This window comes from Betta splendens, chromosome 12 (genome assembly GCF_900634795.4).
Source record: "Betta splendens chromosome 12, fBetSpl5.4, whole genome shotgun sequence".
Classification (NCBI taxonomy): Eukaryota; Metazoa; Chordata; class Actinopteri; order Anabantiformes; family Osphronemidae; genus Betta; species Betta splendens.
The window spans coordinates 2,669,585-2,792,500 of NC_040892.2; the positions used below are offsets into that span (position 1 = coordinate 2,669,585).

Here is a 122,916-nt window from a genome sequence, read left to right on the forward strand (position 1 = left end):
TTATGTATTAAAGTGTGAAAATGAAAATATAGAAGCCTAATCCCAGTTAATTAGTGACATATTGGGCCTCGCGTGGCTGATGGTCTGACCCCAAACTACTGCTACCAGGTCGAAAAGCAGCAGGGACGTGCTGCAGACTGGGTGTTTATGTGTGCAAGGCGGCGTTGGGGTGTGTAAGCAGGTATTAGTATTCACAGTCGGGTGGAAAAAGCCAAAGCTCCTTCAGGTGGAACTAAGGAGTGCAGTAGTTGTAGCAGTTCGAATGTGTTGGAGCATGTGTTACGTCTGAGAGCGGGAGGGAGAGAATGACATCAGCACGGGCAGAGACGTCTCCGTGGCAGCGAGGAGGAAGAGGCGAGCTGGAGGGGAGGGAAGCAGCATCACATTGTCTGGCAACCCATTAGCGCAGCTGCTAATGGATGTGGAGCAACGCTGAATTAAAAGCGTCACAGTTCTGCCGCTGGAGTGGTCCTTTCGCCCCGAGCCGCCGAAAGAAGCAACAGATCAGCTGGATGTTCAGCCCAACTGTGGGACCCGTGGGTCGGGTGCAGTCTGTGGGTCCAGTCTGTGGAAGCCAGTGAAGGACGAGGGGAATGTGCTGGGAACCTTCCACTTTATAGAGATGAATAAATGCAATGCAGGCAGTAAAACGTGTTTATGTGCGATATCTGTGATTTACTGCTCATCGTATGAGCCTCCAGAGGGAAATGATCAGGCAGTCGGTGTGTGAGTCAGTTCGAGGCTCGCTTTATGATCCTGTAGGAGACGGCGGTGCAGTCCTACACACGCCTACAGCGTTACCGTGGCAACCAATGCAGATTGGATTGGATTAACCGCGTCCATGCGCACAAATCTGACCGGGTCCCATTCACAGATACTGTACAGCACAGACACGCATCATTATAAAAATATAAGAATGAACCCATCAGCACAGCTAGTTATAACCCCCCCCACACACACACACGTCAGGTGTGTCAGGCATCTGTTCCCACAACATCCACTGAATCAAGCCGGGTTCTATTCTATTCATTCATCTCCTTCATTCACCTGTTCATGCTCATTCATTCAAGCGAAGAGCCGCAGAAGGGGGGAAAAATCTATGAATGTAATGTATGTGGGTAGCTGCTGCCATGGAAACCGGTCACCTGACACAGTCTTTACCAATAGGGATTCCCTCTATGGGTGTGTGTGTGTGTATGTGTGTGTGTGTGTGTGTGTGTGTGTGTGTGTGTGCAGGGTGGGGGAGAATGATGCCCTGGTGAGTGGGATGGGACAGAAATATGAGTCAGAGACGATCGTATCATATTTAGTTTGTCTTCTTTTTTGGATGCTGTTGTGTGACTGTCACGCGAAGGTGATCCCCTAATATTATTTGTTCTCTTTTACACCAACAGCTCTAAATATAATCATGTAATTAGTATTAAATAATCTGTATAAAAATACTTAATTTCTGCAAAACATGATTATAAAACCCTGTCTGTTTAGTCTGATTATTATTTATATAGCCTCTTTTTTTATTGTGGATTTGCTGATAATTTTACATCTTGGCATTATTTCTAGCCAGATGTGCTTGAAGCACATGGATGCTGTTTAAAATTCTCCCCATGCGTGAATGGTAAAGTGCAAAATCTATGAATGAATAGACATATAGCTGCTGCCATGGTAACTGGCCACCTCACACCCATTTTTACCAATGGGGATTCCCTCTGTGTGTGTGTGTGTGTGTGTGTGTGTGTGTGTGTGTGTGTGTGTGTGTGTGTGTGTGTGTGTGTGTGTGTGTGTGTGTGTGTGTGTGTGTGTGTGTGTGTGTGAGAGAGAGAGGATGGGGTGGGATTCAGAAATGACTCAGAGGAGATTTTCCTTCAGAAGATATGCGAAAAGAAGACATATCATATACAAGAAAAGATGAAAGGAAAATGTCTAATTTACATTCTTGACAATTGCAGCCAAGCTCAGTCAGAGTCAGATCCAAAACAAACCTGCTCATGGTCTGTATTTTTAGTATCGTCAACAAATTTAATACATTTAAAATCACCAGTGATTTATTCATGATGTCAGATGTTTCACAAAGCCAGTGCTTGACATTACTTATTCATTTATTCAGTGCAGTAGACAATACAATAAAATGTTGTCATAATAATAAATGAGCCACATTGTTGCACCGAATGATGCAATTCTTCATTGCAGTGAAGATTGGGGGCAGTTTATTTTTCCCCAGACATCGTGTCCTGCTGCCGTATGTGGCCGTGGAGCCAGAGGTGTCCAAGCAGCTCAGCTCTGACATGTAGCTGGGGATTCAGCGGGTTCTGCACCAGCTGTTGTACAGGGGATACGAGTTCTCCGTGCTGCTCAGACTGATGGTTTCCCCTCAGGATGAAAGGATTAGTTATCTTCCACTCTGCGCATTTGCTGCATCTCCTCACCCAGGCTTCCATTTCACCTTCCGGTCTGTTTTTTCCCCCTCCTGCCTCCTTAATTCTCTGCTCCTCCATCTGTCAGTCTTCCTGGAGACTATTTTCCTGTCTGCCTTGATGGCTGCCTGGCTCCTTTTCTTGCCACCTGGCTGTTTAATTTAATGACTGCAGTCCTGTTACATAACAGTCCCACCTACAGTAACACTGTTTAAACACAGCGTCTCTCACTGTGTGTGTGTGTGTGTGTGTGTGTGTGTGTGTGTGTGTGTGTGTGTGTGTGTGTGTGTGTGTGTGTGTGTGTGTGTGTGTGTGTGTGCGCGTGTGTGTGCGTGTGTGTGTGTGTGTGTGTGTGTATTGTCTTAGTGCATATTATCCGTGTGCGTATGTGCTTTCCCAGTTGGAAGCAAGTAGAAGTGCTGGCGAGTTAGCATCCTATCGGCTGAACACCCACACAGGTTCAGGCCGTAAATGGATGAATCGGAAATGCTACCAATGTGTGAAGATCTGAGCCGCTGCAGCAGACCTTGTCTTAGAAAATATTAAGATCATGGTGTTTGTATCTGATCCTGTCTATGTGCATTAGACGTGACAGTCGTCCCTTGATCTCTCCTTTTTTTGACTGAATGAGTTGTTACAGTATTTCATTTAATTACAATTTGATTTACATTTTGTTTTGTAATAATAATAGGTCACTTCCTTTAAGATTCAATTTTACTGAATGTGTTTTCGTCCTTTGAGCTTAGTCGAGCTATTTCCTATGATACTTTATAGTAGAAAAGTGTATTATAATGTATAATAGATCATACTTTCATTCACTTTATATGCACTCAGAATATTTGATACTCTCTTTATTCCAGAGACTTCCTTTCTCAGTATTATTGAACGCCACACATCTAAATGTTTCAGGAAGGGCGGAACCATTTAACCGTGAGATAGATGCTGCAGGAACACTAATATCCCTCCTCTCTATCTGTCACACAAACGTTCTCGCTGCGCCCAGACTTTACACACCGCTAATGCTTCCTGTTCGCCTGTAATCAGAGCTCAGGTTTCAGGAAGACAGGGTGCATTAGCGGTGAGAGGCAGCAGGCTGTTGACAAACCTGGCAACGGGAAGCAAGTAGCATCTCCTTATATCAGTGGCTGTTTAGTCTGAAAAGCATATCTTTAGTGTTCCATGGAGAAGCAACAGCAGGTAGAACAGATAATGTCAGGACCATGTGACGTTGATTCAGTTCATGTGCTTTTGTTTTGTCTGTTATGGACCCAGACTATTATATTAAGTCAGTGCTGCATTGTCTCCCACTTCTTCTATATTGTAACATTCGAAGCACTGAGCGCTATTGTTGATGGTATGAAGGACGTCTTTCTGACCCGTTTCCAAAACTGCATTAAAAAACAATGTGGACACGTTTGGACAAGAGCGACTTTTTATTATTTGAATTCCAGCATTATTTAAGCTCTGATCGTCACATGAAATCACATCCTCTCAGTCTATGGACAACAATGTGTTATTTGACACTTTTGTCACATGCTAAACGCAGCATAACATGGTGATTATACTGCTGAGCCACCCACTGTGAATGGAATTCACCCAGTCCAGCCCTGGTAACAATAGTGACTTGAGTTGTATGAGCTCGTTAGAGAATTGCAGATGCCAAAACATGTGTTCATGCAACTCTTGGAGCCGTTCCCAAACTACTGATGTCTGCATCTGTGCTTGTCTGGGAGCATTTTCCAGGTTTCTGGCAATGGGCCCACAGTGTAAAAGCTGTTTTGGAGAATCTTCCTTCGTCTCTGTATAGTTGCTTGTCACCTCTCTAACACCGTGCAGCTTTCCTCAGTGTGCAGGAGACTCAAACATTCTGAATCCCTTTCCAGACTCATATGTGATCAGTTCTGCATCAGTGACTAAAAGCATTGCAGCTAGATTAGACTAGAATCTAATGTTAGGATTGTTTAATTTTGTGGCTCATTTTCTGAATATGTTGCATGTTTAAAATGAAGTTGGGTCTTCCTTATATTATTGCATAACCATAAATGATACTTCCTTTATCTCATACTATACTATGAACCCTTTTGTTGCCATAATATACTGTACTATGACACTTTCTTAATTGCAAAAGTATACCATGAATATTTTTTAACGACCTACTATACAATCACTATACTTTATCACGTTATACTATGAACCTTTTAGATCACATACTACACTGATATTGTCTTCGTCACATACTATACAATGACCCTTTTTTGACTACATACTATATTATCAACCTTTCTTGACTACATGATGATGCTTTCTTTCTCACATACTATACTGTACTATGGCTCTTTTTGATGTCATACTATACTGTGATACTTTCTTCTTTACAAAGTATACCATGAATATTTTTTGACCATATACAATGACTGTATTTGATAACATACTACTGTATACTATGACACTTTCTTTATTCCATTCTATACTAGGAACATTCACGACATACTATACTATGATTCTTTTTGACAACATACTATACTATATGTTCTTTATCACAAAGTATATTATTTTTATTTTTTTGCTATACAGATACAGTATTTTCTTCATTACATACATTTTTTGACATACTATACTATCATACCTTCTTCATCACAATGTGATGAAACTATGACTATGATTTGTCATAGTCATAGTTTCATCATTGACGTGACATTTTCTTTACCTTTTTTCATCACATGGTATACTGTGACTATTTCTTGATGACATACCTTACTATCACTGTTTTTTAAAATATACTATACTATTCCACTTACTTCATCACAAAGTATACCATGAGTATTTCAACAACCTATATTGTATTTGTATTTGACGCCATACTATACTATGACTTTTACTTTATCACATATTATGCTATAAAGCTTTTAGACGACATACTATACTATGAACATTTTTTGACAACATCCTATACTATAATTTTTTCTTCATCACAGAGTATACTATGACTATTTTTTTTACCTTTTTTCCATCACACGGTATACTGTGACCCTTTTTGACGACATACTTTAGTATGAACTTTTTTTGACAGCATACTATACTATGATACTTTCTTCATCACATACTATAACCCTTTTTTGACTGCATACTATAAACCTTTTTTCTACACTTTTATACTTCTACTGTAAATGACGAAAAAACACAGTAGTTTAGGTGCAGCGCAGCTGGTTTATTGCACACTTCTTTGTTAACACAGCATAGACAAGTAAGGAACTTCAGGAAGGAGGATGTTGCATGAAATCAAACTGCACAGTGGTCTGCTCAGTTCTTTGAGAGTCACCAGATTATTTTTCAGGCTTTTAACAAAATCTCTAATGACAGGTGGATGTTGATTGGTGGATGTTGATTGGTGGATGTGAAGACGACTTTTCCAATTGCAGTCGATTCCCTATTGCTGCTGTTTCTCTCATCGGGGATCAGAATCGGCCTCTGGCACATCACTATTTAACATGCCCATCTCAGCGTCAACACCATGACAGCACACGTCGTTCACCAACTAGACAGAGGCATAAGGACATTGAAAGATCCTGAACAAAACAAAAGAGGCCTGGTGAAGTAACATGTAAAAACTGTTATGGTCAAAAACATACCTTAGTATTGTGTGATGTGGTCAAAAAAGTGTCAATGTATGTGATGAAAAAATAACACCATATGTACTGTACAGTAAGTAGGTGTTTGAGAAAGTAAATCCACATGTATGTATGTATAAATATGTATATGGGTGTATGTCTTGGCATGTGTATGTGTTTATTTATATACTGTATATGTATTTCATCTGTTGGGCTTACCTTTAGTTTCTTCCTGTGTTGAGAGCAATACAAATTTGGCAAAACAATTTCCCTCTGGGATTGATAAAAAAAATGTATAGTATGTCATCTGAAATGGTCATAGCATAGTCTGTTATTAAAAATAGTGATAGCATACTATGTTATAAAATAGTCATAGTAAAGTATGTATCAAAAAAGGTTCATATGTGGCCATAAAAGTCATAACATAGTATGTTGTCAAAAAAGGTCATTATGCCTTTAGAAATAGTCATAGTCATTTTATAAAAGATGGGGTGATAGCATCAAATGTCGTCCAAAAAGTCACAGTTTAGCGTTAAAAATGTCATTTTTGTGTAGTATTTTGTCGACGACAGTCATAGTATGGTAGGTTGTCAAATGTAGTCATAGCATAGTATGTTACATATTATAAATGTTGTTGTCCAAAACGGGTCATTGTATAGTATGTCAGTCATACGGTTGTCATCAACTGCGGGGGGGGGGGGGGGGGGTTGTCAAAGTACTGTATGTGACCATAAGTATGTCATAGTATGTCATCAAATATTTAGTCATAGGATTGTATGTTGTCATAAAAAAGGGTCATAGTATAATATTTTTAGTGTGTCATGAAAAAGGTCATAGTGTAGTATTTTGTTAACAATAGTCATAGTATAGTATGTCGTCAAAAAATGGTCATAAAAATAGTTTATTATAAAAATAGTCATTGTAAAAACAACAGTCATATTATAGCATGTGATGGAAAAGAGTCATAGTTTAGTGGTATGTCGCCAAAAAAAGTCATAGTTTGTTTGTTGTAAAAAAAAAAACACATATACTGTAGGTCACATTGGATTTTTATGGCCATATACTGTAGGAACGTGGCCATGAAAGTCACCGTAAAACATGTTGTCACCAAAAAGTCATAGTGTAGTATGTCGTCAAAAAAGGTCGTGATGCCTTTAAAAATAGTCATAGTCATTTTATAAAAGATGGGGTGATAGCATCAAATGTCGTCAAAAAAGGGTCTGGAATAGTATGTGGCCATAAAAGTCATGGTATAGTATAGTTTATTGTCAACAAAGGACCCTTTAGTAACTAATCACAGTGTGGTCTTAACGACCCCCGTTTCCCAGTAAATATAGTAAAAGACCAAGGAGACAGCAGGAAGGAAGCAGCTTTGACTCGTCAGCCAATGAGAGGCTTATCTCAGCAGCCCACATCCACTGAGTTGATGATAATAACACAGCATACTTTACTCACGCTACAGTGGAGTGAAACAGCAAAGTGAACATTTTTTTGATGGGTACTTAATCTCCTCTGATCCAATTAGGTCTCCTTAATGCACCAGTGTTTGATTTTACATCCACTGACACAGACCACCTGTCAAACAGGCACCACCAAACGATGGGCTGCTTTCAGCCTGACTGAGCAGCCTGTGGGACCCAGTAATGCAGGAGTATAAAGTATATTTATACTTGCAGCCATTTCACCGTTTAAAGTGTGTTTGACTGGCTTTCGGTGGACTGGCCATCTGTACATGCTACCACACACACACTAAGAGGAGGGTGTGACCAGAATAAAAAGTAGACCGCAGGGATCTAGGTCAGAGATGTGACTCATCGCCTCCCCGTTCATCCTTCCTCCTCCTTATACTTCCCCTGCCCCCCCTTACTTACATTACTTACTCCTACGCTTCCACCATCCCTCCCGTCCTTCTTCCCTATTCATTTTGTCCTGCTCCTCCCCCTCCATCAGAAAAATCTTCATTCATAAAGTGGAGGGAGGAGGCGGGGCAACCAGCTGTTACTAGTGGGTGCGATTGGTGGGCTCAGTGGCTGCTCATCGGCCAATGGGGGGAGCTGGTTGTGATATCACCAGAAATGGGGCTCTGAATGCACTGGTGTGAATTATAAAGACTAGAAAAGGGGTTTATCTTTACAATAAACAAGTTTAAATATAAAAAGCAAATATGCATAGGAACTGCTTAATGATTCAGTGTTTCCACCTACGACTGTGACCCAAGGACCCAATGTTCCATTTCAGCCTGGCTTCTGGGAGGCGTTGCATTGCATCGCTATTTCTAAACCCAGAAAACAACATGTAAACAAAGAAGGATGCAGCTTTTCCAGCGTTGGCGGTGCAGCTTGCACAGCCAAACACCTACTACTTCAACAGTTTGCAGTAAAATTAGAAAAAACAACATTCACCCACGCCCCCCGACTAATCTTAACTCTGAGTATCCTGCGTAAAAGCGGGGACGGTCTGATTTGCGTCGATGCTTTTGCTGCATGTGTCCGTTATAGCTGGCGTTCGGAGCCTTCATATCAGCATCGCGGGTGGAAACCTGCTTCGCCCCATCAAACCTCCGCCCCTCCACCGAGTCTGTGCCTGACTGGTTCAGACCAGATCTGACAGGAGAAACGCCGACTGCTCTAAATTTAGCCGTGGACCTAATGGTAAGTTGAAACAAAAAGCATTCGACAAACATCAAAATGGGCCCGTGTGTATGTGAGCACACAAAGGTACTGCGAAGTCGCCCAATGCAAGGATTCCCCTGCTGTGTGTTATACAGTAGTCGTCGTGGGAGAAGCTGAGGTTTCTGTGTCTGTCGATGCTTTCTGCCATCAATCTGCAAAGAAAGAGACAGTAAATGACTCACACGTCTATTGTTGAACACGAGCGGTTTTGACGAGGCACTGATTACGTTCTGATGAGCTCTCCACGTCACATCACATACATGTTTGGATTCCCTTTTTAGCGCCGGCGCATGATTTAAACAGGAGTTTAAAACACGAGTTTCCCCTCAACACTCTCACACACGCGCCGTCACAGGGGTAAACCCTCAGATTCCATCAGCGACTTCAAGCGCGGCTCCCTCCCCGCTCCGCCACCTAGCAACCACCCTGCTTAGTAACAGCCCGCCTCCAGACACAGACCTGCTCCTGTTAGTATGCCAGTCTCACACACACGCACGCACACACATGCACATTAACGCACATGTGAATACACACAGGAACACACACGCACACAGCTGGGTTTTTTGTCAGTGCATTCATTTGGCAGCCAGACGTGCTGCGTCTGAATCACTGTTAAATGATGCCAAACGCCATTTCAGAGCTCACACCCACATTTTAAAATCGCTTTAATTTAGCACATGAATCATAAATCAAATATGTTCTGTGTTCTAACTTCTGGTATATTACTTCTAGTGCAGCTATGCAATAAATTCTACTTTTGTTTGTTTATAATTTCTCAGTTTTTAATTAATCTTTACTGTATATTTGTCATTGAAGTCACTGTGGGTGGTGAAGACGCTGTGGCGTTGTCGTTCATTTTAAAACCACTGGAACCTCCTCCCAATGCAATGCGTTCAGTCTAACTTAGAAAATGTGAGCCTGCATAATCAGCTGCTTGACAATCCTACTGCTCTGTTTGCTCCTCTCTCTCCTGGCTGCGTGGACACACACACACACACACACACACACACACACACACACACACACACACACACATCACAGGGGAGGAGACGAGGTTCTTGTGAACACAGTGCTATGACTCATTCTCTCCCTGCACTTGTCCATTAGCGATGTGCTACTCCTCACAACAGTTTACTAGATGAGAGCGACTTCTCCTGCTTCCTCTCAGGCACTAGGACGCCGTTCAGCCTTCATTCTGCTGAGCCAGGTTGAAACGTTGCAGGGCTGCGTCTGGACCTTTAAGTGACCATCTCACACATTAGTACAAGTCACATCTAAAAGCACAGCAAAGGTGGTGTTTAGTTATATGTACGTGACAGGAAGTGCCCAACTCACCTTTCGACTTGTTCAGTCTGGTGACTGGTGGTTCTTCTTTAAACCGGACACTGGAGATGACGGAGTTTCCAGCTCCTCTGTAAACTGTACAGGTGTTGGTTTCCCACACTGTGAGAGCGAGGAAGCGGTGTCACTCACAAACACATGTCCAACAGGAGGCAGGCCACCGTTTCCAGATGGCAGAACAAAGCCCGGGGTCACTTTTAATGAGCTGAGGTAATTACCACATGACAGTCCTATCTGTCCACTCCCAGAGGACTGGTCTTTAATAGAGTATACAACAGGAAGCAAAGGCAGGGACAGAGCAGCACCTACAAACACACGCTGGGATTCACACAACTACAAACGCAAACAAAGACGGGAACACTCGCACATGTCATAAATCTGGACACCAGAACCTACAGAGCTATTATTACTGTACACATCAGAGTCCGAGCCACAGAGCGGGTTCCACAGTCGTATGTATTAATTCCTCAGACCACACACACACACACACACGCTGCTTACCGCTGTGTTTGCCTGCGCTCAGACAGGCAGTGAGAAGCAGCCATTACTCACTGAGCTGCTATCAAGCACGGGTTAATTGTGTCGTTCATCTTCCTGCTGCTGAAGCCAGATTCACGGGAGGAGACGTCTGGGGCGGAGCTGCACAGTCACTCGTTGGGCTAAATGGATCTGCGCGCTCAGATAAGCGCTCACCTGTAATGAGGCACGGTTGGGTTGAAGCGAGCTGCTGCACGAAGCTGAGCCGATGCCAGTCATTCAGGACGTCAAACGCGTTCAGCCGCTGCTTTTAGGCCTCTTCAGTGCATTTGCATAGACACCATCATCGCCCCCATCGACACTGATAAACGCCACAGATAACCACGCACAGAGACGCGCTGTCACCCGTTATAATTTCACAATTAAAGTCAAGTGTTATTCCGTGATGTTGCAATTGCGATGGGGGAGAAGTAGGTGAGTCAGAGGAGGTGAGTAAAAACATCCCTCCTCCCTCCTGTCTTTGAAACTGCAATCATTCATTTTGACATCATGGAACAACACTTGACCCGTTTTTAGCTGCCGCGGCAGTGGCTCCGTCTCCAGTGACTTCTGCTCAGAAAGAGGGAAGAAAGCGCAGGACGGTGGAGTGGAGCCAGATTTCTATCAATAGGCAACGGTTTCATTCTTCTCTGTGAATGGTCCAGTATCTGCATGTTTGTCTGCACTGTTTCACGCTCACACAGTTTGAATTTGAGGTCAGGCCACACAAAACATCATCAGGTGAGTTCAACGTACTGTATCACTTCAGACGAGCTCAGATACAATACAATTTATTCATTCTCAATTTTAGTCTGGCTTCAGGCTTGTGAGTGTTTCAATACCTCGTGACGAATCCCTGCAGGGTCGTAGGAGGATAATTTGTCCCTGTACAGTTAGAGAAGGAGACAACAGCAGTTAGAACATAGAAATACTGACATATTGATGCCAAGAAACGAATGCATGTTCTAGGAAGGCGATGAATGGGCCGAGTGTTTGGCTACAAGTAGGAGTTGAGTTCCAGTGAACCTCCCTGTTAAATCTTCCTCCTGAGGGTTTGAAGATGTCAGAACGCATTAAAAGTCAAACTGTCCTGGTGTCTTTCTGCAAAATTAACTTTTAGCACCGGAAACACGCTCAATAGTTTCAAACATAGAGACGGCATGTTCATAATATCATCAGCTGTTCTCAGTCATGGACAATAATTTTTAAAAGCGTTGAAGCAGAACATTGAGGAGACACGCCCAACGCGTTACTCACGGAAAACGTCTCCCTGCAGTGAAGCAGCTCCTCGTGGGACGTATCAAATTTGCATAAGACAGACCTCTTTAAAAAATAAAATCACTCAAACCGTCTTCGGTTCCCGGCGTCGAGTCCGTCCTCAGAATTATGTAACATCCTTCATCCGACTGTCCTGTAAATACTCTTTGAAAGTCATTCTTCACCAAGGGGCAGTTATTTATAGACAGCGTGTCAAAGCAAAGGGCACGGGGCTGCATCGCTCGCAGCATAAACAGATAATAGCTGTCCATGGCAAAGTCACTGCCGATGATACAGAGTGCTTTGAAAGAGCCAAATATCACGTCATATCAGCCACAACACAATGAGATTAGCTGAGAGGTCCAGCAAACAGGACTCGACCCTAACATCTGAAATGGAGGGATATTTAAGGATGCGCTTGGAAGACGTCGCTGCACGAAGGATGACAGCTTCAAAGAGGCCATTTCAAACAATGTTACGTCGATTTGACCTGTGAGTAATCTGACCTTTATTTTGTAAAGAAGACATGACTTGGCAAGAAGTGACCAGTGCAACCACAGTCTCACTCTAATGGTCATACGGGTCTGGGGAGGCATCAATGAGGACTATACAAATATGCAATGCCGGTCAGAGTTAGCGTTGATGAGAGTGGGGCGGACGTGAGGTCACAGTGATGCTGGCGCTTCCATCGACATGTTTGCAGCTCATCTTTGAGTCAAAGTGGGCGTTTGATAGAGGAGAGAGGTCACAGTGACCCTGGAATGAAAGTGAATCAGCTCAGGCTCCAACCAGCTGATGTCTCATAAAGGACAGGCTGTTTTTGAGTAAATAGTAAGTATCCATGCTGTGGTCAAAGGGGTAAAAAGGAATCGCTCATGACATAAAACCTACACGAACCACTTTCCTCTGACTTTGCGTATTTTCTTTTAGTTAAAGTTAAAGTTCATCCTCGCCTAACCTTGACTTCTCTGTCACTTGTTTTCATGGCCAAGTGTGACATGAGAACAGGAAGCGAGGGGGGAGGGGGGGTGGCTTGTCAGATGCAGCGACGCACAGTGATTCAGTTGTGCTGAACTGTGGCAGATTGTGAAAACACTGCGAGGCCTGACTTTCATTTTGCTCCTCCGGCAGGAGGGGGGGGGGCTTCACTTGGGTGTTATGTGTATCTCTAGTTATGTTTGCTGTCAGGAACTTGGGCAATTGACTCATGGTTATGGTTATATCCTCTCTCACACACACACACACACACACACACACACACACACACACACACACACACACACACAGGAAATCACTTAAATGTGACTGTGTCACATTAACAAGGACACTTTGCTTCCTCTCATTCCTCCCCCTGTTATCTCCTGTCTTCCTCTCCTCCCCCTCTTCCCCTCACCCCCTCCTTCACTGCTCAGATGTCCTTGCCTTGTTTTCTGGGAACAAGAACAGATGAATTAGTGTCAGAGGTCACAGGTCAATGTGAGGTAAGTGTGGTTTGTGTTGTTTTTTTTATGTGCATGCTGTCACTGTGTGAAGGTGCTGTACAGTGTGTGTCTCTGTACAGTACCTGTCATCAATAGTCATACTGGCCCTGCTCGTTGCCGTAGTAACCACTGTTTCTGGCTCTGTCACAGTAGCTCAAAACAACAACATGACAGATTGATGACGTTAACGCGTGTGCCATGTCGGCTGCTGCAGGCGACGGCAGGGAGGCTGCGGAGCCGGCGTCTGCCTGCGTGCGTCCAGATTTACAACTTGCTGGACAGATGACTAACAACAACTGCAGTGCGTGTGTGTTTGCATACAGATGTGGATGGGGTTTCAAAGCCGCCCTGTTTCCTGCCTTTAATCCTCATGTGTGCTTGTCTGCCACATGTCAGGGAAACACACACGCGCACGCACGCACGCACACACACATGCACGCACGCACACGCGCGTGCGCACACACACACGTACGCACGCACGCACGCATACATACACACACAAACACACATACACACACACACACACACGCACACACACACACACACACACACACACACACTGCAGTTATGTAGCCGTGCGTGCTTCTGATAATCCTCCTAGCAGTCTTCATTCATAGTCGTCGTGAGCCGATGCAGCAGTGATGCAAATAATAGGAAAAACCTGACAATGGAAAATATAATAGAATGCAAACCGGGGACTGAGACTGAGACACGGACTATGTTCTGTGATGTAAACAGCTCAGTGTGTCTGTTATTTCATGGTTCATCCTCCTGGTCTTCCTTCTGTGGCCGCAGCTTCTGACGGACGCACTTCGCCTCCTTCAAAGCTCTGCTGTCGTGCCCCTAAAGCTCCCAGACCTCCTGCATCTGCTCCAAACACCATCCGGCCCGCGGCTGCTTCGTGTCCTAGCGTCATCCAGACGTGGGGCTGCTTCCCTTCACCCTCTGTCACCGGCAGCCCCTCTGCGCGTAGACCCTTCCGCACCAGCCTGCGAACACTTGCCAGACGGCCCAGTGTAAACAGCAGCGGGCTGGACGGGCGCCCACGCTGTGCGACAGTAATCATAACAGGAAGGTGCCTTCAGGAGCGTAGCGTCCTCCGGCTACGATGGAACAAACCCCTCTCACGTCCACGTTTACAGCGACAATATTTACATTAGTGATGTGTGCGGTTGTACCTGTTTAAATGAAATATGAATACCTTTGAATATGATCCTGAGCTGCTTTGTCTATTCAAAACACTGACTTCTGTGTTAGTGTTTGTGCGTCTTCACTCTATTTCTACATTCTCACTGTGATTTCAACCTTGTTGTAAATGAGTCTCGTAATGAACTGCTCCAGTTAAAGGTTAAAGCATTCAGGCCGTTTCCTACTCGCTCATTCGTGCCAGGAGTCACGGCTCGTCACCAAGCGCCGTGTTTGCTCAAATAAAGAGCCTTGTACCTTCACAAACAAGCAGCGGGGCACGTGAGCGTGTGCCGACTCTGTCTGGGTGCTTTGCATGCACTTGTCCACGAGTGACTCAGTGCAGTGACCTCGCATCTGTGTGTGTGTGTGTGTGTGTGTGTGTGTGTGTGTGTGTGTGTGTGTGTGTGTGTGTGTGTGTGTGTGTGTGTGTGTGTGTGTGTGTGTGTGTGTGTGCGTGTGCGTGTGTGTGTGTGTGTGTGTGTGGTAAGTTGATCCGTTGAAATGCGGATAAGCAGCTGGCGGCCCGTCAACTTTAGTACTCATTAACTTACACAGTCTCCACCAGCGGCTCTGGACCAACAAACACTGACCGGAACAGAAGCAGAAACCTGATGCAAGAACGTATTAATATCCACCAGAGGAACTCATTTCTAGTCAGTGGGAGCATCTGGGGAAACGTGGACCTGTTCCAGCCGGAGAATCGACCTCACCCCCCACCACACGCCCTGTACGCTTTCCCTGACCCTCCTTCCCTCCTGAGCTGCGTCTGTTTCCACATTCATTCATTTTTAGCCTTCAACACATTCACATAAACACAACAAATGACACAAACTCATTCATGAAAATACAGCGGCAGTCAGTCAAGGATTAACCACTGGATTATGGGATTAAAGAGTGGGACATGCACAACAGACACACACACACACACACACACACACACACACACACACACACACACACACACACACACACACACACACACACACACACACACACACCTCCCTGTGTGTTGTTTTTTATGTTTATGCTCTCATTATCTTGCTTTGGGGACTTGAGTTCTACTCCTAATCCTATGCGAAGGGATCCCATATGAATGCATACACTATTCATTACATACAGTTGCGTGTGTTTATTCATTTTGAGCTGAATTAAAGCTATAAATTGATAGTAATGTAAGTAAGCAAATACTTCTTTTTCTGAAAGATGAAGCAAAAAACCGTGGAGTAGATTTACATCATTTAGAAATCTGCCCTCAATAATATGGATGTGATGTGTCTGTCACTGTGACTCAGATCCAGTGTAGTAGTGTCATCTAAAATGCTCTGGTTGGTCAAAGCTCGGCTATTTTCAGTGTAAGGCGACATGAGGTCAAGTCCAGATACAGCACCGTGAGCAAGGTCACAGGGACATTTGAGCATATACACAGCATTGCTAGTTTTTTATGGACAATCCTGTGATAATCGCTTTAACAGCAACGTGGGCTTCCTGTCATATCGATACGACCGGCACATAAGCAGAAATGATTCTAGAAAGGATGAAACAAAAACATCACAAGAGCTGTCCAGTGTAGAAAACGAAGAAAGGAGATGAAGGATGTGAGCTATTTACCATCACTGAGCAGAGCTTGCATCCTAACTCTCTCTCTCTCTCTCTGTCTCTCTCTCTCTCGACCACTGTATTGATGGATGACGGCATGCAGGGCGAGGGATGAGAGGGGATGAATGGGTGGACAGGGGAGAGCAGGGGGAGGGAGGGGTGACATCAGCGCTAAGTCTCTTCCTGGCCAATCCCCTTCCCGGCCCCTGCCTGCTGTCTCCGCCCTCTTACACCTCTCCCTTGTTGCTACGGTAGCAGCGCCATCGCGCTCATACGAGGCATTGTTTGGGGTTGGTAGTAATACGACGTGGGCCTGCAATCGTCCTTACCCTGTCATCCATCTTCTCTCGCTCTCCCCGTTCTCCTTCGTCATGCTTCCCTCTCTCTCTCTCTGCGCCTGCTTTCTGCATTCTGCTCCTCACTGTCTCGCCTTCCATCTTCCATTTCACCTTCTGTCACCTCTCTGTCGTAACATTCAAGGGCCGTTCATTCATGATTTATTGGTGCCGCAGTGCTTGTCCCACAGAGTCGCACTAGTTTACACACAAGGCGACAAAAACACCGCAAATGTGCAGTAGGAGCTTGGAGGTTGCAGATTCAGGACAAAGAAATATGAATAATAGCAAATGTCCCACTTTAAGCATACAGGCAGGGAGGATGTGATGAATTGCATTATGGGAAATTTACAACAAACATTCTTTGCTTCTTGCAATTCTCTTAAATGTGTATAATAGCAATACTAACATTTTTAAGTGTGTACTTGAAATTATGGAGGATTTACTACTATTTTTTTATTTATATTATTTTTTTTATTTCACCTTTCTAGATTAAAATGTAAAAATAAGTATATGAAATAAATTCAAGCAGGTTGGGAAGGAAGAGCTTTCAATACTCTTTCTGCATGTCTTTTCAAAATCTGCTGTCACGTCATAGCTACAGTTTCTCAAGTAAGAAAGACATAAACACGCTCAATCAATCACTACCATATAATAAAACGTTATCATCCGACTGTTCTACAGGTTGTCTGGTCGTGTCTTTGTGTCTGTGTTTACCTTTCATCTGCTGCCGTGCTGCTCTCTTTCCTCCCGTAACCATGGAAATGAGATCAACATGCAAATACCTGAGCACGCTCGCTGTGGGCCTGCGATAGAAGATGCAAATGACATTTCCGCTTGTAGGATTACACACACACACACACACACACACACACACACACACACACACACACGCATTCCCAGCCGTACATACACACACGCAGCGTTGTGCACATGTGCACGTACTGTACGTCAGCACACCCACCACCAACCCAGCATGAGTCCCAACACTTTAAACCACAACCCCATAAAAAGAAATCTAGAGGTGAGACGATGGCACGATGTTTACATTAAAACAAGCTCACAAATCACTTAGAATCACAGATTATCACTAACATCTGTTATATTCCTGCTTTTGCATTTAGCAGAAATGGAGCCGTATTTTTGTGTCTTATGTTCATTTATTTTTAAACAAAAAAGCCTAAACAATACAATTTATGTAAACAAATGTAACTAAAAGGTTTCATAGGTAACACTTAGCTGCACAACTAAAACAAAGGTCAGAAGCTTAATTGGGTCAAATTCAGTTTAGCTAATAATAATAATAATTCAGATCTGAGCCAAACTCCCCTGAACACATCACGGACTCGGACCTCCTTCCCCATCGCCGCTCGTTTCATTGATGTCTGTCCGTCTTTTTTATGAATGAACGGCAGAGGAGGAACGAGGAGGGGGAGCTGCGCTCGGCGCGATAGGCTGCTGCCGCTTGACGTCACCTCCGCCGTGACGCGACGCACCCATTCATAAAAAAAGGAAAAAAACAGAAACAATGCTGCCGAGAAGCGCTCAGAGTAACGCGGAGAACGGAGGAGCAGACAGCGCGTAAAGACGAGCGCCTGCAATGGACAGCTAGAGGAGCGGCGCCGAGCGAATCCGCGCGCCTTCTCCGGGTTTGGAGGAGACCGACAGAGGACACACCCGCCACCGAGAGCCCCACGCGCAGCCGAGACGCGACGTGCGATGGAGGAGCTGCGCGAAATGGACTGCTCGGTGCTCAAGCGGCTCCTGAAGGACGACGGCGCCAAGTGCCTGCTGCTGGACTGCCGCTCGTTCCTCGCCTTCAGCGCGGGCCACATCCGCGGCGCCGTCAACGCCCGCTGCAACACCATCGTGCGCCGCAGGGCCAAGGGCTCCGTGCTGAGGCTGGAGCAGGTCCTGGCCGGCGACGACGAGGCGCGAGGCCGCCTGCGCTCCGGCATGTACTCCGCCGTGGTGCTGTACGACGAGCGGACGCCGGACTCGGACGCCGTGAAGGAGGACAGCACCGTGACCGTGGTGCTGAACGCGCTGTGCCGCGACTGCTCCAGCGCCAACGTGTTTCTGCTGAAAGGTGAGGACGCGCAGCGCGGAACGGATGGAACACGAGTAGGAGCGCAACGTATTAGTGGTGACAGGAACATTTTACTGGTCCCAATGATTTCATAATTTACATTTCACTAAATTTCTGTTCATTATATAAATAAAAAATATATCTTCAGCGAGAATTCCTAATAAAATAGTATTAATTCTAAATTATTCTAGGCTTTAAAAAATAGGCAGATTATATTATAACTACAAATACAAATTTTAACACCAGCCACCCCTGTTTTATTTTACATTTTATTTCGTCCACAAAGAAAGCGAGGCTTGTTTCCAGCTCCTCGGCATCAGAATATCCCGCTGACTGGGCTCGCCATCGTTACGCAATAGTGCCTATAAGTGTAACATGTCGGTTTTTGTTTCTTTACCCGCTCTCACTCAGTCACTCGCAGCTGCGCTCATTCACACGCAGACCGACGGCTGTCAGCTGAGGGAATGAGGTAATGCTGGTGCGTAAAGCGACATCAAACTGGGGAAAGAGCCCGCTTTGTGTAAATCACTGGCGGCCAAGAGCTGAATCTGAAATCAACACTGATTTACCCACCGGGCTAAATTTAGCCCGCAGGAAATCCGAAAACCCGAGCGGCTGCGGGATGTGGCGCATTCTTATTTTTTGTGGGGAAGGGGGGGCTCCTAATGACGCAGGAGCCTTAAAGCACAGGGCTGTATGTGTGCATGAATGTGCGCTGTGAAGACGACGTCCCGCAGCCTTCGCTTAATCTGATTTGATCCCGGCGGTGCCGCCGTGGGCCCAGATGTACGATAAAGCAGAGGGGGTGAAAGTGTTGAGTGGACACAGGCGGAGGTCAGGGGCCGGTGCTGCACACTTGGCTGCTATTCGCCGCCTGAGGAGGAAAATCCTGGTGCAGATTGTGCGATTGTTTGGGCCTAAATATGCATGTGTGCTGTGTTTTGGGTAGAAACTCAAATCGCTTCCTGTTGTGGTCCTGGAGCGTGTGTGCGTGCGTGTGAGCGTCTGAGCGTGTGTGTGAGCGTGTGTGTGCGTGTGCGTGCGTGTGTGTGAGCGTGTGTGTGCGTGTGCGTGCGTGCGTGTGAGCGTGTGTGCGTGCGTGTGAGCGTCTGAGCGTGTGTGTGAGCGTGTGTGTGCGTGTGCGTGTGAGCGTCTGAGCGTGTGTGTGAGCGTGTGTGTGTGTGTGCGTGCGTGCGTGCGTGCGTGCGTGTGAGCGTGTGTGTGTGCGTCTAAGCGTGTGTGTGTGTCTGAGCGTGCGTGTGCGTTTAATCCCACATGTTTTAGCCGATCCGTTCCCCGTTTCTGAAGCGGACGCGTCCCGTTCTGACGCCGTTTCGCTCCTTCCTGCAGGTGGATACGACCGGTTCTTCAGCGAGTACCCGGAGTTCTGCCTGAAGACCAAATCCCTGCCGTCGCTCACCAGCCAGTCCAGCATCGAGTCGTCGTGCTCGTCGTGCGGAACGCCACACCACGACCAGGTACGACGCCTCACTCACGCTTCAGACCAAACACACAGCAGAGTCAGCGTTTCAGTGGGGACTGACGTTGCACATTCCCACTTTTCTTCATCCGGTCTGGGAATTTCTCCCTCGACGGAACCTTCGCCGACCGTCCACATTCTGCTTAAATTCCTACTGCGTCCCGTGACAGCTCAGCGCTGCCTCACCTCGCTGCGACCCGGCCCGTGAGCCGAGCACACGGGTCACGTGAAGGTTTGATTCCTGAGGAAAACAGGGGACAGCGCTCCTCATTGTTCCTCCCGCGCGGTGCCGGGTTTCCACCCGGGGCCTTGTGTTGATGGGGCGGGCGCGTCCTCCCGCCCTCCCCCTCCTCACATTACATCTCATGGCGGCATCGATCACTTCCTGGCGCTGCGTCAGTGCAGAGGTGGTCGGCGGCAGTGACGCCGCAGCAGTCAATAACTCTCACTGCCGGTATAGACCATCAACCGACCGACCCCGGAGCCAGCGAAGGGGAAAATGCATCAGAGAGGCTGCATTAAACAGAGCGGAGGCCCGTCTTTGCATTAACAAGCACGTACGTCCGTTTGTTTACATGATGCTATTCATCTGTGAGACATCTGCGTTTCAGTCCAGACACCCGCTCCTTCCAGTTAAGAGCCGCGAGCAGAAGCGCTCGGCTAAACGGCCCGTGTCAAATGACCGCGCATCAATCACGCACATCGCGAGCTGCTCCCGTCTGATGATAATTGTGGCTAATGTGATTAGCAAAAATATTAAAGCGAGGTCGCGCTCTCTCTGCTCAGCACTGAGGCGTTTAGCTCGAGCGCGGCCGGCGTGAACACGCAGCTGCAGATGTTTGTTCTCCGGTGACCGGTACCAACACAGGGATCTGATGAGGCTCCGGCTCTGTGCAGGGCGGCCCCGTGGAGATTCTCCCCTTCCTGTACCTCGGAAGTGCCCTCCACGCCTCCAAGAAGGAGGTGCTGGACGCCATCGGGATCTCGGCCCTGCTCAACGTGTCGTCCGACTGCCCCAACCACTTCGAGGGAGACTACCAGTACAAATGCATCCCGGTGGAGGACAACCACAAGGAGGACATCAGCAGCTGGTTCCTGGAGGCCATCGAGTTCATAGGTCAGTGCGTTGAATGCGCCTCCTTCAGGCTCAAGGTGGTTCAGGTCACGGCGCTTTTGGCTCATGTGAGGAGTTTGTTTCGGTTTCTGCTAAAAGTCAAGACAGGACTGATTTATTTAATTGAGAACAGGTGTAAAATATTATTGCCATCATTTATTTTTATCAGTTAATCTGAACCTTTAAATATTTGGCGTCTTTGCTTGGAAACTGCTGCAGAGGTTTTTATTGTCAACATGTTTTGCCTGAACTAAATCTCACCGTCAGTCGCACGTTGTGGACGGGACTGTGTGAATTTGCTACAGACGCAGTTTCGGTCTCGGTGGCTCGTGGCTCCTCGTGCTACTGCTTCTTCTATTATTATCAAGCTGACTGGAAATGTAAAGCCTCAGAACGATTCCTAGAAATTCACTCAAACCAGATTCTGATGGGAATCTGTGGGAAATGATTATTCATAGATTAATCTTATTGATGAACAGCTCTGCATGGCCAAGGTTCCACATTTAGAAAAAAACCTAAATGAATGTAATTTTGCATTTGAATGGTAAAATATTCCAATCGATCACATTCCTGCAGCGTGATTGGAGACGTGTGTTCGCGTGAACGTTACGAGCGAGCGTGCGATTTGCTTCGATTTGTCAAATCCACGCTGCGCAAAGATGTTTTGTGTGTGTGTGTGGTTTCCGCGCTCTGATGTGTGTGTAGGTGCTGGTATGCGTCATAGTTAGCTGCTGTGGGACCGGAGTCTGACTCATCCACTGTTACCGGGTGAACAAACGCTGTGGTGGAGTTACCTGAAAACGCTTTGTTTGTGCGGCAGACGACGAGAAAAATACAAACATGGGACGGGAGATATTAAAACAGCAGAAACTTGGACAATTATCACACATTTATTAACAGGAATAAACCTCCACACATGCTGCATGTGGTCTGAGGGTGTTAAGAAAATGCTGTTTTAATCCAACTACTGCCTCAATCTGGCCACAGTCACCAAGCGACAGCATGTACAGTATCTGAACGCGCTGAGGCAGCGACAGAAATAGGACGGGGAGGAAGTGTGAACGCGGCGGATGACTCAAAGTTTTGCGCGTCTCAGTTAAATGTGGTTTGTTTTTTCGCTCTGAGCTTCGCTGTCGGTTTTGTCTGCGAGGGGGGAGAGGAAATGAGAAGCGCCGGAGGCACGGCGTCTGTCGGGTTCAAGATACGGAGCCGTAGCAAATGTTCGGGCCTGGTTCCTCCTTTCTTCTTTGCAATTCATGTTATAGTTTCCTGCTCCCCAGTCATATAGAAACATACAGCATGTGTAAAAACCCTATATTTGTGTAAAAATTCTAAAAGGAGCATTTGCAGAGTTTAGTGGAATCTAATAGGTTTTTCAGATAAATTCTGATTGAAGGAAGAAAAATGCGCAAAAACACAAATAAGTGTGATTCTGCCAGAGGCTCGTTGAATTAAAATCCTAAAATCCAGTAGTTGTTTGAATATTTCACCCAAAAACGCAGATTCAACTTGCCCCGTTGACCTTTGACCTCTCCCCTCCAGACTCGGTTCGGGACTCCAGCGGCAGAGTGCTGGTCCACTGCCAGGCCGGCATCTCGCGCTCGGCCACCATCTGCCTGGCCTACCTGATGAAGCGCAAGCGCGTGCGCCTGGACGAGGCCTTCGAGTTCGTGCGCCGCCGCCGCAGCATCATCTCGCCCAACTTCAGCTTCATGGGGCAGCTGCTGCAGTTCGAGTCGCAGCTGCTCGCCACCTCCTGCGCCGCCGAGGCCGCCGCCACCGCCAGCCCGCTGCTGGGCCCCAAGACGGCGGCGGCGGCGGCGGCCTCGGCGGCGGCCACGCCCACCTCGCCGTTCATCTTCAACTTCCCCGTGGCGGTGGTGAACCCGGCCTACCTACACCACAGCCCGCTCACCACCTCGCCGGGCTGCTGATGCAGCGCCGGCGCCGGCGGGAAGCGCCACGGTGCCTGAGTGGGGACGGACACAAACAGAACTGGTTTCCTTCCACGGCAACGCCTGGACCGGCGTTGGCTGAAGACACACTCGCTTCCATGGAGAGAGACAACAACAAGAAGAACACGCACAGGGCGACACACAGCACTGACACAGAGAGGCCGGACAGCAGCAACACACACACGCGCACACACACACGCACACACACACGCACGCACACACACACGCACACACACACGCACACACACACACACACACACACGCACACACACACACACGATTACCAACTGAATAAGCGCAGTATGAAGACAGGGTTCGTTGCTATGGAGACAACAGGTCTTTAGGAGAGGAGATGGACACAGGAAGGAAGCAGGAATTTTAAGCACCCGCTCTCTCCCCTCCTGTCGCCGGACAAAAGCGACGGACGGAAAAACGAGGGGAGGCGACGGTGATAGAAAGCAGGAGCCTCTTCAGTGACAGGTGCTGTGCCAGCGATCCGACCGGAGCTTCCTGTCTTTCATGCATCCTCTTCCTCTCCTCCCTCGGCCTCCCCCCTCGTCTCCTTTCATCCCTTTATGTGGTCCTTCCTTCCCTCCTCACCTCCTCTGCTCGTCTCTGTCTCTCGTCGTCGCCGTCCGCCCCCTTTCCTCTGCTGCTCATCCCTGCCCCGAAGAGGCTCAATAAATGAAGCAAGATGCCAAATAAAACCAGGCCCCTTGTAAATGGACTGGAAAACCCCTTTCGGTCGGCCCCTGGTGCACACTCGAGGAAACCCCTCCTGCTTCATCGCAAGCAAACAGTTCAGGATGAAAGGGCTGAATGATGAAACTGGGAGACGGCGCGTGGTTTCCGTCACATTTTCATGGTCTTTTACTGAATTTTTCACTTTCCACGAAGCCGCACATCTTAGAGCACAGTCGCCCTCGGCGACGTCCACTCATTAGTAATCATCTGTTCACCACCACCAGTGAATGGTCCTTTAAGATGTTTGTGCCTTGTTCATAGTTTCTCCACGGCTTTCGTTAAACCCCAGCGTTCTCTCTGTTCCTTTTATAGGAAGCAGATTTATGAATGGTGACAAAAACCAAACACAACGTCAGAAGAGCAGACGTCTCTCTTCATCTTCCCTCTCACACCTTCACACAGACACAAACACACAATAATGTTCAGTCATGAGTTGGAACTGGGCCTCGGACCGCGGTGACACTGTCCCCGTGTACTTGACATCACAGATACTACAATAATATCACTATAAAGTCTGAAAGAGGAAACCTCCAGTTTGCAACATTCATCCGTTCAGTTTGCGTCTGTACAACAGTCACACAAGACAACGACGTCCATTCATTGGACAATAGCTGAGGACAGCTGTGGCCTGCTATGATGTCACACTCCGGTCTCCATGACATCATAGGTTCACCCTGGTCCTCATGCGCACGCACACGCATACACGCACACACACACACACACACAAAGACAAGACATAAAAATAATCCTTTTTTGAAGATTGTCAACACCTTTCTCTGTAGCACTTTGAAGTGATGCAATACTGTATTTATAGTTTATGATTGATTTGCACATCATGGTGACGCCAGGCTGACTAGACTTTGCATAAAGACATTTTGTTGAGAGCGAGACAGAGAAACGAGACCCAATCAGTGAAAAACGCAATACTTTATACATGTGTGTGTGGTCTATCAGTCTGTCTGCCTCTCTGTTAGTCCACCTGTCTCTCTGTCTGGTCAATGCTGTTTACCCATCATGGCAATATCAATCCTACACTTGGACATTTATATAAGTAGAAAATAAACTTTCCCTGGATTTTATTTGTGGAATGAATGATCTGTGCATTTATTTATTACTGAGGATCCACTGTTGAATAAACAATGTTCTTAATTAAAGTGCACATGTTCGACTCTTTAATGAACGATGACATTTCAAACAGCAGCGGTGTATTTGTATCATACGGAAGAAGAAGATGGTGCAGTAAATCCACGTTTAGCTACTTTAACTCACTAAACACTTGATTCAAGCGTGGATGTGCAGCGCCATCCAGTGGCGAGAATAAAGAACTACACGAGAACAACCGCAGAAGAAAATCCCGCAGTGTGCGATCCACGACGACCACACACATCAGTGATGTAACCATCAGAGAAACATTGATATCAGTCCTTAGTATTTGCCCACATCAATATTTAAACTATTTCAGTCTATTGTAATATTATACACAAAAAACACTGATGGTGATTCTGTATTGCAGTTCCACTAGTTTAACATTACTGTTGCATTTTGTTTTGCTTTCATTAGCTCTAAATCTGTTTACTAACCTTTAAATAAAGCGTTTTTCTGCCGTCTTGGTTCCTGTGGAGCAGGTGAACAGCGCCCCCTGCGGGAAACAGCCGGTAAAGCCAGATGAGAAACTGTGAATAAATAAGTTGGTAAAATGTATCAGGTTTCAATTAAATCCTGAAAATTAGTTACCAAAATACCATAATTAACGAAATAAAGGGATTAAAGTAGATATTTGGACTTTTCTTGTAGGTAAAAATAAATTTCCAGATGCTTCATCTATTTGGTTTTACTCAGCCAGGCTTGACTGCTACAATAAACAATCTCAGCGAAATGATGCGGCCCTTAAAACGTCCACTGAGCCTCAACCAGCCGGGTGAGATGGATTACAAACAAACAAACAAACGTCACCTGGTCTTCATCTCCAGCCGTATTGATGACTCTGCTGTTGTTTAGGGGCCTGATTTACTACACACACACACACACACACACGAGCTTCAGCTGATGAATTGCTCAGTGTTTGTCTCTGTCCTTGGATTGGCCACAATATATAATGATCGCAATCTCACCATTATTTATTTGCTTGTAAAAAAAAAAGAAAAAAAATCTATTGAGCAGCATAAAAAAGAAGATGCATTGGTCTTTAACAGCAGCTGCAGTGCCTCCTTAATCTTACACTAAATAAATACCCCTCCTCCGCTGAAAAGAAGCTCTTCTGAAGTTCTGCACAGGTTTATTTACTATAGAGTAATAATATAGGTGAAAAACACACAATTAAACTACAAGTTTTTTGATAAGTTCTTTTATTAGGGATCTTTTTTGTGAAGGAACGTGAAGAGTTTGGGACCCACATGTTGGTCGGCAGCTCTCGACAACCGTCTGTACAACACATCATGCGTCATCGCTCCAGGGAGGACGCACGTGTGTCACTTTGATCAGTAGCGTTGGGTAGAAGGCCGACCAGGAGATGACACATGAATCCTTAACTCGCCTATTTACACCGAGATGTCTGACTGTCAAACAGACCAGCTGGAACACAATTCAAAGAGTCATCACATTAAAAAATGTCTTTGAGAGTCTTTCAAGATAAAATAAAAATAACGTCAAAATGGTCCATAAACGCCTCATGAAAAGGCCCATCTGGAGTTAGTTTATTTACAAACAAAGCCCACAGCTTTCTGCTAATAGCTCATAGAGTGAGGTCAACAACATAAACTCCATCTGCTCCGGTCGTGGAGAGTAACAGCACTGAAAGAGAGAGAACCTTGAAGCCTTGGATGTAGGGCACAGATTGACCGTGATGATGCAATGACAAGGGACCGTATGCTGGTCTTAAATTCATAAATATTGAATAAATCCACCTGCTGGTGTTAATGTTGCTGAGGTCAGGGGTCAAAATGGGCACGCAATGTTAACGCCACCTGGTGGATACGGTGGGAACTTCCACTACTAGTAGTCATTTTTTAATTCGCAGCCTTGGGATTAAACATGATAACATTTACAATAAAAAGCCGATGGAAAGAATTCACAGCCTGAAAGCGGTTGGACAGAGGGGCTCAGACCAACGTCATCTTCACAAAAAGAAAGTGCAAATCAGCTGAAACGAGCTGAGACGAGCAAACATACACCAGCTGTCCCCCCTTTGATGCTATTTGGTTCACGTCAACCCCAACATATTAAGTTTACCAGCAAATTCAAGGCAATATTTTTTTTAAAAAACTTCTAAGGCCATTTATTTCCCATTCCCCACAGCTGCAGGGATTTATAAGAGCTTTACATCACATGACCGTGTCTGCATTAAGGATGTGGAAGCTGTAGGTGGTCCTGTGTGATGTACAGTGCTAATTAGGAAACATAAATAAAAAACAGCAACAGAAAACCATGGTCAGTTCAGGCTCAGGTGTGGAGAATAGTGACACAATAAATCTATACAGATGTGATAGCTGGTTCACAGTTTATGTACAACACACTGCCCTCAGTCAACCTGTAGCTTTCCTGCGATACAAATAAATTTATAGCTGGTGACTCGGCTCACTTTGACATCTGCTTGATGTTTAAGGAGTGTAAACGGAACAAAAATGAACCTCTACCAGCACATACGCCTCAACCCTCTGTTTAAACGCTAGGGGGCGCCCACGAGCACAGGGTAGAGCAGAGAGGGACAGGGAGGCAGCAGCGTGTGTACATGTACTCAACACAAACATCAGTCCATGCCAGAGACAAGGCATGAGGATGAGTGACACACCGGTGAAGCAGCAGAGGGTGTGAAGCCGAAGCTGCGTTAAAAAAAGCAGGATGAATCGCAGAACGTGTCCCGCAGTGATTGTGAGTGAGTCCAGCGTGTGCACAAACTGGCCTGTAGTGTTTGCATGTAAATATAAGCGTGTGACACTCTGGTCCCGTGCGCTCGGACGCTGGGTTAAAACTAACAGCAACCACCACGTGTAAATACTCAGATCCTCCACAGTGACACAAAGTTTTCTCGTACATGTGTTGAATGTGTTGGTGAATATTAAAAATAATTATCATTAAACACAAATTGAGGCTCAGGTAGCAGTGTGTTCAGCTCGTCTACATTCAGATGCTGTGGTTGCTGTCGGCAACCCCTGCGAACAGTTCCGGAGTTGTAGCGTGTAAATGTGTGTGTATCTGCAGAGTTAGAGCAAAAAAAAGGAGGAGGAAGATGGTGTGGTGTGTGGAACGTCTGCAGTGCAACAGTGGATTATGGTCCCCTGTTTGTTTTCTGCGTACGTACTTCTGGGTGTTTGTCCACAATAATCTCTTTCACATCTCGCTGCCCAGGCGTCACTCTTTCCTCTCTGTTTACAGCACAAGTGTGGCGGGTAAACAGAGAGCTGTTGAAATGTAACAGGCTCCAAGCAACACCTTTAAAAAGTGGGGGTCGAACGCATGTTCAGTGCAAAGGCGCAAACACTCAGACCCTTCAGTCCGACTGATGTGTTAAAAACCCTTTGTAGAAAAACTGCTTCGTGCCAGAAAGTCAACCCTGTCCCAGAATCTGCGTCTCCTTTGGACAGAACACGCATCAGACCCCACAGCTCAAAGGACGCCTCTGCTCCGCTTAGACGTGACCTCGTCTGTCTGGAGCACCGTCGGACTCCTGCCCGCTCACTGTACCACGAGTACAGCTCTGGAGCTTTCACACTGGGTCTGACGTCTGAAAGGCCTTTGAGCTCAGCTCTGCTTCACAGAGTTCTAGTCCGCCGCGTTCCAGCCTTTTCCCGCTCCGCCAGTGAACGCGCTCTAAGACTTCTGCTCGGCCGTGGCTGCAGGCGTGGCCGGGCTCTCCGGCTTCACAATCTGGTAGGTGATCAGGTACTCTGGGTACGCCTGCGAGACAGAGAGGCAGATTAAACGAGCGCAGGGAGGCGGTACCGCACACCGACGTGACGCCGGCGCTGGACCCACCTGCTCCCCTCTGTAGATCACGTACTCCGCGTACGCCAGCCCGTTGACGCTGGGCCGCCCTATGACCGAGTGGTGTCCGGGGGGGGCGTGGGCCATCTTCATGGCGCTGAACTGAAGAAAGGACTTCCCCAGCGTCACTCTGCAGAACAGCATCTGCCTGCAAACGCAAGGGAACACAGACTCCAACTACTTCAAAATTACTCTTTAAATGTCAGTTATTGATTAACACTGCTCTGATTACAGCTTTATGTAGTCAGGAAGTTGATTGAATTCAAAGGCTTAAATTAAAGCTTTAATTGTGCATTTAACTGTTATTAAATAAAACAGTCAGGATCACTGAGGAACACAGCATCTCCTCCTGAACATTGTAATAAACTGTGTACATGTGTCTACACTATATTCTGCCTGGGGTGCACGCTTGTTCCTGTCCTCCTCATCAGTATGCGTGTCATAAGGGCATGGGCATGTTGTTTTTGTTCACGTGCATAATTTACACATCTGGCCGCTGGTGTTGTCATAAACTCAACAGGCAGAAAGCTCCACGTTTACCAGGCGCCCATCTGCAGCCGGCGGTGTCTCGTACCTGTGGCACACGTAGCAGGAGCGGTCTTTGTGTGTGGGACACCCCGTGCCTCCGCCGATGCCGTACACATACTGGTTGCTTTTGGAGGAGTTCTCTGCAAAGTAGATGCCGGCGCCAAACATGCCTCCGATGTAGGCGTGGCGCTCGTCGAAGCCTTTGTGGATGATGGCGTTAATGAAGGGTGAGCCTGCGAGGAAGCAGAGAGGACGTCTACGCCTTCGCTTTAACAAACAGCCCGAAGCGCAGTTCTGAATCCCAGCCCAGATGCAGGTGTTTGAGTAAGTATCATTCGGGAAAACGAATGATCCAAGAGACCTTGAACAGACTGTTTATGTCGGACATCACAGAAACACGACACTACGTTTTCTATGCTTTAGAAACGATGCAGCTGTGGTTCTGAGGGTCGGGTCCACGCTGGGTTTTACAGCAGACACGGAGGATTAATGAGGGTCGCATTCGCACCCAGTCTGCAGAAACGCAAGCGAGTGCAGCCGCGTCGGAGGCATGCAAATGGCTGAACCCTGGAACACAAGCTGCATTTCACTAGGAGGAAGTGACTGAAGCTGTGGGGGAGATGTGATGCTACCAGGCCAGAGGAATTAGAGCTAGTTCTAAGAAATTTTGCCACCAACGTCAAAAAAATCTGAGAAAATGGACAAAACGGCCCATGGTTCCAGACATATACTATACAATAGAGCAGGGTACATATAATGGGCTTGTGGCCTTTGTTGGGGACAGTTGAGCAGAGCTCTGCTTCCTACAGGGAAGCCGACCTGCTGCGCCGGCTTCTCTTATAGAAAACCATTTACCGTGAAAGAGCATGCGCTCGTTGTGGTGGTTGTGGTTCTCGTCTGCGATCTCCTTTTGCCTGTGTGCGTATCTCTCCCGCAGCTTCTTGTTCACCACCTTCTGAATCTGTGGTCAGAAGTACGAAGGGAGAGAGAGAGGGAGAGAGAGAGAGAGAGAGAGAGAAAGTGGTCGTGAGCCGCTCTGAGAATTTAGAATTAAGGTTTAATTGCAAAGGTTCTGAACTGACGAGGTGCAAACGGCTCATCTGTGATCCGGGTTTCGTGAACTCACCTTAATGATGTTGTAGCGGCTGAAGACTCCGCCTGCGTTGCCTCCATCGCGGTGTTCTCGTATAGTGCTCTGCAGCTGAGGAGGAAATAAATACAGAATAATCAAAGATTTCAGCACAAAGGTTTGGCAAGTTAAAGAGTCAAACAAAGGTAAATGGACTGAAATGAGCTGCTTCTACACATCACAAGACGCTGGATGTTAACTGTGACCGACTCAAACGCCGTATTTGAGCTATACACAAAAATATGCATCACAAGAGCCACTTCAGCGAAGTAAAGCAGCAACTCATTCAATCTACCTCAACGATGCCTTTGGGAAATTTAGAAAAAAGCAGCTGCAGAAGTGCAGCATCAGCAGTGATAAAGGGAGAAAGGCTGCATGTGGCAGATTGGTTACTGTGGCGTCTGTGGAGCCACTGCCTTTCACCGCGTTGTTTGACTTTGATCATAAAACTCCTGAGGAGCCGTTAACCTCACAACAGTTCCTGTCAGTCATTTTTAACTTTCTCAAGTAAATAATACAATTTAAATGACCTGCTAAACTTCCCTCCCAATCTGACAGAACTCATTAACTCTAAAATCACTCAGATTCACATCTCCCGTCTCCTTCATTGTCTGCCTCCGCTTACGACCACCCGAACCAGCGTCTGTGCAGTGAAAGCGTGTCACATACTTCCTCCTCCACCGACTGGAACTCTTTGTCATCGGGTGCCAGGTCGATCAGCACGGTGCCCTGACTGGAGCAGTGGAACGTCAGATACGGGTTCGCACCTGCAAATTCACATGTTGACTGTCAGTCACCAGGGACTCAAACACACGTCAGAACCCTGAACATTCCCTGAGATGTTACAAATAGCTGTGCTTTGTGGTGTGTCCTCACCTTGCTGGCCTCCCAGCAGCCTCTCGATGCCCTTGATTAGTTTGTGCCTGTGACCGTAAGCGTTGATGCCGATCTCCTTCAGCTCCTCGTGCCCCATGTCCGCCAGCACGTCCAGGGAAATCTGCTCAGAAGCACAGTCACAGGTTCATGCTCGCTCCTGCTGTCAGAATAAATTTTACACTTAATTTCTACATTCATCAACTATATCAAATTAACAGATTAACAGTATAACTGGAACAAATCATCTAAAGTGTCAGCATTCAATACTAACGACTGCTCTGCTGTAACACAGTGCAGAGACAACACATCTGACAAACGAGAGGCGCCGCATAAAGAGAAGGTCAATGAATGGATGGAAGTAATGAAGCTGCTGATATGCAAATTAATGACGGCGTCGTTTGGCAGTTTGTTCAGGCGGAGCCCAAATGAGATTCATGCTGGAAGCAGAGATAATGCTGCTTTCAAGCGGTAACCTTTCCTCCGCGCTGCCGTTATCGCTGCTACAGGTGTAAGTCATCATCAGCCAGAACAACTCTGCTGGGGATTCACAGAGGCGCCGAGGTGACCTCATCCCTGTGCGCCGCCCTCGTCGCAGCAATCGGCTCATCTAACGCCGAGACGGATCCAGTTTTAACAGTAAAAGGTAAAATGGTCTGTAAGAAAGACGTGAATCCTGCATTTGTCTTCCTCCGGCCGCCTCCTGTATTTGTTTTGTCTGCATCACATCACATCTATTGCTGCGTTTTAATTGTGTTCAAGAGAAAACAACTGCTGTCAGAAAAGCAAAACAGCAAAACAAAACCACAGAGAGAGAAATGAAGACATAAACCTGACATTGGACTGATGTGTATTTCATATGGGTCTTACACCTGTAGCAGCGATAACGGCAGCACGGAGGAAAGGTTACTGCTTACTGTCGCCTCACAGCAAGAAGGTTCTGGGTTCGATTCCCGGAGGCGGCCCTGGTTTCTGTGTGGAGTTTGCATGTTCTCCCCGTGTTTGCGTGGGTTCTCTCCGGGTTCTCCGGGTTCTCCGGCTTCCTCCCAACCGTGCATTAGGTTGATTGGCCGCTCTCCATTGCCCGTAGCTGTGAGTGTGTTGTCTGTCTATGTGTTGCGATGGACTGGCGACCCATCCAGGGTGTGCCCATAGCCAGCTGGGTTAGGCTCCAGCACCCCCAAGACCCCGCATTAACGAATAAGTGGTTTAGAAAATGGATGGATGGATGCGATGCAGAGTATTACTGTAGTTGTAACAACAACTCTTATTGTTTAACCGTGTCCAACGTTCACTTTTGCACTCAGACAAATGAAAACGCCGTGCGTCGTACCTGCTCCCGCTGGAAGATGTCTCGGAGATGTTCCAGCCCTAAACTCTTCAAAAACTGGCTGATGGTCATGTCAAGCAGAGCTGCAGACAAGCAGTGACGTCAGCGGGGTTTTCAGAACACACTCAAAGCGAAACCACGTGGAGGCCTCTGATTTACAGTGTCTGTACGTACTCTCTGCCTCCTTCCGGTCGGAGCCAGACGCTCCGTCTGCAGTCCCAGTGGCGCCGGCCACGCTGATGTCAGCGAGGGGCGTGGCCAGGTTGTCTATGCTGCTGGCGGCAGAGAGGCAGGACGGGGATGGCGAGGGAGAGATGACCACAGCCGCCGGAGCCCCCGCGCTCACTACAGTTCCACTCACCTGGAAGCAGGAAAGTTAGGTTGTTAAATGGAGTTTTAAGCAGGAAACACATAATATGGGGACAGCTTCTAGTGTTTAATGCACGACGACACCTACCACAGTGGCCTGTGGTTTCAAACAGCTTGGCAGGGCATCAGGCGGCATAGCATCAATTAACAAGGCTCTGATGTCATCAGCCTGAAACAGACAAAGACGAGGGGGCTTCACATCTGCTGATGTTATAGGCTTTTAATAGAAACAAGTGAGGGTTTGTCGCCATGAAATGACGGCTGACATCCTTTCGTACCGTCGCTAAATCCAGCGGCGTCTGTCCCTCCTGATTCTTCATAGTGGGATCGGCTCCGTGGGCCAGAAGCAGAGCGCAGAGCTGCGTCCGCCCCTTCTGAGCGGCTTCGTGCAGGGGAGTAAAAGCCCACTTGTCGGTGGCATTGACGCATGTGTTGTACTTGATGAGGAGGGCAGCGATATCCACGTGCTGCACAGAGGGAGGAAGACAGAGGTGAGGATGAGGAGGAGGGAGAAGGTGTTGGATGACAGACCAGAGAAAGCCTGGAATCATTGGCCAGAAGTCTAGAGAATGAAAATCCAGACGTTTAAATCTCTGCAACAGAATTTCTGTGAATTATTGACACCACCGTGATTCTTGTTCTCCCTCTGGTTCTTTAAGCCTTTTTTCCCTGTTCTTTTACGTCATTTTATGTTGTTTGCAACTCGTGTTGCTCTTAACATCAAACACAGCTTGTGTATGTGGAACAGTGGTGGGAGGGGGCTCAGCGTGTGTGTGAACACAGAGGTCATCAAAGATTCATTCAAACATGTGTTTCATGACTCTTTCAGGAGCAGAATTCTGCCTGAGTTCATGCAATGTCTGACCTGAGGAAAAATAACAATAATAATAATAAAAAAATAATAGAGGGACTAAAAGTCAGTGTCCTCTCACTCCGCTGCCTTAAGTGCGTGTCTTACCCCGTAGGAGGCAGCATTGTGTAGAGGTATCAGCCCTCCTTTGTCTTGTGCATTCACGTCAGCTCCATGTTCCAGAAGATACTCTGCCACCTCCAAGTTGTTATAGCCGGCTGGAGAGCAGCGATGAGGTTGGGTTGTAGGAGAATCCCAGAGAGACAAAAGGAAATCTCTGAGTTTACGACAAGTCAGTCGACACCAAAGCATGCGATCATCTCTCCGTTCTAGTGATTATATCAACACAGAGCGTGTGTGCGTGCGTGTGTATGTGTGTGTGTGTGTGTGTTCGTGCATGTGTCGGAGTGGTCCAATCTTTCAGACTAATTGTGCAGTCCTCTACGTGTTTCTCAGCAGTTTCTTAACTCTAAAGGAGGAGGAGGAAGCTTTGTAGTTAACGGCAACGGTCTGCGACTTAAGATGCAGGTAAAAAACACAAATGCAAATTAGAAAACGACAAAGACCCGAGGAAACGTGGACGCAATCCCAGCAACGGTTCCAACGGAACAACGCTTCTTTTAAGATTACCACAGTTCCTTGAGCCCTAAGCGCGCTGCTGGCGAACGTTTTTATATAAAAAGCAGGAGTTTTGAATTTCTCCACTTTCTGTTGTGGGTTAAGACCTTTGTGTGGTTTTACTTGTGATCTTATCATCACAGCGTCTGTAAACCGTGACAAGGATCTGTGTGTGTGTGTGTGTGTGTGTGTGTGTGTGTGTGTGTGTGTGTGTGTGTGTGTGTCCAGTAGATGCGATGGTAAAAGGTGTCTCTCTCGTTTTCTCGGTGCTCAATATCATCTTGATTACATCTTCTATGTACATATGCAGAGGATTTGCCTTATCTCCATATCAGGATATATATGCATCAAGTTTTGGTGATTCTTTGGATTTGGTGACATCCGTTTTTTTGGCTTATCACGCATTCCCTAAGCTAACCTGGTGTTGTGGTGTCTACGTTACCTGCCAGGTGAAGGGGGGTGGAGTTGCGCCCCTGCGTGTCCCGACAGTTGATGTTGTCAGGACTGCACAGCTTCTGCACTCGGGCCAGGCAGCCTTTCTTTGCAGCGTCCAGCAGCGCAGCGTCTCCTCTCAGCAGGTCCTGGATGTCTGTGTCCCCGTCCTTCACCAGGTCCAGAGGAGTGTTCCCATCGCGGTTCTTCTTTGTGGGGTCTGCTCCATGCTATGGAGAGACTCAAGATTAGGACACTTCCTGCCGTTTCTACTATTTTAGTAAACACGTGCAAACCAATCCAGGAAGGTGTAAAACCAGTCGATACAAAACATCCTAATACAGTTTTCGATCTAAAGCGTCTCAGTGCTCACAACCTGTTATCGTTAGAAACCCAGTGAAGAGATGATGACAAGTGACGAGCCAGAAGAGGATGAAGGTAATTCACCAGAGAGCAGAAAAGAGCGAGAGACGAGCAGAGGTAGAGAAGTGAGGACAGGACATCTAGTGAAGTGGAAAACACCACACACCCTGGAGACTGTGGGGGCTCTCGGCTGTCTCCTAGGTTACAGTTTACTTTGTCATTTCATAGTATGTTTTGAAATCCACTCATTAAAACAGGATGCAGTGGGACCACTCCCCTGGGGATCCACTGCTGGCCTGAAAGTGTCCATTATGTGACTGTGGTCCTAGGTTTCCTCCGCATATCAATGTTGTGCTTTTTTCTGTCCTATTCCTCAGTTTGCATTATATGTTCACTGCTGCTGGAATCACACGCCGACTGTAATTTATTCACTATCTAAAAAAAAGGCACATTTACATATAAATAAATGTCAGTTTCACAAAAGAGTTTCCATAATAAACAAATCACCAGCGCAGAAGCTCCTGTTTCATCAAACTTTATGAGGTTGATTGACAGCTGGTGTCTTACAAGATGACGATACGGCACCGAGACGGATCCAACAAAGATGCAAAGTCACTCAAGTTCACAGGTTTGATGCAAAATAAAGGCACATTACACTGGGACCCGAGGAGTAACTATGTCCTTACACTTCATTTTTAATAATGAGAAAGCCAATCTGCATTTTTTATATCTCGCATCCATTTCAGAAATATCAGAGGAAATGCGGCAGAAGCACAACACAAAGCTGATGACAAACACAAGAGGCAAAAAGAGAAAAACGGAACAGTTGCATCCTGAGGCAACGGCAGATTAACACCAAAGTGTGGGAACATTCTGTTACTTGGATGCTTGTGTGTATCAGTGCAGCAGTGTTTAAAGAGGAAGTGAGGACAGCTACTATTTGCACACAAGACACAGACACAAAATCTCAGAACCATGGATTATCTGCTGTTCCCCTTACCTGCAATTACAACATCTGACCCAAGCGAGTGTGGCCTGGGGGGAATACGTTTATGAACTCTGGGTCTGGATGGATGAACAATTCTAAGTTACATGATCCCCGCGTCTGATGAGCACAGACAGCAGACGCGCACAGAGGACCTGCTCAGAACAACTAACACCGGTCTTTATCCTACAGGTCGTCACCTGCTCCACTTTGCAAATACAGACGTTTGAAATTAAAGGCAGAGGCTCCCCAGAATAGAAGTAAAGCTCTTTGGCATGAGTGGTTTCTTTAAACCACTTGACACAAAGCACTGGGGTACTATTGCTGCATAGTACTGGTAACTATGGTGAGTTGCAACCAAATGTTTTTATTACACATATATATTTTTTGTGAATGTGAAAATGACAAACAATAACAATAATTGGCCACCAAACCTTCCCAGAGCCAGAAGTGGCATCCTCTTATTGCACCCCCTGTTAATTTTGCCTTCCTCAAAGGAACCAGTAAACGCGTTGTCGCTTCCAGCGTCACGCTGCTCCACACAGCACTCGCCGCATCCACGTCTGGACCGACTCACAATCCCGCGCACGGAGAACCTCGTCCGCTCCCACGGCTTCCCAGAGCAGAGCAGCGACATTCCTCAACACCTGCCGCTCCCCTCACACAGCCGTCGACCCTGCAGCTCCACTGCACCAACAGGGCAGCGTCACATTTCATTCTGTCACCACCGGCGCTGCTCGGCTGCAGACACCCTTGAGGTGATTGCCACTGAACTGTTGGGTGCAGTGCTTTTTCTTTGGCTACTTTCTAAATCTCACAATAGAGTCCTGATTGCAGCAGCTCCCTTTGTCATGCGCTACACGGGCCTGAGGTCACATGACAGGGCCTCTCTCCGTGTCGTTCACCTACCTGACCTTCCCTGTAGATGTGTTTATATAAGTTTTATTGTCCTGTTGTTTTTGCCTGAATGAATACTGCAAAGATGAAGCAACAACAAATTAACTGTTAAAACATCAATTGCAGAATCCCAGCTTTGCCGCTGATGCATGTGTTGTTCGCTGTGTGCGTTCATGTGCGTCCTGTGTGAATTCAACAGTCCTGATCCAATAATAATTTATACGGCTCCATATGGCATCAGCACAGCGGTGATGTAACCTTTTCTGGAGGTGTTTATGATTGGAAGCACTGTGAAACTGCAGCATTTCTCACTTAGGCGCAGAGTTGTGACAATCAGGTATTACACAACAGCTATTTTCAGACGCCGGCTCTGATTGGTCAAAGATTAGAAACGGTGGGTGGAAACCTCATAGAGAGCAAAAAAAAAAAAAAAAATAACCTGGAGGACAGAAGTAAATAAGAGTTGATTCTAATTATGATTCATGCTAAAAAAGTATGCAGTCAAGGCTACAGCCACAATGATCCCCAGACTCTGCTCATGTGTTTTCTGTACAAACACGGTTAGTTACTGTCAGGTGAGAGACACGTGGGTCAAACCTTGAGCAGCAGTTTGCAGATCTCATATTTGCCCTTAGCAGCAGCTTCATGCAGCGGCGTGAACTTCCACAGGTCGGCCACGTTGACCGAGGCTCCGTGTCTGACCAGCAGCTCGGCCACCTCGTAGTGACCGTACGAACAGGCGTTGTGCAGAGGAACCAGGCCGCTGCGAATGGGAAACCATACAGACACAGGGTTGGTTCTCAGAGCTGTTTAAGGAATGCTCTTTATATTTATTGTCCAACAACTCCAGTATCACACCCTTTGTCTTTGGCGTGCACATCAGCCCCGTGGTGCAGCAGGTACTCGACCACCGACACTCTGTTGTAGCCAGCAGCGAAGTGGAGAGGAGTCGAGTGTCGTCCCTCCAGGTCTCTACAATTCACATTCTGAGCTGTGCACAGAGACTGTGGAGAAACAGAGCAGAGACACAGAGGATGGTGAGTGGTCAAACTCAATATCACTTTCCATCAGAATAAATACCTTAATTTAAAAATTAGATTATTTAATTAAGTAAACTTTTCTTCTGATCGAGTGCACTAACATAATTAACTCACTGCGGATGGAAGAGTAATCAGGATGTGAAAAATGAGGCCAGAGAAAAGACTTCAGATAGAAGTACTGTATCATAGTATGTAACGCAGGCTAACACATTAGCACCAGTGTTTACTGAATTGTTATGCATGACATCGTCCTGCGTACACAGTGGTCACACTATAAACTGTGATGTCATCACCTTTACATCACCAACAGTGTGTCTGAGACAGACAAACAGAGTAAAGTACAGGATCACTTCACATGATCCTACAGTGTATCTGTGAAATGAAATGGAGCTAAAAGGGTTACGGGAGCAGCAGTAATAAAACTGAAGTTAATAACTGGAGTTGAGATAAAATATACAAGCGCTGAAACGACACAGACACTTGCTGCCCTGCTGTTCACAGAAAATAACCGAGCAGCCGTTCTGTTTTCTGCTATTTCAAACCCAATTACTACTTTGTTCAGTGCTGAGAGTGGACACGAACAAATGTATTTTACTTACTACAGTACCACTCTCTAGGATCCTGTTTCAGAGGAAACAAAATGAAATATCCTGCTGGTAGACACATTTCTAGATCTAATGGCATCATCCCCGTCCTCAGCAGCCACTGCTGTTTATAAAAGCTAACAGACGGTGGAATATGAACTCAGAATACCATCGGAGTGTTATAAGTTTGGATTAAAGCTTGAGAAAACAAACAAATCTGAAAAACAGTACAAAATAGCAAAGATGTCTGTCAATGAGATGCTTCCTTGCAGCTAATCCTGAGGTGTGAGAAAGTTTTGTTTGCTCGGTATAAGATCAAACGCTTCATCAGTCTGACTGATGAAAAAATGACAAGCCTACAATATAAAGGACCGGCAGAAAGCCGGATCAGAACTCAGAGTCTGTCCTGACCCCCTGCCAGCCTGTCAAAGCGCACCACCTGAGGCGCTGACAGACCCTCATCGTCTAGACAAGCCCATTACCATCTGCCTCCGGAGGTAAAGATGCACAGAGCTGCACACAGCGCTTCACACAGCGCCGCGCGCGTCTGTCAGATTCTTTACCCGGTGTTACTGGGTCCTGACATCAGGTGGGTGGTTTCATCCGAAGCATATTACAATGCATGAGCGGTGCCTACGTATTTAACACGAGTGGGCCCGGTGCAGATCCGACTGCTAACTGCAGAGGATTACTGCGATTAGTGCGACGGAGGAACTTCTCTGAGGCAGAAAAGGCGAATTTTACAGTTGGTCAACAAAAACCACAAGAAGCAAGTGTCACTGTAAGATTGGTTTTATTTCCTTGTTTGTTTGAATTAACAAAACAAATGAGTACCTTGACTGTGTCCAGGTCTCCGGCTTTGGCAGCTTCCAGGAGTCTGTAGTCCACGTCTGAATTTCTCATCGGGATATTCTCTAAAAAGCAGCACAGACAGGAGAAAAATAGAGAAACACAGACTGGATGTGAATTACAGTGGATGAAGACAAAAGACTGCTGGACACAACATTACCTCAGCTTTTTGTTCATTTCAGTTTGGTGGATTAGAAAATGTCAGACACATAACTGAACTGTAATTTGGGCATTTCTGAGAATCAAACTTGATTTGCAGCTCAACAATAACAGGTTGAAGACAATGATTCATTCTATAAAATAGCTGTCGTAACCATGACAAACACATTGGGCTTTGACTGGGCACTTATTACAACTAAGCAGTATAACGTAGACACAGAATGAAAAGGGAGAAACTGCTGCAGGAATGTACTGCGGTGCCTTTACCTCTGAACACGTGAGTTGACTCACTCTGCCTTGAAAACTTCAGTTTCAGTCAGTAAAAAATCAATATTGACCCGAAAAACAATCCTAGTTAATCTCCGTTGCCTAGTAGTGCATAGCAACTAAAACACAGCACGTACTGATATCCAGCCACCCCTGCACACACACACACACACACACACACACACACACACACACACACACACACACACACACGGCCGTGTACCATTGAGTATTTGCTGAACGGCTTCGTTTCCCATCTGAGCGGCGGTGAAGCCCTGCAGTGACACCAGCGAGGCGTCGGCCCCGTATCCCAGCAGCAGCCTGCAGGTCTGAAGGTGACCCGCCAGGGCCGCGCGGTGCAGCGCCGTCTGACCCAGAGTGTCCAGGGCGTTCACCTGCCACAAACACAAGTACAGGGACGGTACAGCACAGCCTGCAGGTAATGCACCTACATGCACCAGTTTGAGTCAGCACAGTTCACGAACGTAATGAGGTGGGATGAGTCATCCTCTTGCGACTTGAAAACAAACCTCTCCCTCTAGACAGCAGACAACATTTCTCATTTCCCTTTATGCATGTATTGTATAGCCTAAACACAGGTAGTAAGTAAACATGCAAACACATACAGCAGCATTTAGACTGGAGACTAACCAACATGAGGATAATTTAAAGAGAATGACAGAAAAAAGTGAAAAAGGTGCTATCTGCATCTAAAAGGGTCCGTTTTTACCTTGGCACCATGTTTCTGCAGCACCTCCATGATGTCATTATGAGCTCGCTCTGCTGCCACGTGGAGGGGAGTCATGAAACTAGAGTAAAGGAAACAAACAGTGTCCTTCTAGTTAACACGCTTAACTAGTGAACTAGCTCCTTCGTCACACTGGTAACGAGCTGTTCGTATACAGGTGTAAATAACTCACTCCTTGTTCTTCTCATTGACGTTGGCGCCCTTCCTCAGCAGCAGCTCCGTCACCTGTTTCCTCTTGGGGTGAGGTGATGCTACAGCACAGTGCTGACACGCAAACAGACACTGTCTCAGCACTATTGTAGACATCCACTTCAAGGTTAAAACATGCAACTACAGCACCTCGGTATTTATCTTACCAGAGCAGTCTCGTGTGTGTGGGGGTGTTTGAAGTTGATGATCTCCAGGGCCAGAGACTTCTTCGCTTTGGCCATGTCAGCTTCTCGGGCAGCTTGGAGCAGCGAGTGTCCCTTAAACTCATCTGCACGCACACGCACACAAACACGCACACGCACGCATGTCAGGAATGCGGACAAACACCTTTTCTTCGTCAGATAATTGTCTTTCAGGTTTCTGAGGAACCATCTCCTTCAACTCCTGCGCCTGTTCGACCATGACAACATAGATATGTTTTCACTGCCACAAAGAAATCCTTCACAGTGAGAGCTTATAACACAAGATGCAACAGCCTGTGTGCTGGAGTTGAAGCAGAAATAACTGATTACTCCCCCAATGACCGAGAATTTCAAACAGCAGCCTATCTTCTTTCTACATGAAAATGTCTAAGCAACTCAAAACCTTTAAAGGAAGTTCTCTGAGGGTAATTTTTACACGTCTAAACTTATTACTGCCAATATGTGCTTGAGTAAACACATTTTATATGAACGGAAAACAATATCTAGCATCACCTCAATTAAACAAAACATGCCCACACTTTACAACTGAAGAAACAAGACCAACACAATAAAAAGCTCAACACTCACTCATGACTGCCAGCGCTTGTAGACTCATAGTTTAACTGAGCAGAAAGGCTGGAAACTGCAAGAACAGCACCAACAGCTGTTTATTTGCCGCTGCAGAGTTGAACCTTCCCTCAATGACATCTCTGCTTGTTACATTGCGAGAATCCCAAAAAACGTGTCTATTACTGCTTGTCATTCAAAACGCTATAACTGGGCAGACTGGCTTCCATGTTCCAGCGAATCAATTTCCTAGTGTCAACAAAAACATCCTGCACCTGTACTGAAGGCAACAGGCAGCTTAAATGTCAGAGCTTTCAAAGTTCAACGAATCCCATAGAAATTCTTTTCACAGCCGGCACTGGTCAGATGACCATTTCTTGCAGGAAAAGGAAAAAGGTCTTTAAACACACAACCATATAGTCTGTAGTGAGACAAAAACCTCCCCTTAGCAACGGGAGGTTTTATCCTCGTGCTAGAATGCCAAAGCAACTCTTGATACAGGATCATATCACTGGCAATGACGTTTAAGTCTCAAAATGTCTGGGTCGTGTTTGTGTGATGTCTCATTACGGCGGCGAGCGTCCCGCTGCGTGTTCAACAGCAGCCGCTGATCAAAAAGCTAACAACTAACAAGGGAAGCCGTTGTATAGGAAGCCACGATGGCTTATGATGATTCATGTAGCATTTTGGTTTTGTTTTGATCTGCTTTATTACAGAGATAAAGCAACAAGTGCAGCAGTGAGGGAGCAGACTCGCTAATTAACTTTCAAAGTGTTGCAGAGAGCGTTCTGGCAGAAACAAAGAGTAGTGTTGTCTGCTCCGACTCTGTGGTGGAGCAGACGTCAACAAAAAGCCAAAGAGATATCTATTTAATGATGGTGATCCGCTAATAACACCATGAAATGCTTGAGAATGTGCCAGTTCTGTGTATAAATGACTGAGTACTTATCAGTGCTGTTTAATGAATGTTTAATAAATTCGGCATCACGACTCTCCACTGCACTGGAGCAGCACTCACATGTAAGTCTCTCCTTCAGCTCCGGAGTGGGGGCCATGTCCACGGAGCTCTTGCTGTGGCAGTTGAGCAGGGTCGGGTCGGCGCCGTGGCTCAGCAGCAGCGAGCACACCTCCACGCGGTTTTTGGACGCGGCCTCGTGGAGAGGCGTGAACTGCCACAGGTCCATGGCGTTAACACAGGCGCCGTGCTGAAGGAGGGGTCAGAGCGACGTCAGCCACGCCATGGACGTGGGGGGGGGGGGGGGTCAGACCGAAGCCAGGGGTCTCAGACACAGTAATGAACAGTGGTAACGTACCTTTAGCAGCAGCTCAGTGACTTCATAGTGGCCATAAGAGCAGGCGTTGTGTAGAGGCACCAAACCACTGCAAGGGACAAAGAGGTGAAACAACACTAATTATCTGTGTGAGCTCAGCTGCGTGATGCTAACAACATGGCTGCACAATCAAATGATGACAAAAGTGAGTAAAGCATGTGTGGAACCTGCATGTGTGTATAAAACTGCCTTGAGATGACATTTATTGTGAATCGACGCCACATGAAGAAACTGAATTGAATTCAGGCTTGCTGAGACATTTCAGTCTGGAACCTGCTGCGCCTCCAGACAGCCGGAGGTTAGTTATTATGAAACGTCTACTCAGATTATGGCACTCTCTAAAGGGGCTCACTTCATTTCCTGGCTTTAATAAGCTCTTATTTTTTTAATTTACTTATACGCACCCCTTGTCCTTGGCGTGAACATCTGCTCCGTGCTGTAGCAGCAGCTGAACTATCCTGACCCTGTTGTAGCCTGCTGCCAGGTGCAGTGGAGTTGACTGGAGACACACAAGACAGAAAGCAGGCAAAATAAATGTTGGTCTTTTAAAAGCATGACAACCGATCATCACAGTTTAATTATCCTCAGTTCTGCGCAGAAATAAAGCTCCCCGTTCGGCAGACAGACATGGACATCTGTGTGGTTTGTACTGGACTCTCCAGGGAAATAGTAAATGTGCTGTTCCAGTCATGGATCAAACAAAAGACATATCCTGACTAGTCCTTCCATAAAACTGATGGGAAGCTGTAGTTCTAAATCCTTTGATATCAGACCGAGATGAGACGACTGCAGCTTCCTATGTTCTCAAGTCCATTCTTCCTTAAAGCTGCAGATAAGGGCGAAACATAAAAAAGGTGACGTCTTGGCCACCCGTGAGTTCAGCTGTGAAAGTCTTCTACATCCCTGGATGTGCTGGGAGGCAAGAAAGGACAGGCAGTAGAGACACTGCTGTTTGGGGGCTCTGCTGCATACAAAGTGGACACAGATCTACGTAGGCTTTTGTTTTGTTTTGTCTTTTTTTAAATAAAACACTTTAAGGTCAGTAAAAGAAAATGTCAAACTATGTTTTAGAATTGTCAAATGAAAGTCCACGCAGCCATCTGTCCAGACCTCCTGAAAAGCATCTCATCTTAGATGATCTTTGCAGCAGCAGCAGCAGCAGCAGAGAGGAGGAGCAGCGGCGCTGGCTGCACAGATGGTCCGCTCGTATTTACAGGAATGTGACAGCAGCCGTTGGAAGGAGCAGGACACCGAGGCGTCATCCTCCTCCTAATGCGGCGTCATTATGTGCGAGTCGCTGCCTGGAGACGTGTTCCTGCGATTTGCAGGGGATATAAATACACTCATATGTTGGGCATTAATCAGGTGCTTTGCCTGTCTTGAACCGCTCCCTATCAGTGACCCCACGCACGCGTTGCATCATCATTATTCATCACAGTGATGCCGGGGTCAGTTCTGGTAGTTTTAGCTCCACCTCCTCAATCTGTCAATCCGTATGAGTCCAAGCAAATCAGTAAGCGAGTGTTTAGAGCAACAACGCTGTCTGAGTTACTTCTGCATCATTTAGACACTTATTTAAGGGAAGGACACAATGAGCAGCTCCAACACAAACACACTCGTAACACTGGCCCGAGTCGCCTGTAGAGCTAATAATCAAACACAGCGTCCATTTAACATTTGTCTGACCCTGCATCTTCAACGGGTCTCCAGCGCAGACGCGTCTTATATGAAGCAGGGCCTGGTTTTGTTCTGGTGACAGTAAAAGGCAGAGAGTGCTTTCCATTTAATGAATGCTCATTAAAAGGTGCACAGCGGTGCTGCAGCGGTCTGTCCAAGCCTTTAATGCGACCATGTTTAAGTCGAGCCTGGGATTTTAGATGGTTCCTTCAGTGACACTACACATCTGGGCTCTATTTGCATAAAAGTATATTGTTGTTGTTTCCAGGATTCATTATTCTACTTAAATTGCCCCCCTTTAATGTGATTCTATGAATTGTTGGGGATTTCAGGCATTTTAAAAAGTTTTGAGCTATTTTACAGACTTGAAAGGAGAGCGGCCGTTACATTTCTGGGTAAACAAACAAGACCAATGTGCTGCTGGTAAACTAATTTTATTTACTTGTGGACAGCAGGGGGGCGGGCTTGTTCCTGCTTCCTGTTAGATAACAGCCCCCTGGCTGTTGCATCCACAGATAGTGGTTGGTTCACATTTATTTTACACATATGAACATGGCATTAACCTTCTCATTTCATTCACAGTGGGACACCAAATAATGTGAGGCTGCCACAGCTAACGAGACGTTCAACGCGTGCTCAGTCAGTCCATGCGTTATTGTTCTGTGTGTTCTGTGCAGTCGTGTTTTATATGTTTTATATGAATGTGAAATTGCCAAGATGTCATGTCCAACAGACCTGACAAAATATGCCCTAAAAAAAAAAAAAAAAAAACACTACTGGATTATTTTCATTCACAGCAGATGCAATCGGCAACAACAGCCACAGACTGAAAATGGCCAATAGCAATACCAATGTTTTAATCATCTAAAAGCTTTCCTCTGAGGCGGAGGGGAGTGGAGGGTGGGGGTGGGGGGTGGGGGGGGGGGGGGGGGGGGGGGGGGGGGGGGGGGGGGGGGGGGGGGGGGCGAGGGAGTACTGGAGGAAAATGAAGGAGGCAGGGAAGCGCGAAAGCGCTGTGCAAAAATCTAATCTTTATTCTCACTCCCTCTGGCTTCATTTATCTCTTTTATTTACATAGAAACACTGAATCTAAATCCTGGGTGCACGCAGCCGCCTCACTGTACGGCATTTATCAGATTTAGCTTATACCAGCAAACACAATCATCTCAACAACAGCATTAAAAACCAGCAGCACTATTAAAACACACCGGTCGCATTTTTCTTCAGCGCAACGTTTAAAAACAAACGGGCGGCGTAAACCGCCGCCGCGTTGGATCTCTCTTTGTTCCCGTTCGGTTCTTCAGCCCCGCTCGCGTCTTCCTCGCTCGCATTTTTCAGTCTTCTTTACGAGCCCGTCAAGCTGTTTCCATGACAACGGTGACTGCTAGCTGTCAGCAGTTGCCATAGCGATGAGACGTGATCTATCTGGGAGGGTGAGCGGCCACATTTGGACCGGTTTGTTTGGTGTTGCTTGCGTGAAAGTGTGTGTGCGCGTGTGTGTGTGTGTGTGTGTGTGTGTGTGTGTGTGTGTGTACATCTAACTGTTATGTTTCACTCTGTATTACAGTCAATAGAATGATTGGATAATAACAGGGCTTGTGATGGCTCTCACTCAGTCTGTGTCAGACTATTAATATGACAGAAATCTTTTTCATTGTGTGTAAAAAAAAAAAAAAGTATAAGGCCACGCCTGTAATTTAGCACAGTTAATATAATGTGTTCCACACTCTTACATCTGTATGAGTCTTCTTAAAGCCTAAATTCCTAAGTCTCTGAACTACAAGACACTGATTCTCTGATTCACTGATTCAAAATATGCATGCTCCTAATGATTAAATACATAAAAATCAAAACTTGTATTTTTTTTAAATAAGTCAGATGCTGGATCAATGCATATATTAGCAAATCTGTGTGCTGGTTTCTGACTGACAAACTGCCCCCCCCCACACACACACACACACACACTACGGCTGCTGACAGCTCAGCCCAGCCAACAGCAAGGAAGATAAATAACCTACAGCTAGTCTTTTTATCTAATGCTCTGCATGCAGCCTCACAGCGAGACACACACACACACACGCCTCAGCTATCTCATGTCTATCTGCTCTGCTTCCCAGCTACAAACACTGACTTTCACTGACAGAGCTCTGGGCTCCACAGAAAGTTTAAAGCTCGGCACCTCAACTTCAGGAAGACGATCTCTGAAAACAGCACCAAATGTCTTTTCCTACTATCAATCACAAATGGACACATCTTAAATTTTTTAAAAAGGTACCTACTGTCAAAAACACGACTTTTAACAGGTGTTGTTCATACACTGCACATGATAGAATGTCCAACCTTAATGACTCCACGTGCTTCGCTGCAGCATCTGCACATGACAAGCAAAGACTGGTTACGCTTGGGAAAGACTGTCAAAGAGGCCAGTGATTAATATGAAATGGTGGCTCGTGCACAGGCAGGCCTGGTGGAGGAGGCCCTGGTTTTTATCTGACACAGCTCAAACGGGGATTCCTGCCGGCGGAGTTTAGACAGCATGTATTAAATCAGCAAGATGCACTGATTGTTGAGCGGCCAACACACAGGTCCTAGCAGCGCTGTTGATATTTTTATTCTCTGATGCAAAGATTAAGGGAAAGCGGTTACATGTGCAGACACAGTGCCCTCGTTGTCAAGGAAGAATCCATTCCTACGACCTTGCACACCTCGTATAAATTCACCTGGATTTAGAAATGTGAGTGAACTTCCCTTCCCCGTTGGGAGCCACAGCAGCCGCCAGTGAACAAATCATAGCTTAGTATCAGAGGAGAACGACCAAGCAAGCTGCCACAGAGGAGACGGCACTGGAATAAAGAGAACCTCACTCATTTACACAGTAATAGCTCAGACAGCAGCCAAGCTATCATAGAAACTGAGGAACCACCAAACTCACAAAGGGGCACCAGACAGGTCCAATACATACAGCTAGCAACTCTATTTGATAAATAGCTAAAAAAGCTTGAAATAAATAGATTCAAAATATTTAAGACAGCGAGATATCCAATTATGTCTTTCCCTAAAAACATTTCTCAGCAGACAGGATGATGGACACTAACTGCCAGGGTAAAACTCTCAGCAGGATAAGCTCCTTTAATCAACATTTAAACAAAGTCTCTTCTTTTCTCTTCCCTTTCTGTGAATCTTAATCTCGGTCTTGCACTTCAGTCGTCTGGTCCTTTGATGCTCCTGCCAGCTAGGACAAGAGTGGGTGCGATGATTCTCGCTGGTGAGATACAGATCCAAAATTCACAATGTTCACAAACACACACCGACACCAGGCAGAGCTCATGACAGTCCACGGCTCGAAATGGATTCCTTAAAAAGAGCGGAAAACTGAACTTCCAGCAGAGCTGCTGACGGTCAGTCTGGATAATGCAATAAGAAAAGAAAGGATGTGACAGATGTTATTAGCCTCTGAAAGGTCCAGCTATGCGGCCCACTGATTACAGAATACTATCTGAAAACCAGTGGAGTTCTAGGGCACATAAGGTAAAATCTGTCTCTGGATTCACAAATTACATCGAGTTTGAGTGAGTCCATAGGCTTTGTTGACCAAAAACAAAAACCCTGCAGATCACTACCATTATCCTCTAAAAGGACGAATGTTCAGCTCAGCTGTGTGTGTGTGTGAGCAGGAGAGTAAGCGGTAGGTTTCAATAGAGGCAGCTTGATAACACTCTGCACTAAGCTGTGTTAATAATATCCCACTCTGATGGGCCCTCAATCATCTGAGTGCAAGCACACACACACACACACGCACGCACGCACGCACGCACGCACACGCACACACTTTTACCCCGTTGCCTCTGCTGTGGAGCAGTCTAATCAGTTTTATTTATACTGACGATTATAATGACGATGGTTTAAATGACAGAGACATCTCTTACTTTAACGCGGCACAAACAACAACAGTAACATCGCTAAAGGGTTTGAGTTAAAACAGTTACCTTCATGAATGCTGGCGTTGTGCAGGGCGTGGTCTTTGTATCAATATCTAATGACTTATTTTAAAACTAAAAGGGAAAAAGCTTTTGCTCCAATGCAGCCACCAGAGCATTGTGCAGGTCTGCTACTGATCCAGGGCTCATAAGGCCAAAGTTCACCAACAGGAGACAGTGTTCCGGCCTAAAAGCCAGGTTGGTTGGCAGATATATACAAATAAACTTCATTCATAGAGAATCCAGCCCATCCAGATTTGCTAATTTTCATCTGTGTCTCTTTGAGATAAAGAGGTAAATCTAAATTCTTATAAATATAAATAAAAAAATAAGCTTTGCAAAACGTTTTTGTTGTCCCTGAGTTTGAGCTAATATTCATAGTTATTACCCAGACTTCTCTCAACAGAAAATCCTCCTCGTCGCCTCATTTAAATTACCCATAATGAGGACAAAACTGCACTGTATGAAAATATATTGCATCCCCTGTGCACGGTTGCAGCCTGAGCTATTAAAGAGCATTACGGACATTACAAAACTGCAGGAGAGCTCATTTCAAAATACGTCAGAGCACCGTCTTTATATTTGGGGACATTCATTCACTCGTGAACCCTTAACTTTCAGCGTTTTTCAATAATCCCCTGTGCTTGTCCTCTGCATCTACACAGAATTTCAAATTGCATGGTTCTCCCTTGGGTTATCACATCCCCAGTGGGCCACCTGCACAGATAATAGATGGAGGATGCTCTCTCACAATTATGGGTATGACGGTGATATGATGAATACATGCTGCAGCTGAGCATCATCACCAACACTGAAGTACCCATAATTATGGCGAAGTGCCTCCTCAAGGCTGTTATCAAATTATATGTCACCAATCGTACAGAGTAAAAGGGTCCCTAAACCGTTGTCATAGCAACCTATAAAATACAGAGCTCTTGGCTTTAGCAGCAAACAAATTAGGGTCTGTCTTTGTTCGGACGCAGGCTTCGAAATCGCTGGCTTGAGTTCTTGATAATCTTGTTGTTTCAGAAGAGTCTGACAAGAACATTAATCCAGAGTAAAGTCCACAGAGACGCTTACACGACCCCGAGACGTATCCTCAACCTGTTTGGCCAATTGCCATAGCAGGTTCTTCAGTCACACTCTGCCCAGAAGGAAAAACAGGGTCGGCAGCCGTCTTTATTTCTGTCAGCAGTGTGGAGGAGCAGAGGGACCACTTCAACCAAAGCTAGGAAACACAAAACTAGAAAGAAGCGCCCCCCCCCCCCTTTCCAGTCATTCATCCGTGGAAGTAATCAGTCACAACCAGGCAGACTGCTGCGTGCGAGCGAGCGGAGCTCAACCTGAGGCTCCGGGTCCCTGAGGACGAACGGAGGAAGGTGCAGCCACATAATAATTTCTATTAAGCGAACACGATGTAATACAACAATTTCCTCGGTTGGCCAGCGTTACCTGGCATTTCATTTAGCATGCCCAGCATTCTTCAAGCCCGTAAGTCTCACGCTACACCATGCACTTTAATTAACTTCCAAGTGTACCGTCAACAGACTAGAAAACTGGTAAAGGTCTGCCACTTGCTTATCAAGAGTAATTTGGTGCATCTAATTTTATACAGTAGTATTTTTTTAATTATATTTTCTTGAACGTTAGATCTTTAAAGGCCTGTGATTAAACATACGTAGATATAAACTGAACTGAACTGAAAATCTCCTGCAGTTCAGACTCCAGCCATCAGCATCATTTGCATTAAAGGCATCAAATCAACATCCCTGCTACTTAAAAATTCTATTTCAAACCCAACCAATGTCACACATGCATATATTCCGTACAGCATCAAACCCAGTATTTGTGCATTTATTCGGCGTCGGGGCCAGTGAACAGTCCCTGAGTCTGGCATTGTTGTCTGTGTTGCTATGCGATGCGACCGTTCAGTAAGTGTGCTAATTTATTCATTAACAGTTTTGTGTCTCCATCTATTCATTTTAATGACTGACAGCCCAGGAAGGTTACTAATGCCTGCTGGAGAGTGCTTGGATTATTTAATACAACCAAGGCCCACAGCTGCCAATAACAGCATTTGTTTCACTTTCCTGGGCAAAATAAAACCTTTAAGCCGCGGTCGGGTGGTTGTGTAACAGTAATGACTTTCCTGAGGTGCAGTAGTGATGCAGAAAGTTCCCGTGATTTGCCTTTTTCTTAATTACTGTGTTTTTGGTCTTACCTTGCGGCCGTCACTCGCATGGCAGTTAACATTGAGCGGCGTGAGCAAGGCCATTAGCTTCTCCTCGTTTCCACTCCTGTGAATATACACACACACAAACATGAGCGTCAGGTAGAAGATATGCACCACCACAAAGGATTAGAGGGAGAACGAGATAAGAAGCTCAGGCCAAGAAATGCAGAGACTGACTGACAAACACATTCTTGTACAACAGGGTGAGTGCTTCTATGCATGTTTGCATTAACGTACATGGAGGAGATGAGAAAAATATCATCCATCGCATCTCATGTCTCCTGGACAACCCCTCCTTTTCCTTTGCCCTTATGCAACCACTGATTCTTCCTCCTCACCTTCACGTCTATTGCTCAGCAGCTCTCAGTTCTTTTGCTCAACTAGTTACCTTCTGCTGCTTGTGCCAAAACATTGTGATGCAAACAGCGACTTGACGATTCAAAGGGGATAGAAGCATGACGGGGAAAAGCACAAGCTCAACCGTCAGCAAATGGCAGCGATGAACGTCGGCTGCTCTAGTTTTCTTCTCTTTAGCTTTGCTTTTGCTGGCTTTAGGTGTGTGGCACTAATCAGGCTCTTGTTGGTAGCGCCTTCAACTAGAAGTGACTAAAGCCAGCAAATCAAAAGGAAAAGTCAAAAAGGAAAACAACAAAGCAAGTAAATGATTCCTTAAATAACTCAAAAGACTTCATAACTAAAAGCTGTTTTAGATTATCCTTAAACCTACATAAAATTCTTTTAAGGCTGCATGAGTTTGAGAAAAATATAGGATATATGTAAATTGTATTGTAAATATTAATACAAAACTTTATGTGTGATGAGGTGATGTGATTTGTCTGCTTGTTTGGTAGAGAAGAAAAAGACAAGAAAATTATTACTCTATTATTGTCGAACAGCTTGATTCAAAACAGCAACTGTCAAACAGAGAAAGCTACAGAGCACATTTAAATTCAGTGCCATTATTGTAATACTAAGCCAGTCTAACATAATAATACTAGAGTAAAGTCAAAGCTCCAGGATCTCAGCAGAAAGCCCCCAGACCAGCGAGTCTACCTGACACAAGGCAATTAACCTTAGCATACGATGTGAATGAGGAATGAGGTTTGACAGACTGAACCACAGAAGTTCTGTTGATTGGCACCTCAGCAAAAGCTTTTTACTCATGATGCCATCATTTGTTGTGGACAAAAACACAAGGGCATGAGTTCAGTGTGGCTCTGCTCAGTGTCATCTCTCTAGTCTGGAAAGACCATACATGACACACGCTCGCTGGCCAAACAGACCCTGACAGGTGACCTCTTCATTATGAGCGTGGATAACGAGCCAGCTTCACTTGAAACATAGGCTGTGGTTTACTTCATCAGAGCGGTTACACCAGTTGACTAAACTGAAGCAGTTCTGAAGGAAAAACACTCCAAAGTACGAGTAAGAGTGGTTTTGGGATGTACATATACAAACTGGTTCTCAGATCTCTGTTGCGAAAACATCTTGATCTCAGAGTTTTCAGTTAAAGTCTAAATACTGTAGATGTTAATGTAGACTTTAACGTGTGTACTCACGTTAGCTGAGCCCCTAAAACTGTGAATAGAATAAAGCTTTGGCTGTGCAGATAATCTACTATGCTAATAGATGACGTACCTTGTCTGTATACGCTAACAACACTAAACAAACACCAACTGAAGCTTCGGCTGTTTGCATAAGACGTTATTACATATTACCTCCATGGACCTTGCTTTATGATGTGCCATCACATTTATCCAAAAGAAAGACTTTTTTAGATCAAAACACAAACACGTCTTCCATTGATTTTCTCATCTAATGCCTGGGAGGAAAGCAAATATGGAAAGCTCACAAAATAATGAAAAGCTTTCTTTAAGTTGCTCCAAACTCCGGCTGGAGGACAACAGTGAATCCTGTGTGGTATTTAGAAGAAACGGCGTCAGTTTAGCAATAACAACAATGTGTGAAGGGACCTGACAAACTGTCACAGCTGAGGAGCCAGTAATGCCAATGTTGTGACACGGCCTGAGGGATGTGTAATAATCACACAACTGTTCACCAACACTATCACAAAATTAAAACTAAGTCAAAAACAGGAAAAAGAAAATAGCATTCTATTATTTCATAGAATATGACATAAAATAAGGTGAATGTTTAGAGGCTCAGCTGTCATAGATGCATGGCTTCCTAGTTCAGAAGTGCAGCCTGCTGACCCCATAATGCACAGGAGAACTGCGACTGTAGGCCAGCTGCTTCTAGTGTGTGTGTGTGTGTGTGTGTGTGTGTGTGTGTGTGTTTATCTGAAACGAAGGGAGAGAGGTAGAGAGACAAAAGGGGGAAAGAGACAAGGATGGAGGGAGAGAGATTGTTGAGGCATTGAGCACTCAGCCACCCACACACTATCCCAAAAGAACGGCTCTGCCATGTTCACATACACAACACACAGCATGCACTGCCTGCAACCATAACAGGCCTCCCAAAGAACTGAGCTGCCCTCACAAGACAGAGCTGAAACACCTGTACAGTGTATGTGTTTGTGTTTGTATGTACTTTAACTGGACCTCACAACTTGAAAGAGCATTCTGTTAGTTAATGCTAGGTGTTAGCGCTAAGGGCTACGGCTAGGCATTCATTTGTGATGGTTAGAGGCTAAGTGAGGATTTATGAAAATGAGTGGCCGCATGTGCGCGTTTGTATTTGCATAGTGGGGGTTGGGCACAACTGATAAAACAGCAAAATAAGAAAGTGACAGCAGCAGGAAATGATGAAATTCAGAAAAATTACAAAAATAAGAGCGAGCAAACAAACATAAAACAAAAAACAACAACAATGTGGACAAAGTATGAAATTAATAAAACAAGAAAATAGGAGGGGGTGAGGGGAAAAGACAAAAGAGAAAGAATGAGTGAGTAAATTAGAAGAAACAAGGGGAGGATGGAGAGAAGTGAGGAGTAAAATAATACAGGAAGGAAGCAAACAGGGGAGGAGCATGAAGAAAGTAAGCGAGGAAACAAGAGGTGAACAGGCGGCAAAACACATCAGTGAGGCACGAAAAGATGAGAAGAAAACAAAGAGCTCGGAGAACGTGGTACTCACCTCGCCGCCTCCAGCAGCTCATCCTTCTTGTATTCACCTACATGGTTATAAAAGATCATGGTGTCAGACAACTGGCTGCTCACACACACACACTGACCCCCCCCCCCCCACACACACACAGATACACAAAATAAAGATCTCTCTGTTGAGGGAATCTCTCTCTCTCTCTCCATTCTCACTCAGTGCGCACCCCTCTGGCTCCGGTTGCCGTGACGATGCGTTGCCGGCAGCGACCACAGCACGTTCATTGTTCATCGCACGACGAGCGGCGGACTGACACGCGCTCTATCCGTCCGTGCGTCCGTCCATCCCTCTCTCCTTTGCCGCGCTTGACTCCCGTCTGTCGTCCGCTACTCATATTGCTAAGCATCTCCTCTCGTTCTCCATGATAGCTCTCTCTCTCTCTCTCTCTTTCTCTCTCTCTCTCTGTTTCCCTGCTTTCCTTTTTCCTGTGAGGAGGCGCAGTTACCATAAAAACACAACAGAAATAAACAAACCCCTCCCCCTACTTTCCTCGCCCTCTCTCCCTCCCTCTCTCTCTCTCTCCTAGCCCTGCCCCCCTGCTACTCCAGTCACAACACACACCTTCCCATATGTGTCTTTTCTCCCAGAGAAACAGCAAAGGGTGGGGGGAGCCAAACCATATAATCTGGAACATTGCTGGATTATCTGCCTGTTTAAGTAATTTCATTCAAACATCCTCCGTTGGTGTGATACCTGATTATCACATGGTGACTGAAAAACCGAAATGGACTGAAAATCATCCTCAACTTAGCTATAATAAAAAAAAACAGAGCCCTGTTATCTCCAGTGTGTTTTCTGTGTCAGTTCACTTTGTTCTGATGAAGTTGGACTCAGGAGGATGACTTTTTATTGTATTTACTGTATTTTACAAATACAGTTAATATAAAAGCTACAGACACAGAAACACTGTTTGTCTCGGAGGGACCTCAAAGGCATCTTTGTCTATGAAATGTCCACTTTATTTATACACCACACCTCAAGTTTGCACACACAGTCTGTCCTTTAACAATTTAAAGAATCTAACTGATGTAATCCTCCTTCGTTTCATATATAACCAGAAAAGACACTCGACAGCCAATCAACACAGGCCAAGTAGCATTTAGTTTCCATTTAGTTTCATTTCTCTGTGGGTAAATCTTGGTTTGACTTCTAATTATCAGTATTAACATGCTACAATGGTTCTGTGCCATCCAGTAGCTCTTAATGAGGCCATGCTGTTACTTTATCACTGGACCAAACTAAGGTTCACGTCTCAAGTCTCTGCTGTCAGCCCGATCACAGTACTTGGCCACAGAGTTATTTCATTATGATAAAACGTCTGCTGGAGGAGAAACAACTGTGACGGTGGTCACAAAAAATGCCACACCCTGTCGCTCCCAAAACCTGAAACCTGGTGCGTTAGAACTTTAGACAGCGAAGGTGAAGCGTGCTGCTGCAACGAACACGGGTGAGACAGAAATGTCATGTTTACGTCGTTAATATTTGTGCAGCGCTACATAACATTAGATGAAGAGCTGCACTCAACGTTTGCAGCCCTCCAAGATATTATCCAGGTAAACAGCATATTTAACAGCACGACAAGGCCTCAACCTTGCAAGACTGCCTCTGCAACTCCTACCGGAACGCGACCCGAGGCTTATTCAAATAGGAAAACCAATACGGAAAATTGCCGGCAAATTCATGCAGGAAAGTTCATCTCCGAAATTGGCCTCAGAGATGGAAGAGAGAGGGGTAAAAACTGAGACAATCAAACACCGGCGACATTAATGTGATTCAGATAAATGGGGAGAGGACGAGGAGCGCGGGCTGTGTGTACGCGGAGCAGACGAAGGGGCGGGGTGGGGCGAGGTGCGAGGAAGAAAGGTTACAGCGGAGGAACGGGGGGAGGAGGAAGGAACAAAGGATCCGCAGATGAAAGAGAGAAGGGATGATTAGGGATCTGGAAACTGACATGCATGGATTTGACACAGTATAATTGGTGTTAGGGAGGCTAAGGCGGAACAGGAAGAAGAAAGGGAAGACGGAGAGGGGCAGAGCGAGGCGGCGAGATAGAAAAACACAAATACAGGAGAACGGGGAGAGAAATGTACTGAGAGATCAAAAAACTAAATTAGATGCTGTAGTTTTGCAATAATTTATGCGGCTAGACAAGCTCATTTTTCCATTACACACCAGGCAGAGAGTCCTTACAGTTGGCTTGATTATACTGTCATTATCATTACAATAATCATTATTAACATCACCATGGAAGTGCTGGCTGGACATCTTTTATTTCTATCTCCACTTTATTGGATTCTTTGTATCTTTTAGCTGCATACACACAAATACATCTAAATGTGTTATTACTTTTATTTAGTGATCTTCTGTCTCTCTTCAGTCAATGTAGACCACCATTGTTGTTAAACGGACTACACTTCCCACGTCGCAGGCAACATATTGGGTCACGTTTCCCATTTTACAGACAGTACAGTAAAAACACGTAACCTCAGCTTTCAAGTGTTAATAGAAAAAATGCAATAAAGCTCCAAAGCTGAAATAAGGGCTGTTTCCCCTCTTGTTCCCATTCTGCTGACAGTGAATGAATGAAGCATTAGAACCATGTTGACCAACAACTTCCCCCATCAGCCATAAAAAAAACAAACTATGCAGCAAAATCTACGTGAATATCTGCAAAGGAAGCATTGACCTTTTAGATTACACAGTAATGATAAAACTACTTTTTGTAGTCAGTTTTTGTATTTACTGTGAAAGTCCCACTATTTACCCACAGCTGAAATACATCAGTTACTGCAGTTATTTACTTAATATGTTAATTGTTTACCCAAGGTGTATCAGTATTTTTCCATGCTGCTTCATGGATTTAACCAGCAGCTGGTTGTACGTTCTCTACCTCACAGTCAGACAGGACAAAACAAAACAAAAAGAACAAGATGCTTAAATAATTCAAAACATAGTTTTTAAGCCAATAATAGGAACAGAATTCTCTGCACTTCTGAGCATCCCTTAATGGACAAAGATATGAAAACAAGTGAAAAAATAGATTTAAATACAAAAAAGGCCTCTAATGGTTTGTAGAATACATTAAATCTTGTGTGTGTGTGTTTGGCATCAACAATCCTGCTGACTCTGAACAGAAGGCAAGGACAGGTTAAAGCTCTGGACAGTCTAGTGGCCTCCTGAATGATGATATTGTGAGAGTAAGACACAAACTGTAAGTGTGTGTGTGTGTGTGTGTGTGTGTGTGTCTCACTGCAGACTCTGGTGATCTCCGTTTGAATCCTAATGCCTGCGTGGGGGTGTGTGCGCGCATGCTTGTGTGTCTGTGTACGTGCGCACATTAACGCAATTCCAGGGTCGTGCACACGAGGACGAGCCAATGTCAAACAGTCACGGTCCTGCATATATCTTGACCGTGCAGCTCGGACCCGCTGGACCGTGTGTGCGTACTAAGTGGTTGTACAAGCGCATGATGCTGAATGATGCTGACTTGACCACGAGTCGCCTCAGTGCCCAGATGTTGCGCGCGCGCGTGCGGCGTGCGTGCGTGTGTGTGTTTAAATCAAATATCATTTGTTGTACAGGCAGTTTATCCAGTGTTATACAACAACTGGCTTTGAGTCAAGGGATGAGCGGCCCACTTATAACCTCAGCAAGGTCACAACCACGAGTGGATCTGGGCACACGGAGACCAATCACTGGGAAAAATAAACAAACAGGGGAGAACGGAAATTATAAAAGAGGTTGTCTGTGCCCTTTGCTGGCTGCCTCGTCACACACACACACACACACACACACACACACACACACACACACACACACACACACACACACACACACACACACACACACACACACACACACACACACACACACACACACACACACACACACACACACAGTGTGATTAATTGCTTCACACGGTGCAACAAACAGAAGTGCTGTGGATTAATTGTGTTCGTTGGGCCACCGTCTTCGCCCTCTTAATACGGTACTTGATTTTGAAAGTAAGAATCTGGATAAAAAGCGGATGAATCATTTATCATGACAACATCTGTGTGTGTGTGTGTGTGCCCGTCTGTGGGTTTGCCTTGAATTGCCCAAATCACTTTATCTAAGCCGTTTTCCTGCTCAACCTTACAATCAAAAGCTGGATAGGACTCGTCTCAGCCAAGACTTGAATTCTGTTCCTGTTTGTTGCCTTTATTTTAGCTTATTAGACAAATTTTGTCAGTCGGTTAACTGCCTTCACTTGCTCACTCAGTGCTGCAGAGCTGGGAAGTCATGTGGAAAACTAGGCAATTTCAGCGGAGGAAAAATGGCCCAAATGGGGATGAGGGAACCTTGCAAGTTCCTTGGAAGAGGATGTCGTACAGCTGGGCTTGCCAAGACAGAGATGGCATTTTTGTTTTTGTAGATTGTAGACATCAGAACAGACTCGAGCAGCGATGCCCACCTGTGCGTGTGTGTGTGTGTGTGTACTAGGGCTCGGGCTCATTCATCACCGGGGACCAATCGAACTCCAGTGATCATGGTAATCAGTGGCCGTGTCACTGATAAGAAGAGGAAAGCTACACACAGGGCCGTGAAGCCACATGACTCAACTTCCTATCTCACACACACACACACACACACACACACTCAGACACACACTCAGACACACACTCACGCAAACTCTGTGAAGGCGCATGTAGCAGCAGAAAGCTGATTTCTTCCCTCGCTCTGCTGCACTGGCAGGATGAAGCCTAAAGCAGCTACAGCCGCTCTTCATCTGCACACCTGTGCTGTAAACACACACACACACACACACACACACACACACACACACACACACACACACACACACACACACATCAGAGCTCAGCCATCTTTCAGGTTCTTTGCATTCACTTGATATTGCATCCATTCATCTATTTCTGCCCGTCGCCTGAGCCAGTCAACATCTTGATCTTTTCTCCTTCACGCGTTCCCTTCCCTTTGCCTCTGTATTTATTCATCCATGCTGAGCCACATCCTTCACTCTCTCTCCGACTGCGGCTCTTTGTCTTCGTTATTCCTCGCTGCCCGACTTCGTCTCCCACTCTCAGTCTCCTCCTCTCTCTCTCCAATCTCTCGCCGTTGTGACGGCCCGCGTGAGAGCGCGCCGGCTAATTTTCTGCTATGTTAAAGCGGCGTGTCCACCACGGACCTCGCTTCAAAGCAACTATTTCTTTTTCTCTTTATTTACAACATCATGGGAGTGTTCAACACTCAGCACGGCCGGAGCAGAGGTTCATTGGAAGCGCGCGCGCGCGCACACACGCGCACACACGCGCACACACGCGCACACACACACACACACACACACACACACACACACACACACACACACACACACACACACACACACACACACACACACACACACACACACACACACACACACACACACACACACACACACACACACACACACACACACACACACACACACACACACACACACACACACACACACACACACACACACACACACTTCCGTACTCGTCAGACGCCAGCAGCAGAGACACACTTCCTCAATCTTCAGTTCAGCACTTCTAGATAAAAACCAGTGCAGGGTGGACATGAGGCCTAATTGATTCCAAGGGATGGAAACTTGTCCGGCAGCAAAAGAAATTTGATTAGTGCCAGTTCCAGTTATGACAGGACGACGGGGATACCGTGCAAAAATGATTGAAACCCATTTTATTCCCAGTGGATTAATTTTTCATGTCCCCCTCGTATCTGCAGATCCTCTCCACCGTGGTTCCTTTGTCAGTGACAGCCTATTATTGCCGTCTGTTACTCATTGCTGAAGATGAAAAGCTCACTATGACAAGATAACAGGGATTTTTGACAAAGAATTGGGAAGTTGTTTAATTCTACAAATCTCCACTCCTGTCTGAGATTTCCACACCGAGTCTCCAGGACAAGGAGATCCAGCACAAAACTGGGGAGGTTCATTTTGATGACTAAACAGGACCATAAAAGCGAAAAGAGGGAGAAATAAATGCTGCACACTTTAAAGTAACATAATGCTGCATTAAATAAGTCTAAAAAAGCAGTCAATAACTAACACAACTCGAAATTCATTAATGTTTGCAGATTTAAACCCAGCTGTGAAGCCAAAATTGACAAGTCATTATCTAAGTGAAACTAATGCTTTGCTTGTTCAAGTCGGGAAACTGATCAACATCTAATGCTGAAAATGTCCAAACGTGCTTTGCAGAATTCATAAGATGAACCCATTGATTTTCTTTGAGCCAACTGGGGCCCTGCTTTAGTGAAAATAATAGGATTTTTCAACAAGGTAATAGGAAAACAGCAGTAGATACATCTCACATTTGTCATTTTCACAAGGGGCATTTCAAATTCTCTCTAGTTACTATGATTTCGGGCCACTGATCACTAATATACATATTTAATCCTATAACTTCCTATATCCTAAGCCCATTTCAGCCAACAGGAGAAAACCAGAGCTTGGCTCACAACAGGTGTCTGTTAAAAGGTCACACAGATTATTACCTTGATCTCTGTGACCCATATTGAGTTTCTACAAGTTTGAATCAAACATAGCAAAAGAAGAGAGGATGAGATGAAGATCCATACATTCCATCTTAAGGCATTGTTATTTAATTTCATCTCCTCAGATAATTCATATTTACACTAAGTCAAAGTCCTGATCTGAATAATGGCCTAATGGTGATGCTCACATGCAACAACGCAATAAGTCAGAAACTACATCCAAATGCTCAGTAGTGGAAATTTCCCAGCAATCATTAGATTTAAAGTAACTAAATTGAATCTATGCAGAGTTTGCGTGTGTGTGTGTGTGTGTGTGTGTGTGTGTGTGTGTGTGTGTGTGTGTGTGGCTCATGAGTAAGCAGATTGTCCATTGATTCCCATTAGAGTTGTGCAGTTCGTCACTGTATGGAAGATAAATAATGCAAGCGCCTTTCTGACTACAATCAACACCGCGTTAGCCTTGCTGTTAGCAGACTCATCACCCTGTGCTTAGTGCACTCAGGGACAACAGAGTGTAGTTCATCTGCATTTTGAAAACAGCCAGAGCCCAAAAGGCTGTGCCATAAATATCACAAGGCCTCCCACACCCCACTCAGGCTGCTGTACAGGAGGCCTTTTCTAAATAGGCCCTTTACTATATGAATATTTACTTCTGTAGTATCTTAAGGTAAAAGCTCTAGTTTGACTTTAAAGTGAATCGATTCTTAATCAAAGAATTCTACTTTTGTTATTTTCATATTACACTGAATTTTAATTTGTTATAAAATATGACAAAATAATGATCTTTTTACATATAAAACTCATGTGTCTTCACAGGCCAGAAAAAAACAAACAGAAGAGGCCAACACAGTGTGTTGTGTGAATGTGAGTGTGTGTGTGTGTTGATGACCAGAGTAGAGAATTGATCTTCTTGAGGCTTAGGAGCAGCGACTCTGTGAATAACAATCAGAGGCAATTAATAGCAGCTAATGGACTCTGTTTCTCACTCCTCGCACTCATTCTTCTTCCATCTCTATTTATTACTTCCAGTTTTTTCTCCTATATTTTTTTTTACTACGCAGCTGTTCTGCAAGTCTCTCCTAACAGCCCTGAGCTATGAACTTTTAGAAAGACATTCAAACTTTGTATTATTTATTGACTGTAAACTTCCATTATATATATCAGTGTTTATTGAAGGCCATGAATGAGTTAATAAAAGTCAAGGTGACGGGTGACGGAACCGTATTTACCAAATACGGTTCCAGATGATGCTGCTGTCAAACCTTAAAAACTTGCCTTTGCTTTTACAGCTTTAGAATCAACCCACACAACTACCTATGCCACTAATTCCATCATGTAGCCCGAGGCTGAAGCTCAATGCATCTGGAGTATCCGGCCGCTACTTCTTAGAAACAATCAATATTTTTCTTCATATACACAGCAGCTTTAGCGTAACGGTACTTCATCCATTTTTGAGACAATAGAAACTTAAGCGGAAACTTTCTCAAACTTTGTTTAACCAGAATCATAGAACATAAACAGCCTCAGTCTCGAGGATTAGCTGATCATATTATGACGATGATGTCCACCAGCTTCCAACAACAACAACAGACGCTGAGACAATTCAGAAGAAAAGAATAAAGTAAAAGACCCATGTCAATAGGGTTGAAAAGATGGGGAGGCTGAACAAAGCTGAAAGTAAGTTAAAAAAAGTGAGAGACATCAGGGACCAAGAGGACATAAAGTATAGATGATGTGAGAAAGGGAAACAGAGTGACACTAAGGCTGATGTAAGGACGAGGGTAGATGGAGTCTGTCCTTTAAGCTCATTAAACAACACCACAATTAGTGAAAGAAGAAAGACATAAAGACGCGAGAAAAGAAGGAAGAGAGTTGTCAAGGGCAGATATAATGGGATGAAAGCATCCTAATCACTGCCTTCGAGCCAAAAGACAATAAATTACTAATGACAATGACACGTCAAGACAGATGTAAGGAATCTGCCAGGTGATGCTTCTAGGTCTTCTCAGGCTTTTCCCCATCGTTACTCGCTCTCATTTATTCATCTGCAGTCAGCTGATCTCAGGCTTTTACACTCACACTGATGATGACTGTTAGGTAACGGTGACAGCGATGCGTGTTAGTCATGTGTTTATTTGGTCAAATAGGAAAAGTTTTCTTGACCAAAAATGTAAATTCACTGCCATGACTCAATGTGAGTTTATACAAGACGACAAGTCACACATACATACCTGTGGCAAGGCAGGAGTTTAGATTTACAGAATCTCATATTTAGTCCATACACTTCTACTCACCTGATAAAAGACATTAGAATTAACCTGAAACCCTGAAACAAAGTTTAACTCCACATTTTAGTCACTGCTCTTTTTTGGCTTTGGCACATTATGGATGAGCTTTAGTTGATAACCCTTGTCTTCCTAAACCAATACTGCTGCAGAGAATCCATCGAGAGCACCTCACTATAGTCAGCAACCTGACAGTCAGCTTCCTTCCACAGTACGTGTCCACACAACATGATCTTGGAATAATCTGCTTAAAACCTTTAAAACAATACACGATTGCTGCTTTAGACAATTAATACACACTGGGGAAATGTGCTTAAAATGCTCAGCTGGGGGGGGACAGCAGAGTCCATCCTTTCTGAAAGCAATAAGTTGGATGCAGCATGGCAGTAGAGATAATTTATTGGTCAATATAAACTTCCATCAGCACAGAAGCTAAAAGCTGTGCTGGCCTGCGGCAGAGATGAAGAATAGGCCAGAACCTCGTAAAATCATAAGCACAAAACATGCAGGGCAGTTAGGGAAAGGCCCCGGCAGGGTGTCAGCAGAGATGCCACGCAGGCTACAAATACATAAACCTGCGTGGATATATGCTGACATTTACACTGTTAAAAGGTTTTTCCTGGAAAACTCATCACATGCTTTTGCTCAGGTGTTTGCTCCACCACCATAACAAAACCTTCCCTTGACCCTAAAGGCAATAAAATAAAACCATCTATGAGAGGATGGACTCAAATGCCCCACTGCCAGCAATAATTACCACAGCGAATTTACTCTGGAGTGTTATTAGGTGAGAAGACAATGCAACACAGCGGTGGTTTAGGTAATTATTGCTGCCTTGAAAAGCCTAATTGACATTACAAACAAGACGGGCTGAGTTTGTCACATCTGAAGCTCGGCCAGATTTCATCAACCGATGAAGGAGCAGAGTCACAGCACGACTGTTACGGATCAACTAGTTTGCCTGTTAAAGAGCAGATGTTATGAACTGATAGGTAACACTGCACTGTCCTTGTTAATGCTTTTATGTTGCCTTTCTATAAAAAAATAATAATTCCAACAAGCCGTCTGTTTTTCATGAAGTCGGTGCTTTAGGTCTATTTTAAGAGTCCAACTGTTTGTCGACTGTACCATAAGTTATATTGCTGGGTTTGGTGCATGCTAGCTCACAGACATGGCTTCATAATGAATCGCCATCTTGGTATCAACTAAACAATAAATTTTTAAATCCACATAAAAACAATCATTTTCCTGTGAGCTCCTGCGCTGAGATTCCCTCTAATGGGTTCACTTTGCACAGCTCCTCACGGTGGTATCACGAGATTTATCTCATTTACCACATAGGCCAAACCAGGGACTTGATGATGTAACCCAGTGTAAACACAGAAGCGATGCTGTGAAAACTGATTTCGAGCCTGCATCAATATCAGCAAGAGAAAACGGAGTGGCGGCAAACACACACACACGGATTCTGAAATTAAAATTCCTTGTACTCATCCACTACTGCAACCAAAAACAAGATTCATTTAGTTCAATTAGAGTCTATGTCTTTCAAGTTAGGTGAAGATTCAAATCTCTGAACATACATATAAGACTTTATTAGATGTGCAAAATAAAACACCAGCCAAAAAAGTTCCTCTCTCTACATATTACAAAACTCCACAAAAATATAGCACCAAGTGTTTGTGTTATTTTCTGCTACTGAATAGAGGAAATGAGTCCTGCTGCCTTTAAGAGCTCATAACAACAAAAGAACCGGTAATTAGTCAGAGTTTTACGGCACGGTTTAGGGGCCCATCTTGGCCACTCTGAAAGGGCTTTTACAGATTTTTTGTTATTGCCAGCAAACTAAATATACTGACCAAGTGTTTCAGAGTAACACAGGAGAAATCCATACGTTTTCTATGCAATCTTTTAGATTAGACTCCCTTACTTTAGTCTGCATCTCTCAGTATCTACGAGTCAAATAAAGTGAAAAAACAAAACAAGAAACAAAGGAAAACAAAAGGCAAGCAAACCAAAGGTCCACACAGTCAGCCAGTTAATTGAGAAGCTGATCAATGTGTGCAGCCTAAGCCAAAAGGGAAGTGAAAGAAAAATGAAAAGACAATGGGAAGGAGAGAACAGACACCAACACTCCTGGCCACTGATTATAGCCTTGGAAAGAAGCAGAGAGCAGAACGAACAAAACGCGCCGTAGCGACAGGCGTACACACAGCCTTGGACTAGAAGACTGAATGTGGTCAACACGCAGCTTCACGGAATAAAAAGGAGCGCGGAGAAAAGGGAATATTGGCTGCAGCCTTGGACGGAATGAGGAAATGGATGTTGGCTGAAAGTTGTGGACGTGACGCACGGACGGTAGGACGGATGTGGAAACGTGTAGTTTGCAGGAGGCGAGCGTGGCACACAAACAAGCAGAAACGCGGGTGAGACGGGTTCAGACACTGACCTGTGAGCACGGCTTTGGCCGAGGGTTCTGCCAGGTCCAGGGCCGACTTGCCGTCAGTGTTGCGGATGTTGGGGTCCGCTCCATGCTGCAGTAGCACTGTACAACAACAGGGCAGACAGAGACAATAGCTGAGCTCCTGGACAGACATGCAAACTCCCCGACACACACCTCCTGCCAGCACTCCTCCTGCTCCTGCTCCTGCTCCTCCTGGTGCTGCTACTGGACCACATCCTGCTCCATAAACTGCTCTTCCTGGACCTCCTCCTTTTTCTGACCCTTGCGCCACCGCTATCCCTCCTCTTCCTCTTGCTCCTCTTGTGCTTGTGTCTGCAGGCTCTCCTGACAGCCCCTCTGCAAGTCCTGCTTCACATCTCTCCCCTTCTCCTCCTCCTCCTCCAGCTGCTCCTCCTCTGTTGCTAGCGCTGCTCCCTTGGCTGCCCCTGGCTGCCCCTGCCCTGCAAGCCATGCTGCTGATGTAAACAGACATGCCACAACAAGAGCAGCGAGAGCTACGCTACACCACACCACCAAAGAGGACCCAACAAAGCAGCTGCGTGAACACGAAACATCATATGTCCGTGGATTAGTGACGCAAGGTTTTGATGAAGCTGAGAAAATAAATAAAATTGGGTGAGGAAGGGAGGGACGAGTGGCTACAGCTAATCGAGATAGCAGCAACAGCAGCAGCAGAACGAGGCGGGCAGGCAGCGCGAGTGGAGAGACTTTCGCCTCTCCAACTGACTGAGCGATGCAGCGGAGAGCAAGATGAGAGAGGGGAAGGGAGAGGAGGGGGTTGAGAGTCAGAGAGGATGAGAGAGGTAGAGGACGGAAGGAGGAGAGGGAGAGCAAAACAAACCAGGAGTGTCGGTTTAAAGCGAGACGGAGGCTGGGGAGAACGGGGGGAGGAGGAAATTCAGAGGAGAGAAGACGACGGGAAAAGAGGGAAGAGGAGAGAAGAAAGTGGAGGAAGACATGAAAGGAAAGGACATGATAAGTTAGGAGATTCTGAGAGACGACAGGACAGGGAAGGAGAAATGAGAAGACCTGGGTTTAAAGGGAAGAAAGGACTAAAGGAAACAAAATTTGCAGGAGCAATGGATGAAAGAGTAGGAGAGAAGAGGACAGGAGAGGAGAGTAGGAGAGAAGAGGACAGGAGAGGAGAGTAGGAGAGAAGAGGAAAGGCAAGGACAGGAAAGGAAAGGAGAGAAAGGGAAAGGAGAGGGGGTTTCAAGAGAGAAAAGGGAAGGAATTAAGAATAAAAAAAGATAAGTAAAGGAAGAGTGAGGAAGAGAGAGGACGAAGGTCCTAAGAGAAGAGGATAAAGCAGAGGAGAGGAGTGAAAGAGGGCAAACAAAAAAAGGGAGGAAACAAAAAGAACGAAGCAGGGCGGAACATGAACGAGACAAGAGGGAAGGAAAAAAGAAAAGGGATGTTTGAAGATAAGTGTGCATGGGAAGGAAGGAGACGAGGAAAGGAGATGGGTTGTGTGACTAGCGAACAGGTATGAGCTGAATAACAAACTCTGCCTCCGCTCAGTTTTGTTGTAAATGAGCTCTTTTGAGGGCGATAGTGTCAATACACTCACTGGCCTCCTCTCCATCTCCTCCATTGTGATTGCTGAGCTGCTCCCTCCTAACACGCCCTTTGACTTTTGTGTACGCTTCACACTCCCCTGCCCCAAGCAGGCAGAGTGTGTGTGTGTGTGTGTGTCTCCCTGCCAGCACTGACGCAGACATTAGTCACCCACTCACCCTTCCACTAAAATATGATTTAGCTCTGCATCAATCCCACACACACATGCATATAAAGCACAGACAGACACCGATCGTCAGCAACGGAAGGATCGAGGTGCAGAGGAATGAATGACACGCAGGTTACAACAGAGGTGTTTGAACTCGGCTGCAGCTGTAAACCCTGTTGGGTCTGTAACGTGTCTCTTCCTTGTAAAGCCATCTCCGAACAACCTCAAATCCCCGTTTTGGACAGGATTAGTTTTCGGGTCAGCGTCAGATTTGCTCTGGTTACAGTGTCTTACGACTATCTGTCCGGCCGCGTTCACTCATTGTGCAACTCTGTGATTGCTTTTGCATGAATCAGGCTCTGGGTAATCTGAGCTGTGAACAAGCTAAATTTACATTTTGATATTTTGGTGGCATTTTGCACGAGTTAACATTTAGGCAGAGCGCCGTAGGCAGCGACTGGGCAAAAGTCAAACGTCCACCTTACATAATGAACATGAGCAGCTTCTTTTCCTTCGCTGTCAGTTAGCAAAGTGTGTTCAGGTAAAAGCTTTCTGAAACTATTAGTCAGGCAACCATTTAATTAAAGAGCTTTATTATATCAAACTGTAAAAAGGGTTCAAAACAAGCAATTGCAATTAATAATATTGTAAATAACAAATTGAGGGCGTTGAATTTAAATGTATTTCACACAAGACCTTAATGAAAGCTACATGTAACAAATCCAAATAAAGAGAGGTCTTTTAAAAACATTAAATAACAATATGTTACAACAACATTAGAAATGAAAAAGACGCCTAATAAGAAGTTTCTGTGTTAAATTCCTTAGTCACTAGAGAAAAGCACAGACCGTCCATCATGCTGAGAAGTTGTAGTCAAATCAGAGCTGATCTGACTCTCGTTCAGCTGCCAAATCTCCAGCCTGGCCACAAACTCTGTCCAATGGAAGAGCCACTGGAGGTCAAGTGACTTTTTAATTTACTCGCCTTGGTTTGCTTGGGACACTACAAAAACATATATATTTATATTTATAATAGAGAGTGAGAAAATATTTGCATATTAGAGCTGTTTTATTGTTGGAGGCCTTGTTTGTGTTAACGTTTCCTTTTCCTTCCATCGCGGATTCATAGTGTAACTAAGCCACTGCAGTTGTCGAGGACACTCATCCACACTAGACAATAATGATAATGTGCTGGAGTATCTTCTTGTGCCAGAAGGCGCAGAAACAAGTAGGTGTTATTTGAAGGCAGTGAAGATGCTGGCTTTTCAATTTTTCTTGCAAATTGGTAGTGTAACCTGAAACCGTTTGCCCTTTGAAGTGGCAGGAAATTAAGTACGGATCATTCTTCTTCTGCCTCGCGCGTCGCTGCCAGACTGGATTTCCAAGGCCAATCGACGCCGTGTGTAACAAAGGTTTAAGATGCTTGTGTCAGTCTATGACAGGTGGCTCGAAATGCCATCGGAACACCAACTAAACTACAGCTACTAAATCTGGAAGGAAACGCAAGCATCAAAGCTCCGTGCTCAGGTCAAAGCTCTCACCAAAACCAGAATAATAACTTTGATGTGCATTTATTTTTGACCTCATAATCAAAGCAGTGTTTACATTCATACTTTTAGTGTTAACTGCTGCAGAAGCATTAATAAATAAAACTTAAAACAAATACCTGCACTAAGAGCTACGACAAGTTCTTTCACCTCAGCCTCAGGGCAACAGCTGATCAGTGATGAATCCACAGCTGCACAGAGGCTTCATCAGTGACGCCTCCCACCGCTGTGAAGGCATCCAAAGCGAAATCCAAACCACCGCCACAGCCTCGTGACAGCGCTGCTCGAAGCAATCAGACCCACTGTCATGCTGGTCATTTGTTATTGCTACTCACGTTGCGCAATGCTTTTCTTTTAAGATCACGAAACATGTGCCACAAGCGCAGCGCTCAGACGCGTCTCACGCTGGGGCCAATCACATCTACTTTAGATTTTCACCGGGGATCAAAGACAAAGCCTTTTATTTCACAGTTTACCTTTAGAAATTGGCTGCTGCCGCCGTTCTCCTGCCTGAACTACGCCTGTGGTGTTTTACTTTTGAAATGAAAGCCCCGTCGGTGGCGGCACATATCTTGTAAGACAAAGAAATCAATGCTCCTTTGTCCCCGTGTGGGTTTAAGGAAAAGCAGTGGCGCAGTACAGTAATTGCAATTTATAGTCCATTTGTTGCTTTATGCTTAATGGAAAATAATAACATGCAGGCTGTGGGTGGTTTATTGCAGTTCCTAAAATGACTGGCTGCGACTTTGGAGGAACAAAGGACGGGTGGGGGGAGGAGGGGCAAAAGCTACACATGCTTAAGTAAAATAATAAAAAAAAATGGATATCTAAAAGTTTGATGAAGCATCAGCAGCACAAATAAACATGAAAGGAATGCTATGACTTTTGTTGTCCCCAAAGAAATGACGCAACACTGTGGCAATCATGTTTCCAACCCTACGAGAATAACAACTACATTAAATGACACTGCACGTTCTGAGGCACACGCTGCCCCGAGGTGCCGAGCAGCTACGGCTGCCTTTAAAGGTGTGCTCACCTATGCAGACGTCTATCTTGCCCTTGATGGCGGCTTCATGCAGAGGTGTATAGTTCCAGTTGTCTCGAGCGTTTGGGTCGGCCCCCTGACACAGCAGCAGGGACACCACCTGAAAAACAACACAAAAACATCTGGATTAACTCTTTATTTAGTAAACATTAAAAAAAAAGACAGCAAACCCCCAACTGATGCTTTTCCTAAGAGATATTCTTTCCAACAAACCAAAAATTGAAAACAATTGCTTAGAGCAAACTGTAACATCTCACAACGTATATTCTCCTCCCAGTCCTCTCATTTCACTCAGGTGCTCTTGTGCTGGACCATCTGCCGACCCGCGGCCTCTCGCTGTCCCCTGACTGCCATTGTGGCACTCCAGATGTTGTGCATCTGGATATTCAGCCGTTTCCTCAACTCTTCCTTTCTCTCCGTGGTGCCTCTGTTGTCATTGTCTCTCCCTCTGAGATGTCCTAACACGTCACTTCAGGCAAACATTACCCCAAGTCCAAAGCTTTAATCTTCCTTTTTCCCCGCAGAACTATTACACAGTTGGAGAGACAGACCCCTGCACATGACCTTACGCCGCTGCACACTCACATTAAGTTAATGTTCCCAAATCCATTTAAACCAGAACAGCAACCCAAACAACCTCCTATGAATTTTCAGCTGTGCAGAGGTCGCTGAATCCTAATGATTACTATGCGCATACACTAAGACACATTCAAATGTTTTATTGATCGCAGGTGCAAAACGCTGGTAAGACGCGGAGAGAAAGGACAGAATACATGTGAAAACAGCCTGACCAGATCATTGGACTGCTGAAACTAACATTAAACAGGAGCAGAGCGATGAGAAGAGCAATGAAGAAGGAAAGAAACGATTGACGACCCAACATCATCTGTCAAACGTGACGGAGGCAGTGATATGTACGGGCCGGTACGGCTGCCAGTGGAACTGTGTCACTGTGTTTGCTCATGGCATGACTGTTGATGTGATGATGCTAATGAAATGTATAAAGCTACAGTTTCAGCTCAGTCTACACCAAATGTTGCACAACTGATAGGATGCTGCTTCATACTACAGGTTGTTAGGGATCCAAAAACAACAATCAAAACACTACCCAAGAAAAGCAAATGAACATTTCTTATCATCATGTTTATGGGATCAAGAACACAGGCTGTCATTGATACTTATATTGTAATTATGTTAAGTAAAAATGAGCCCAACTATACTTAATTAGACCTGAAGTATCTCACAACAGCATTGATATTAAATTAAAAATGTATAATTGAGATAAAAACTTTTCAGATGAGGTTGCCAAGTGCTCTGTGACAGTGTGTGAACTGTGTGAAGCTGTAGTTATAGCCTGATGCCTGTGGTTTAAAGCCAGGAGGATGACAAGCATTAGCACAGCTGTCGTGGCTCATAGCTGCGCCGCTTTTGACACGCACACACACACACACACAAACATTTGTGACGTCTCACCTCAGAGTGACCAAATGAACAGGCGTTGTGAAGCGGGATCAGACCCCCGTCATCACGAGCGTGCACATTAGCACCTGTCTGAAGCAGGTGGTCCACCACATCCTTCCGCCCGAAACCTGAGACAACAGGAGACACACGACGGCAGCCGATCAATGAAGGAGGTATAGTGACCAATCAGGATTTACAGTAAAGGAAATGCAGGGCTCTTTACATCACCAGGCTTCACAAGTCCACCTTTTGGGAGGCTTTGTCTCCTCATTGTGTTGTTTATTTGCTCTGTAAGTTGATCCCTGGAACAGTGCTGCTACAACCCTGTTCCTATTCAGGCTGCTGGGGATTAGGAAGGCCTGCAATTCAACGCAGCTGTGCAGGCGTTTCTTTTTTTATTTGCACTGGGTAACAAATGCAGTCGAGTGTGGGAGCCATGAGCTGAAGGTAATTGAATTATCACCATGGCTGCATTAATAGGTGATGATTAGTTAATATTTAATATTTCTGTAATCGTTGAGATCAACCTGCAGTTTGAAAGCTTGAAGTTGCGTGTTTTTAAACAAAACACATTACTTCCCATAACTATATTTACAGATATGATTTTACTTGTAGTAACTTTTTCAAATAAAATTTAGGATTTTTAAACTAATAAAAATAAACTGATAGAAAGCAGCTATTTCATTAAATTGATCCATTTACTGCTGCATGTATATTAATCAATATTATGAAGATCTATTTATTTCTAAAGACATAACTGCGCTTTATGTGTCCATCTTACTACGTAGTGCTGCTGTCTGGACCCAAACTGACGTTTTAAGTCAGAAACCTTTTGATCATTGTATAAAATAGTCAAAGTTTATTTTCCTTCGTGTTTACCTGCAGCAAAATGCAGGGGGGTGGATTTGCGTCCGGCCATGTCTTTAGCGTTCACATTCACGGCGTCCACGAGCTTCTTCACCCTGGAAACGTCGCCGTTTCTACAGGACTCGAACAGCTCCCTGAACGCACCGTTAGCAGCTGCACCGCCGCCGCCGCCGCCCGCGTGCGCGCTGCCCGAATCGGGCGTGGAACCAGGGCTGGTCCCGCTGCCCTCGGTGGTGGTCGGGGAGCTAGCGGTGCTGCTAGTGCTGCTGCTGGAGCTGCTGCTGGAGCTGCTGCTGCTGCTGCTGCTGGAGCTGCTGCTGGGGGTGGTGGTGGTGGTAGCGGTGGGAGAGGCCGGGGCTACCTCACCGTCCGCCTCCCTCTCCGTTGCAGCTCCGTGAGGAAACGCGGTGGCATCGTCGGCGGGTGGCGGCGGAGAAACCGGCGGAGCGACGGGCAGAGAGGAGCCTCGGGGCGGGGAGGACAGCAGGGAGCTCGTCTGATGCTGAGTGGAGCGACGAGGCGTCGCCATTTTCACAACACAACAGTCCCCACTAGCAACAAAAACACGGCTGACAACTTCCGGTTGAGGAAAATCCCACTTCCGGTCTGGATTAATGGAATAACGTTTTCATTTATATTGTGTAAAATTATGTTGTACGTTTACTCTAGCTCTAGTGGAAAATATAGTAAAATATTAGGTGGGATGGTGCGAACTAAAACAAAAACAACAATAAAATATGGTAATCTTGGTTGTTTACTTATTTATTCTTTATTTACATTATTTATCTAAAATTCGTTAAAGCATTTAGGTAATCATCTGAAATATCAATGTTCTGTAGCAGAGTGGACTAATTAATGAAACATGGGCTAACTGAATGCAACATCTCCCTCTAGCGGACATCAGTGGTAACGACTTACTGCTTATACAAAGACACAACTTGCAAGATCAAATTCCACAAACTACATTTGGAATTTAATTTTTTACATTTTTCAGTGCAGGTTTTTACTGTAGGTTGTATTTATTGACAATGTTTGTTTTGCAGTCCTGTGCACAGGTTGTTGTCCAGTGAAGACATGGCCGTGGTTCGAGCAGCGAAAATCTTTAAATGCATATAGGCATATAAGTTTGAAGAAAGGTGTGTTGGAATGGTTGACAGGTGAATCAGTTTAGTACATTCTACCCTGTCAGTGGCCACACAGGTTTTGTCTGACCTGACTGCTCCACCTCAGCACTATTCAAGCTGCACCCTGTTGACTATATTTAGATTCTGTTAAAACCAACTTGCTCAAATCTACACTAAAGCAGCCTGAAACCGAAGAAACTCAGCTGCATGTCACCAAGCAACTGCACCTTTTGGTCTGTAGTAGAGGACAACCTGAGCAGCCAGACCTACACAAGCATGGCATGGGCTCCATGGATGGTCTGTGATTGTACCTAAATACCTTCTCATTGTAAAACTACATTAGCACATACAGTACATAAGTGTATGCAAAGGTAATACTGAGCACAGGCAGTTGCAATAACACATTTCTAGTCTGTCTCTTAATAGTTTAACACGCGGGCCAAACCGTGGCCCTTAAGGGCCCGTGTCCCTGCTGGTTTTCCAACTCTCTCTGCCGATTACCTTGAACAGGTGTGTCAGTTAGCTCATCCAGCTGTTGATTGACTGAACACACCTGATGAAGGTGACCAGTGGGAGCTGGGCCAAACCAGAAAGAGAGTGGCACAGGTTTGTACCACGCTTAATTTATCACAACTATGATGTACTGTACAGGCTCACAAACAGGTTTGTCACAACAACTTAGTAACTGCACTTCTGAGAACTATGTGAAAAATCTATTCATGATGTGGGTGACACCCAACTCATTTGTCTATGAATCATTAGGCTATGCAATGATTTGTAAATGAAACCAGAAAAATCAGTTGGGACATGAGTTGTCATTTTTAAGAAGCCTTGTCACTCTCTGACCTCTGAACACACAGAGTATCACATGTTTTAAAGAGGCTTGTCCCTAAACTACAACACCTCTTCATTCACTGACATTAACCTGGTACACTAAATTTGAATTGGAAAGCAAAGACTCCGGCTTAACAAAATAAAATAGTAAAAACAGCTTAAACAGACAGAGCGAAATAATACTGCTGCCAATGAAACAGAAAAAAGGATACCTGTAATTGTACAATTGTTTGTCCGTGCTTTTGTTCTCCGCCACAAGCTGAACACACGTGATTTCAATTACTACAGAGGATAATTTCACACATATCTCTGTCGACATACCCCTCATTCTTCCAACAACACTTCTTTGTGCATCAAGACCAGTTTCAGCCTGAAAACCAGTCCTGAAAACAACAACAACAAAAAAAACCCGGATGCCCACCACTTTCAGAACAGACGGATCTGAAACCTAGCAGATGTGTGCAATTTTACAAATTAAACACAAATGGCTACTATTGACAAAAGCGGGAGGTGCTTAAGCTGCAGTGAAAGTGCATGTGAGGTATTGATTCCTCATTATATTGTGATTAATATTCATTACTTTTCACTGAGCTTGATTCACTCATTTATTCATACCAGTCGCCGTGCGTGTGATAATGTCATGAGATTTCAGGTTTAGAAATTGGAGCTTCATTTCTGACCACAGTGAACTTTCCACTCTAGTTACTTTTGTGAAGAAGGGGCCTTTATGAAAGTGACCAAGAGAGGAAACCTCAGTTAGAACAGAATGAAAAAAACATAAAAACAAACTAAAGCCAAAATAGAAAGAGAGATGAAAACAAGAGGCAGAGAGGGAGACGTACAGTTGAGAAGGAGCACAAAGGTATTTGAGCTGCAGAACAACATTCTTACTAAGAATAGTTGCTCATGCTCATTATCTTTCATCATAACTCAATCTACAAAACACGACTAAGGTCAAATTAAATAATAAGAAGTGTGCAAGAATAGAAGCTGCATGTGTTTGAATACCTTTGTCCAAAAGAATGGGAAATTAGGAAACATCCCAGAAACAGTGCATTTTTGAATCATTGTTGTATTAATAGTGTTATGGTTTAAGATTAACTACACCAATAATGTAATCTTTTTAAAACACAAGGATTTTCAAGTTCAAAGAGAATAATAAACTAAAGTTAAGCACTGTGTGGTTTGTTTTACGTACATTAAACTAAACACTTGAGCGTTAATCATTTATTACAAAAATCCGAGAAAATCTAGAAGGTTTGCTTCATGGTCATCAGGGCGAACTAAGTCATTTTGAAACTTCAGAGATCTTTCTGAGGCGTGTCGAGCATTTGCATGATAAAAGTCTAGTCGAAACTCCTGCCCCGCTTTACTGTCGCAGCCGCAGAGGTAAAAAGCCGCACCTGTCCTGCCTGGCCACTGGAGCAGACAGGTAGCGCGGAGGCCCCGCCCACCGGCGGGTTTCAGTCAGACTTGTTTTCTCTTTCTAATGACCAGCTGTCAAAACCCTGTCGCGTCTGTCTGAATAACTCCACTTGCGTTTGGAACGAAGCACCCGAGCCTCGTCACCGACCTCCGCAGCTGAAGCCATGCCGGGGCGCTCATCTCAGGAGTGGGTCCGTCTGTCGCTGCGGACCCCGGGCATCCTGATCTTCGGGATGGTCCTGGCTCCCTGCGGCTGGATCCTGGACCTGACCGCCACAGTGGCCCCGAACTGGAGAACCCTCAGCAACCTCGCCAACTCTCCCCCCAGCCAGTACCTGGAGCAGGGCGTCTGGGACATCTGCCTCGCCGACACGACCACCACGTCGCCAACCTGCGGCCAGACCAACAACACGTACCTTTCCAACACCTACGTCAAAGTGGGCCAAGGCTGTTCGGTGGCCTCGCTCATCCTCACCATCGTCGGGCTGATAGTGGCGGTCCCGGGCGTGCGCTGCTGGAGAGACCGGCCCAACTGGGTCGTGGCCGGTTTGGGCGGAATCTTGATCTTCTGCTCGGGCGTCCTGATGATCGCGGCCGTCGGCGTCTACACCTTCTGGCTGATCGATAGGCGTGCGGACAATCCGAGCGGAACTCTGGCCGCTGGCTACAGCATCTACCTGGGTTTCATCGGCGGGATTCTGGAAGTGCTGGGCGGCTTCGTCATGGCCATCGGGATTTGCCGGTGCTGCGGGGGGAAGAACCGCGGGGAGAAGCGCGTGGAGGAGGTGCGCGCGCAGTTCAACCAGCCGAGGCCGCAGCCCAAGCCCCAGTACGCGCCGAGGTCGACCCGGCCGGCGAGCAGCATCAGCAGCAGCGTCCCGTACAGCAGAGACGAGCTGGACGACGACGTGTCCTTCCCACGGGCCAAGAGCCCCGCCGCGCGCTCAGCGAACACGCCCCGCGGCGCCAGACCCTACGACGCCGACCTATGATCACCGCGGGCCCCACATCTGGACACGGAGACACGATGGGTGAAGAAATCACGAAGAAGCAAAACGTGTAAGCCGCCACAGTAAATGATGGGCATTAGCCTGTTTTTTCTTATTCCGGAGTTTTGTGGTAATATCATAAGCTTTGAAGTCACCACACACTCACTGTGCTGACTGAGGAATGATTCTGAGGACGAGGACTGGGCCAGAGATCAATACCCTAAAACCAACTGTTTTAAATGCCTTTGTTACAGTGTTACGTCAGTAGAATAGCGATACAAGGCATGTGTGTGTGAAAGATTGTGTATATTGTATAAAGGTGTGAATGGCTGCAGAAGATTCTGCTTGATCGATTCATTAATGTTATTGTCATATTGCACCCGTGCCTGAAGCTGTGCAGTTATAACAGTAGACGAGAACATTACAATGTGAAGGAATGGAGGGCGGTGACGATAAAGGACTGCTACAGATTTAACTATACGCTACTGGAGGAGTGAACGCCGCTGCTCATTAAAGGGCTGGGGAAGAAAATGATAATTTAATCTCGGTTGTGTTACTTTCTACTGTTGCAAAGGTGAGACTTTGCATATTTATATATACACATGAAAGTTTCCCTTCTGTTCTTAATTAAAAGATGCTTCATTCTTATGCACTTTACAACCCTGTTTGGCTGTAGGTGATTAATATTGGCCTTGTTGCTTTGTTTATTAAATGCTCGCTGTGTTTCCTAATATCAGACTGGCTGTGTTTTCTCAACGCCTTCTGCTTGGATGAATGTACAGGATACTGAAAACTATAAACAAATATTGACTTTGATAAAAACAAGAATCCTATATTGTGACATAAACCAGGGTGTTTGAGCTTTAACCATTAAGTGTGGTAAGAGCCATGTAAACAAGAAGAGCACAAGTCATTATTCCAACACATTTAGCCAGTTGCTTTTTTAGGTGATCTTTTCCTTCTCCACCTTGAATCCGCTCATCTGCAGCCTCATAAATATACAGACAATGCAGCTCGACTGGTCCGACGGGTCCGGGTTCATGTGTGAAAACCTGCTCTGTTTAAACAGGCTTAGCATCACAAACAATGTCAGCTTGATTGTCCTCAAGGGTCACTCAAGTGTTACTGATAGAACAGAAGAGGGAAGTTTGGGCTGGAGACAGTTTTTAACATTTATCATAAAAGAATGTCCTAAAAGGTTGAAGATATTTATAGTTCAACTTATTTTATTCAAAAAATATTAGCTATGAGGTTATGCTGCACTTAAGTTTAAAGTTTTAAGTCTGTAAATATAAATATGTATAATGAAATGGCAAATATTGTTATGTCACTAAGAAAAACATGTTGGCTGTAAAAATAAACAGAGGGCTACATATGATATAAAGCAACAGAGACATGAGACAATTATTTGCGACTCTATAGAGATGTGATCTTGTTTTTAAAGTGCAGTCTTCAGGCTGAATTGCTTTTGTTCTTCCATCATGTGTTATTCCAGAGGATGAGTTGGAGTTTTGTTTTGACATTGTTTGACCCACTTTCTCTGTCATAGTTTTGATGATGTTTTCACAGACCAATACAGTGAGCAGCTCAGTAAACTATGTCAACACAGTCCAGCTTTAACAAGGCTTCTTTGTCTGGTCAGTCTGCAGGATTTCAGGTCAGACGTTTAACTTTAAGGTCCTGTTGAGTTTAGGAAACACTGAAGCTGCTATTGCATCACAGTAGTAGTTGTGTTGGTGAATGGACAGCACATGCAGGTTCGTATTGTTTAATTGTAAATATTGCAACAAAAGCAGCTTCAATTCATGCGTCTGGAGTGTTCTGGATATTCACTGTGAAAGGCACCATGGAACTTATGCTTTCTAAAAGCAGCCCATAGGCAAAGGTCATCACACAAGAACTGACCTTAGATATAAAAAAAACAAGGTTATCTGTAAACATCAGCTTGTTGGGGGTTTGTATATTTTATTAGAAATATTGACAACACAAAGCACAGAAGTATTGTTGTCATATTTACCAAGCAGAATTATTGTAAACAGCACACAGACCCACTCATCATGGAGGACAAAGCAGAGTCAGGTGCTGTTTGTGAACATTCTGGCCTATGCCGTAATGTGCCAAATATTTTCCACATGACAGGAATTTGAAAATGATGATGAACAGGATGTGCGAAGGTGTGTTTGTGCACATCTTAGTTTCAGTGTGTCCATTCAGTTCTATTGCTCAAGTTGAAGCTGACTCCCGACATAAGCTCAGAGCGGTAGCGTTTACTGCCCCTGACTTTGATTCTATTGCATCACAGGTAGAATGAGAGCATCCAGGTGCAAAGTCCACACTTGAAAGACTTTGTGTAAATGTAAACAAGCTAACATTATAAACTACACAAAGTATTATATATATATATATATTATATACATAAAAAGAGTAACGGTCTTTAAGTCAGTCAGGGTATAGATCAGCAACACAGCAGTATATCTATATGTTTGGTAATATTATTATTGTTACTTTACTTGATTTTTAGTTGTATGTGGTTCATGAAAAGAATAACATTGGAAAAGTGTCACGTTTTCCTTGTAGGCACCATATCAAAGCCTTTTAAAGCATCAGTGTTACAAAGATTATGCTAAGGTCTCTGAGGTGCACATCCATTAGGTGTGAGAGTGAAGGCAGGGCTGATCTGGAAGATAACAGTAAACATAATTTATTTGGCCTGACAATAATGATTATGAATGGATTCACTAAAATTGTGCCCCACAGATTACGTTTTAAAATGACTGATGGTCAAATTCTACATCGAGTTGCTTTGGAGGAATTCATATAAATACAAATACAAAATGTAATGCGAGTATAAATATTTGTATGTATGTAAGTAAAGCTCCCTCTTTACCTCAGATGTAGGATTTCAGTTGCATTTCATTATTTTGTGACTTTTCATTTTTCCTGAAACAAAAATATAATGACTTTAACACATTTTGAATAAACTGACAGCAATGTGTTTAGGAGCAAATGCAGCTTGTGTATTAAGAATGATTTAAATACACATATGTTCAGTACCAGTTCTCCTTCTTCTTCCTCCGGCGTAACTTGGCCAGGACAAACGCGAGGATCAGCAGGAAGAGTATGATGCCGAGGATGCTGAGCGTCAGCGTTAAGCTCAGCGACCCGTTGATGGTCTGCTCGCAGGAGCTGCCGTGGTAACCCAGCTTACAGTCACAGCGCAGGCCATCGCCCCCATCTGCAGGAAGCACACAGCTTCCACGGCCGCTGCAGCGAGTGTCTCCACAGGACGGACCCACTGACTGGGAGGACACACAGTTCAAAGACACTGGGATCCGTAACACAACAGGCTCGGTCCAAGCGGAGACAGGGAGGCTGAGAAATGCTAGAAAACGTCAGAAAGGTTTCCACAGACCACACACTTTCTAATCGTAGCCTCCAGGAAGCTGCTTTCTGGGTGAGATACACTCAGTGGCTGCGTTGCCTTCAGGCCACATTCTGCTTGCAACCTTCTCTGGAGTAGCACCAGAGAAGCAGCAGCTGATAGAGTAGGAAGTGCTTTTGTATGATAAACCGGAAGCAGCTACTGTAGCTTTCATTGCGTACTGGTAAAATGAGAAAGCGTCAGATTGTGTGGAGACACTTCCTGAAAAATTTTACTTTTAAATCTGAAATGCAAATGAAAGACGAGAAACGAGCAGAAAGAGTGCATTAAAAGCAGTGTTGTCATTTTAACATGGTTCAAAGCAATAATAGTGATAAAAACACTACAAATCAAAAGTCAGAGTTTAGTTATGGAGTTTAGTTATTGCTAAACGTGTCATAAAGCAAACTTACTGTTAATGAGTGACTGCTCTTAAAGAATCTTAGTGAATGTTTTCCAAACCACAGCTCAGCGAAAGCAAACCATCTACTCACAGAAGCAGAGTTGTCTGACAGCTGACGTTCCATTTGTGGCGGACTCGTCCCCTGATCCTGCTCAGAGTCTGAAAGCTGGGAAACCTTCACACTGTCAGAATCTGTTGGAAAAGGAAAAGGCAGTCGGCCTGTTGGTACTTGTCTGGATCGTGGTCTCTGCAGACACTGCTGCCTCCTCCTCCTTCCCTGTGACTCCTAAAATTGGCTCTGATATTTACATACACAATCAAATGACGAGGACGAGGGCGACGACGTCACTTCATGAAGACAAGACAGTTCAAACGCTCCAGTTAAAGGGCGACTCCCGAAAACCAACTCAGCGAACTTAATACAGTGGTTGTTTGGACGCTGAATGAAAACACTGCATACTCTGCTAGAAGCAGGAGGTTCTGTCATATGTGGAATAAGACTGTACACGTACCAGCTGTGGCAGCATCATTCTCCTCGATCACAAACATTCAGCTCCATAAATTTGGTCCACAACAAAACACATTCATGCAAAATATTAGCCTGCTGCAGTGTTCAGACAGAAATGGCATTTGAGGCTCACGTGCTCCTTCAGTCGCAGGCATGAGGTGGAGCGCAGAGCGTGTGGAGCTGTGTGGGAGGACACACCCTCAAGCAGCCATAACAGGAGCAACGTGGACGTTTAGCACTAGTTCACAGCAAAGTCAGTTACAGCTGAAGGATAGTGTTCAAACGTGGAGTTTTAAGACGTTATCAGTTCATTTCCTTTAATCTCATCTGATCAAGTCACTTCTTACGCAGACAGCGCTTCATAGAGATGTGAAAGCTGAAGGAATGTGTCCCAGTCACCTTTGAAGCTGGCTGATGAACAGGAGGAAGTGCTGCACATCAGCCGAGGGGTCTTTGATGGTGTGGGAGAAGCGTGCAGCGATCAGATTACAATAGAGACAGACCATTGGGACAATGTTTGAGTGGTGCATGAAAGGAGAGCTCAGTGAGGAAGGGTGACTTACTATTAGCTCGGCTTAGTTCCTTGCTTTTAAAAAGGAAGCACAGACGAATAAATGAACTGAACTCAGCTAATTACATTTAGACGAATCTCCTTCATGATTAGTAACTGCATAAAAACGAAACTGTAAATCACCTGTAACCTGTAAATCCTGTCCCACGCAATTAACACTTGGCCACAGACAGAAGCATTAGCGGCTAACAGACGGAGTCACCGCAGCATAAACACTAAATACACTCACAGATCTGCCCGTCGGAGAACCGGAACCGCGGCCGGTGCCAGACGTAGACCTAACGACAGCTCCTTCTGCTCTGATTTAAGCCTGTTGCTCTACGTTAGCCAGTCCTGATACCTTTGTTACACATGAAATGTGATAAGCTCATTGAATTTGCCAGATGTCAGCAGCCGATAGCCTGCGAGAACGGCAGCTTATTACCAAGCAGTGAATGTTACAGAACAAATAAAGCATTGTGTGGAGCCTGGTGTCTGGTTCAGCCCATGTTTATTATAAAGACAGTCCACAACAGGTTTCCTCCTGAGGGTTTCAGAAGCAGCATCTATAGTGCTGTTAATGGGAGCGATGGGCTCTTCACATCCACTGGAGACTCCAGCTCCTAGAACAGAAAAACTATGAGAAAGCTGCATTCACCAACTTTCATTTCAAGTAAAAGTGGAAAAGCTGAAAGGTCAGTAAGTTTATGTTATGAACGCGGTTTAATGGCTTCACCTCGGTGTCAGATTCGGAGTGTTCGCAGGGCAGGCTTATGTTGGCCATCAGAGTCTCCTTCTCCGCGGATCTGGTTCTGACGAGCGGCCGGCTTCTCCTGTCGAGGTCCAGCGCGTTAGAGGGAACAGCACATCTGGAGTCCTTTCAGGCCTGGAATCACTGCTCCTACCTTTTAGCGTAGATCACCACAGCCGCCACCACCGCCGCCATGAGGCAGAGGACGCTCAGCACCACCGGCGCAGGGCTCCGGCCCGGTTCCGGCTCCGTCTCCTGGCAGAACTCGCCCTTGTAGCCGGCCGCACACTGGCAGCGACTGACGCCGCCGTCGGAGACGCAGACGCCGCGGCCGCTGCAGCCCAGGCGATCGCACGCCGGCGCCGACTCTTTGCCTGAGAGCACGGGGTGCTTCTGGACCGTCGGTGGAGGAGAGCGGTCCATGTCGGGACCTGAAGAGAAAGTAGACGTCAGTGGGGAACTACAAACCATCGAAATGACACGTGCTACAAACTCACAGTCCTGTTCGTCTGACTGGTCGGGACAGTCCACCTGTCCGTCACAGAACCTGCTGCTGCTGACGCACCGGGTTCCGTCAGAGCAGGACTCCTGTCCAGCAGCAGGACAGTCGGGCAGGCGGTCGCAGGAGGAGGTGTGGGCGCTGTAGAAACCGCGGCCGCATTTGCAGGTGTGGCCTCCGGGGTAGGGGAGGCACAGCTGGGCACAGCCTCCGTTGGAGCTGGAGCAGCCATTGGTTCCTGGAGGAAGAGGTCAAGCGTTAAATATAACTAACTTTTTATTGTGTTGAGAGAACCTGTGAGTCCTGGTTTGCACGGTATAAAACCCAGACATCACGCGCTTCCGTCAAGTGTAGGGGACAAATCTCCCGGTCCCCCTTTTGTGCTGCAGCCCACACAGTAACAGACAAACGTCTCATCCTGCCAGGCTCCATTCTCCCTGTAGGTATCGAATCGCTACCTATTCAGACCTTTCATTCTGCGTCGCACACAAGCAAACAGGAAGCAGACGTTTAGGCCAAAGCTGCACAATTGAGCCCAGGGTAAAAGTCTGTAACCCAGTTTTAAATCTTTGTTAGTTCTAGAACTTGACTGGGCAGGAACTCATTCATTATGTAAAGAGAATTTCACTGAAATCCAGAGGAATCTCCACAGGCTTACTTTATTTTCCAACTTTTGTCATTTCCAGGTTGAATTAGTCTAACAAAATCAGGCAACATCTATTGATATCTACTTGTTCCTGTTCTTTTGAAGCAGTTCTGTGGTGGTTTCTTTGCCTCATTCACGTCTCAGTTACACCTGCTTCCTCACATTTCCCACTGAACAGTCTACGAGCCTCGTCTGCCCTCTAGTGGACGTCAGAACGCGTTACTGGACGTTGCTTCTGAGCTCCCACATTACTGGAGCACAGATTCACAGGCAGCCCTGCACATTTCTGTTGTGCTGTTAAAGCAGATATTCACCTGAACACGCTTTTTCCATTGTAGATGCTCATCTACTGATGACCCAAGCAAACCAACCTCACTCAACCAGTTTTCAACTAGTCTCAACTAAGGGTGCTGACACAAGTAGTACGTCATTGAAAGTGCTTCCTAAATTATATTATAGAATTGTTGCCTTTAAAACCTAAAAACAATTTGTCAAACTGTACTTTGTCAAAGCAGTTGATATTTAGCTTTTGATAAGAAGCTAAACCCATAACCCCCCCACACACACACACCTACCGGACTGACTGTCGTTGCTGTAGGCTCTGACTTCCACAATGTTGGTCTTTGTCTCAAACCACAGCTGTTTGGGCTGCAGACCATCGCTGAACCACAGCTTTGTTACATCTAAATGCATAAACAAATAATGATGCAAGAACAGTTTTATTCAAACCAGATTCAAACTGAAAAGGCTGTATATGGAGGATTCTATTCATGTTCATCAATCAGTTATGGAAAAACGTGACGAGAGAGATTAATAGTGGTGACTAGAGGTAGGTCTTTAAAGATGTCAAACACTACAGGTCCCCAGGAATAAGCCCAGTGAATAATTCATTGGCACATTAGTCTGTGAAACCATCTGCTGCCTGAAGGGGAAAAAGATTAGTGAACAGAACGAAGGGGAAGAAGAAGAAAAAAAACCCAGGACAATGTCCAACTCCACGCTTTACCTTTGTCCAGTGAGACCCAGAGGATGATGTTCTGAGTATGTGTGAACGAGACGAGCAGACCCGGTCCTGTCTTGTACTGTTTATAACCCGATCCGTCCACGCCAACAGAGCAGATTAGTCCCTCACCTGCAGGAAAAGCAGCAGCCACATGCTCAGATGCAGGTCATCACTGAGTCACGGTGGGACCTGACGCCTCACCTGTGTCAGCCCAGAAGAGCGCCGCTCCCCCGTTGGAGAAGACCAGCGAGGACGGGATGCTCGACTTCCTCCACAGCACCACTTTGTTACGGCCGTCCATCCAGGCGCAGCTCACCTCCGCCTGGCTCCTCCCACCGGCCACCACGATGGCCGTGTAGCAAAGTAAACCCGAGGGGGGGTGCAGCGCAATGGCCGTCGTCCCCTGGCAGGAACAGAAAACGTCAGAAGACGAGGGGTCGGCGGTGACGGAGGAGCTGCAAAGAGCAGATAGGACCAGCGAGTCACCTTCAGCGAGCCCTGCAGCAGGGAGGTGGTGTAGCCTTCACTGTGGGAGGTCACATGGAGATTGGGCCTCTCGGTGCTGCTCCAGTAGAGGTTGGAGGTCACCCAGTCCACGGCCAGAGCTGTGACTGAATCGTCCTGCGGGGAGAATCACAATTAAGCTGTGAAGTAAAACAACTCAATTAAAGAAGGAGATCAATAAATCCGACCATCCGATGTGAAAGGCTGCATTATTGTCATTGTCATTATTATTATTATTATTATTATTATTATTATTATTATTATTATGTTCCCACCTTTAGTTGCAGGGCTTGGCCAACGGGTGTCAGTGTCTTGCTTGACCTGGAGCTGCTCAGTTTCAGCACATCCACAGTTCCTTGTGCTGCATCAGCAACGTAGATGGAGAGATTCTGGATGGACACGTCCAGCCTGGACGCCTCCGTGACTCCGGGGAGCGACAGCGCGAGGCTGCTCGGCATCTTCTTCAACCCGACGCCGTTACGTTGCATGGAATGCAAAGGAATCTACGGGCGAGAGACAACATGAAGCAAAATGACTCTGCTTTTCAGACCGGTAAATCTCCTGCTGCTTCACCTGGTAGAGCGTGGCACGGGACAGCAGCAGGATGAACGTGGACTCCGTGGGCACCGAGCACGTCGCCTTGTCCTTGGCGAGAAGCAGCCCCTTCGGGCATCGACAAACCGCCGCGAGCCTCCTCACGGCCGGAGCCAGGAGGCAGAGATGGGAGCAGCGGAGCGGGTCACACGGGCTGGACACGGCGGGCTGGGAGAGCGGATGGATCACCTGGGGGGGGAGGGGGGGCAGGAAGCGTCATGCATGAGGCTAAACATCGTAATGACCCTTTTACCCAGTCGTTGGGTCCACTCACTTTCAGTCCGAACGGCTGCCCCGGCCTCTTCAGAAGAACCTTCTGATCTTTCCCCGTGTTCTTGTCCGCTGAGCGGATGGTTCTTCTCTTGGTGTCGGACCAAAAGACGCGGTCGTTGAAGACGCCCACGGAGAACGGGCTCGGTGTTTCGACCAGCTGGAGGATCTGGTGGTACAAATAGGGGACGAGATCCAATAACTGGAAACGAGCTGCACCTCAGACTCAGGCGCCTGTACCTTCACGCCGTCTCCATCCAGGGAGGCCGACCCGATGCAGCGCAGCTTCTCGTCGGCCCAGTACACCCGGTTGTCCAACATGTCGTAGGCCAAACTGACGGGCCAGCTCAGGCCCCGGCTCACCACCACCTTCCTCTTGGAGCCGTCCATCCCCGACCGCTCTATCTGCGGGCTGCTGCCGATCAGGGACCACAGCATCAACCTGCAGATTCATGACACCAAAGTTATCGGATAGTTTCTCCTCACACTTCCTTCCCCAGCAGCACACTGAGCACGTTACCCTTTGTGGGGCAGCAGGACCAGGGAGCTTGGCTGCTCTAGATCCTCCCCCAGCACCACGGTGTAGTCCTGAGACCTCACGGTGGTGTCGCTGAGCTTCACGGCTAAAATCTGCCCAAGAAGTCCGTCCACCCAGTACAGGTTCTGACCGACCCAATCCACAGCGATGCACTCTGACTTCACCCCTGCAGCAACAATTCATTCGATAAGTGTAAAATCAGGTTGAAATCAAACCGTTAAAGGCCGTTCCAGTGATTAGCTCACCCTTGATGAGTGTCCCTCTGTTGTTGGAGTTCATGTCGGCCCAGCGGATGCTCTGATAGTCGGAGCTCAGCCAGTAGACTCTGTGCTGAGCCCAGTGGTAGTCCAGGGAGAACACCGGGCGGCTGGCGGAGGACAGCAGGCGCAGGCTGTTGCTGTGGGCTCCGACCAGCAGCAGTTCCGACTGCACCGACGCCAGGATCAGCGGCTCGTCTGGTGGAAACACCGTTAGAGAACGGAAACGACTGGGAGGAAAACCTTCCAGGAGGAGACCAACCTTTGGTCTTGCAGCTTCTGCCGTCGGGCTCCAGGTAGAAGCCGGGGTGACAGTGACAGGCGTAGGAGCCGCGGGTGTTGAGGCACGCGTGTCTGCACAGAGCGTGAGGGGACGCGTCGCACTCGTCCATGTCCACGCAGGACATGGACCGGCTCTGCAGTCGGAAGCCGGCTGCGCAGTAGCAGCTCTGCAGAGAGGAGCAAAGTGGTCAACGACAGGACGGAGGAGCTGCATGCGCCGCCATCGGTACCGACCGGTCCGCTCGGGGCGCTGACACACTGGTGGTCACAGCGAGGAGCCGTCGGACTGGAGCAGTTGCGCTGGGAGCATCCGGCGCCCTCGTCCGAGCCGTCTGCGCAGTTGATGAGGCCGTTGCAGACCAGGCGGGGGTCCACGCACTCACCGCTGCCGCACGGGTAAAGGTGGGGGGGGCATTTCCTCGCCGGGCCTGTGGGAAAAGCAGCATCGTCCTGAGACCTCGTCCAATGAAAAGCCTTTACAGCAAAGCCGCCGAGCACCTACACTTGTCCTCGTCCAGCCCGTTGTGACAGTCCTGCGTCCCGTCACACCTCCAGGACAGAGGGACGCACTGACTGCTGTCTCCACACTGCCACTGATGCTCCCTGCACTTCGCTGGCGGCGTCGCGCAGTCCTGAACACAAAACGCCCCGAATGAACCCGTTTCCCACAAACCAGCCGCACAGTGGAGCCGGCCCCACCTTCTCGTCCGACCCGTCTCTGCAGTCGTCCTCGCCGTCGCAGAGCCACTCCTTCTGCAGGCACTCGTGGCTGTGGGGGCATCGCAGCTGGGCCGGGCAGCGCGGGGGGCGGCTGCAGTCGGCCTCATCCGAGCGGTCGCCGCAGTCGGGGAATCCGTCGCACCGGAGCGCCTCGGACACGCACTGGCCGCTGACGCAGCGGTACTGGTCCGGCGCGCAGGCCACCGACCCTGGAAGCAGCAGCGGCGAGGACGCGCATGAGGACGCGGCCGGACGAGCGGCCGGTGCAAAGGCGGCCGAGCGCTCACCGCACTTCTCCTCGTCCGAGCCGTCGGCGCAGTCCCTCTCGCCGTCGCACAGGAAGCTCTCCGGAATGCAGCGGGTGTTGTTGTCGCAGCGCTGGTGGCAGCCGCCGCTCGGCTTCGAACAGTCCACCTCATCCGAGCGGTCCTGACAGTTGTACTGGCCGTCGCACACCTGCCGCCGCGGGATGCAGCGGTTCCCATGGGAACACTGGAACTCGGCTGAAACGAGAACAGCCTGAAGGCGTTAATTTGAAAAGGTGTCACTCAAAGGCCGCTGGGACACGAACAGACCTTCTTTGCAGTCAGCGGCGCATCCTTCCTCATCGGAACCGTCCTCGCAGTCCTCCTCTCCGTCACACACGTGACTGTGCAGAACACAGTCCCGTCCATCTGCACACGGCTTAGACCCTATGCGGCATGAGACAGGCGATCCGGGCCCAGCGGAGGCTAGAAGAGATAAACTTACTGTAAGAAATCAATTACATTAAGGACCAACGGCCCTCGTCATGTCTGACCTGCAGTTCTGTGCTACTTACTGGCAGGAACAGGATCTGGGGACCGACACTGCCTCTCATCGGACCCGTCCGGACAGTGGGCTCGACCGTCACACACCTGCTTCCTGGGGATGCACTTCCTCCGATCGTTGCACAAAAACTCATCTGATAGAAATGGACCTCATTATTACTAGGACTTCAAGCTGTGTCATTAAAGCTTCAGATTCTGCGACTGCCGGACTTGCCTCGCTTTTTACACTGTGACACACAGTTGTTCTCGTCGAACCCATCGGGGCAGTCTCTGTGTCCATCACACAGCTGGGTCTGGGAGACGCACAGCGACGACCCTGGGCAGCGAACTGATGGAGTGGTGCAAACTGATGTGGACGTAACGACAGGAGCCGCTGTGGTTGGGACAGAAACGGGACCTGGAAAACGATGGAGGCGCGTTATTCCAGTCCGAAGACCAACTCCCTGCAGGTTAGAGTCAGGAGCACTCACCACAGTCCACCTCATCAGAGCCGTCCACGCAGTCTCGCTCGCCGTCGCACAGAAAACTGGCCGGGATGCAGCGCTTGTTGTCAGCACAGCGATGCTGGCAGCTCTTGCTGCGTTCCCAGCAGTCCAGTTCATCGGAGCGGTCCTGGCAGTCAGGCTTCCTGTCACACACCTGAGCACGGGGGATGCACTTCCTCCCGTGGGCGCACTGAAACTCTCCTGGAACCGAGCACAACCAGAAACCCAAGGCTTAAAAACCTTGCTCAGACTTGTTTACAGTAATTAACAGGAACAGGTTAGAGCCGGTCCAATGATCTAACACCTTCTCTGCAGGTTTCTGGACATCCCCGTTCATCAGAGCCGTCCATACAGTCGCTCTCTCCATCGCATACGTGGCTGTGTAAGACACACTCCCTGCCGTTGGTACAAGGCTTTGAGCCCAGGTTGCACAGCAGCTCAGGGGGTGCAGCAGAGGACGGGTCTGGACAGTTAAGCTCATCAGATCCATCGTGGCATTGAAGGGTACCGTCACAAACCATCTCCCTGGAGATGCAGCTCCTTCGGTCGTTGCAGAGAAAGTCGGCTACAGAAGACGACGTTTAATGCAGCAACCGTAACAACAGCAAAAGCACAGATCAGAGCCCAACTTACTGCCATAACGGCATCTTTTCACACAGTTCTCATCAGATCCGTCGGGACAGTCGTCTTTGCCGTCGCATAGCTGTATTGGGTGGATGCAAACAGAAGAACCTGGACACAGAAGCAAGGGGCTGGTGCAGATCTGCTGAACGGGAGGATGAGTCATGGGTCCGAGGGCCGCGGGGGAATCATTTACGTGATGGTTTTCTGGCAGAACGACAGTGGTGGCATCTAGAAATACGACAAGAAGAAGAATGAGTCAGCCGATTTAGGTTGAGGTTCATGAGAACCGTGGCGTGTGAACTCACTACATTCCCCTTCATCAGATCCATCTGGGCAGTTCCTTATTCCATCACAGATCTGATGCAGAGGAATGCACCCAGAGTCGTCCCTGCAGCGTCTCGAGTCAGTGCTGCATTTCTGACCTTTTGCTGTGGCAGCAGGAGACGTCTTTGAAGGAACTGTTGAGGAAATATCGGACCTTTTTGGGGGCTTTGTCTGTTCTGTGACACCTTGAACACAGTTCAGTGAAACCATTAACCAAGAGGCTTTTAATACCAACATCCAAATTTATGGAAAAAAAAAAACAACAAAAACTATTGACTTCATGCACTCACCACATTCCACTTCATCCGATCCGTCCCCGCAGTCCTTCTCTCCGTCACACACGTGACTGAGCAGAACACAATGTCGTCCATCTTTACACGGCTTAGAGCCTATGCGGCACGTGAGCGGTGATTTGGGCTCAGGCAAAGAAGAAGCTTGGCAAGAAGAAAAAATAAAATGAGAAATCAGATTGATGTCTGACCTGTAGTTCTGTGCTACTTACTGGCAGGAACAGGATCTATGGACCGACACTGCCTCTCATCGGACCCGTCCGGACAGTGGGCTCGACCGTCACACACCTGCTTCCTGGGGATGCACTTCCTCCGATCGTTGCACAAAAACTCATCTGATAGAAATGGACCTCATTATTACTAGGACTTCAACCTGTGTCATTAAAGCTTCAGATTCTGCGACTGCCGGACTTGCCTCGCTTTTTACACTGTGACACACAGTTGTTCTCGTCGAACCCATCGGGGCAGTCTCTGTGTCCATCACACAGCTGGGTCTGGGAGACGCACAGCGACGACCCTGGGCAGCGAACTGATGGAGTGGTGCAAACTGATGTGGACGTAACGACAGGAGCCGCTGTGGTTGGGACAGAAACGGGACCTGGAAAACGATGGAGGCGCGTTATTCCAGTCCGAAGACCAACTCCCTGCAGGTTAGAGTCAGGAGCACTCACCACAGTCCACCTCATCAGAGCCGTCCACGCAGTCTCGCTCGCCGTCGCACAGAAAACTGGCCGGGATGCAGCGCTTGTTGTCAGCACAGCGATGCTGGCAGCTCTTGCTGCGTTCCCAGCAGTCCAGTTCATCGGAGCGGTCCTGGCAGTCAGGCTTCCTGTCACACACCTGAGCACGGGGGATGCACTTCCTCCCGTGGGCGCACTGAAACTCTCCTGGAACCGAGCACAACCAGAAACCCAAGGCTTAAAAACCTTGCTCAGACTTGTTTACAGTAATTAACAGGAACAGGTTAGAGCCGGTCCAATGATCTAACACCTTCTCTGCAGGTTTCTGGACATCCCCGTTCATCAGAGCCGTCCATACAGTCGCTCTCTCCATCGCATACGTGGCTGTGTAAGACACACTCCCTGCCATTGGTACAAGGCTTTGAGCCCAGGTTGCACAGCAGCTCAGGGGGTGCAGCAGTGGACGGATCTGGACAGTTAAGCTCATCAGATCCATCGTGGCATTGAAGGGTACCGTCACAAACCATCTCCCTGGAGATGCAGCTCCTTCGGTCGTTGCAGAGAAAGTCGGCTACAGAAGACGACGTTTAATGCAGCAACCGTAACAACAGCAAAAGCACAGATCAGAGCCCAACTTACTGCCATAACGGCATCTTTTCACACAGTTCTCATCAGATCCGTCGGGACAGTCGTCTTTGCCGTCGCATAGCTGTATTGGGTGGATGCAAACAGAAGAACCTGGACACAGAAGCAAGGGGCTGGTGCAGATCTGCTGAACGGGAGGATGAGTCATGGGTCCGAGGGCCGCGGGGGAATCATTTACGTGATGGTTTTCTGGCAGAACAACAGTGGTGGCATCTAGAAACACGACGAGAAAAAGAATGAGTCAGCTGAATTTACTCCATCTTTTATGGAAAAGTGATGAGCATGAAGATTGCAGGATCCCCCAATGATCTAATTCCACCTTGTCTTTTTAAAAGAGGTATTCTCCAGTTTGTCCTGAAAATTATTAATGCTAGCTTAGCTAATGGTGTCATTCCTGCAAGGTTTAAGCATGCAGTGTACACTTAATCAAGAAGCCTAGCTTAGATTCATCTGTGCTCTCAAATTTTAGACCTTTCTCCAAAGTACCATTCCTTTCCAAGGGTTTGAAAAAAATTGTTTACTTTCAGTTGAGTACATTCTTAGATAAGCACAATATTAATAATAAGATGTTTTAGTCGGGGTCTAAAACCCTGCATAGCACTGAATTAGCTCTGCTGAAGGCTTTAAATGATGTTCTTTCAGCCACCGTGGTGCTTTGGTACCATTGGACCTAACAGCTGCCTCTGATACAGTGGTCCATCAGTTGCTCCTCTTAGAGAACTGGGCAATAACTAGGGGGGGACCTTGGACTGGTTTAGATCCTATTTAACAGGGAGAACTTTCTGTGTCAGTGTTGGAACTGCACAATCTTCTGTAGCGCCTCTAATGTGTGGAGTACCGCAAGGGTCCATCCTTGACCCTCTTCTCTTCTGCCTGCATTTATTGCCTTTTGGATTAATTTTACCGCAACATGGCATTTTATTTCACTTATGCCAATCACACAAATCTTTGTTCCACTTAAGAAAACACACATTCCACCGTTCAACTCTTATGATGCATTGAGGTAATTAAGCCTGGATAGAAAACAATTTTTGACATTTTAATAATATAAAAAAGGTCCTGCTGTTCAGTTCCAGTGATGCCTCCAAAGTTCAGGCTGACCTGGGTTTTTTAAGTAACTATTTGACACCTACAGAAACCAATCTGGGCGTGAAACTAGACAATGGCCAGATGTCACTTGCTCAAGTTCAGCTTGTTCAACACGATGCTGCTCAGCTTTAAACTGGTACGAAAAAACCAAAGTATCACACCGACCTTGGCATCTCTTCATTGGTTTCCAGTCAGTTTTCATATTGATTTTAAATGATGTTTTATTTGCCTGCATGGTCTTGCTTTTCAGTATTTATCCGACCTCCTCCAGCCTTATGCCCCTTCATGCTATAATCTTAACCATTCGTAAGACTAGGAAATGAGGAGACCGAGCGTTCTGTGATTGGCCTAAAACTGTACAATGAGTTGCTGTTACAAACTAAGCAGACTAAACCACTCCCGGTTTTTAAACTCTTAAAACAGTGTCTCACACACTGTAATATTGACGTTGGCGAGACATGTCTTTCAAATACCTGTTGAGGCAATATTGGATTGTTTCGAAACAACAAAAATTATTGACCTTGTGAACTCACCACATTCCACTTCATCCGATCCGTCCCCGCAGTCCTTCTCTCCGTCACACACGTGACTGAGCAGAACACAGTGTCGTCCATCTTTACACGGCTTAGACCCTATGTGGCACGTGAGCGGTGATTTGGGCTCAGGCAAAGAAGAAGCTTGGCAAGAAGAAAAAATAAAATGAGAAATCAGATTGATGTCTGACCTGTAGTTCTGTGCTACTTACTGGCAGGAACAGGATCTATGGACCGACACTGCCTCTCATCGGACCCGTCCGGACAGTGGGCTCGACCGTCACACACCTGCTTCCTGGGGATGCACTTCCTCCGATCGTTGCACAAAAACTCATCTGATAGAAATGGACCTCATTATTACTAGGACTTCAAGCTGTGTCATTAAAGCTTCAGATTCTGCGACTGCCGGACTTGCCTCGCTTTTTACACTGTGACACACAGTTGTTCTCGTCGAACCCATCGGGGCAGTCTCTGTGTCCATCACACAGCTGGGTCTGGGAGACGCACAGCGACGACCCTGGGCAGCGAACTGATGGAGTGGTGCAAACTGATGTGGACGTAACGACAGGAGCCGCTGTGGTTGGGACAGAAACGGGACCTGGAAAACGATGGAGGCGCGTTATTCCAGTCCGAAGACCAACTCCCTGCAGGTTAGAGTCAGGAGCACTCACCACAGTCCACCTCATCAGAGCCGTCCACGCAGTCTCGCTCGCCGTCGCACAGAAAACTGGCCGGGATGCAGCGCTTGTTGTCAGCACAGCGATGCTGGCAGCTCTTGCTGCGTTCCCAGCAGTCCAGTTCATCGGAGCGGTCCTGGCAGTCAGGCTTCCGGTCACACACCTGAGCACGGGGGATGCACTTCCTCCCGTGGGCGCACTGAAACTCCCCTGGAACCGAGCACAACCAGAAACCCAAGACTTAAAGATGTTACATTCCATCCCCACACTTGTTTACAGTAATTAACAGGAACAGGTTAGAGCCGGTTCAATGATCTAACACCTTCTCTGCAGGTTTCTGGACATCCCCGTTCATCAGAGCCATCCATACAGTCGCTCTCCCCATCGCATACGTGGCTGTGTAAGACACACTCCCTGCCATTGGTACAAGGCTTTGAGCCCAGGTTGCACAGCAGCTCAGGGGGTGCAGCAGTGGACGGGTCTGGACAGTTAAGCTCATCAGATCCATCCGTGCAGTCCTTCTCTCCATCACACACATGGCTGTCTAACACACACTCCTTGGCATCTGCACACAGGCTGGAGCCTGAGAGACACTTGGGGACCCTCCCCTGAGTCGGACAGTCGACCTCATCAGAGCCGTCGCGACATTGAGCGCGGCCGTCGCACACGCCGTTCTTTGAGATGCAATTTCTTCTATCCTTGCACATAAAATCCTCTAAAAACAGAGATTTAAGGTCAGATGTCTATTATAACATATAGAAAGCCTGTGACGTTGATGCTTCACCTTTGGAAGGGCAGGTTATAACGCAGAACTCCTCATCATCTCCATGAGGACAGTCCCTTCTCCCGTCACACAGCCGGGCAGGTGGGAGGCAGATTGAGGAGGATCGGCACAGCACCGACGGCTCATGGCAAACAGGAGCACTGGCAGCTGGGGAGGGATTGTAAGGACATTACATTAGGATAAAGTGCACTTTACTGATGATATTTAAGGCTGCTTGATCTCGGTCTGACCTGTCTGGATCTCCCTCAGTGCAGCGATCACGCCGAACACTTGACCTTCCACTTTCACGTGCTGGATCGGACTCCCGTCACGTCGGTCCCACAGAGTCATGACGTCATCAGAGAGGGACAAGAGGAACGGCTCAAAGGCGGCTACGACCGAGCCTGAAATGTTCCACCTCCTTCCGGCTCGATGCCTTCTCTCCTGCAGCAAACTCATAGTCGTCAAACCTGTAACAAGCGTAACAGTCACTATTTTCCTTTGAAATAACAACCATCTGGAAAATTGTATTTCTGTGCAATGTTGTGAGTGACGAGAGGCTGGTGAGATACTGGTGCCAACTGACCGGTGCTTTTGGAGTTCCAGAGCAGACTGTTGGCCCGGAGGTCAAAGGCCACGTTCCCTCTGACTCCTCCCGCTAACTGCAGCAGCTCCCGGACCTGACCTCCCATCACGCTCATGGAGAAAAGCCCGTTTTCCTCCATCCAGAGGAGCTCACCCCTCAGCCAGTCCAGAGTAAAGTCCCGGATCTCTTTCTTTGTACTGTAGAGCTGCTGCGAGTGACCGTCGGCAGCGTTTGTGCCAATGCTGCTTTGATCACATGACATCCAATAAAGGCTGCCGCTCCTCTGGTCTACTTTTATCACGCAGACTTTGAAGACAATAAGAAAATGTTGGTAGTCAATGAGATGTCATTGGAATTATGTCTAATTCAAAGTGAAAAAGATGAAATACAGTTTCTATAATCAAGGAAAACGCCAAGTACCAACCTGGCAGGACTGTTGGAACCACTTCAGTCGTCATCTGGGTTGGACTGGTGCGTTGGATGTGCCCAGTTTGGTTGACCCAGTATACCCAGTCTCTGTACCAGTCCAGGTCAAAGGACAGGATTCCGTCACTGGTGTCAAACAGCAGGGCTTGGGTGGATTCTTTGTCCCTGAACTCCAACAGGTTGATGTGGGAATTGACAGCGTATAAAAATCTTGGGTCTGAGGAACAAAACGTTAATACTTAGAGTTTGGTGACACTAATGCATCAAAGCTTGAAAAAGCGTTTGCCACTGGCCATATAGACCTAATTCAACCCACATTGACATGTCCCATCGAGCAACAGTACTTTGGAGTTTGGACAGGTGCAGGTGAATCCGAGGGAGTTGCCTTTGGTCAGCTGGCAGAGTTGGCACGGAGTCTTTAAGCACGCGGAAGGACCTGAAGGAGCAAAGTTAGGTTTCATCTACAGTTCTGTAAAAAAAAACTGGTGAATATTATCACCACTTTTTGGTAATCTGAAGGCATCTGGGCGTCAAACAGCTAAAACGCTGCGGGGGCGGTAAGTGAAAACCATCCTGCAGATGATCGTCAGTACCTTGAGGCTGCTGCAGCTCATTGTAAATGCTCAACAGCGGCACTTTGTCTTTCCAGAGAAACTGCCGCTGGTTGGGTCGGTCCTGTGTGATCTGCCACAGCCCTTTGTCGTCGACCCAGTACAAGGAGTTCTCAAAGACGGCCAAGCTGAGCGGCGGCATCCTGTTGAACATTCCTGTGAAGGAGTAATGGCCAGTCCCATCCATCCTCAGCGTCTCTATAGACTGTGAGCAGCAGGAGAAGAATTAAGTGACACACACACTTACTTTATAATTCAAGTTTTAAACAGACGTGGACTCACCTTCTTGAAGTCGCTGACCCAGAACAGCCTCCGCGCGGCCACGCAGGCGGTGAGGCTGTGAGCGGACTGAGCGGTGAGCACGGCCAGAGAGCTCATTTCTTTACCGTCCATCCATGACTTCGCTATCGTCACCCTGTCTCCTGGACCGGCGTTGATCCAAAACATCACACTGATGAGAATTTAAAGTTAAGATTAGTGAAAAAATAAATAAAAAATGACAGTTATTGTGAATTGTTTTCTCTTATCTCAATAGACTAAACCAACCTGTCGACAGGTAAAAGCACCAAATCAGAGGGGCTGATGTTTTTGCTTAGCACCGTGGTGTAACTGTTCCCATCGGGCGCCTGCATGTAGATTGACGCCGTCTTCTGATTGGCCCAGTACAGGTTTCCATTTAGCCAATCCCAAGCCAGACCCTTGATTCCAGGCACACCTGGAAATCAGGTTTGGGGTTTAAGCTAAACTGTTCGATCATCGGTCGCTCAGGTGTCATATTCTTTGGCTCGTTTAAAACCTTTATTCGTTCAGACAACCGCTCGTTTTGTGAAAATCATTACAGTCCGACGTGCCGTCCACACGCTCACTAACCAGTATAAACGGTGCTGCTGCGCCGCCCGTCGCTTTTGTAAATGCTGCCGTGACTGTCGGCCCAGAAGTACCAGCCACGGGCGAAGTCAAAGGTCACGCTCACTGGGTCAAACACAGGCGTGTGAATAACTTCAAACTGTTGCGTCTCCACATTCAGGAGTCCCAACGACCTCCCCTGAACCGTCAGCAGGCGGGTAGCGTTGCCTGGAGACATTTGGAGGATGTGACAGCTCAACAAATACTTAGGTACATAAAGTACAGGCTTAGAAAGGTTTAAGTGACCAGCTCCTCCTCTGATCTTGCTTCATTTCTCAGATTTGTTCTTTTATCTCAAAGAAGCCAATTTACATATCAACAATGTAGTGTGAATGCACCTTTATTGTTTTGAATGCAGTTTGATCTTCTGAGGAAGTGGGACTAGTTTCTAGTCAGACAGTGCAGCCTTTGTTACTGGTGGAGGTTTAGAAAATAACTGCTCTTTTCAGTGGCATTGAACTAATGTGTTTCATGGCTCGTCTTCTGAACCTTCATTCATTACCTGTTGCTGCACACAGGTTCCCTTTGAGTTTGAAGCCTTCTCTGCAGTGGCAGTAGTAGGATCCCACCGTGTTGGTGCAGTAATGCATGCAGGGAGAGGAAGGTGGGGCGCACTCGTTCAAATCTGGGGAGAGACTCGCTTTTAGCTTTGCTCGTTTGAGTTACTGTCGCATTGTGGTAACAACACACCTTCACAGATCGCGCCATTGGAGGACAGCTTGTATCCTACAGGACAGGTACACAACGCTCCCCAGGGCTCATCGGCACACGTGTGGCTACAGCCGCCATTTTCTACAGAGCAGACGCGACCTAAAGGAGGAACCATCCATGTACAGCTCAGGCAATGAAACATGAACCAACAGGAACCCATCAGTCCAGTGAAGTTGGTCTCAGACTTACCACAAGTTATGGGCTCATCACTGCCATCGGAGCAGTGAACCTGCCCGTCGCATCTGCGTTCAGCAGACAGACATGTCCCATCAGGACACCGTGGGCTGTTCTCAGCACACACCTCTGTAGAGGGAAAGACAATGAGTTCAATGCAGCCTGTGTGTAATGGCATCGGGTCAGTGAGTTTGATCCAGTACCACAGGCCTCCTCGTCAGAGTTGTCCACGCAGTCATTCACTCTGTTGCAGCGGAGCTCTTTAGGAACACACATGTGGTTCCGACAGGTCCAGTCCGAGTCCAAACAGCCGACGACGCCCGTGCAGTTTTCTTCATCGGACCCAGTGGGACAGTGGCGCTGGCCGTCGCAGCGGGCCGACGCGTTGACGCAGCCGACGGTGTCGATGCACGGAAACTGACCGGGAGGACACGCTGGAAAGCCTGGAAGTGGGAGCAAAATGGTGGTCACAGTAAGAATTAATCGGTTGGATGGAAGGAAGAAGGCACTTAGGACAATGTGACAAATAAGATGGATTTTTTTAATCACATTCTCAGGACTGATTTGAGTTGTCAATATTTACCAGCACACTCCATTTCATCCGATCCGTCCAGACAGTCTCCATCCCCATCACATCTCCACTTATGAGGAATGCAGTTCCCATCATCACACTGCCATTGGCCTTCGTGACATCCCAGAACCTGACCTAAACACAGATTCCAGCTTTGAGGAAGCATAGTCGCACAGTTACATGATCCACATTCCTTCCCTGGTTGTTTCCATGTTAACCTGGAACTCCACATTAACGTGGAGCTGAACAAGCATTTACCAGACTAAAGTCAGACTGTGGCAGAACAAGGCCCACATTTAAAGTAATCTCACATCAGGTTCCTGAAAGGTGGGAAGACAAAAAGTTGGAGTCACTTTAAAACATCCAAGGTTTAAACTAAACGACAGATGAGCTTTAGACAATTACAAGGTGCCAAACGCTTCCACATGGTCCAGTTTTCCAACTACTACAGTGAACGTGGTCGCAGACATGCACTAAGTCATCTCAGCATGTTAGTGAAGCTTCAACCGGTCACAGAACCTGCAGCCTCCGGCAGCGACCGCCATGTTGCACGGTTTGTGCTCATTTCCAAACAAAAAGCGCAAACGCTCATCTACCGTTCACGTTCCTCTCACGACATAAATACTGTGCATGAAGCCGTACGAACTATTCACCGTCTTTACCTCCAGAGAATCGCAGACCCGCCAACCAAAGCAACCAAACGAACTGGTGCGAGTTCATGTCGGGACAAACGGCGTCACCTGAGAGGAAACGCGTTTATCAGCCCGCACCGCTGCAGGTGCGCTGGAATTAGACTGCGCTGCTCTGTGAAATAAAAGTGTAATTGGTGCACTTCATTCTTTTCTTCATTTAACTGATTGACTAGTAATATTAGGTCAAACATTTATATGAAGTCAGACATTCATTCGTGTCGAATTCAGTATGTTTATGAATCCGACAGTTGATAATTAAAATGTTTAATCAAGTGCATAATTTCCGACGAGGCAAAAAAAAAACACACGTTACGACTAGTTATTGTTTGTTTGTGTTTTTTAAATTCAGGAATAAAATAAAATAAAATTCTCTTGGTGCCGCGTCACATTGGCCTCAACTTCTGCTGTTGTACACAGCTGATGGCTGACGAGCTTGTGCCAAGTACTGTGTATAATAATGACTGTGCCTTGTGAATTAAATCTAATAAAGACACACACGTTACTATGGCCTTGATTTTACTTTATGTGTTGCACATGTTTCAAAATCTGTCAGAGTTTGTTGAGGAACCTGTTCAGGTGTGAGCAACAACAAGCGAAAAATAACAACTTGTCTGAACCGTTTCATATAATGCTACTGTGGTGGTGATGCCATGACCAGATTTCACCCCATGTAAACACATGTATCACCCGGAGAGGATAAAACAGTCAGCCACGACCCATACGTTACTGTAAATCATAATCCTTCTATTTCCGCATGTGCTGCTGGGTTTAATAAATCAATGAAAAACTTGTGTGACAAAACCTTTAAATTTCTCGCAATCACTGTGCGCTTGTTTTGCACATGGGTCACCGTCATGAAGCAAGTTCTTGGCTTTATTTAACATTAAATGGTGGCACATAAATTTAGTCCTTTCATCAATTTCTGACAAAGTCGAAATAAAGGATAATATGTTTGATGTTTGATGACAAAAAAAACTTTCAAAGAAAACACAAATGAATGACGCAGTTTTTGATGTTTTACACATCAAAGCCATCAAAGAATTGCAGTCTTGTCCTTTCTATCAAGTCTTTCTTCTGGTTGTTATAAGGTTAAATGTACAGTTTTGGATGAGCAGCGATTGAAGTTGTGTGACGTATAAGTTCATGGGAGGCCATTCAGCCATTCACCTCGAGTCATAAGTGAGCTCACGAGCACTGCGTTGTCTTTACATTAACAGGCTGATTTGCATAAGAACCATGTTACAATAAACAAATAAAATGTACCTTTATTCACTTCATTCTACATTATTGTTTTAATACTGAAGACAAACACACAGGACAATCATAATTTTTATTCGAGTAAACAATTTTCTTGTTTATCTATCATAATTTAAAATATAGAGCTTTTGCGCTTGACACAGTGGTTTATATATTTTACAGATTAAAGTAACCTACCATTTACCTTTATTATTTTCCTTATAAACACTGCGTCGAACTCTGATCTCAACTTTCCTCCCTTCATTTATTTCCTCGCTCTCGAAGCCTGAGAAAGTTCCTCCTGATTAATTCCCCCAGTTGCGTCCTCATTAATCAAAGCGCCGTTGAGCAGAGCATAATCTGCTTAACTAATATTATTGGCACAAAAGGATCTGAAATGTACAAAATAGCGATAATCAGCGGGCTTTTGCTGTTTTCACACCTCTGTTACTACAAAGACTAATTGGTTTCGGTGCATCGCGATCTCGTCACATTAAAGTCTTTGCGCGCCCCCGTGGATCACACACGCCCTTCATCCCTCTGGTTTGACACATGTCTTCAAAGGACGTCGGCGGAGGGGCGTGTGGGTATAAAACCTCATCCTCGACCGTCCACCTGGACCATCTGGGTTCTAACCGTGGAAAGCACAACATCACGCTCGGGAATCATGACGGGACTCAGGAGGAACTGGTCTTTCTCGCTCCTGCTTCTGGTGGACTTGGTCGCGGGTCTCTCCAGACACCCGGTCCACAGGATCCACGCTGACGCACTGCGCCGCAGGACGACTGGCGGCTCCGCACCCGTCGAGCAGCGGCGGGAGGCCGGCCGGCTGCCGCTCTACATGATGCAGCTCTACAGGACCACGCTGAGCGAGGAGCGGCCCAGGAGTCCGGACGCGGGGCAGAGTCGGAGCAGAGCGGGGGACAACGCGGGTCTGCAGGACTCCGACTTTGTGACGAGCGTCGTTGCTAAAAGTGAGTTGAAATATCAAAGTTTTCCATTTGGTAATTAAATTCACAACTGATTGGTTTCACTCAGCTTAATGTAATCATTACCCCTGAGCGCTCCTCTGTTGAATACTAAGCGTTTACCTTCGCTGTGGTTCCTTCCAGGCTGCCAGCAGGTCGGCACCAGGTGGTCCATCACCTTCGACGCATCCTCCGTCTCTGCACGTGACAACATCCAGCTGGCCGAACTTCGCATCCGGCTGCCGGCCTTCACGGGGGCCTCTCGGGCCTCGGTGGACGTGTACCACTCCCAGCGGGTGCCGTGCCCGCGGCTGCCGTGCCCAGAGAGGAGGCTGCTGCTGGGCCGCCTCCGCGCTCGGCCCGCTCTCGTGGCCTCGCCGTCCTCCTGGAAGGTGTTCAACCTGACGGAGATGCTGGTGCGCTGGCTGCAGCGGGAGCCCTCCGCGCAGGGGGCGGGGGCGGGGGCGGGGGAGGAGGAGGAGGCCGCCGGGGCCGTCCATCACCCCACGGCCAACCAGGTCATGATGGTGGTCTTCTCCAAGCAGGACCCGCACGGCCGGCCCACGCCCACGCTCATCCACACGGCGGAGAGCTCCAAGTACGTGAGCCTGGACAAGGAGCGCGCGGCGCCGGGCCCGGGGCCCGCGGCGAGGAGCCACCGGGTCAAGAGGCACCACCAGGCCAAGAAGCCCGCGGAGGCGGCGCGGAGGCCTCTCTGCAGGAGGGTGGACATGTGGGTGGACTTTGAGAAGCTTGGCTGGAGCGAGTGGATCGTCTACCCCAAGCGCTACAATGCCTACCGCTGCGAGGGAACCTGCTCTACGCCCGTCCACGACTCGTTCATCTCCACCAACCACGCGTACATGCAGGTAAGACTGACCTCGCCTTTGCACCAAACCCGTTTCACGTGAGACACTCGAACAGATTTGTCCTGATCGGTGCTTTCCTTCCTGCTCTTTCCCCAGAGTCTCCTGAAGCTGCACCATCCGGACAAGGTGCCGTGCGTGTCCTGCGTGCCCACGCGCCTCGCTCCTCTCTCCATGCTGTACTACGAGGACGGGAAGATGGTCATGAGGCACCACGAGGACATGGTGGTGGAGGAGTGCGGCTGCAACTGACAAGGGAGCGCTCCACAAGCTGTTTGAGGCTCCGGCAGACGGGCGAAAGGGCTCCGCAGCCACACATCTGAGCAAATAAGTGGACGGACGTCCACAAGCACTTCAGCGAGAACTCCAGTGACATGGACACGGCTCGCGGATGCAGGAACCGAGCTTTCTAAAAGGGTCTGACCCAACTCCTGCCTTGGATTCCATGTGATCAACTGTAATTTAGAATTATAGCGACGGACAAAAGCACGACACGTTCACAGACTGAAGCACTATGAGAAGACTACAAGCTGATTTTTAGTTTTAACCAGACTGCAGTTGTAGAAACGCAAACATCATAACGGGGCGAGCGCTTGATTGTTCTTAAAATGTCTGGGTCACATTGACCCATTTAAATGTTTGCCACGAGCAGTTATTCAATAAATATTTCCTACCATGAACAAAGTGTGTCATGCTTTTTATTACAGTGTTCAAACAATAGTAGAGTTAGCACTTATTCAGGCAGTAACAACTGTAATAAATGAACTTGGACATCTGGGCAAAAATACAGCAAAACAGTGGGAACAGACAAGTGTTTTTAACCAACATTTTGGTGTAATGCAAAAATACAAGTTGAAGAAAAACAACAGATTTAGGTTCATCAATTATGTCTGAGCGACACAGTATCAAGAATCATTAATATTGCAATACTTACAATACGTATCAATATGTTCTTATTCACTGACAAAAGTATATGCATTTAAAATTTGCTATTAATATGCAAATAAGCTTAATTCAATTTTCTATACCCTAAAAATGTTAAATTATTTAAAAACCAACAAGAGTAAAATATTAATGCTTTACCAAAACTTCGACTTAGTCGTCAAATGCGTCGCAGGTGATAAAAAGTCAAGTAACAGCGAAGCGTTAAAATAGTTTAAGCATGAGTTACTGTTGTCTTTAAGAAAACAACAACACGCTCACACGTTTCATCTGAGTAGAGTAAAACAGTCATTACAGGAATCATGGTCGTCCGTGGAGCCGACTCTCCTCAGATGTCCATTTCGAACTGGGCATCTTCTCCTGGAAGACAAAAACGCGGTGGGAATTTCAGGGGTGACGCCTCTGTGTCCTCGCGGCCCAAACCCGCTCCTACCTGTGCTCCACCGACCCATACCTGTGCTCCGCCGACCCAAACCTGTGCTCCGCCGACCCAAACCCGCTCCTACCTGTGCTCCGCGGTCAAAACCGCTCCTACCTGTGCTCCACCGACCCAAACCCGCTCCTACCTGTGCTCCACCGACCCATACCTGTGCTCCGCCGACCCAAACCTGTGCTCCGCCGACCCAAACCCGCTCCTGCCTGTGCTCCACCGACCCAAACCCGCTCCTACCTGTGCTCCGCGGTCAAAACCGCTCCTACCTGTGCTCCACCGACCCAAACCCGCTCCTACCTGTGCTCCACCGACCCATACCTGTGCTCCACCGACCCATACCTGTGCTCCACCGACCCAAACCCGCTCCTACCTGTGTTCTGCTCCCTCTGTGGGACCCGCTCGCCGTCCTCGCTGGGCGTCTGCTCAGAACCCTTGGCCTCAGCGCCGTTGCCGGGCTCCAGCGGCCTCGTGACCCCCGGGATGTCGGGCAGCTTGGGGGGCGTCCGGGTGAGAGGGGACGTCCGGCACTGCATCAGGAACTTCCTGTCGTAGATGATTCTGGTGCCTGCGGACGACAAAGGGCCCGATAAGTGACAGCAGCTGTGTTCAGGGTGCTCATTTGTGCCAAAAATAAAACATAACGAAAGTATAAATCAGACAAAATAACATCCAGCTGCAGAGGTCACAACACATCAGCTCTGAGGGACATGTGCTCTCATGCCTCACTGTTCCCACAGTCGCTTTATCAGTTTGCTGGAGATTTCCCAAGGTCTCGGGTAAAATGTTGAACAACTGGGTTAAAGAGGACGAGGCCTCTCTGCGCGCACGTGGCGGAGCCAGTACCGCTCCCACGTCGACGGAACGGGGAGAACGCAGCTCCGCCGCCACACCGGGTAAACACGTCGCTGCTCGCTGCGATAACGCGGCTATCAACAGGGCCGCGGTCCGCCGCGCGACCGCGCCGCGGAGCGCAGCGTTCACCGGTCACTCCTGACAACTTTGCGCCGCACGCAGCGCAGTCACGGGCCGATTGCGCAACCGGCAAAGTCAACGGGGGCACGCGTTCATGCGACGACGACCCACGTCGCGCTCGTCCGCACACAAACGGACGCAACGGGTCCACGTGAAGCAGGTACAGATGCGGGCATTTAAATACTGTGAGCATAAATAAAAGGACGCAGCCACAGGCGTAAAACAGCTCATACGTGTTCGCTCCTGCTTTTCTTTTCACCGTCCCTTTACCTCCTGACAACACTCGACTTATTCGGACCTAATGTCTGCGCACGTGTGTTGACGCGGTTACCTCCCGGCGTGGTGCTGAACAGGGTCCCCCCGGGGGTCGTGGAGTAGTCCTGGGGCATGTGAGCAGCATCGTGGATGGCGACCCGTCTAATAGCAGGGATTTCCCGGCTACGGCTGCTCTGACTTCCCGCTGACATCTCGCTCACTGGAAACGTCAAAGCAAAACAAAACAAAAAGCAAAAGGCAGGTTGTTGTGTGGCGCCCAGTGAAAACAATGCCGCAGCCAAAACCGCAGAAGAGTCGCCCAGTGTCGCCACGTGGTCCGCGCGACTCCCAAACAAGCCAGTAACTTCCTCCAAAACAACACGTGGAGCGGAGCGCTGTGATTGGCTGGACGCGTGGGGCGTCACAGCACGTCAAATTGTAGTTCATTGCAGGAATGCGCCTCTGGGAATAAACCTAAACAATTACACAAGTCGTTCCAGACATTAACCCACTAGAAGATTGGAAAAATAACAAAATATTTATCACTGTAAACTGTACAATATCAAAAATACCAAACAACAACAACAACATTTATGTCACATCTTTGTTTATTAATCCTTGTAAATGGTTTGAGCTGGTGTACAGGGTAAGATGATCTATACATATCTTGAGTCTGATTGAAAAGCTTGTTTACATATTCACGTGTGTTTCTCCTCTCTCAAGGACGATACAAAAGAAAAGAAAACAAGTGATCATAGCTACGAAGCCTCTACATTACCCATGATGTGGGCGTCGGCCTAGTCTAGATAATGCTTAAAGAACATCCATAACAACTCTATGAGGGTGCATAGCATTCTAATTAAATAGATTTTGTCATATATTTATACATATATTTTCATAAAAACATCTTTTTTGTGCATGTGCGCAGTTGCATTCCTTAGGATAGAGTATTACGATATTGCGTTTACAATGTCATGTATCCATTCTAAAGGAGTATAGGTGATCTCTAGGTCTTTGCAACGGTTAGAATTGTACAATACTCTTTTAAAATACATTGTTGTAGGTTACACGTCCTCCCAAGTCACATTCTTCCCCCTGATCCGACCGGATTCGCAACCGAGCATCGTAAACGCACGCACGCACGCACTTGCACGCGGTCCATTCAACACAAACACGGTGGAGCTGCATTCATCAGAACGTCCACGTACGTGTCACGTGTGCACACGACCTCTGAAACAATAATATCCAGCAAAAATAAAACAGTGTTGTGTCACAACCTCCTGTATCTGTGTGTAAAATGGGTCTTTAATAATGGCTGCTGCTGATTTTGGTCACGCGTGTCACGTATGAGGCCAATGTCAAAGCCCACGCACGCCGTGGACGCATTCACGCAACACGCACGCTCGCACGCCGTCCTGCTCCGTGCACTCACCCACGCGCCCCCGCGACCTCTTTGCGCCGCGTTCGTCTCGGGGAGAAGGACGCGGAACTTGAAAACAACTGGATCCTGACGGTGCAGAACGGAAAAAACCTGAGTGGAGAACAGGTGACATGTGGTGAACGTGTGCTCTGTGGGACGAGGCGGAGAACAGACGCGCTGGTTCATTCATTCAGGCTACGGTAGCATTTACAGTACTTGGGATGGGATGGTTGTGGCTCCGGGGAATGTGTGCTACTATGACATGACCCCCCTCAGAGAGAAGCCGTCAGGTTTCTGCATAAAGAGAACACCGGGCGTCTACAGTGACAACAAATACGACTTATTACTCGGAAGAAAAGAGATCGGAGTTCGGTGGGTTCCACCTTCCAGCAGCAGCAGACTCCTTAGTACAGTAGGTATCTGTGTTTGAACATAACCTGGTTTGTTTGCTACGGTGAGTGCTGAAAAGCAAAGGATCCCCTCAGGCCTCCTGCATCAGCGCGTCAGTCCGCTCTGACTCATTCAGTCACATCACAGCCGCCCAGAGTCGCACACGGACGCGCACGCGCTCTCGTCCTCGTCCAGATGGAGTTTCTGTGTTCACTGAGGAGCTGAGTCATTCGACCTTCCTCTTGTTTGTTATTATTGCTGCGGTAAACGTCCCATGCTACTTCACATACTGACCAGACGATGGTTGTTTGATTATGCGACGGAATCCTTAACGTGTGTGTGCTTCTGTTTGTGTGTCTTCACAGTTCACGAGTGTGGGGTCCGTGTTTGTCAGACAATCACAGTGCTACCTGTCTGTCCCCACTGCACCATAACACTGCTGTGAATCCTCCAGCCGCTCAGGAACCAGATCCTCCTTCAAACGAACGAGCCAAACCCGGACAGTGAGGAGCTACAGCTGCTGCAAACGGACACGAGAGCGAGCAGATACAGAGTCAAGCGCATGCTCATGGAGAGGCCTGTGAGTTCACTGCATATGGGCCCAGGTGATGGAGACTGTGGATGGAGATGACGTGTGCTACTGGGGGAAACGAAGGTCAAAAAGGTCACGATGGAGGAGAACGACGATCTCTGTGCACCTGCAGCGCGATGCTATCAAGCCCCCCCCCCATAAAACATTCCTGATGTCTGGAAAACAAATTTCTCCTGAAAACACAAGGCATCAAAGAGGTTCACCCCCCCCCCCCCTCTTCGTGCCAAAGTTAAACAGGACTGAAAACGGAGGCGGACACGTTCCGGAGAAACAGCAAACAGGTAAAAGACGCAGACAAGCAGCACAGCGGCGTTCTCATTCCAGCGCTGAGCGCGCTGTGACATCACAGGGGCACGAAGCCGATCATGGGCCAGGGCTCAGCACCGAGCCAGAAGCCAGAAACACATGCGGTACAGAATACCCCCCCCACACACACACACACACACATACCCACAGCAACACATGTCCACATAGCAGAGAGTGCATATATCACATTGCGAATAACAGGGGAGCGCGTCCGGTGAAGCGTGGGCCCAGTCGTCCGTCCTGGGACTCTTTTTGGCTGTAGTGTTATTGGACTCCACTCGCTGACACTAACTACTCCAGTTTTGGGGGGGAGAGGTCCTTAAAGCGGCCTGCAGGCCACAGGCGGGCCGGGCCAGCCCCGCACCTTGTACCCCTTCAGTTTGTAGATAAAGACAGTTCAAAAGGTCAAAGGGCATGCACCAGCAGTCATCATGCGATTACAGTTCACAGGAAGCACTTTTTGTTGCGTATTTTTTCTTGGTTCATTTACCGACATTTATGTTTTTTGTTTCTTTTGTATAAAAAAGAGAATCGTCATGCTTTTAGTCTGGCTGATATTTTTCTTTACAAATGTTATAAAACTACAGATTGGACTCCTCCTCTTCTTTTTCTTTTGTGGTGCTCCATGGTCACAGGTAGAGGATGGTTCTGCGTTTGTCATCTTGTAGTCGTCTCCGCGCTCCCTTGGTTCATTTTCCTTTGCGTCCTGGTTGTGTTTTGGTGGAGGAGGGTTTGGCAGTGGCTTTCCGTTCCTGGAAAACACAGAGCGATGACATTTATCCACCAATCATGCCATCGCAGTGCAGTTCTGGCCAAATGCAGGGCTTTAGTTTTAGTAACTACGACAGAACAGCAGAGTCCAGAATCAGACATTGTTTCAAGCACTGGGATGCACAAGTGCTTGTGTTGTCCGGTACCTGCAGGACTGGGCAGTATGTGTATTTCAGTGTTTAACTCTCCGCAGACTGGTGCGCTGCACTGACTGACCAGCCCTTCTCACATCCACCCCCACCTGGAGCAAGGATGGGGGGAGGAGGAAAGGAAACAACAGTTGAACCAGTTAACTGCTAAAACCCTCTCCGTCTGTGCCTCCGTGAGCTGCAGCTCCACGATTCACAGGCTGTTACTCAGTTAATCAGCAGAAGCTCTGGGGGAAGTTATCGCTTAGATTCTTTACAAACTCACTTCAACTTTACAGAGCAGTACATAAGACTTACTGAAATTTATATCAACATCTGTCTGTTTGCACTTGAACGCTCACCTTTCTAGAAAGAACGTTTCCACGTTCTTCAACGAACTGCGCTGCGGCAGCACAGTCACCTTTCTCCTCCCTCTGTAACACAAGAATATGTACACACATGAATTGAAATTCTCTGTTTGTGAAATTAGAAATGCAAAACCATGTCATTTTGAACATGTTGCACCACACAACACATTCATTCAGACTCTAATTGCATCAAAGTGGTTCATTTTGATGTTCCCCCTCCAGGCGCAGGAAGCGGCAGGTGGTCGCCATGGTAACCAGACCTGGACCCGCCTCTGCTCCTGCCCCCAACAATGCTGGCTGGCCTCCCGATGGGAGAGGCCCAGCAGGGGGCGCCCACGCAGCCCATGAGTCCCACCCGTGTCACACACCGGCGCCAGCAGGGCCTCCTGGGCCGCGCGCAGGCCCGGCACGCTGCCGTCGCGGCCCGGCGTCACCGAGCCCACCCAGCTCTGCACCGAGTCCTTGTCCGACAGGTACGGCTGAAAGGCGCCGCCTCCCACCACCCTGGGGAGCAGAAACACGCTGGTGAGAGACGTTCGGTGGGAGGAAGGCGGCGCGGGGGGAGCGAACCTACCGGTTGTCTCCGTTGTGCTCCGCGGCCCGGTTCACCCCCGACGCCTCACGCCGCTGGCCGTACACCTGCTGGCCTGCAACAACAGAAATCCCTTCCACTGAACCCAGCCCTACACCTCCTCCTTTTGCTCCTCCTCCTGCCGCGAGGGCCTCCCCTCTCCTGCCGTCTGACCTCTGACCTCCCAGCTGGCCGTTCAGGTTGACCTTGGGAACGGCGCCACTGGCCCTCACCCTGTCCCGTTCTGCCAGTGCACTCGCCGGCTCCTGTGGGGCCTCCTCCTCCTCCACCTCCCCCTCCTCATCCTCATCCTCCTCCTCCTCCTCCAGCTCCATGATGGAGCCGCTGGCCCCGCTGGCGCCGCTGCTCGGGCGACCCAGGCTGCAGGGAAGCGAGAGCGTGGCGCCCTCCGAGTCGTCGGCGCGACTGCTGCCCTCCAGTGACGAGTCCTCCACCGTCACCAGCGACGGGCTGACTCCCGCCGGCCACACCTGAACGTCCGACATCTCCAGCAACGTGTCTTCCTCTGTCATTGCAATGGGGGCGCACTCAAGACTGGAGACCTCCTGCCAGTAAGGCTCCACGCCCAGTGGAGACGGTAAGCTGTACTGCATGGAGGCGGGGGACAGCAGCTCGTCCTGCACCAGCCCATAACCTGGAGGGAAGACAGGGGTGACACAAGAGAAAGACTAACACCAGGGAGGGGACGGGGAGGTGGCGCGCTGACTGTTTCTCCAACCTGGGAGAGAAACAGTGGTGGCTCAGCCCTGTCCCAATGTGTCAGGATAACTGTTAGAACTAACTAACTATAGAATTAACATGGATTTCACTCAGCGTGGGAAGAAAGACACACTTTTTGTGAACCAATCTGCGAATCCCAGCCAATAAACCAGAGGCTTAATTAAAGTACGTTAGGTTCTTGGTAATTGGGACACAGCAGTGTGGGCACGGTGAGGCAGTAAGGTTTGGTGCGTCATCCACTGACGGTGAGGCGAGTGGTGCAGGGCTGCAAAAATGTGAATCTGCAGAGCATTCACTGTGTTCCTTGATAAGAGGAAAGAAGGTGAGCGTACAGGTAATAATACATTAGAGGTGGGGTTGGCACGATATGACTTTAAAAAACGTCTGCTGTTGGATTTACACACGCTTGTTTTGTTTGACCAGGCGAGGTGATGGTCAGACACTGAAACTCTCAGAAACTCAGATGACTGGATCCATGTCAAACCTGCCATTATCGTTCCAACCCTGGATGGGAGACAACAGCAACTTGCAGATTCTGCAGGGAAAATGCAAGTCACTGTTGTTTGAGCATTTTCCTTTAGTTGCATCATGCATGTTTCATTTCTGCAGCGCAGGCATCCAAAATACGGACACTGTGCATCCACGCTCACTCACTCACTCACTCACTTACTCACATACATGTAGATATACATAAACACACGTCTGCTTGCACATCAGACAAAACTATGATTTTTTTGCATCAATAATATGTATTTGTATCAATCATAACACATATTTAAATTTAGTTTGTGTTTTAAGGAGCAGATTTATGTTGATGAATGAACATGGAAGATTAAACAGCATACAACTGAATCAACTATAAAAAAATAATTTTATTTAAACTCCTAAAAATCTAATGTAGTTGAATACATTTATTTATAAACCACACAGGGCTGTTATTTTAGACCCAACTTCTATTCTCTCTCTCTCTTTCTCTCTCTCTCTCTCTCTCTCTCTCTGTATATATATATATATATATATATATATATATATATATATATATATATATATATATATATATATTTGCTTTTCTCTATTCTGTGAAAAAATGTTATGGTGCTATACATGTTAGTAAAAGGATGTTTGAGAAATATTTCTGACAATAAGTAAAACTGAAGAGTAAAGGTGTGTTTCACCCAAAGCAAATCTGTGTCATCATCTGTGTTTGCACAAAGTAAATGCTTTATCGTTACCATTTTAGATGTGTTTAGTTTCTTTTAATTTGCTCTTACTAATTGATCTGCTCAGAGTTTTGATTATACTGCAGATCTGTATTTTCAATACAAAAGGAAAAAAAGTTCCTTTACTTACAAAAGTTATAAAATAATTTATTGGGCAGTGACAGTTCTATAAAATGTATAAGTTTAAATAACTTTCATAACTATAAATTTGTTTTAAATTAGTTTTTTATCTGTGATTCTCTTACAATTAAATTTAAACTTAATTTAAATTTAAATTTAAATATGCCATTTGTTGAGTGAAAACAAAATCAAGTATAGTTGCCACGATACTGAGACACACAGAGACGTTGACCAAGCAAACTTTTCTAAAACCACACAGAGTCCTGGATGTGTGTGGAAAGTCATTATTATCTCAGTTGCATATATTTTATGAGCACATTGTTTCACCAAACACAAAATCCTACAAATAACTTTATTGCACTAAACTTTATTAAAATGTCTCAAATAAAGTAATGGGTGAGGTACCTCTTTATTTTGTGTGTCAGCGGCTGTAGCGGCTAAGTGTGTATGTTCAGTATGTGTGTGTCTGGGATGGTACAGGGCCAGAATGATGACAGGTGGAGAATGAGGTGAACGGGGAAGAATGAGTCGGGATCAGAACAGTTAGAGGGAGTCGGGTGAACGTGGGTCGGCCTTTCCCTTCACTCCTACTTCAACACAGACACAGGATGTAGTGAAGCAAACACGATTCTAGACTCTTCACCACAGTACGTGAACACACACACACCAACACACACATATATACACGCTAAGACAAAACACTGCACTCATATTAAAATACAGATGAAGATACACATTTTCGACTTGTACAGAAATAACCACACCACCGAACACATACACAAACACACCACACAGCAATTTGACCGCTGGCAGATAATGTTCATACAGTGTTAAGCGAGAATCAGGTATGGGCAAACGTATGCTAATTATTAACCCTGAGTGAATATGGATTCTAATGTAAGTAACATAAATATGATAAATAATATAAGACATGCCCAGAGGACCTTTATTTACAGTTACTGCTGCTATTTTGCCCATGAATGAAAGACACGCTGCAACAGTGACGTTTGAACATTATGTGCTGCGCAGCAGGTCACGTGGTACAAAGTTGTATTAGAAACACCCTTGATTTGACAAGAAAACGCTGCGTGTTAACAGAATATTTGAAACAGAGAAAACATTTTACACAGTGAAGAATACGTCATACACTGAAAGCATGCCATGCATATAGAGATTCAAAAACAGCAAACGGCCCACTCTGGCAAAACCCGTCCGGCATACACCTGTTTGTATTGGAAGATCATTTGAAGCCCTGGTACGTTGATTGCAAGGTATTTCACACGTCTTGTGTAAAAACAAGACAAAATATTCACACACAAAGAAATTCCTTGCAAGTGATTTCCTTTGAATTTAGCTGCATTTATTGAAGCCGTGGTCTGCGGCTCACTCACATACACGCACACAGACAGTGTCACAGCGAAGCATGCACCGTGCACATGCACAAGTTGTAGTACACACACAGAGCTGGACTCAGAGAGGAGGAGAGGGACCCCCCCCGCTCGACCAGACGAGGGAGGAGCGCGGGAAAATAAGATGACAAGAGAAGAGGAGGCCCAGAGGTCAGCATGAGGTCATATGAGGTCAGAGGTCGGACAGGAAGAGCTGTGAGGAAGAAGAGCAGGAGAGGAGGGGGGAGGAGGAGCGGGGCGGCTGGGCAGCAGGTATGACATGTCGGAGGTTCAGAGAAAGAGAGTGGGACAGAGGGGAGCCCCGAGCTAAAGACAAAATTTCAAGACTGCCACAACATTGCAGCTACGGAGCAATGTGTGCTGTCTGTCGGGCGCCGAGACACAGGTAAAATTCTGTCTTATTCTCAGGGAGAGAGAGGGAGAGAAGACAGACAAAGTGACAGAGGGAGGAACAGAAACAAGGTATGAAGGCCCAGATCGCCTGTCGTCGCCTAGCGTAGCCATCCCAGACCCACCCACGCACGCATACATGCATGTGGCGTCTCAACACACATGCATGTATGCGTGCAGCCACAACGTCGCCTACATGTAACCTCCCAAAACAGTCGCAGGAGCCGCCCGCGATCAGAGCCGCCATGTTTAGGGCTCAAATATGAGGCGTGAAAAGCTGTAACTGAAAAGCTAAATGAATAAATAATGACTTGTGCCCCAGTGAGGAATGCACAGAGGCGGTGTTAGTGCATGCTGCAGGAAGGCTGTGCTCACGGTGGGAGAGCGACACCAACGCTCAGGTTGTCAAAACATCAGCTTCATCGCCATCATCATCATCCTCATCAAACCACCATGCAGCCCGAGTTCACTCCACTTACCCCTTCTGAAAAACGGGGGTCTAATAACGCGGGGCTTGTGCACTAGGCGCGACGGCCTTGTGTCCGTGATCTCTTGTGGAGCAACAGAGACAAGGTAAAATGGCTGTTACCGCGCTCAGAGGAGACGGGAGCAGCTCACCGTCTCCTGCTGGAGGATTTGATAGTGCTGACTATGCGCTAGCTACAGTCATCAGACATGTGCTTCACATATATTTATACATTTGAATACAGGATATTCTCACTTTGTTCCATGTGAATGACAATTTCACTTCTACTAAATGCACTGTCACTTGTTTAATTGAATTCTCACATGATGTGTGTTCCTGTGTCTTACCGTTGATGGCACCGGGGGACAGGAGGGCGGAGTCGCGGTCGCTGAGCCGACAGGCCCCCTCCTCCAAGGAGCCGGGCGCAGGCTGTGGAGCCTGGCCCTCCAGGAAGGTCACCACGTCTGCACGGTCGATGTTCCTCAGAGCAGTGTACAGGTTCTCCACTGGGAGAGGGCACATCAAGGGCGGGTGGGGAGACAGGGAAACAGGAAGACGGAGGTTTAGGAGTGAAAACAGAGCAGGAGAAGCTGGTGAAGATGAAAAACAACAAATACAGTGCAGAGTAGAGATTCTGACAGCTTGTTTCATGCCTGTATTAAACCAGCACAGAATCTGGGCCAAAAAACCAGCGTTGCAACAGGGGGGTGTGGGACCTACTCTTGGCCCGCTTGCCCTCTCGGCTGGCCCACAGGTTGAGCAGCGCTGAGCTCTGGTCTAGCAGAGAGTTTGGATTTTCCACGCGGACCCTGTTGATATCATCCACTCCAAACTGAAGCTCTCTCGCCAACTCTAACGAAAACGGACGAAAACACAGCTCAGCTCTTTGAGGGAACTAATACGTCACACTTTGCATCTGGTTGAAAATATTATTCAGGTTAAAAATGTTTCCACACTGAAAATCAAGACACATCCTAGAATTTGAACTGACACAAAAACAGACCGACACTAGGACTAACCTGCCCAGCTCAACCCCAGCTGCTCAGCTATGATATTGATTTTGATCTCAGTCCTCTCCATGGCATTGACGGTGACTATAACAAAAACAAACAGACACTTTAAACAGCAAAACAAAACACACCAAACAGCACAAAAAGCCTCGATTGTTGATAACTTCAAACTTGAGGTACGTTTTTTGGAAGCTGTGCTAATACAGACAGCTGCTTTTGATCTCTTTGTTTCCCGCTTGCTTTCACTGCAAAGTTATTCTCTAAAACTTACTATTAAGATTGGTATAGACACACCTACCTTGACATACAGGAGCAATGCTCTGTTGAAGGAAATAGGCAGTGCCTACAACACTGTTTGAGTCCATTAAATACACTATATGAACAGGGGAGGCTAAAATTTGGGGTTCATTCAATATTTGTCCCCATCAAAGGAACATTCAACCAATACAGAGGGACTGAGGTGCCATATAGCAGCGCTGGCTCCTTGATAGACAGAAAAGGCCTTTTTCCTCCACCCACCATCAGCAACATTTACTGTAAAACCACCCGTGGCCACGCCACGTATAAGGGCTCCTCTGTCTAACTCCACTGCGAGATCCTGCCCATTCCCGGTGCTAAGCTACAGTGCTAACGTTAACCTGCTGCCATGCCGTTGGAAGTCGCAGTGGAGACACCAGCGCCATGCAAAACCTATAGGAGTCGTCATTCATTGGTTGTCATAGCTACCAGGACACTGAGGAAATACGCGGCTGTGTTGCCACGTGCCATGGAGCCCTTTTGGGTCATTTCCGGGTCTGCTGCTCGTGTTTTGGTTTCACATTCAATAGGGTTTGCTCTAAGTTCACTGCAGAGACCTCAGGGTCAAACTGTAGTAGTAGTAGTAGTGCATTGCATCCAAGGCTCGGTCTTTGTGCCATGCGTGCACCGGAGGGAGCGGAGTGGGAAGCAGAGGGGGTTCTGGGTAAAGGGGTCAGTGCAACATTCAGCGCCGTCTCCGCCGTGTTTGTATCAGGAGAGGGCCGAGCGTCGGGCATCAGGGCACTCACCCACACTCGGCTCGTTCAGCGCGCTGTAGCGTTCTCTCAGGGCGAGCGGGGTTAAAGTTCTCCGGCGCTCCTCACTCCCAACAACCTGAAGACAGGCAAGAAGCTAAAATACGCGACAAATGCATTGTTGTTTCACAGGCTGAGGCTGCTACTTGTTTATGTGCTCACCTTGACACACGGTGGCATGGTTATGTTGAGATTACACAGTACATGCTGTGCGTCCTCGTACTTGGTGCATTTACGCAGAAAGGATAAAAACCCTGCAGCATCCTTGTTACTATCTCTGACCTAACACAGCAAAGAGGGGAAAGAGGACAGAGAGGGAAGAATATGGAGAGAGGATAGAGAAAGAAGAATCCACATGGGAGGAAAGGAATGCAAAAGAGGAAGACAGTTAGAAGAGGATGAGACAGAGCAAAAGAAGGAGGAGGAGGAAGAAACAGACCAACACAGGTATTAGAGGCGATCGTAATGCACAGAGCATGTGGCGCAGTAACATGGGACGAGAAGCAGGGGGAACAGGGATGGAAGCAGTCCACAGGCAGGCAAGAGGGAGAGATTTACCTGCACATTTTACCTGGACATCTGTCAGACCAGACAGTTACACAGTGACCGTGAGAGAGAGAAAGAGAGACAGTGAGACAGACACATACAGACAGGCAAGGCCGCAAAGATAGGAAGGCAGGCAAAGAAAGTGTGGGAAGTCACAGGACATGCACACAGTTACCCGACAGAGCTGATGGGCACATAGGAAGGGTGGCTAATCGAACTATTATAGAGTTTGAATAGGTGTCTGTGTCACACTGATAGACACGCATGGGGAGAACGATATCGACACTGAAAAAAGATGGAATACCAAAAATAATTACAGGAAAATCATTACGGAGCAGACGTGAGAAACAGATGCACAGTATGAAAACATTCACATTACAGCATCTGTATTAAGATACGGGATGATTCACACTCAGGTCATAAATAAAATAAATGAATAAAATAACATACTGTAGGAGATGATTGACTATGCTATGACTAGAGCTGCAATAACCTGACGGCCAATCATTCTGTCTTACCTTTGGACAAGGTGATTAAACCTTTTTACCTGCACTATTCACTGATATTTTACATGCTAATAGGACAAAACAGGCGCCACAGAGAGCTGAAGAGCTGAACAATCACAGTACTATGAAGTTGTAATGAGCGCTAGAACAGCAGCTCCGTACGATCATTTAGAGACAGACCTTGACAGAGACCGGTAACCGGTTGTCCCGGAACGCTTGGAAGCTGAAGCTCCGAGGCTGCTGCGTGGCCTTCCGGACGGGCACCAGGTTCCCGGAGCACTCCAGGTGCAGCGGCATGCCCTCCATCAGCTGTGAGCAAAGGCAATGAGGTCAAACTGATGGACACCAACTTCCATGTGAAGCATTTATACATATTCATACACCGACCTCAATGTCTCGACTGCGAGCCACTTCGGTGAAGTTTTCGTGCAGCTCCAGCGTTTTGTCCGTCTTGTCGTCGGTCATGCAGTAACAACGCAAGCGTCCCTCACGAGCTTCGTTCATCTTGGCGAAGATGACGAAGCGGGCCATGTACGGAACGGCCATCAGCTCCCGGTACAGCAGGTTGGCAAAGGTCACGGCCTCCGCGGTGCGGGGACAGTCGGCGAGCCAGAATCTGGACGAGGGGACAAACGTTGGAGTGACGCGCGGGAAAGGAGAGGAAATCTGAGTGGTGACGAAGCAGAGCGGCCGCGCTCACCTCGCAGAAACGTTGGTGGTGAAGTTGGCACAGTTATGGGCGTACATCAGCTTGGTGGTTCCGGTGATGTCCTCCCACTGAGCTGGCGCTGTTCCACCTGAGACACAGCAACCACACACACACATGCGATGATACACACCTCTATACCCAGTCGTAGGTTCCGGGAGCTTCACCGTGGACCCTACCGATGACGCTACACAGGAGGCGCAGGCTGGTGGTGTCGCCCTCCCCGGCGTCGCGAGGGCTCTCCCTCCAGGACGGAGGCAATGGGATGCGCAAGCCGATTGGACGGTGGAATTTGCGTCTGCGCGGTTCAATGGTGACCACCGGGCTGAAGGTCGCCTGGTTACCGAGCTGCCGAGTCAGCAGTTCGTCAGGAATGGGCTGCGCCTAAGAGGGACAGGAAGAAGGAAATTGGAAAGGACAATGACGATGACAAGGCGGGGATGTACCGCAAACTTAAAATAGTGTGATAGACATAAGTATAGGTGGTTCAAATGCATAATAAATAGGTAGAAATGAAAACAGAACTAAACAGAAAACAGTCCAGCACACAGCCATACTCACACATGCAACCAATTCATTTTCATTTCACACCTGACCCAACTCAGACCAGTGCATCAGCTCAGTCAGTGTGGCTCACAACTTAAATCAGGGAACTGAAGGGTGATGAATGGCTGAACTGAAGGAAAACATAAACAGAGCAGCATAAGGCAAAGCAAAACTCGGATTTGTGTTTCGACAAACAATATTAGTAATGTACAGTGAAGTGACCAAAGCAATACTGTAATCCACAAAATTGTTCAATCATGGAAAACAAAAGCAGTGATAAAGTGAGCAGGAAGCAGCCGTGTGATGAAGCAGCTCCTCCTTCAGCTGCACTTCGTACCTGCAGGCCCAGCCTCACTCTCTTGGTCACGGCTGTCTCAGGGAAGATGGCCTCCACCTGGGGCACTAGCTTACTGCTCAGCCGGCCGCCCTCGGGGCCGATCAGGTCGCTCTCCTGCTGGATGCGCGACACCACGGCGAAGTAGAGGGGGAAGTCGGTGGAGATGATCCGGCGGATCCTCTTCTTCTCCAGCTCCTCCTGACTCTCCAGGTCTGGTAACGGTGAGATGTCATTACTAGTCCCATCTTCATACAAAGCACCTTTCAGATGTTGATAGTCATTGCTGCACTGACGCACTGACCTTCATCCATTCCGTTTAGAATAGTTTCAAGCACTTCGTCCCCGTAGCGGTTGCGGTGTTCCTTCCAGACGGAGCCATTTTCACTGCGGAGGATCACCAGCTCTCTGTCGCCTCGGCCCAGAGAGGCAAAGTGAGGGATTTCCACGATCACCGGCCTGTCCGGAAACAACAGGCGATGTTTGGAACTTATTAAACACACATCACTAAACCAAACCAAAGTTACTGCAAAACTTTTAGCATGTTAGCAATTAGTGTGTTGAACATGTGGCACATTCCCGGACGCACCCAAGGAACTGCATGCTGGACGGCCCCAAGGAGATGATACGGCTGGCGAGGCCCTCGCCCTCCACCAGGGGAGGGGGGGTGGTGAGCTTCTGAGGTTTGACGAGGCGGCAGGTGATGCGCGTCGGCGCGGCGCAGGTCCGAGGAGGAATGATCACCCGCAGGCCGTGGTGTCTGCTGCCGCGCATGGAGCCCCCTCGAGCGTCCACCATGAAGCTCACCAGGAAGCTGAGAGTCATGCAGGGACGTGAGCGAGAGGGTAAACAACATAATCTGTGTGTGAACAGAATGTTTACAATGCTACCGACTCTGCTGAATCACATGGATGAACATAATAATGGAAGTGAGGCGCTAGCGCTGTTAGCTGACCCCGTGTGAATAGGGCTGGCCACGGGGCTGACGTTGTCTGACGTCTCTGTAGCCGGGCTGCTGGGGATGAGAGAGTCCTCATCGTACTCCTTTGGCAGCGGGACAGGGGTGTGCTGAGGTCGGAGAGTGAAGGATTAAGAGGTCGTTAAATAGCCATTAATTAACAGAAAAGTAGGAACAGAGTAAATATGAAAAGGGAGACAATGCTAAAATCACTGTCAGAATATTAGAGATATTGAGCTTTACCAAACTGACAGTTACAATCAATACAAACACACAATGTTAATTGTACCTGATCCAGCATAACTGTCTCTGGGGACACGCAAGGGATTCTGGGAATAGCAGGAGAGTACGGCCTGCGAGAGGAATGAAAGAGCTTCATATGAATCATGTATGTACCTAAACTGAATCGTTATTCTATAGCATTTACAGTATTATGCAGGCAGTGGAAATCATTCACAAGTCATATGCAGTGACTTACGTGGTTCCCATCCCACCCTCAAAGTCTCTAAGAGTTTTCTTAGGAGACAGGAAGTCATCGTCTTGGTCCTTGAAGTCGTCAAGCTTCAAGTATCGCGCGCCATCCATCCCCAGCAACTCGTCTCCTAGAAGAGGCAAAGAAGAGGTCAGAAAATGGGCAGAGGAGCAAAGGAGAACGAAAGAACAATGACTTTCAGGATGTACGTTACAAACTGAGAAAGTAGAGGACAAGACCAGGGGAATACAGGGCGAAATGATGTCCATGCTAATCAATGTAAGTTTATTAAAGTTGATAATTAAAGTTTCTTCAATACACTTTGACACATTTTAACATTTTTAAATGTCAAAGTCTGTGGAACTTTGGCCGGATTTCGCCACTTGAATCTTATGTGACTACATTCTCCTTGGGAGGAAGCAATAGCCTTCACACCATCTGCCGTCCCATCCTCTCACCTTCATGACATCACAGAAAAAATGGCCACAAAGCAGTTTCAAATATATTTAGTCCAAGCAATGGAGTCAAACCAGCAACAACCAGAGCCAATGGAAACCAAAACAACAAAAGAAGAAGATTGGTAAGACAGTGAGTATTAGGACAATCTAGGACACTGTATGGACGGCAAACTGCAAGGCACCTGGTGACAGCTTTTATAGTGAGCATGCCCATTAAAGATGAAATCACATGTGGTGATGGTTGTTTCTGTGTAGGAGAAAACACCTCGATTATTAAAGAGGAATGATATTAAAATGAATCCAATATTGAGCTATCGGTCACTTCACAATAAAACAGCTGTTTGCAGACAGTTAAACACCATCAGTACAAGCTGCACAGGTAAACAGAAAATGGTAGAAAGGAGAACAGCAACACACTCAAACAAGTACAGGAAGAACCCATTTAGAAAGGAAACTTGGATGAAGAATTGCTTTTAAATTGTGTTTTTTTTAATGACACTGATTAGATTTTCTCTTAAGAGCACAAAGATGCATAAAGAGCAGCTGAGTGTGCTGTTGGCAGGTTATGGTCACAGCTGGGGAGCAGCATGTGTGTAATCAGCTTATTGATCAATCAGGCTGTAAAAGGCAGAAGTAACAGCAACATTCAGCTGGAAGGGAAGCGCTTGTCTTCTAAATGCAAACATTCTGGACTTCTGTAAATGACGAGCTCATGAGGAGATGTGCGTTAAACGTCCGAGGAAAATGTTGTGACCACATGCTGATGAGAAACACACAGTTTTTAAATAAAGCTCTAAGCAGGAGGGAGAATAAAAATAGAGACGGTAAAGATAGAGAAAACACAAACGGGGCTGGACTTGAGCAGACTCAGAAGAAACGGATCAGGAAGACAATTAGTGAGGCACAAAGTGTAATTGCAATGAAGGCTTATGTTGATCAGAGATACAGACACACTCCTACCTAACGTTAGCTGGGCAACCCCTACGAAACAAATGGAGAAGGCCGTTATCGACAGTCGTACAGGGACATAATGGACAACATGGTGCTACTTTGACCTCAGTGTACTTCACATTCAACCTTCAACCTGAAAATGAACCAGCAAAGCTGCACAGCGGGTGGAAATCAGATAGCCTACCCTCATCCTCCGAAACGTCCAGGATCTCGTCCACGGTCTCAGGGAAACTCATGCGGTGCTTCTCTGTCGTGATCTGCGCATAGGAAAGATGTTGAGGGGCTTCGTAAACCACGTGGAGAAGGCTCCATTATAACCACGTGAACCGCGCTCACCGCAGAGACCGACTCCTCCGTGACCACCTTCAGCACATCAATGACAGAGATGTAGCCCAGCCGCTTGGCGATGCCCAGAGGAGACGTCCCGTTCTGTACAAAGGAAACGTCACAACGCAATAACAGCACTTAGATGAGCTATTTGTACAGGTGCTGGGCCCTGGCGTTCATTTGATATTCTAACTCTTTGCCATATGTTGCAAAGTTCAAAAGCAAATATGTGTAGGTCAGAGAGGATCGGTATTGGATATTCTTAAGCGTGTCTCACTGATGTGATCTCGTTGGGCTGAGCTCCGTGTTTTAACAGCAGTGTGACAATGTCAGTGTGGCCTTGCTGAGCCGCCTGGTGCAGAGGGGTGTAGCCCATCTATAAAAATAAGAGGGAGGGTCATTAGGTCCATATGCAAAGCGGAGGGTGCGGTGGGTGCACACATGCAGCATGTGTTGCTTACCCTCGTCTTGCTGTTCACGTGCGCCTGCTGCTGCAGGAGGAACTTCACCATCTTGATGTTGCCGTAGTGACAGGCCACGTGCAGCGGCGTGTAGCCCATCTGAGACGATGAGAGGCAGGTTAATGCTGGGACCGGTCCAACCGCACAGTGTTCGTGGCGTCGTGCTGACGACCCGTGGAGGCGTCTCACCCGTGAAGCGGCGTAAACCGACGCTCCCTGTTTGACCAGCGTGTCGGCGATGCCCACGTGTCCCTCCTGGGCCACGAGGTGCAGCGGCGTCAGTCCATTCTGAAACACGTGCAGCCCGCGTTTAAAAAGACTCGTCACAGCCGTCCAGCATGCCCGTCGGTCCACTCCAACCCCACACAGAACAGTACCTTGTTCCCCAGGTTGACGTTGGCCTGCTTGGAGATGAGCAGCGCCACCATGTCGGGCCGACCCTCCTGCGAGGCCAGGTGCAGGGACGTGATGCCCTGGAGCGACTCGGCGTTGGGCGACGCCCCATTCTGCAGCAGACAACTGGCCACCTCCATCTGGTTCTGCTTGGCCGCTATGTGCAGGGGGGTGTAGCCGTTCTGGAGGGAGGAACGAGTCAAACGGAGCCTTAGCGTTGCCCCCGTTGCTGAAACGAACTTCAGTTAAAGCCCAAATGCTGCATCGAGAGCGTTCTCCACGCTCTCCTTAGTGTTTGAGTGGCGCCTGCTTGTACGACCTGGGCTCGGCCTGCTGTGTGAGTCTGCGCGCACACGCATGTGAGCGTCTTACTCGGGCAGTGCTGTGTGCAGATCCTCCCTTGCTGACCAGGAGTTTAACAACATCCAGGTTGTTGTGATGGACGGCCACATGAAGCGGCGCCAGACCGTTCTGTTAAGCACACGAACATAGACGCGCACACGTATATGAACCCACACGAACACACAACACGCAGAACATGTATATATGAAACACAAACCGTGATTTTCTATCAACCCAAAACAAAAAAAGTTCCCAGATCCAACTGCTATTTAGAGCCCTTTTTGTCCCACCGTCCTTCAGGGACCTGAATTACTGGGAGCGCAGATTGTCTCACCTTCCCAGCTGCGTTGGGATTGG

At 47.0% G+C, this 122,916-nt stretch overlaps 7 protein-coding genes and 2 long non-coding RNA genes across 21 annotated transcripts in view; 4 read left to right on the forward strand and 5 right to left on the reverse strand.

The window, feature by feature from the left end:
- Positions 1-3,718: 3,718 nt before the first annotated feature.
- On the reverse strand, positions 3,719-11,930 carry LOC129604900 (uncharacterized). The gene is made up of 3 exons (XR_008696213.1): positions 11,806-11,930; positions 11,391-11,433; positions 3,719-10,725 (listed from the first exon to the last, which is right to left on the reverse strand). It is a non-coding gene; the product is annotated as an uncharacterized LOC129604900 (long non-coding RNA).
- A 250-nt stretch (positions 11,931-12,180) lies between these two features.
- LOC129604901 (uncharacterized) lies at positions 12,181-17,295 on the forward strand. Its single transcript, XR_008696214.1, has 3 exons — positions 12,181-12,297; positions 13,218-13,286; positions 14,082-17,295. It is a non-coding gene; the product is annotated as an uncharacterized LOC129604901 (long non-coding RNA).
- Positions 17,296-17,858: 563 nt separating this feature from the next.
- Positions 17,859-24,941, forward strand: dusp4 (dual specificity phosphatase 4). The gene is made up of 4 exons (XM_029169676.3): positions 17,859-18,494; positions 19,845-19,972; positions 20,872-21,091; positions 22,631-24,941. Exons 1-4 carry the CDS (start codon positions 18,125-18,127, stop codon positions 23,020-23,022), a joined length of 1,110 nt encoding a protein of 369 aa, XP_029025509.1. The 5' UTR covers positions 17,859-18,124; the 3' UTR covers positions 23,023-24,941.
- A 1,499-nt stretch (positions 24,942-26,440) lies between these two features.
- Positions 26,441-72,693, reverse strand: tnksa (tankyrase, TRF1-interacting ankyrin-related ADP-ribose polymerase a). 3 transcript variants are annotated; one of them, XM_029168148.3, is made up of 29 exons: positions 72,032-72,693; positions 71,165-71,280; positions 69,683-69,791; positions 65,360-65,455; positions 54,062-54,098; positions 50,954-51,029; positions 43,483-43,577; positions 43,061-43,127; positions 42,766-42,952; positions 41,145-41,266; positions 40,961-41,052; positions 40,771-40,849; positions 40,264-40,435; positions 39,600-39,679; positions 38,000-38,145; positions 37,739-37,904; positions 34,907-35,126; positions 33,955-34,064; positions 33,275-33,463; positions 33,085-33,165; positions 32,802-32,988; positions 32,631-32,710; positions 31,301-31,421; positions 31,094-31,191; positions 30,422-30,496; positions 30,151-30,256; positions 29,342-29,528; positions 28,759-28,915; positions 26,441-28,680 (listed from the first exon to the last, which is right to left on the reverse strand). In XM_029168148.3, the coding sequence occupies exons 1-29, from the start codon at positions 72,546-72,548 to the stop codon at positions 28,594-28,596; spliced, it is 3,855 nt and encodes a 1,284-aa protein (XP_029023981.1). In that variant the 5' UTR covers positions 72,549-72,693; the 3' UTR covers positions 26,441-28,593. The 3 variants fall into 3 exon arrangements, with proteins under 3 accessions (XP_029023981.1, XP_029023982.1, XP_029023983.1); XM_029168149.3 differs by lacking the exon at positions 65,360-65,455; XM_029168150.3 differs by lacking the exons at positions 69,683-69,791; positions 71,165-71,280; positions 72,032-72,693 and adding an exon at positions 65,528-66,134.
- A 2,688-nt stretch (positions 72,694-75,381) lies between these two features.
- cldn23.1 (claudin 23.1) lies at positions 75,382-77,122 on the forward strand. Its single transcript, XM_029168151.3, has one exon. It carries the CDS (start codon positions 75,567-75,569, stop codon positions 76,392-76,394), a length of 828 nt encoding a protein of 275 aa, XP_029023984.1. The 5' UTR covers positions 75,382-75,566; the 3' UTR covers positions 76,395-77,122.
- A 1,214-nt stretch (positions 77,123-78,336) lies between these two features.
- Positions 78,337-99,048, reverse strand: si:dkey-88l16.3 (low-density lipoprotein receptor-related protein 2). The gene is made up of 58 exons (XM_029168146.3): positions 98,904-99,048; positions 98,254-98,376; positions 97,874-98,113; positions 97,686-97,799; positions 97,476-97,595; positions 97,288-97,410; positions 96,750-96,953; positions 96,426-96,594; positions 96,162-96,330; positions 95,862-96,084; positions 95,585-95,704; positions 95,267-95,485; positions 94,843-95,148; positions 94,508-94,726; positions 94,278-94,424; positions 93,816-94,208; positions 93,488-93,703; positions 93,232-93,414; positions 93,029-93,151; positions 92,817-92,960; positions 91,189-91,407; positions 90,860-91,120; positions 90,541-90,756; positions 90,285-90,467; positions 90,082-90,204; positions 89,870-90,013; positions 89,678-89,764; positions 89,265-89,483; positions 88,936-89,196; positions 88,617-88,832; positions 88,361-88,543; positions 88,158-88,280; positions 87,913-88,068; positions 87,625-87,840; positions 87,317-87,546; positions 87,120-87,249; positions 86,852-87,045; positions 86,598-86,784; positions 86,324-86,533; positions 86,061-86,244; positions 85,781-85,982; positions 85,545-85,709; positions 85,250-85,459; positions 84,952-85,179; positions 84,659-84,793; positions 84,374-84,575; positions 84,176-84,301; positions 83,745-83,852; positions 82,522-82,761; positions 82,179-82,455; positions 82,010-82,106; positions 81,524-81,896; positions 81,287-81,309; positions 80,728-81,174; positions 80,307-80,407; positions 79,446-79,690; positions 79,279-79,331; positions 78,337-79,068 (listed from the first exon to the last, which is right to left on the reverse strand). The coding sequence occupies exons 1-52, from the start codon at positions 98,959-98,961 to the stop codon at positions 81,840-81,842; spliced, it is 9,402 nt and encodes a 3,133-aa protein (XP_029023979.1). The 5' UTR covers positions 98,962-99,048; the 3' UTR covers positions 78,337-79,068; positions 79,279-79,331; positions 79,446-79,690; positions 80,307-80,407; positions 80,728-81,174; positions 81,287-81,309; positions 81,524-81,839.
- Positions 99,049-100,490: 1,442 nt separating this feature from the next.
- LOC114867394 (nodal homolog 2-A-like) lies at positions 100,491-102,663 on the forward strand. Its single transcript, XM_029170027.3, has 3 exons — positions 100,491-101,143; positions 101,282-102,006; positions 102,103-102,663. Exons 1-3 carry the CDS (start codon positions 100,837-100,839, stop codon positions 102,253-102,255), a joined length of 1,185 nt encoding a protein of 394 aa, XP_029025860.1. The 5' UTR covers positions 100,491-100,836; the 3' UTR covers positions 102,256-102,663.
- Positions 102,664-102,685: 22 nt separating this feature from the next.
- Positions 102,686-104,981, reverse strand: LOC114866513 (eukaryotic translation initiation factor 4E-binding protein 1-like). The gene is made up of 3 exons (XM_029168360.3): positions 104,682-104,981; positions 103,749-103,943; positions 102,686-103,305 (listed from the first exon to the last, which is right to left on the reverse strand). The coding sequence occupies exons 1-3, from the start codon at positions 104,815-104,817 to the stop codon at positions 103,274-103,276; spliced, it is 363 nt and encodes a 120-aa protein (XP_029024193.1). The 5' UTR covers positions 104,818-104,981; the 3' UTR covers positions 102,686-103,273.
- Positions 104,982-105,195: 214 nt separating this feature from the next.
- ank1b (ankyrin 1, erythrocytic b) overlaps positions 105,196-122,916 on the reverse strand; it is a 34,851-nt gene continuing 17,130 nt past the window's right edge. For 3 of the 11 annotated variants that reach the window (XR_008696260.1, XR_008696253.1, XR_008696257.1), the window contains 27 exons: positions 122,894-122,916; positions 122,590-122,688; positions 122,202-122,399; positions 122,014-122,112; positions 121,825-121,923; positions 121,641-121,739; positions 121,373-121,465; positions 121,221-121,293; positions 121,046-121,066; positions 119,634-119,757; positions 119,445-119,508; positions 119,153-119,265; positions 118,787-119,011; positions 118,502-118,656; positions 118,201-118,412; positions 117,497-117,701; positions 117,312-117,408; positions 116,999-117,227; positions 116,792-116,920; positions 115,722-115,841; positions 115,554-115,638; positions 114,517-114,591; positions 114,218-114,349; positions 113,845-114,003; positions 109,155-109,806; positions 108,575-109,084; positions 105,196-108,065 (listed from right to left, as the gene is read on the reverse strand). The exon at positions 122,894-122,916 is cut by the window's right edge and continues 76 nt beyond it. Coding sequence is in view for 3 of the 11 variants with exons in the window: in XM_029168359.3 (XP_029024192.1) it covers positions 108,003-108,065; positions 108,575-108,646; positions 108,949-109,084; positions 109,155-109,806; positions 113,511-113,582; positions 113,845-114,003; positions 114,218-114,349; positions 114,517-114,591; positions 115,554-115,638; positions 115,722-115,841; positions 116,792-116,920; positions 116,999-117,227; positions 117,312-117,408; positions 117,497-117,701; positions 118,201-118,412; positions 118,502-118,656; positions 118,787-119,011; positions 119,153-119,265; positions 119,445-119,508; positions 119,634-119,757; positions 121,046-121,066; positions 121,221-121,293; positions 121,373-121,465; positions 121,641-121,739; positions 121,825-121,923; positions 122,014-122,112; positions 122,202-122,399; positions 122,590-122,688; positions 122,894-122,916 (3,923 nt within the window). In the remaining 8 variants the exon portion in view is untranslated. Of the gene's footprint in view, positions 108,066-108,230; positions 108,326-108,574; positions 109,085-109,154; positions 109,807-113,510; positions 113,583-113,844; positions 114,004-114,217; positions 114,350-114,516; positions 114,592-115,553; positions 115,639-115,721; positions 115,842-116,791; positions 116,921-116,998; positions 117,228-117,311; positions 117,409-117,496; positions 117,702-118,200; positions 118,413-118,501; positions 118,657-118,786; positions 119,012-119,152; positions 119,266-119,444; positions 119,509-119,633; positions 119,758-121,045; positions 121,067-121,220; positions 121,294-121,372; positions 121,466-121,640; positions 121,740-121,824; positions 121,924-122,013; positions 122,113-122,201; positions 122,400-122,589; positions 122,689-122,893 lie in introns of those variants that run through there. The other 8 variants (XM_029168351.3, XM_029168359.3, XR_008696258.1 and 5 more) reach the window with 8 other exon arrangements.

Coding starts and splice junctions, on each gene's coding strand:
- cldn23.1 (XM_029168151.3), top strand. CDS start 75,567: ATGCCGGGGCGCTCATCTCAGGAGTGGGTCCGTCTGTCGCTGCGGACC.
- LOC114867394 (XM_029170027.3), top strand. CDS start 100,837: ATGACGGGACTCAGGAGGAACTGGTCTTTCTCGCTCCTGCTTCTGGTG. Junction 101,144..101,281: donor GACGAGCGTCGTTGCTAAAA/GTGAGTTGAAAT, acceptor GGTTCCTTCCAG/GCTGCCAGCAGGTCGGCACC. Junction 102,007..102,102: donor CCAACCACGCGTACATGCAG/GTAAGACTGACC, acceptor CTCTTTCCCCAG/AGTCTCCTGAAGCTGCACCA.
- LOC114866513 (XM_029168360.3), bottom strand. CDS start 104,817: ATGTCAGCGGGAAGTCAGAGCAGCCGTAGCCGGGAAATCCCTGCTATT. Junction 103,944..104,681: donor GTTCAGCACCACGCCGGGAG/GTAACCGCGTCA, acceptor TGTCGTCCGCAG/GCACCAGAATCATCTACGAC. Junction 103,306..103,748: donor ACAGAGGGAGCAGAACACAG/GTAGGAGCGGGT, acceptor TTTGTCTTCCAG/GAGAAGATGCCCAGTTCGAA.
- tnksa (XM_029168148.3), bottom strand. CDS start 72,548: ATGGCGACGCCTCGTCGCTCCACTCAGCATCAGACGAGCTCCCTGCTG. Junction 40,850..40,960: donor GTCAATGAGAAGAACAAGGA/GTGAGTTATTTA, acceptor CCTTTACTCTAG/TTTCATGACTCCCCTCCACG. Junction 40,436..40,770: donor TGCAGAAACATGGTGCCAAG/GTAAAAACGGAC, acceptor TGTTTGTGGCAG/GTGAACGCCCTGGACACTCT.
- si:dkey-88l16.3 (XM_029168146.3), bottom strand. CDS start 98,961: ATGAACTCGCACCAGTTCGTTTGGTTGCTTTGGTTGGCGGGTCTGCGA. Junction 87,841..87,912: donor CGCCGCTGACTGCAAAGAAG/GTCTGTTCGTGT, acceptor TTCTCGTTTCAG/CCGAGTTCCAGTGTTCCCAT. Junction 83,853..84,175: donor CTGGGTCTCACTGGACAAAG/GTAAAGCGTGGA, acceptor TTATGCATTTAG/ATGTAACAAAGCTGTGGTTC.
- dusp4 (XM_029169676.3), top strand. CDS start 18,125: ATGGAGGAGCTGCGCGAAATGGACTGCTCGGTGCTCAAGCGGCTCCTG. Junction 19,973..20,871: donor GAACGCCACACCACGACCAG/GTACGACGCCTC, acceptor GGCTCTGTGCAG/GGCGGCCCCGTGGAGATTCT. Junction 21,092..22,630: donor GGAGGCCATCGAGTTCATAG/GTCAGTGCGTTG, acceptor TCTCCCCTCCAG/ACTCGGTTCGGGACTCCAGC.